Source organism: Delphinus delphis, chromosome 7, assembly GCF_949987515.2.
Source record: "Delphinus delphis chromosome 7, mDelDel1.2, whole genome shotgun sequence".
Taxonomy (NCBI): Eukaryota; Metazoa; Chordata; class Mammalia; order Artiodactyla; family Delphinidae; genus Delphinus; species Delphinus delphis.
Window position 1 is genome coordinate 58,801,228 of NC_082689.1, and position 144,179 is coordinate 58,945,406.

Sequence of the window (144,179 nt, forward strand, 5' to 3'; positions counted from 1 at the left end):
CTGTGAGGTGAATTGAGATTTCTTTTCTGCTTAAAATGCCTGCTTCCAGGGTACGTAAAAGTGGGAGACTGGTTGGGAAACCAAGGGCTAAGGGGGATGGGAACGAGATGGCTCAGACTGAATCTAAGAGCTGAACGTGTACGAGAGAAAATCCTCCTCCAGCCTCGGAGGGGGTGTCTCCCCCAATACCAGCTCCCTCCTCCCGGGCTCGCGGGGCGGGCCCGGTTTGCTCAGTAGCAGCAGCGGTCGCAGCAGCAGCCCCGGGGCTGAGCGGCGGCGGCCTCCTGGCAGCGCAGGGAAGCAGAGGCTCCGAGAGCGCCCTGGGGAGATCCGGCTGCCGCCGGGATGGAGGAAGCGTCGAGTGGAGCCGGATCCTCCGGGGACGGATTTCCTCCCCAGCTCAGCCCCCCTACAGCTTGCTGGGGCCTGCTCCGAGCGCCTGCAAGGTGGAAGAGGCCTTCGCCTCGGCCTGGCAGCGGCAGCCGGCGAACTAGGCGGCCACAGCGGGGTAACAGGCGAGCCGTGGCCGCTCTCGGGAACCTTCGCCGCCACGACCGCTCATTGTCTCTCCCCTTCCACCCGGGGGGCAAACAGGAAGCGCGCCGCCTGGCCGAGTGACGGACGGGCATCCGGGCCAATGAGCACTGCCTACGAAGAGCGTGGTGGCGAATGAGCGCGGAGAAGAGGGGCGGAACTTCCGGGCGGGCTGTCACCCTCTTCCCCCCTTTTGGGCTGGAGGCTCCACCTTTTGTGTTTCCCGCACAGTCAATCAAAATAGGAAAAAAAAATCCCCGGACCGCTCCGGCCGTGTCCGCCGCCGCTTCCCGCATCCTCTCCCGCCGCCGCCGCCTTCGCTCCTCACCATGTGTAAGGCGGCGGGGAGCCCCGCCTGAGGTGCCCTAAACACACTATGACCGGTACGTAAAGCCGAGAGAGAGCAACCCTTGCTGCTGCCGCCGCCGCCGCTACCGCCGACCACAGCCAGCCGGGGGCCACCGCCGCCGGCTCCCGGCCCCCTGTGTGCGACCGAGTGTCTGTGAGAGGCAGAAAGCCGCAATCCCCTCCGCCTCCCTCCCCTCCCCGCCAGCTACCGTCCACCCCTCAAGCCCCAGCAACGCAGTGTGCCCGCCGGGCCCGGGGCTGGCGGCCCGGGCCGCCGGGAGCGTATCCCCCCGTGTGCGGGCGCGGGCGGCGGGCGAGCGTGTGAGTGACTGACGGTGCGAGAGGAGCGAGCGCGAGTGAGAGCGAGCGGCGCGAAGGGAAAGGGGAGGAGAGGAGAGGGGGCAGGGGCAGCGCGGGGAGGAGGAGGAGGAGGGAAAGAGGAGGAGGAGGGTTACAGGCAGCGGCGGGCGGGGGCAGCAGCAGGAGGGGAGGAGGGAGCAGCCGCCGCCGCCGCCGGGGGGCGGGTGGGGGAGGGGAAGGGGACTCGGTCCGGGCTTTCGGAGTAATTTCGCCTCGGCCCGCGGGCCCCCTCCCTCTCCTCCACCCGCCTTCCTCCCCACCCCCACCCCCCCCCGCGCTGTGCCTGCAGCTCCCGAAAAGCCCGTGAAACAAGAGGAAATGGCTGCCTTGGACGTGGACAGCGGCGGCGGCGGCCACGGCGAGTATCTGCAGCAGCAGCAGCACGGAAACGGCGCGGTGGCGGCGGCGGCGGCCCAGGTGAGGAGCGGCTTAGCCCCGGCCCGGCTCCCCCCTCGCGCCGCTTTCTCCTCCCCTCGCCTCTCCCCTCCCTCCGCGCTTCTCTCCTCCCCTCCCCCCGCCCCGGGAGCTGCCCGCCCGAGGCGCCAACGCTCCGACCCCGCCCGCGCTCCCCCGCCCGCCGTCTTTTTGTGTGTGTGTGAGTGTGTGTGTGTGTGTGTGTGTGTGTGTGTGTGTGTGTGTGTGTGTGTGTGTGTGTGTGAGTGAGAGAGAGAGAGTGTGAGTGTGTGTGAGCTTGCGCCCTCCCGGGGCTGGGTTCCGGGCGGAAGGTGGAGGCCCGGCGCGCGGCCCGCCGCCCGCCTTCCCGCGGACGGTGGAGCCCGTGTGCGTGCGAGCCGGAGGCGAGGAGGAGGAGGAGGAGGAGAGCGCGGGCTGGCGCTCGCCCGGGTGCAGCCTGCGAGGCCCGAGTCGCACTTCCTGTGCGAGCGCGGCCCGGCCCTAACCGCCACCCCCTCCCCCTGTCTCCCTCTCTGAACCCGCCCATCGGGGGTAGGACACTCAGCCGTCACCGCTCGCTCTGCTGGCCGCTACCTGCAGCAAGATAGGGCCACCATCGCCGGGCGACGACGAGGAGGAGGCGGCCGCCGCAGCCGGGGCCCCCGCCGCCGCCGCCGGAGCGGTAAGTCTCGCGCGCGGCCCGCCCCCGCCGAGGCCCTGCGCCCGCCATCCCGGGCCCGCGGCGCGCCCGCCATCCCGCCCGAAAGGCCTCCCCGGCGCCCGCGCCTTCCCGGAGAGGGACGGTCGCGCGGCCGGGGCGCCCTTTCCTGCTCTTTCGCATGCTTGTTCGGATTAGAAGCCAGACCAGGCTTTCTCTACATTGTCACTGCGGCACCTCCATCCAAATTCACTACAAAATGAAGTCTGAGAGGGTGGGGGTAGAGGACTCCAAAATGGATGTTAGAGCAATTCGTATCAGTGCTGAAAACTCCTTCGCCGAGCGCTACGGAAATTTCAGGCACAGCCTATCGGCCATAGATAGTATCAGCTACGGAGGCAGTGTCTTCAGTTTCTAGTATTTTTTGAACTCGGGGCTTTTCCTGCTGGAAGTTACTAGATCTTACCGATTTAAGTGTTAAATCGTTTTTTTACAAAGAGGAACAAAGGTTTACTCTTTGAATTACTCTTGTATACAAGAATGAACACTTGAATACTTTTTGAGTGCTTTTTTGATGGCCATTCTAAATTGTCGAATTTTAGTTTTTGCAGACTACTTAAATTTACAGTAATTTTTCATAAATGGAGTTTAAGTGACCGTTGAAATCGGCGAAGTTACGTAGTACTTTGGCTCTTGAAATTGAATAGGTATGCCAGTGTTAGAAACAAAAGTACGTGTATGGAATTATATCAATATTTACATTAATGCTAATGCATACCATACTTAGTTGAATTTGGTTGGCAAAGCTATATTTTCATTTTATTGTGATTGCCAGTCTGATAAGATGTGGTGGGATTCTCTTTATAGGATTTTTAGTTTGTCGGGGGCAGGGGGAGGAGCTGGCCAGTGTTACAGGAGGGCTTCATACCAATTAGCTATAAACTGTTTCTAAGATTTTTGTGAATTTTATATTCGTTTGTATCTTTGTTGTTGCGTTAGTTTAACATGTAGATGTGTTCACTTATTAAAATAATTGGAACTTCTCCCATCATTTTTGCGTGTTTTTTTTTTTTAATGTGGATTATGGGAATCGGTTTGTTTCGTGATATTTTGAATTGTCACTGTGGACAAAAAAGTTTGATATTTGGTATAGTCTGCAGGAAATTCTTAGTATTCCAAGGCATTAAAAGTGAAGCTAATGTTAAGCTATATTAAATATTGTATTTTTAATTTTAGTGTTTGAAATTATACTGTAGAGGGATGTGAGTAGATTTAATGACTTAAAAGTATGACTTTAGGTTTTGTCCTCTTGTAAGCAGATTAAAATGTAAAGGCTTAAAATCATGTATGTGAGAGGCATTGTTACTTTTTAAACAAATTTATGGACTGGTAAACCTCTTTTATGAGCTATATCCCGTTAGGCCCACAATGCCACACACACACAAAAAAAGTTTATCTTAAAAACCATTGCATGAGTAAAATTGCAAAGCAGATTGCTTCTACTTATCTTTTTTAATCTTTCAAATAGAACAAAAAACTTTTTGTAACTGCAACTTACCAAGTTTTTAGATATCAGTTCAGTGATTGGGGGAGGAGAGAAGTGAAGGAGGAAGTTACAGGTAAAAAATATGTGTATGTACATGAGTCTCACCCAAAGAATAGAATACTGTCTCCAACCTTACCCTGCTGTGGCCATATATTTGTAGGGAAGTTGTTTCCATGCCTCTTCAGCTCCTCTGAACTGCCAAATCTCTACTGACATCACATTTCCCGCCAGATGAACATGAACCAGAATCAGTCTGAGCATTTTTTCTTTGTATGTTTGGTACCTGTGCATAACATTTTTCACTGAGTAAAAATTAGTAAGACTGCTTGAGTGTGTTTGCCTTGGCGAATGGGAAAATTATTTTTCTAGTTCAAAGATGAATTTTAGACATGGACCTCTCAGAAAATGAAAGAATTTAAGTGATTTCATAGTAGTTTTCCCCACTTAAAAATGTGCTTGGATAATGTTACTTTATTCAAATTGCTGGGAATTATGAGAGGTTTAGGGAGAGATTTTTTGGAGCTGTGCTTTTTAAAAATTTTATTTTGGGTTTATTTCATATTTACACAAAAGTTTCAAAGATAGAACTGAGAGGTACCTTTTACCTTTCACCCAGCTTCCTCTAATGTTAATATAACCATGGTACATTTGTCAAAACTAGGAGATTAACAATGATACAGTGTTATTAGCTAAACTATAGATTTTGTTCTGATATCACCATTTTTTCACTAATGCCCATTTTCTGTTTCAGAATCCAGTTCAGGATACCACATTGCATATAGTATTGTTGTGTTTAAAACCAAGGGGAAATATACACATAAAATGCAACTTTATAGTAGTTTAGTTTGGCATTTAAAAAAATTTTTTATTTATTTATTATTTTTGGCTGCGTTGGGTCTTTGTTGCTGCGCGCAGGCTTTCTCTAGTTGCGGCGAGCAGGGGCCACTCTTCGTTGTGGTGCGAGGCCTTCTCATTGCGGTGGCTTCTCTTGTTGTGGAGCATGGGCTCTAGGCGCGTGGGCTTCAGTAGTTGTGGCGCGTGGGCTCAGTAGTTGTGGCTCGCGGGCTCCAGAGTGCAGGCTCAGTAGTTGTGGCGCACAGGCTTAGGAGCTCCGCGGTATGTGGGATCTTCCCAGACCAGGGCTCGAACCTGTGTTCCCTGCATTGGCAGGCGGATTCCCAACCACTGCACCACCAGGGAAGCCCTAGTTTGGTATTTTAAGATTAAAAGGGCATTGAAAAGCCAATAGCTGTACTGCAGATTTGCTTTACATATTTTCAATTTAGAATTTGTTAGAGTATGTTATGTGTTCATCCTGGATCCTGGCCAAGAGTGTTTGGTTACCCTCAGTACAGAGCTGAATAGGTCTAATCACAAAGCAGTCTCACCTGTAATGTCCCACAGTGTGGACTCTCAAAATTGGTTTGATGGCAAGGCTTTTATACTTATTATTAAGAGTTGTGTAGTTTTAGTAATAGATCAAGGTATAGAAAAAGTAGACCTTGGGCCTCCCTGGTGGCGCAGTGGTTAAGAATCCACCTGCCAATGCAGGGGACACGGGTTCGAGCCCTGGTCCGGGAAGATCCCACATGCTGCGGAGCAACTAAGCCCGTGAGCCACAAGTACTGAGCCTGCGCTCTGGAGCCCGCAAGCCACAGCTGCTGAGCCCGCGTGCCACAACTACTGAAGCCCGCATGCCTAGAGCCCGTGAGCCACAACCAGAGAGGCCACTGCCATGAGAGGCCTGCGCACCGCAACAAAGAGTGGCCCCTGCTCGCCGCAACTAGAGAAAGCCTGCGCGCAGCAACGAAGACCCAACGCAGCCAAAAATAAAATAAATTTATAGAAAAAAGAAAAGAAAAAGTAGACCTTTATGAGATATTAACTTGTCCAATCTACATTTGTGTGAACCTGTGAATTACTAATTTGTTTATTTTGTTTGTAATTCAGTGTAATAAATTGAACAAGTAAATATTATGAAAGGCATTGCCTGAATTTCAGTTTAACTTGTAAATTTAGTGTTCATTTACTACATAAATGTTGGTGAACTACAAAGTGAATAATAGCTTATTTCAAAAAAAGGTTATTTTGGCTGTTATTTCAAATAAGACTTACACTGTCATTGTAAGGAATTCATTAGGTAATTGTTTTTGTATCTGCAGTCTGTGTTCTTTACCGTTCCTTTGAAGATTTTAAGAAACTTTAGTACTTGCCTAAGAGTGGTTCTTAAGTTTGTTTTCACCTTAGCTTCACACTTGTTTCCAGTTATATTCTTTCCTTGCCCATTTCTGGCTTTCATAAAGCCATTAACTGAGAGGTTAATAATCCTTTCTAAATGTGATGTAACACTGTTATGGAGAAGATATCCTTGGGTGGGTGGGTGGGTGGGTGGGTGGGTGTGTGTGTGTGTGTGTGTGTGTGTGTGTGTGTGTCCATTTTATGCCTGGTTGTAGTGGAGAATGCCCTTGTAATGAATTTGCTATAGCAGTGTCCCAGGGCTACTCTTGGATGTGGTCTTATTTACCATGTGATTATGTGTTTGTATACAGAGGGAAACTCGGATTACCTTCAGTTACAACCTTTTACAGTAATGCCAGTGTCCATGTTAATAGGTGTTTTGTTTGTCAATAAGAATATTAGAATTACTGAGAGAAACACTGGTGGATTTTTCTTTTAATGTCTAGGCTTAATGAAGAGGGTTATCTTGAATCCAAACCAAATACTAATTCTTGCTTGGGATATGTATTTTTATGTCTCCCTCCCTTTGTAGTGTTTCCAGTAGCCTAACATCACACATTTAAAAATAATTAATTAATTTATGGCTGTGTTGGGTGTTCGTTGCTGTGTGTGGGTTTTCTCCAGTTGCGGTGAGCAGGGGCTACTGTTCGTTGTGGTGCATGGGCTTCTCATTGCGGTGGCTTCTCTTGTTTTGGAGCAAGGGCTCTAGGCACGCGGGCTTCAGTAGTTGTGGCTCATGGGCTCTAGAGCACAGGCTCAGTAGTTGTGGCGCACGAGCTTAGTTGCTCCATGTCATGTGGGATCTTCCTGGACCAGGGCTTGAACCTGTGCCTCCTGCATTGGCAGGCAGATTCTTAACCATTGTGCCACCGGGGAAGCCCCATCACACATTCTTACAACTGTTTTTTGGTCTCAGATTCTAATTTACCTATTTTTTTGGTATGCTGCTGACGAAATTTCTCTTACAAATGAATGGTTTTAGTAGGCTTTGTAGTTTTGAAATATTGGGGGGTTATTGTGGAATTGGTTTAAAATTGGTGTAGAGTTTTTCGTTGAAGACTGTAATATCTCCAGGTCGGTTTTATTCATTTTTCCTATCATTTCCTTTGCAATAATTTTAAAATACTTTTATTCATTCAGTAAGTATTTATTGCTCATTATGCTAAGCGCGATTGGATGTTTTTCAAATCTGTCTTCATAATCTTAGTTATCATAAGGATAATATAGGATTATATAGTGCTTTACAGTTTATGACGCTTAACACTTTCTTTAGGATCTTACGACCCTGCAAGGTAATATTTTTCCCATAAGGTCCTGCTCTAAATCACACATGATTCCACAGTTCTAGCTAGGCTAGAACCCAGTTATGAATTTTTTCCTTTCTAGTGCAATGTACTCCCTTCTTCTAAGCATTTATAGTCTTAGCTTATATTATGAAAGTCTAGTATTCTTGTTTCAGTGTTCATAAATAGTTTTTATATATGCTCTTAACCTTAGGTTTACTCAAAAAAGTTCAAGTATATCATTTTGTCCTAGGTTTGGAGATTTCCCTTCAATTAATGGCCTGCATTGTTGGGAAAAGTGGTACTGTAGTTTATTTTTATTTAGCTTCTGGAGAAGGGGGTTCTAGTAATTATTCAGACTTGTCATTTGAGTAGTTGTATTTTCAAGGAATTTCTTGAACTAGAAAGCTGTTCACTTATGGTTGAATATCTGCTCTTATTAAGATTTTGTTAAAAAAATACTCAGATGCCATAAATTTGACTTTTTATTTTAAGGATGAAAAAGAGACAAAATGCCAGTACGGTTGTCTCTCTATATCTGTGGGTTCTGCATCCTTGGAGGTCTGCCTGTAGTATACATTTTATGTAAGGGAATTGAGCATGGGGGATTTTGGTATCTGCAGGGTCCTGGAACCAATATCCTGGGGATACCTACGAATGACTGCATTGTAAAATTAATTTGTATGTAAGATACTATATTTGGTATAAGTTGAAAAATTGTATATTTAATGCCGGTCAGAAAAAATTCAAGGTTGGTTCTCCATAGGTGAACAATAACCTTAAGAAGATAAGAATTGGATTTGAAGCACTATACTTTAGTGTAGATTTCAGTATAAAGGATAGATTTAAATATCTTTAGTTTATTTAAAATGCCAAGCGACTGGGCTTCCCTGGTGGCGCAGTGGTTAAGAGTCCGCCTGCCGATGCAGGGGACACAAGTTCGTGCCCTGGTCCGGGAAGATCCCACATGCTGTGGAGCGGCTGGGCCCGTGAGCCATGGCCGCTGGGCCTGCGCATCTGGAGCCTGTGCTCTGCAACAGGAGAGGCCCACATACCGCAAAAAAAAAAAAAAAAAGGCAAGAGACTGAAGTGAAACATGAATTGTTACTCTAATATAGGGAAAGATTACTTAAGCTTGTAATTTTTATACCAGGTAGAATTTGAAGAATGTAGGCTACTTTTAAAGTCTGGTGCTTCATTTTAACAATTTAAGTTTGATAAGTTTAAATGTTTGTGTTTAAAAGATAGATCACTATTTTAGTTCAGGCCTGGACATTTGTACTGGGTCCTACGGTTTCTCTGCCTTTATTGTCTTCAGCCTTTCAGTCTCCTTCACTAGGTCTTAGTTTATCTTTATAAAGCACAGATCTGATTGCGCCACTCACTTGCCTCAAAACCTTTTATAGCTTTCATTCACTATCTGTAGGATAAAGTCCAAACTTGTTAGTAGGACCTGTGAAACCATTTACTACAGGCCCTGATAAAAATGTCTAGTCCTGTTCCCCATTACTCTTTTCTATGAATATGAATGTTTTCTGGATCCTCTCGAACTCCAAACTATACATTATTTTTTTAGAGTCTCTTAAAAGTCTGTGACTTTATTTCTATACCTTGTTAATGCCTGTATTTCTGCTTCCTAACCACACACAGTGAAATCTTAAATTTTATCCACAATTACTTAAAAATCTCTTATGTGAAATCTTTTTTTTTTCATTTTTCTGTGTTCCCCCAAAGTGTTCTGATTATATGCCTAGTGTACACCACTATTCACATAGTAGTAGCTTGTATGTGTACGTCTGCTTGGATAGATTGTGAACCACTTGAAGATGACCTTATATATCTCATGGGCTTACTCATCCTTATTTCATCTTGGCAGATAGGCTCAAATGTCTTGAATGGAGTCATTACACTGTGGTTCATCTATTGAAATATATACTCTTCAACTGTGTGTGTACATGAAAATTAGGTAGTGAGTCTTCTTAAATTTTTAGGTTCATCTGGTTGTACAATATTTGTATTAAATTTTGTGGAATGGTTTATGTTGAGAGAACAGTATTTGTCTTAACCTTTTTTTTTTTTATGGTCACAAGACCCCCCTGTGAGAATATGAAGAAACTCTAGATACCATTGCCCCCACCCCCACCCCAGGCCCTCTATCAAAAAGTTGGTATGCTATTTTAGAGGATTTAAAGATCCCTTGAATCCCAGGCATGGATCCTAGGTTGAGAATTCTGGGCTAGATATGCTCATGTTCTCATTGTCTAGTGGTGTGTGGAGTTATGGGAAATCATATACAGATCTAGAAGGAAATGGGTTAGGGATGGCATTATTTTGATGGTGATTAATTCATATAGGGTCTCATTCCCCACATATTTACCCCTGGTCTTAGTGGGAGACAAGTATGGTATAGTATTTAAGAGCCTGGCTTCTGGAGTTAGACTGGCTTAGTTTTAAATCCTGTTTTGGCCATTTGATAGCTGTGTGATTTTGTCTGTCAATTTTGTCATCTGTGATATGGGGATAGTCATAATACCTCATAGGATAGTTGTAAGCAACAGGTGATATAATCTTATAAATCCCTATCATGGTTCTTGGCATATAAAAGTGGTTTTTGGCATATAAAAGAACGGTTCAAATGTTAGATGTTACTGTTATTATTCCTTAAAAAATTTACCCTTTGAATGTCAATGTCAAAAAAAAATTTGACATTGATTTGTTGGGTTTTATTGCTTTCTACTTTCCTCCATTAGTATTTTTCTAGTCTTGTCTAATCCATAAAATATGGAGATGATATCTGAGATTCTAGCAGGTCACAGAATACAAAATGTATATGTCTAGCATTCTTCTCCAGACTTAGGTAGAAATAGTAGGTAAAGCAAGTCTATATCCTCCAGCTTTTAGATTCTAGAAAAACCTTTCAGATGGGCTGACTTTGCAGTGGTGGTCACAGGGCAATAACCTTTCCTCATTAAAATTTTTTAAGGTCTCATATTTTTTTAGTAGTTCATGGGAAAAAGAATTTGATGGCTCACTAAAGGAATCGCCCTCACCCTGAGTTTACTCTGGAGTACCTTAATACATGCCATGAAAGAGTAGCTTTAATTGTTTGATTTAAGGTTGCTATCAATTACATTGATAGCAGTAATATACAAATCTTAACTTTTTCTAACTCAGGGAACTGATGACACTGCTCTGATATTTCTTTTTCGTATGCGTATGTAATGTACCTGATTTAGTGGTATGTTTTTAGTAAGTTTTATACCTTTTGAACTCTTTTCAGTGAGGTATGTTTGGTTTGAGCTGTCCGTAATCTTTTCTCTAGCTACTTCTACTTTTACTTATTTATTTTTAACTGTAGATCATAGGTGAGGGATTAGAAAATCAGTTGGTAGTCATAAAACAAATAATATTCTAATTGAACTTTTTTCCTGCTCAGATAGCATGGCTTATCTTTGCAATAACTAACAAAATTGGAAATGATGATTATTGTAGTTTATATAGTACTTCTGTATTTGAGCTGTGTTGTGTTACTAAGAGAACTTTTATTTTCAGGTGGTAGGATTTATATCAGTTTTTTGAGGATTGGATTAAATGTACCACAAATACATATCACATAACATTTTTTGTTTTCTTTATCCAGACAGGTGATTTGGCTTCTGCACAGTTAGGAGGAGCACCAAACCGATGGGAGGTTTTGTCAGCCACACCTACAACTATAAAAGATGAAGCTGGTAATCTAGTACAGATTCCAAGTGCTGCTACTTCCAGTGGGCAGTATGTCCTTCCCCTTCAGAATTTGCAGAATCAGCAAATATTTTCAGTTGCACCAGGATCAGATTCATCAAATGGTACAGTGTCCAATGTTCAGTATCAAGTAATACCACAGATTCAGTCATCAGATGGTCAGCAGGTTCAGATTGGTTTCACAGGCTCTTCAGATAATGGGGGTATAAATCAAGAAAGTGGTCAAATTCAGATCATTCCTGGCTCTAATCAAACCTTGCTTGCCTCTGGAACACCTCCTGCTAATATCCAGAATCTCATACCACAGACTGGTCAAGTCCAGGTTCAGGGAGTTGCAATTGGTGGTTCATCCTTTCCTGGCCAAACCCAAGTAGTTGCTAATGTGCCTCTTGGTCTTCCAGGAAATATTACCTTTGTACCAATCAATAGTGTCGATCTAGATTCTTTGGGACTCTCGGGCAGTTCTCAGACAATGACCGCAGGCATTAATGCTGATGGACATTTGATAAACACAGGACAAGCTATGGATAGTTCAGACAATTCAGAAAGGACTGGTGAGCGGGTTTCTCCTGATATTAATGAAACTAATACTGAGACAGATTTATTTGTGCCAACATCCTCTTCATCACAGTTGCCTGTTACTATAGATAGTACAGGTATATTACAACAAAATACAAATAGCTTGACTACTACTAGTGGGCAAGTCCATTCTTCAGATCTTCAGGGAAATTATATCCAGTCGCCTGTTTCTGAAGAGACACAGGCTCAGAATATTCAGGTTTCTACAGCACAGCCTGTTGTACAACATCTGCAACTTCAAGAGTCTCAGCAGCCAACCAGTCAAGCCCAAATTGTGCAAGGTATTACACCACAGACAATCCATGGTGTGCAAGCCAGTGGTCAGAATATATCACAACAGGCTTTGCAAAATCTTCAGTTGCAGCTGAATCCTGGAACCTTTTTAATTCAGGCACAGACAGTGACCCCTTCTGGACAGATAACTTGGCAAACATTTCAAGTACAAGGGGTTCAGAACTTGCAGAATTTGCAAATACAGAATACTGCTGCCCAACAAATAACTTTGACGCCTGTTCAGACACTCACGCTTGGTCAAGTTGCAGCAGGTGGAGCCTTGACTTCAACTCCAGTTAGTCTAAGCACTGGTCAGTTGCCAAATCTACAGACAGTTACAGTAAACTCTATAGATTCTACTGGTATACAACTACACCCCGGAGAGAATGCTGACAGTCCTGCAGGTGAGTTTTCCAAGTCATGTCATGCTATAGATAAGTTCAGTGAGGTGTTCATCAGTATCTGGCTGTCTTTAAAGGTGATGATACATTTCCCTGTGTCTTTGTGAAAAGTCAACACCAAAACGTGTTTCAAATTGTTCTTCATTGAAAGATTGTAGTTTTTGAAGTCAAAGATTCATTTCTCTGTTATGCCAATTACATTTGTTTTTCGTCACTTAGTTTTGTACATTTTTTCACATCTGATTGGTACTCTCAAGCATCACAGAATTTTTATTTGGCATGTAAGGTGTCTTGGCTGTTCTTGGTGTGATGTAAATTAAATGTTCTATGCATTTTATTTGGTTGGGCAATCAGGTTGGTATAGTGAAAACATGGTACTGGGAGTAGGTACTGTTTATGCTGTCTCACCCATTAGCTAGCCTGTGTGGTTTTGGCTAAGTTACTTTTTCTCTTGCAAACTCAGTTTTCTCAGCATGTAAAATGCAGCTGTTGGCCTAGGTAACTATATCTAGGGTACCTTCTAGACCTAAAATTCTTCAGTTCTGTGATAGTTTATTCTTACAAGTGTGAAGTACTTAAACCTAGCTGTGTTAGATATGTTATTATTGATAGCATGGGTAGAAATTTTGGAAGTCTACTCTTTGTTGTGTTAAGAATTAAGTAGTACATAATTATTTAATAATAAAAATATAAATCTCTTTTAAAAGATAGTATCCTCATTACCTTAGTGCTGTTATTTATTTAGATAGTGTTTTATTGAATCCTTTGTTGTACACTAAATTCTTACTTTTACTTTTACGTCATTATTTGGGTTTTTGTGGAGATTGTGCTGTTATAACCTTCCACTGAGTCAGTGATTCTAAACTCTTAAATTGGGACACTTGGATTTAATTTTTTGAAGTAATAGTATTTTTTCTTTTGAGGAATTTGTGATATATACTTAGAAAATAGGAATTGTCTGTGCTTAGAAAGCCTTTAATTGCATTTGAGCCTTCTGAAGCTATGGTTTAGAGCAGCATTCTCAAAGTGTGGTCTGTGGATCTCTGAGGATCCCTGAGACCCTGTCAGAGGTCCTTGATATCAAACTACTTTTCATAAAAATAGTACAGTTTATTTGCCTTTTTTCTTGTATAGACATTTTCACTGATGGTGGCTAAAACTGCTGTGTTTTAGCGCAAATCAAAGCTGTGATGCTAAACTGTACTAGTAGTTGTATTCTTTATGACCATCCACTTGCAGTTAAAGAAAAATGCTAGCTAGCTTCACTGAGCAATGACCTTGATGAACAAGTCAAAAGAGTTATTTTTACTAAACCTTGACCCTTGAATGCTGCATGTCCTTTTTAAAATAATAGCTTTATTGAAATATAATTCACATACTATAAAACTCGCCCTTTAAAGTATATAGTTTAGTGGTTTTTAATATAGGCACAGACTGATGCACCCATCACCACTCTCTATTTTTAGAACATTTTCAGCACCTCCCCCAAACCGCATACCCATTAGCAGTCACTCCACATTCCCTGCCCCGTCCCCTGAGCCCCCCAGCAACCACTAATCTACTTTCTGTCTCTTTAGATTTGCCTATTATATCTTATCAGTGGAATCATACAGTATGTGGCTCACTGTGTCTGACTTTTAATTTACCATAATATTTTTAGGGTTCATCTGTCTTGTAGCCTTTAAACGTACTTTGTTCTTTTTTGTGGTTGTATAATATTCCATTGTATGGATATACCACATTTTATTCCTTTATCCATTGATGAACAACATTTCCATTTTTTAGCTATTAAGAATAATGCTGCTATGAACGTTCGTGTACAGTTTTTTGGTGTGGACATGTTTTTGTTTCTTTTGGGTATATACTTAGCAGTGGAATTGCTGGGTTGTATGTTAACATTTTGAGGAACTGCCAAACTGTTTTTCCAAAGTGACTGTACCATTTTACATTCTCACCAGCAAAAGGGTTCCGGTTTTTCTATATCCCCACCAACATTTATCATTGTCCTCCTTTTTGATTTTAGATATACTAAGAATGGGTGTGAAGTGGTATCTCATTGTGTTTCTGATTTGTAGTTCCTGCTGCATGTCTTTGTAATATTCTTTATGACAAAATGGGAAGTATACTTTAATAAAGCACTTCTGCATACCAAAATAAGATGATTATCTTTGAAAAAATATATATTGTTTTCAATTGAGCAATTGTATGAGTTGCAAGCTGAACTAGGTGCTATTTTTTGGAAACACATTTTACTTGAAAGACTGACAAACTATGGTTATTGAGAGACTCATGTACTTAAGTGACAGATATTTTCTAAAAAGTATAATGAATTAAGTGAGCCTGTCCTTAAAAGGAAAAAAACTTGACTGTTTGCTACCAATGATAAAATTTGGGCTTTCCAGTGAAAATTAGAATTTTGGAAAACTTGAATCTACTACTATGAACTTGGTAACTTGTTAATAATTACATACTTTTATGATGAAATGGACAGTGATATTAATATTAATAAATAGCATTTTGGGGGATACTGTATTATAATGAAATATGCCATCATTTGGAAGATCTTTATGATAACTGAGTGAACCAGTAGTTTTCAGATGATCAGCTCATGTTACAAAATCCTGCATGGGTAAAAGATCCATCTGTTCAGAGTTCAAGATAGGCCAACAACAAGCATGTGGAAAGTTTACCAATATAGTTTCAGATTCTACATTACAACTGACCTTTAAGAAATTTAGCACTTGTCAGATTTGGTATAGTATCCAAGAAGAATAACCACAATTGGCTGAAAGACTATCAGATTACTTCTTTTTCCAGCCACATATCTTTGTGAAACTAGATATTCTTCATATGCTTCAACCCAAACCACGTATTGCAACACACTGCAAAAGCAAATGTGAAACTCCAGTTGTCTTCTTTTAACCTAGATATTAAAGAGATTTGCAAAAATGTGAAACATGACCTCTCTCCTCATTAAACTTTTATGTATGTTTTTGGAAAATAGTTGTTTTTCATAAAATCTTAATTTGTGTTAACATTTAATGGATTTATTGTTTTCAAATGAATCAAAACATTAAAAATTTCTCTTCTAATTCCTAATACAGTAAATATCAAAATAAATACCCTACATTAACAAAAGCTTTTTGGGGACCTCAGTAATATTTAAGAGTTTAGAAGGAGTCCTGAGACCAAAAAGTTTGAGAATACTGGTAGATGACAGACTTCTGAGGACATAGGAGATAGTTTTTAGAAACCAGTTTTTAAAGCTTCCACAAAGTTAAAGTTATGGAGATCTATACATGTTAGAAAAACACCTCTAGAGAATTTATTTGTAATTTTGTGGATGTATGTTGGTCATGAAATTAGATTGATATAAAGCACTAAGTGCTCAGTACAATAATTTATTTCCAAAATACTATCAAAATAGCAACAGTGTTTGAATTAAATACAAAATCGAATTTTTAGGATGATAATTTATTGTATGTTGGCAAGGGAGGGTAAAATAAGCACTCCAGAAGGCCATTAAATTTGAATTTTTTTCCAGATTTTAAAGGAATGGGGAAAGAACTTGAGAAAATAAAAGTTAAAGAGAATCAGAAAAAAAATGCTGCATAGTACATAACAGCATATTTAGAAATAAAAACCAGGAAGTTGTAATTTGGGGATAATTTGGTAATAGGAAAACTACCCCTTGGTGTACTGTCTTTTTAATTGTCAAGAAGGAAGAAATTATTTTAGGATGTGTTTTCTTACATGAAAAATCAGTAAAAAAAACCTTTATCGGTGTTAGAGCATAGTATGCACAGATGAACTGCTTAAAATTTTGACACCATTGGTTTGCATTTTGGTGAGTATGGAAACAATGTAACACATTTCCCAAATAAATGAGACCACACCGTTTTTTTTTACTAGGACTCTGCAATTTCTTTGACCTTTTTTCTAAGCTCCTCTTTCACAAAAATGACCTCTATTCCAGCCTGTTTTAAGAAGTGAATCTGATTCAGGGTCTCTCCTCATGAGGGGTATGTTTAGTGCCTCTTATCCCTTAGAAACCAAACCCCCATCTTCCTTGGAACATAGAGCTCATTGGGCCCCAAGCTGCAACCCCACTCACTCCCTTTATTTCTTTTCCTTGCCCACTGAGAAATGCATGCTGTTTTTGAAATTTAATTTTTACTCTACCATTTGCTGTGTATTTGAAGCTAGGCGATCTTTCTGACATCTTTTCGAGTGAGAAAATTTCTCCCAAATTCAAGCCAAGACTTAGCCAGTTTCTCAAATTTTAGTTCTCTACCCGATTTTGGCTTATCCTCTAAGATTGGGTATATGTAAAGCTTGGTGTCATGCACATTTTAAAATATTGTCATAACTATACTGCTTGTACAGTTTTTTTTTATCCTGCTTAATTTTTAGTTACTTTTTTTGGTAGGGTGACCATACCTGTTAAGTATTTAGGTCAGGAATTATATTCTATTTAATTATCTATTAATATAGTTAAAAAGACCCCACATGAGAAAGAGCTAAGAGTCAAATTCACTGCCTAAAACCAGGGCCTGGCGTAGGATTCCTTTTTGTAGAGGTGAGCTTAAAAAAAAAAAAAAAGTTTGTTGCTGTCTGTTACTCTAAGGTACAGCTTAAATGAGGCTGTACACTTACAGAAATGAGAAGAGGACATGGGGAAATAGGAGGACATCAACAATCTTGTGATCAGATTCTGAACCAGTCTGAACCATTGAGCGATTAACTTGGTGTCTAGATTTATGACATCTCCAGTATTAGCTCTGAAGCCAATAAAAGACCTAGGTCTACATTAGGGCCAGACAGACTTGGTGGAAACACTTGGAAAAATGCCAGGCATGGAGGTATAATGCAGAGAGAAAAATTATACTCAGTATAAGCCTGAAAACCAAAATTGCAAAATACATGATGAAGGGAAAATCTATGAAAGATAGCCAGTAAAATCAACAATCAAGAGATGAATTCATGTCCAATTAAAGAAAGATAATTTAAAAATCTGTGAAAGACTTTAAAATCAGTATGTTTATACCTGTCAATGAGATAAAGGAAGCTGTAGCATCTTTAGAAAAGAAGTTGTGAAACAAAAAAGGTAGATGTGTAAAAGAAACAACCAGAAATCCTAGAAAGGAGAAGCATATTTCATTGATTCAAAGACACGAATTGTTTAACGTTTTAACATTTCTTCTGAGATATGAGTATATCTTACCGACCATGGCATGTCAGTGTTTAATTTACAGTGCTTTTTCTTTTTTACTAGTAGTGGTATGTCTTGATAGCATTGTTTAGATGAAATAGAAAAATTTGGCGGGACAAACAGGAGAATCTTTAGGCTGGACATAGAAAAAAATGAGTGAATAGTAATATACTTAGAAATTTACCCAGAATATAGTTTAGAGATAATGAACAGGTAGAGACTTGAAAGATTGAGAGTCACCAACATAAGATTTTCAGAAAAAGAGAATAGAGTGAATGGCAAGAGAAGCAGTGTTGGATGAGATAATGGCTGAGAATTTTCTGGTGTTGGAGATACATAGTTTACAGATGAAAATTTTGCTTCAAGTATTAAGAAAGATAAAAATAAGTCCACCCCTGTCTTAAACTAAAATTTTGGAGAAAGATAATCTTAAATTTTAACAGAAAAGTCATATTGCTAACAAATTACAGACCTACAAACTTCTCATCAGCCACACACATACCAGAAGATCATGTAGTAGTATCTTTATAGCACTGAGAGAAAGTAACCAGCAGGCAAGAATTCTGTATGCAATTAAAAATCCTACTTAAGAGTTAGAATATAATGAAGATATTTAAAATAATCAAGGACTGAAAGTTTATTATTCAAAGACCCTTATGAAACTAACTACTGAAGTGTTAAGTAGAAAAATGGATCCAGAGGAAATGAGGACATAGTAGTGATTACAGTGGGTAAAAAATTAATAATTTAACTGACCGTAAAACACTAGTAACTTTAAGTTACAGAAACAACATAATTTACATACAGTAAAATTCCTTCTAAAATTTTAGTGCACCATTCTGTACTTTCAGTAACTGAACACAGTTGTATAATCACCACCATAATTAAGATATAGTATCATTTTACCACCTCTCTCCATTCCCATATGCAACTTCATAGTCAGCCATTCTCCTTTACCCTTGTTCTCTGGCAAATAGGTGTTACTCACATAAACAAAAACTCTTTGAAGTCCTCAGTAATTTTTAAAAACTTAAAGTGATTCTGATATCGAGAAGTTTGAAAACTGCTGCGCTAATGTTAAGGATTTTAAGAAACATAACCAAAGTACCATTATTTACAATACCCTAAATTTATAGTTATCCTTTAGTATTATTTAATAGCCTTGTAATGTTTAGTTTTCCCCAAATGATTAAAAATACCTTTTTAGAATTGATCAAGTTAGGATTCAAACAAGCACTGTGTCTTTTATTGGTTCATGTGCCTCCAAGTCTCAGCTTTTCAAATAATAGTTTTAGCAGCTTTTCATTGTTGTAACTTGGATTCATTATTTCATTAAGATTTGCAAAATGGTGATTTTTCTAATTTTCTCAGTCCTTTTGTGTTAAGCTGTGATTTTTTTCTGAAAAGATCCTTCCCTTGTTAGCTATTTGGTTACCCCCGAAGCACAGTTTGTACAAGAAAGGCAGGATAAGCTATTAAATCCATTCCTTTTATTTATCTGTTTTCAGAATGAGTTGGTGTCTTAGCTGCCATCAGAGGTTCTCTCTCTCTCTTTTTTTTTTCCTTTGGTGTATCATGGTGAACTCATTTTTTATCAGTTGTATTTTAATACATGGTATTCATTATTCTTGGAAATTAATATTTATATTGTTAAGAAATGGAATACTAAGCCTAAAAAAGAAATAGCGGTGTGGGACTTGTGGGGATTGGTTCCTGGGTAGAGGTTCTTGTCATTTTTAGGAGGATCAGCTTTATAGAAAATAGTTTTAGCCATTTTACATCAATTTATAATTTGGATATAAGTAATTAAGAGAACAAAAGTGTGATTTTATATATATATATTTTTTTAAATTAAGACTTTTTTTAGAGCAGTTTTAGGTTCACAGCAACATTGAAGAGGAGGTACAGAGATTTTCCATCTACCTTCTGCCCCTACACATGCATAGCATCCCCCATCATGACGTCTCTCACCATAGTGATACATTTGTTAAAACTGATGAACCTATGTTAATACATCATAATTACACAAAGTCCATAGTTTACATAATGGTTCACTCTTGGTGTTGTACATTATTTGAGTTTGGACAAGTGTATAATAACATATCCATCATTATGGTATAGTAAGAGTATTTTTACTACCCTGGAGACCCTCTGTGTTCTGTCTATTGCAAAAGTGCAATTTTTAACTTCTAAACTGGGGCAGGAGGTAGAAAATTATCAATCCAACAGAAAATAGGAAAGGAAAAGAAGTATAGCAAAGAAAAAGACTAATATCAGATGTAGAAATTAAGGACAGTCCTGAGAAGAAAAAAAATTAGTAATCCTACAACCAATAAAGTTGGTAAATTGCCTGTATAATCTTCTGGTCTTTTTTTGGTGCATATTGCATACTGTGTCTTTACACTTTGGGGTCACTTTAAAATTGAGGTCATATACACACTTTATCTTTTTTTTCCAAATAATATATTGTGTGCATTTCCCAGATCATTAGTTTTCCACAACATGATTATTTAGTTTCATTACTAAGTATTTTGGTGAGGATATTTCATGATTTAACTAATCCTCTCTTGTTAGGTGTTTAGGTTATTTTTCATTTTTTTCCCATTACATAGAAATCTTTGCTCACACTTCTGATCATTTCCTTATGCAGAAGAATTTAAGGCTTTTATATATACTGCAGAAACGCTCTTTCACCCCCATTGTTTGCGAGGATGGGGTTTTTTGTACTGGGATGTCATTTTATCAAATGGCAGTTTTGGGGTGGTAAAAATAGACTCTAATACATTCATTTATTATTGGGGAACTTGAACATTTTTGCATGTTTATTGTCTATTTGTGTTTGGTCATTATCCTTTCATGTTTTTTGCTTGTTTTTCCCTCACTACTGATTTGTAAGACATTTTTAAAAGACATCTTTATGTTAAGGACATCAGTCTTTTGTCACACACCACAGATATTTTCTCCATTTGTTTGCCATTAAGTTTGTTTAGTGGTGAGTTTTAGTACATGTAAGTTCTTACTAGACTTTTTTTTTTTTTTTTTTTTTTTTTTGCGGTACGCGGGCCTCTCACTGTCGTGGCCTCTCCCGTTGCGGAGCACAGGCTCCGGACGCGCAGGCTCAGCGGCCATGGCTCACGGGCCCAGCCACTCCGCGGCATGTGGGATCTTCTTGGACCGGGGCACGAACCCGTGTCCCCTGCATCGGCAGGCGGACTCTCAACCACTGCACCACCAGGGAAGCCCTAGACTTTTTTTTTTGAGTAAAATAATTTAGAAACTTTGAACCATAGTTTTTGAACTCAGTTTGTATTGATTTACAAGTCATCTGATGCAATTCAAGAATTTGTGCAAGAAGTTGGGAATTTCAAATTATAATACCTATGCCTAGAAAAATATCTAGAGTACACTGTCTTTTAAAATAAATCATTTTAATGTATGTTTTTGGTCACACTTGTTATTTTCTTAGTATCCTGTGGAAAATTAGTGTTGACAGATCCATGAGTAATCCATTGACAATGATACTTCTAGAGGTCTCAAATATCTTAGGTATAATATTGAATAGTAGTATTATTATATGGTATATATAGTAACATTGGAATATATATTAACAGTATTATGTATCTCTGTTATTTAAACCATGGAATCTTAGAGAGGTCAACTAGTTTAACTCATCGATGCATCTTCAACAAATGGCTGCTTGGTGTCTGTTTTTAAATACATTTCTCTTTGTTTTCTGAAATAGTATAATTTATGATTAAACGAATTTACCTCATAATGTAATAGTAATAATGCAGATTAGAATTCTTGATGGACACAACAGAATGGAAAGCACATAATTAATGTGTGGTTTTCATTATATGCCTTCTTCGATACATTGTTCTGTAGTTCCATATTATTTTTAATTAGGAGAATAACTTTATTAAAGCTAGTCTTTAAACTACTTTGTCCATTTTAGTGGTTCTTGGGGACAGATTTTGTATCCAGCTTTATTTTATGTGAGGGTACTTGACATGTGACACTTCATAAATCTCATAAATTCTCTGATGAATGGTACCATCTTACTGGCAACTAAGATTAGGGAAGTCAGTCATCATTCATTCAGTCCACAAATATTTGAGTCTATACTACAGTTCTCCAGGTAATGTTTTTTAGGTTCTTTGCAACAGTAAAAGAGAAAAAGTCCCCACTCTCATAAATTTTGTGTTTTAGTGGATGAAGACAAATAAGCAAACACGGTAATTTTACATGACTAGTGTTTGAAGAAAATAAAGTTAGGGTTATGGAATAGTAGGGAATAGGGAAAACCATGGAGCTTGGTTGTTATTTTAGGTAGGGTGGTTAGGAAATAACCTTATAACGAGGTGAAAAAGAATTTCAGATCTGAACATTGAGGAGCCTGTCTTATTGACATCTGGAGGAAAAGTAATGAGCAAAGGTGGCTGGGATTTAGTGAATGTGTGGAGTCAGAATATGAGATTGGAAGTAGGCAGGGATAATAAAAGCCATGATAAGGAACTTGGGTTTTTTTTTTTTTTTAATATGAAAACATTGGAGGTTTTTATGTTTTAAGAAGATCAGTCTGGCAGATCCCTGTGGCAGGTGGTGATGGGGGTTGGGGGTTCGAATAACAAGAGTAAGGATAAGGCTAGTGCAGTAATACAGGCAAAAGGAGATAGTGAGTCTGGCTAAGCCTAGTAGTAAGGAAAGCCTGGAGAAGGGAGGGGTAAAGGGAGAAGTAAGACTGTGGCTTTGTTAAATTTGAAATGTCTATTAGATAGCCAAGTGGATGGTTCAAGTAAAGAGTTGTATATCAGAATCTGGAGCTCAGGTCGAGCAAGAGATAAAATTTTGGGAGGCTTTAATGTAGATAGAAGTGACCAGATGAAAAAATTGGGGTCATAGCTTTTTTGGCTGTATAGTAGAATCTCACAGGGAACTTGTTTGTTTGTTTGTTTCAATTTAATTTTTGAATTTTATTCATTTTTTTATATAGCAGGTTCTTATTAGTTATCTGTTTTATACATACTAGTATATATATGTCAATCCCAGTCTCCCAATTCATACCACCCCCCGCCACTTTCCCCCCTTGGTGTCCATACGTTTGTTCTCTACATCAGTATCTCTATTTTGCCTTGCAAACCGGTTCATCTGTACCATTTTTCTAGGTTCCACATATATGTATTAATATGATATTCATTTTTCTGATTTATTTCACTCTGTATGACAGTCTTTAGATCCATCCACGTCTCTACAAATGACCCAATTTCGTTCCTTTTTATGGCTGAGTAATATTCCATTGTATATATGTACAGATCTTCTTTTTTTTTTCTTTTCTTTTTCTGCGGTACGCGGGCCTCTCACTGTTGTGGCCTCTCCCGTTGCGGAGCACAGGCTTAGGACGCGCAGGCTCAGCGGCCATGGCTCATGGGCCCAGCCGCTCTGCAGCATGTGGGATCTTCCCGGACCAGGGCACGAACCCGTGTCCCCTGCATCGGCAGGTGGACTCTCAACCACTGTGCCACCAGGGAAGCCCCCACATCTTCTTTATCCATTCGTCTGTCGATGGGCATTTAGGTTGCTTCCATGACCTGGCTGTTGTAAATAGTGCTGCAATGAACATTGGGGGTGCATGTCTCTTTTTGAATTATGGTTTTCTCTGGGTATATGCCCAGTAGTGGGATTGCTGGATCATATGGTAATTCTATTTTTAATTTTTTAAGGAACCTCCGTACTGTTCTCCATAGTGGCTGTATCAATTTACATTCCCACCAACAGTGCAAGAGGGTTCCCTTTTTTCCACACTGTCTCCAGCATTTGTTGTTTGTAGATTTTCTGATGATGCCCATTCTAACTGGTGTGAGGTGATACCTCATTGTAGTTTTGATTTGCATTTCTCTAATAATTAGTGATGTTGAGTAGCTTTTCATGTGCTTCTTGGCTATCCGTATGTCTTCTTTGGAGAAATGTCTATTTAGGTGTTCTGCCCATTTTTGGATTGGGTTGTTTTTTTTTTAATATTGAGCTGCATGAGCTGTTTATATATTTTGGAGATTAATCCTTTGTCCATTGATGCGTATTTTCTCCCATTTTGAGGGCTGTCTTTTCGTCTTGTTTATGGTTTCCTTTGCTGTGCAAAGGCTTTGAAGTTTCTTTAGGTCCCCGTTGTTTATTTTTATTTCCATTACTCTAGGAGGTGGATCAAAAAAGATCTTGCTGTGATTTATGTCAAAGAGTGTTCTTCCTATGTTTTCCTCTAAGAGTTTTATAGTGTCCAGTCTTACATTTAGGTCTCGAATCCATTTTGAGTTTATTTTTGTGTATGGTGTTAGGGAGTGTTCTAATTTCATTCTTTTACATGTAGCTGTCCAGTTTTCCCAGCACCGCTTATTGAAGAGATTGTCTTTTCTCCATTGTATATCCTTGCCTCCTTTGTCATAGATGAGTTGACCATAGGTGCGTGGGTTTATCTCTGGGCTTTCTATCTTGTTCCATTGATCTGTGTTTCTGTTTTTGTGCAAGTACCGTATTGTCTTGATTACTATAGCTTTGTAGTACAGTCTGAAGTCAGGGAGTCTGATTCCTCCAGCTCCGTTTTTTTCCCTCAGGACTGCTTTGGCTATTCGGGGTCTTTTGTGTCTCCATACAGATTTTAAGATTTTCTGTTCTAGTTCCGTAAAAAATGCCATTGGTAATTTGATAGGGATTGCATTGAATCTGTAGATTGCTTTGGGTAGTATAGTCATTTTCACAATATTGATTCTTCCAATCCAAGAACATGGTATATATCTCCTTCTGTTGGTATAATCTTTAATTTCTTTCATCAGTGTCTTATAGTTTTCTGCATACAGGTCTTTTGTCTCCCTAGGTAGGTTTATTCCTAGGTATTTTATTCTTTTTGTTGCAATGGTAGATGGGAGTGTTTCCTTAATTTCTCTTTCAGATTTTTCATCATTCGTGTATAAATGCAAGAGATTTCTGTGAATTAATTTTGTATCCTGCAACTCTACCAAATTCATTGACTAGCTGTAGTAGTTTTCTGGTGGTATCTTTAGGATTCTCTATGTATGGTATCATGTCGTCTGCAAACGGTGACAGTTTTCCTTCTTCTTTTCCAATTTGTATTCCTTTTCTTTTTCTTCTTCGATTGCCGTGGCTAGGACTTCCAAAACTGTGTTGAATAATAGTGGTGAGAGTGGACATCCTTGTCTTGTTCCTGATCTTAGAGGAAATGCTTTCAGTTTTTCACCATTGAGAATGATGTTTGCTGTGGGTTTGTCATATATGGCCTTTATTATGTTGAGGTAGGTTCCCTCTTTCTTTTTCTTTTTTTTTTTTTTTTTGCGGTATGTGGGCCTCTCACTGTTGTGGCCTCTCCCGTTGCGGAGCACAGGCTCCGGACGTGCAGGCTCAGCGGCCATGGCTCACGGGCCCAGCCACTCCGCGGCATGTGGGATCTTCCCGGACCGGGGCACAAACCCCTGTCCCCTGCATTGGCAGGTGGACTCTCAACCACTGCGCCACCAGGGAAGCCCGAGGTAGGTTCCCTCTGTGCCCACTTTCTGTAGAGTTTTTATCATAAATGGGTGTTGAATTTTGTCAAAAGCTTTTTCTGCATCTATTGAGATGATCATATGGTTTTTATTCTTCAATTTGTTAATATGGTGTATCACATTGATTTGCGTATATTGAAGAATCCTTGCATCCCTGAGATAAATCCCACTTGATCATGGTGTATGATCCTTTTACTGTGTTGTTGGATTCTGTTTGCTAGTATTTTGTTGAGGATTTTTGCATCTATATTCATCAGTGATATTGGTCTGTAAATTTTCTTTCTTTGTAGTATCTTCCTCTGGTTTTGGTATCAGGGTGATTTGATGGTGGCCTCATAGAATGAGTTTGGGAGTGTTCCTTCCTCTGCAATTTTTTGGAAGAGTTTGAGAAGGATGGGTGTTAGCTCTTCTCTAAATGTTTGATAGAATTCACCTGTGAAGCCATCTGGTCCTGCCTGGACTTTTGTTTGTTGGAAGATTTTTAATCACTGTTTCAATTTCATTACTTGTGATTGGTCTGTTTATATTTTCTATTTCTTCCTGGTTCATTGTTGGAAAGTTATACCTTTCTACAAATCTGCCCATTTCTGCCAGGTTGTCCATTTTATTGGCATAGAGTTGCTTGTAGTAGTCTCTTAGGATGCTTTGTCTTTCTGCTGTGTCTGTTGTAACTCCTCCTTTTTCACTTCTAATTTTATTGATTTGAGTCCTCTCCCTCATTTTCTTGATGAATCTGGCTAATGGTTTATCAATTTTGTTTACCTTCTCAAAGAACCAGATTTCAGTTTTAGTGATCTTTGTTATTTTCTTTGTTTTGAATTCATTTATTTGTGCTCTGATCTTTATGATTTCTTTCCTTTTGCTAACTTTGGCGTTTTTTTGTTCTTCTTTCTCTAGTTCCTTTAGGTGTAAGGTTAGATTGTATATTTGAGATTTTTCTTGTTCTTGAGGTAGGCTTGTATAGCTATAAACTTCCCTCTTAGAACTGCTTTTGCTGCATCCTATAGGTTTTGGATGGTCGTGTTTTCATTGTCATTTGTCTCTGGGTATTTTTTGATCTCCTCTTTGATTTCTTCAGTGATCTCTTGGTTATTTAGTAACATATTGTTTAGCCTCCATGTGTTTGTGGTTTTTACGGTTTTTTTTTCCCCCTGTAATTCATTTCTAATCTCACAGAGTTGTGGTCAGAAAAGGTGCTTGATATGACTTCAGTTTTCTTAAATTTACTGAGGCTTGATTTGTGACCCAAGATGTGATCTATCCTGGAGAACGTTCTGTGCGCACTTGAGAAGTGTAATCTGCTGTTTTTGGATGGAATGTCCTATAAATATCAATTAGATCTATCTGGTCTATTGTGTCATTTAAAGCTTGTGTTTCCTTATTTATTTTCATTTTGGATGATCTGTCTATTGGTGTAAGTGAGGTGTTAAAGTCCCCCACTATTATTGTGTTACTGTCGATTTCCTCTTTTATAGCTGTTAGCAGTTGCCTTATGTATTGAGGTGCTCCTATGTTGGGTGCATATATAATTGTTATATCTTTTTCTTGGATTGATCCCTTGATCATTATGTAGTGTCCATCCTTGTCTCTTGTAACATTCTTTATTTTAAAGTCTGTTTTATCTAATATATGAGTATTGCTACTCCAGCTTTCTTTTGATTTCCATTTGCATGGAATATCTTTTTCCATCCCCTCACTTTCAGTCTGTATGTGTCCCTAGGTCTGAAGTGGGTGTCTTGTAGACAGCATATATATGGGTCTTGTTTTTGTATTCATTCAGTGAGCCTGTGTCTTTTGGTTGGAGCATTTAATCCATTCACGTTTAAGGTAATTATCGATATGTATGTTCCTGTGATCATTTTCTTAATTGTTTTGGGTTTGTTTTTGTAGGTCCTTTTCTTCTCTTGTGTTTCCCACTTAGAGAAGTTCCTTTAGCATTTGTTGTAGAGCTGGTTTGGTGGTGCTGAATTCTCTTAGCTTTTGCTTATCTGTAAAAGTTTTGATTTCTCCATTGAATCTGAATGAGATTCTTGCTGGGTAGAGTAATTTTGGTTGTAGGTTCTTCCCTTTCATCACTTCAAATATGTCATGCCATTCCCTTCTGGCTTGTAGAGTTTTTGTTGAGAAATCAGCTGTTAACCTTATGGGAGTTCCCTTGTATGTTATTTGTCATTTTTCCCTTGCTGCTTTCGATATTATTCTTTGTCTTTAATTTTTATTGATTTGATTACTATGTGTCTTGGCTTGTTTCTTCTTGGGTTTATCCTGCATGGGACTCTCTGTGCTTCCTGGACTTGGGTGGGTTTTTCCTTTCCCATGTTAGGGAAGTTTTCGACTATAATCTCTTCATATATTTTCTCTGGTCCTTTATCTCTCTCTTCTCCTTCTGGGACCCCTGTAATGCAAATGTTGTTGGATTTAATGTTGTCCCAGAGGTCTCTTATGCTGTCTTTATTTCTTTTCATCCTTTTTCCTTTATTCTGTTCTGCAGCGGTGAATTCCACCATTCTGTCTTCCAGGTCACTTATCTGGTCTTCTGCCTCAGTTATTCTGCTATTGATTCCTTCTAGTGTATTTTTCATTTCAGTTGTCGTATTGTTCATTGCTGTTTGTTTGTTCTTTAATTCTTCTAGATGTTTTTTCTTTAATTCTTCTAGGTCTTTGTTAAACATTTCTTATGTCTTCTTAGTCTTTGCCTCCATTCTTTTTCTGAGGTCCTGGATCATCTTCACTATCATTCTAAATTCTTTTTCTGGAAGGTTGCTTATCTCCATTTAGCTTTTCTGGGGTTTTATGTGTTGTTCCTTCATCTGGTACATAGTCCTCTGGCTTTTCATTTTGTCTGTGTTTCTGTGAATGTGGTTTTCCTTCCACAGGCTGCAGAATTGTAGTTCTTGCTTCTGCTGTCTGCTCTCTCTCACAGGGAACTTTTTAAAAATGCCAACAATTTGTGTTGAGCATCCTCCCAATTCTAATTTAATTGCTGCATTAGGCCTAGGAAAGATGTATTTTAAAAGCCCCCAAGAGATTTTGAAGTACAACTGGTTTGAAAATTAGTAGCTTAATACAGAAAGAATATAGATAAAGAAAAGATTGGAAAATAGTATCTTGAGCCTCAGATTATTTTCCTTGATTTTTCAAATGCAGTGTCTAGCACAGAATCAGAGGTAGTTGGGCGTATGAGGAGATGACATGCCATGAGTGAGAACCAGCAGAAACATCAGACAATAGAAGTAAGACTTACTGGGACTTTATATACCACATATGGATTTAAACAATTGTTTTACTATGGTCTGGAAGGAAAAAGCCAAGGTTGAAAATTTTTAACAAGAGAGTTGGGGATTGTTATGAAAATGACATGGCAGATTGTAAAAGGACCAAATACAAATTCAGGAACTGAAACTTAAAATGACCAAAATTGAGGGAAATCCTTGGCTGAATCTGAGGACATTTTCAACATTTAGAGGGCAAGAAGTAGAGGAGCAACCAGTAAAGGAAATGGAAGGCGCTTCCAGCAGAGAGGAATATCCTGGAAGCCAAGTGAATGAACCACTTAAAGGAAGAGTTCTCAACTTTTCAGATATTGTGGAGGGTACATAAGATGGTAAAGAATGGGAATCCAGTTGTTGTGGTTTCAGTGGAGTGTTGGGGAGAAAAGTCTGAATAGAGTGATTTAAAAGGAGATGAAGGGAAGAGGGAGTAGCAACCGTAATTACAGACAAATAATTTAAGGGTTTTTTTCTGTTAAGAAGAAGAATGTTGAAATAAGACATGGTAGTTGGAGGTAAGCTTGAGGTCAGGGTGGGCTTTCCTGGGAATGTCTCAAAAAAAAAGGAAGAAATTGATGATGCAGGAAGAAGGTATAATGGAGGAAAGTTATTACGAAGGCAAGCAAGATGAAATACAGGACACAGGTATAGAGGTTGGCCACAGAGAAGAGTGGGAATAATCATGTTTTAATGGGAAGGGCATGGGATAGGGCTTTGCGGGTACAGATGTGTTGGTAGGAAGATAAGGTCATTCTTGTCAGGTTGCTTCTGATTTCCTTTTGTTATAAGAAGCTGAGATGGGTGAGGAGGACAGGTTTTAGAAATTTAAGAAGGAAAAAGGCATGAAATGGTCATCTGAGACAATTGCAAAGTGAAATTATTGGTGAGACAGTTGCAGGTGTTACTGGGTGCTCAGTTGAATAATTAGTACAATTGTGTTTTTTCTCCAGTTACCTTTAGTTGCTTGCATGCAGGTGCAGGGTTAACTCTTTTCTGTTTCCTGGTAGAAAGTTCCAAGTCCTTTTGGTTTTATCTCTGCCATGTTTTTGTGATCTGTTCTTCCTTTCCATTCTCATTTTATTAGTCTGGCTTTTACTGTTCTCCTAGGCTGTTGTTACAATAATTTGTTTTCCATGCCTCTAATCTTTCCTCTTTATAGTGCATTTAAAATTCTTTTTCGAAAAATTTTTTCTTGAATAATAAGTAATACCTGCACAAGGCATGCATTCAGAAAATATATTAAAGGGTAATCATTAAAGAGTTAGTCTCTTTCCCTCCTTATCTTAACCCCCCAGTTTCTCTCCCTAGAGATAGCCATTGTTACCAGTTTTTTGGTTTTTTTTTTTTAACTGTATGGAATATCTCTGGTGGAAGGATACATTTACAAACACTACCATACCTATGTATTCTCTACCATTCCCTGAAATTGTACCATTCTTCTGCATAAAAAATTTTTATGTTGGATCTCTTAATATTACAAGTAGAGAGCTATCTCATTCTTAGCAGTGACAGTAACAGTGTTCTATTGAACAAGTATCTTGTCATTTAGTAAGATCCTTATTGGTGGGTATTTATTTTCTATCTTCAGATTATACTGCAGTGAATATCCTTATACACATATTTTTTTTCACTTATGGAAAATATGTGTATCTGAAGAATAGATATATATCTAGAGATTATATACATCTTTAATTTTGGAAGATACTGGAAGTTGTTCCAGTATATCCTTTACATCAGTGAACACAGGTCATGTTGTTGCCTTCTTTAAAATCTTCACTGGCTCTTCCATTGCTTTATTTTTTATTTCATTTGTATTGAGGTATAATTGACATGTAAAATTGTATTCCATTGCCTTTAAATTGAGGTTTACTTACCACTGTGTATAGAGTTCCTGCTGTGTCCAGTGCTGGGCATACAAAGGTGAATAAGATACTTCTTGCACCAGAATTGTTGATAATCTAAAGATTAGACTGGGTATTCTCAGTCTCCACGTTACTGATATTTTCGACCTGATAATTCTTTGTTATGGGGACTGTCCTTTCCATTGTAGGATGTTTAGCAGCATCCCTCACTAGATGCCAGTCGCACCCCTTAATCCTTCATTCATGACAATAAAAAAAGGGCTTTAGACATTGCCAAATGTCCACTGGAGGGCCAAATTTCCCCCCTTTTCTTTGAGAACCATTGGGTTAGGCAGTCAGGTAGAAGATTCTGATGTAATGTGGTAAATGGTACACTAACATTGAACCACAGTTGGGAACAGGGAGGAGTAGAGGAGTAACCTTTGAGTGGACATCTTCCAAGGCTTAGCTCAGATACTACCTCATCCCATAGCCTTTCCTGACTCCTGCCTCCTTTATTTTTAATAGCATGTTTCTGTATTACAGTTAACATGTTTGTCTTCTTTTGGAAATCAGCAATTATTACTTATTCATCTTTTGATCTCTGCATTTTTTGAGAGTGAATGAATGAAATGTCAGTAATAGGTACAGGATAAACATAGGTTTGTGTGGTAACATATAATGTAAATTTTACCTGCTTGCTTCTGAAATGATTAACTTGGTTCAGTTGTGTGAGATTCCTGGTACTTGTTTATTTTATACTGCTTCCAGTTGTGTAATTGTGTTAAATGTGTAGCTTTTTAAAGACTCTTGGCATTGAGAATTATGTTTCAGAAAGCAATCTATAAATCTGTGGGGGGAAAAAAACAAGAGAAGCAAAAGGAATTTAGATTTAGTCTTGTCTGCATATGAGGAAATTTAGAAGAATTAAAGTTCAGAGAAGTCTTAGATCAAAGAGGGTTCCAGCTGTCAGGGAAGATTTTATGGAAAAGAGAGAACTTCAGTAGAGGAATATAGATTTGTATAGGTAGAAAGATGAGGGGAAGGTATGTTCTAACAAGGCAAAAAGCCGTATAAGTGAGAATAGAGACAGTCTATCCAGAAGACAGTTTAATAGCCCAGCATTTCCCAAAAAATGGCTTGTAAGATATTAATGGGTATTATTAAATAGGTTATGAAAAATTCTCATTAGCTTATTAAAGTCTGAGAAATCCTGTGGAAAATAAACCTGACTGTTTAAGGAAAGGAAGCAGCATCCTTTTTCTTTCTTAGACTATACATCTCTGGAGATAAGTATTTCATTGGGTTAATTGTGAGAAACGCTTTGGGAAATGCAGTAACAGCATAAATAGAAGGCTTTGATGTTGTCTGGGGACCAGAGACTGTTAGGACATGTTTGGGTAAGAGTAGACAGCGCTAAGTACTATTGGTGAGGATTTTAATATTTTTAACGTAGGTCCTTGAAGGTTTTTGAACAAATGAATAACATGAATAAGTCAACTCTTTGTACTTTAAGAATATATTGGAATGGGAAGAAATTGGCACTGTAGATGATAGGAAGCTATTTCAATTATACAGGGATAAAGTAAGGAAGTAAAAATGCTCGACATTTCAAAAGATAAATCTACAGGATTTAGTGATAAGCTATCTGGAATAAAAGATGAGTCCTTTAGGGCTTCCCTGGTGGCGCAGTGGTTGAGAGTCCACCTGCTGATGCAGGGGACACGGGTTCGTGCCCCGGTCCGGGAGGATCCCACATGCCGCGGAGCGGCTGGGCCCGTGAGCCATGGCCACTGAGCCTGCGCGTCCGGAGCCTGTGCTCCGCAACAGGAGAGGCCACAACAGTGAGAGGCCCGCATACCACAAACAAACAAAAAAGATGAGTCCATTATTTTAAAAAGATCATACCATGGGCAGAGTTCGGAAGGGAAACTGATCTGGGGGAAGTAAAGGGATACCAGTTTTAATGGATTGAATTTGTGGTGCTAGGTTGCAATGACTATTGGTGGTAGAGATAGAGGACTGAGCTCAAGACAGAGGACTGGAATTCTGTAGAAGAGAGGTGATAACATGAAGTCATAAGTAGGTAAACTGAATGAGAAAGTTATAAGTAGGTAAACTGAATGAGAAAGTTATAAAAAAGATTTGGGGGAGATTTTTGGGGATGGGAACTATAAATTAATTAGGTACTCTGTTAGCATTAATAAAAATGCATGAAAATGTGTATATTTGGTACCATTTCTAAGATATTCTTTTAGGATTATAAAGTTTTAGTGGGTAGTAGATTTCTTTGTGTAGCAGAAAAACAGGTATTTCTCTTCGATGTCTGGCATCAGAAAGTTTAGTTTGGATTCAGTATAGTTTTGGTTTTGTTTGTTTGTTTGGGGTTTGTCTTTGTCTTATTATTTTCTCTCAGAAAGTCGTCTACATTGATTGCTTATTAGTTCGAGATATTATCACTTATTCTTTATTTAAGAGTTTATTTTACCCTGATTCATAATTAAGGTAGAATACCCGGCTTCAAAACAAGGATTTTATAGGGCGGTATTAATGGTTATATGAAACCAATCCCCATATATACCAGCACACATGTATTCCCTAAGCAAAATTTGCTGTTTTATTTACATTAGTCCCTCCTTGTGATGCTTTTTTTTAATTAATTTTGGCTGCGTTGGGTCTTCGTTGCTGTGAGCAGGCTTTCTCTGGTTGTGGCGAGCAGGGGCTACTCTTGTTGCGGAGCATGGGCTCTAGGCACGGGCTTCAGTAGTTGTGGCCCGTGGGCTCTAGAGTGCAGGCTCAGTAGTTGTGGCACATGGGCTTAGTTGCTCCATGGCATGTGGGATCTTCCCGGCCCAGGGCTCGAACCCGTGTCCGCTGCATTGGCAGGTGGATTCTTAACCACTGTGCCGTCAGGAAAGTCATGATGCTCTTTTATTGCCTACCACTTATACCTCACTGAGATACCGTTTAATACCTAAAACTTCATGTAATCCAGCCAGTATCTTGGGTCCTCTAATAGGGTAAAATTCTTTCTTTGGATGCTTAAGTGAAGGTGGAATAGAGTGTAAGAGTTTATTTTTTAGAAGAAAGGGGTTTCAGCCTTAGACCTGTGAAAGTAGAACTTTAGGCTTTGAAGTAATACCTTTATTTGGGATGAATAAATAGGCAATTGGTTTTTTTTTTTTGGCGGTACGCGGGCCTCTCACTGTTGTGGCCTCTCCCGTTGCGGAGCACACGCTCTGTACGCGCAGGCTCAGCGGCCGTGGCTCACGGGCCCAGCCGCTCCGCAGCATGTGGGATCTTCCCGGACCGGGGCATGAACCCGTGTCCCCCTGCATCGGCAGGTGGACTCTCAACCACTGCGCCACCAGCGAAGCCCAGGCAATTGGTTTTTATGTTACAGTGTTAAATGGCGGAATGTTAACTTCTAAAGGAGATAAGGAAATCTTTTAGAAAAAAGTAGTAGAAGTATCTTTAGTTTTGATTAATGTTATTTTCCTCTCTTTTGTCCACTTTTGAGGAATAAATGTGGCTTTTCCTTTGCCATTTAATTTTTCTTCAGCCTTGTTTCAGTGGCAGTAGTCCCTTGGAAAGGCTTGATAAGAAAAGTTAAAGAGGATTTGAAGTACTTGTTTGCCAAAATGAAGTAAAAGGAATAGTATTTGAGATCTAGTCACACTTTTTCAATTGCTTTTACTGACTCTTCAGAAACTTTATTGAAAAAGTTACGTTTCATAGCAAAGAAAATGCATTTGTCCTAGAGTTCTAACTATCTAGTAGTAGCTTACTACGTCATTGCTTTATTTGCTTTTTGAAGTAGGTGTCTATTGGGAAAAAAGGAAAATTTAAAAGATATAGTTCTTTGAAGACATAATTTGGAAGTTTTTAATTGCAGTTTAAAAATTGGGTGTGATGATCATTAGAGCTATCTACCTGTATTTCCGGATTTCTTTCCGGGCACAACCAAGTTGGATGCAGCTGTGTAGCTTGCTTTGGCCAGTGAACTATGTATGCTCTACTGACTGTTCTACCAGGCTGGATCTGTAAGTGAGGAAAGCATACAGAACATTCTTGGCTACGGTGGACATGAATAAAAAATAAGCCTTCGTTTTAAGCCACTGAGATTTCAGGGGCTGTTAGCTACTGCAATTTTATTTTGCCCTGCATGGTCTAATATGGTGGCCACTCGCTCCATGATGCTGTTAATAAGCACTTGAAATGTGGCTAGACTGAATTGAGATGTGATTAAGTATAAAAATATAAACTGGATTTTAAAGATTTGGTATGAACAAAATGTAAAATAACTCAATAATTTCTACATTGCTTGCAGGTTGAAATGTAATTATTTTGGGTATATTGGGTTAAATGAAATATATTAATTTCACTGTTTCTTTTTACCCTTTAAATGTGGCTACTAGAAACTTTACAATTGCATATGTGACTTGAATTATATTTCTATTGGGCAGCATTTATGTAACCTATCCTGACTAAAATCAAAGTTGGTACAAGCAGTAGGGTACTCTAACAGAACCCCTCAAATGTTGCATTGGTCAGGGGTCAGGTAGCAAGGAAACTGATATTAGAGGCTGGGAAGATGCGATGCAGAGAAGCATTTGGTAAAACTTGCCTGCAATAACTTGGAAGGCCAGTAATGTACCTAATGCATTTATAGCTTTAGGGACGAGGCTGGAAAACAAATTGTATTTTAGCTGTTGTTGGCTCCATTTGACAAGATGGAAGAAAAAAAAATGAGCTAGAACATGATTGGCTAGTTTGCAAGTGGGAATGAAGAGCAATAAAGAGAGGCCAGAAATTTGGGGAATTGTAGGATTGGAAGAAGCAATTGTTTCTCACTGTCAGTCAGTAAGAGATGAAACTAAGAAGCCTTTTGAGCAGATAATTAAAACTTTTCTGGCAATCAGCGTTATGACCATCACTCATTGTTAAAAAGTCTGAATGGATTAAGGTGATTCAGAGTAAAGGTCTACTTAAGGGGGTGGTGCCTTTCTGTTGGGTTAGGGAAAAGAGACTTTTTTTTAAAGGTATGGATTCCCTACTAAAGCCAGGTAGTTCCAGGGCACCCACAATTAAATAGAGAGAAATAGATAGCACACAGTCTCTTGGGGCAAGAAAGCAAAGAAATGTAGAAAGTCTAAAAGACATATCTAGAAAAAAAGCTATGGTTCTAGACATTGGCACTTGGCAATGGCTAGAACAGATAAGAAGTGTCTAAGTTTTTCAGGGAGTTGTACAGCCCAAGAAACCAGCATGGAAAGTGTGAAGAAAGTGTGATTGCATGAGTTGGTCACCACCCCCTAACCTTCTACCAGCAGGCTGAAAATTCCTCTTAGCTAAGGATGTACACTCCCTGTGTTCACTTCACTTGTGGTGGAGGAGGATAGCAGGCAAGAAAAAAAATCTCCTGGAAGGTAGAGCCAAAAGGCTCAGAGAATACTAGACTGAGAAATTCCTCCCAGTGATCAGTCAGAGAATTCTCTCCCCCAGAACTGAGAGCACTTACACTATCTGTTCAGCGGGGTATGTGAATTGCTATGAACTATTTTATCTCCTGTTCCTCCTCTTTTGAACAGGAGTGTTTTTTATGGTTATACTTAGCTTTTTCTATCATTGTATATTGTGTCTGTGAAGGGAGGTAGGTAACTTGATTTAGTAAACAGGTCTTTGTGAACAAGGGCCACGTCTGGACCTGAGAGCTTTGAGCTTGGTGCTATAACTAGGTGGGATTTTTGGGTTATCTTCTGCATGAAAGGGGACAGGTGTATCCAAATGTGGGAGGAAAAGTAAATTGAATATTTGATCAGCACAGGGACTTGGGAATCATGCTTCTTCATAAATAGACCACTTCTCTTCTAAGCACATGATAGGATTGCCCTTTCATGCCATTATTGAAATCAGGCATGGCTCTCTGACTTACTGTGGCCAATAAAATGTGAATGAAAGTTTAAGAGCAGGATGTGATTTACCACATTACCTTTTACCTTCCTTGGCAAGACAATCTTGGAAGCATGTGTCAAGTGGAGGGACTGTGATAAGCAGATCTCTCCTGCCAACCAGAGTTGGACATGTAAAATTAATGAGAAATAAACTTTTGTTATGTCAAGCCACTGAGATTTGGGGATTGTTTGTTACTGTACCACCACCTCACTAGTTCCGATTGATGTGTTAGGTTATAATTTTAGTCACAGTAGGTGCTCAATAAATGTTTGAATTGAATACATTGAAATTTGAGGGCAGAAGAAAATGTACAAATTCTGAAACTGCCAAAATACAGCTTTTTGGCTTATATTCCTTATAATAGCCAAGCCCACACATGGACTAAGTGCTCTCTCTTATGTAGAGGTAATATGGCAGAGAGATTGTAGAAGACACAGGAAAAATTAGAGAACAATGAAACCTGTAACATTTTAACTAGAAATAATTGTTCAAAGCTATACGTAGCATCATTATGGTTTACTGGATGATTTAAAGCATTGTTTCCTCTTTCTGGTGGTAAAAGCTCAAATTAAGATTGTTGAATCTATAGAAAGTGTAGTGAATAATCCTTAGAAAAAGTAATATGCATTTTAAACACAGGATTGAGGAAATCAAGGGACTGTTTTGTTTAAAGGGAATATTTTTTTAAATGAGGTGAGTAGGGGAAAAACCCTAAACCATTATCTTTTTTTAACCCTAGTGTCAGTGGCAGCAACATCAGTTTTAGTTCAGTGCTAGAGCAGAACCTAACCTCAAATGAAGCCTTAGGTAGAACTCCAGTGTATAACACTGATCTTATGGGGTTGCTCTGATTTATATGAGGATCTGAGACTTTATACATAGTCATCTTTTCTGCTGACACCTGTAGTGTCTTTTAAGAAACTATAGTTTGAAAATCCCTTTGCTGGAGCAGGTATAGCCACTGTGGCCATCTTCATTTTTTTTTTTTAACATAAAAAAAAATATATTTGTTTGTTTGGGTTGTGTTGGGTCTTTGTTGCTGCACAGGCTTTCTCTAGTTGCAGTGAGTGGGGGCTACTCTTCATTGCGGTGTGCGGGTTTCTCATTGTGGTGGCTTCTCTTGTTGCAGAGCACAGGCTCTAGGTGCATGGGCTTCAGTAGGTGTGGCTCGCGGGCTCTAGAGCGCCGGCTCAGTAGTTATGGCGCACAGGCTTAGTTGCTCTGTGGCATGTGGGATCTTTCCGGACCAGGGGTCAAACCCATGTCCCCTGCATTGGCAGGCAGATTCTTAACCACTGTGCCACCAGGTAAGTCCCCATCTTCATTGTTTTCAGTTTGGGTTTCTTAGGAAAAGCTTTAGATTCTTTCTGTAGACCTAATTTATCCAATATTTATACACAGTTTTAACAATCCTGGCTGATTTCCAAGTTTAAAACTGGCTTGGAAGATAAACATTAGAATGGACAATGGATGTGTAGCCTGAGAGATGGAGGATGGAAGAGTTGGGAAGAAGGCAAAAAAAAAACCCCCAAAAAACCCACAAGTAGATACAAGAAATAAAAAGCCAGAATTCTGTATATGTTTTTAGTACAATGTTCTAGGGCTTGTTTACTACCATAAATTATTTTTACTAATGAATTTGAGTCATTAGACTGAGCTTCCCACTAAAGAAGGTAGGTAAATATATAATGAATTCTGGAGAGATGTCCATTCAAAATATGGTAACCTGTAGTTATCTGGTAAACTACCATCCTAAACAACTCATGCCCTGAAGGTTTAAAATTTTAGACGTTTTCTATGTATTTTTAAAGTGATATACAAATAATTAAACATTGAAGTAGTAGATCATACTCTTTTCTTTTTTTTTTTTTTTTGAGACTTCCCACGACTGGCTTTAATTTCAAAAAAACTGGTTGGGGTCTTTTCCCACATCAGGGAGAGTATACCAAGCTGTGCCTCCAGGGATTCAGCACTGGGCCTGGTCCAGTCACATTCCAGCCACCAGGCCCTGTCATTTCATCACACGGGCCAATTCCAGTCTACCCCCATCAGCCAGAGACCAGAGGACGGAGGTGAAGTTGCCCAGGACTGGATTCTTTCTCTCCAAAGCCCCTCTCTAGGGAAGCCAGCTGTGTCTTTCAAAGGAGAGTTGGTCCAGCCACCAGGCTCAGTTTGGACACCAGATCAACATCCCAGCTCTGGGGGAGTCAGCACCCTGGCCCTGGTGGCCGCTCCAGTGCCTGTGTGCCCACCAGCACGTCCATGAGGTAGTCCAGTTTGGCCTCATCCAGCTCTGGAGCTTCTTCCTTGCCTGGCCAATTCTCAGGGCTGGATTTGTGGCCCTCAGAGGCTGGTGCCCAAAGTTCACTGTCATACATTGTGTCAGTGTCCTCAAACAGGCCCTCAAGCCCATCGACCAGCAGACATCCAGTGGCTGGGCCGAGCAGGTCCAAGGCACCCAAGATGGGTGCGGCTCCCCCAGTGGGGTGGCCTGGTGGCCCCTCATCTACCAGGGGCTGGGGAGCCTGGCTCAGGCCCTCAATATGGCTGAGGTCCTCCAGAAGGCTGGCCATGGAGGCTGAGAGGGAGGCATCAGAGCTGGCCAGCAGGTTGTCAGCTATGCCTGGGGCTGTAGGCAGGCTGGGCATAGGTGGCAGGGCAGCTGTGGGTGCCATGCACGCCTGAATTCGCTGCAGTGTGTTCACTACCAGCACCAGGTGCTGCAGGTCCGGTTCACTCTGCCTCAGGCTGTGGTGGAGCTTGAGCACCGAAAGGTCAAAGAGGGAACGGGAGGCCACGGCTGGGGGTGCGTATGCCACTGCTGGGTGGCCAGGATCCAGCCACCAGGTGTCGACTGCCAGGGCTTCTTTCCCCTCCTCCTCCTCCTCTCGCTTTTGCTTCAGGCCCTTGCTCAGCATCATCCAGCTCACCAGCTGCCAATTAGAATGAAGAGGGAGCCACCCGCAGCCAATCAGGAAGCGGTGGCGGCAGCACTGCTCGCCCGGTCCCCTTCAGCAACTGGCGCCTGAGTTGAGAGACAAGACGCAGTTCTCCATACTCTTTTCCAACGTTTAATTTTTTAAAGAGTTTTGTTTGTTTGTTTTTGGCTGCGTTGGGTCTTCCTTGCTGTGCATGGGCTTTCTCTAGTTGCGGTGAGTGGGGTCTTCTCTTGTTGTGGAGCATGGGCTCTAGGCACACGGGCTTCAGTAGTTGTGGCTCGCAGGCTCTAGAGCGCAGGCTCAGTAGTTGTGGCGCACGGGCTTAGTTGCTCCGGGGCATGTGGGATCTTCCCGGACCAGGGCTCGAACCCGTGTCCCTGCATTAGCAGGTTGATTCTCAACCACTGTGCCACCAGGAAAGTCCTTTTAAAGAGTTTTTAATAATTAAAACTTACAAAAGAAACCCAGGTTATATAAATTTGAGATGAGCATATAGTATACTATATGCTATTGCCATTGTATTTCAACCAATTATGATAATACATAGTATTCAAACAACTATCTGTTCTTCCATAGCTATTTTTTAAAATAGTGTTTTAACAGATGACTGCAAACCAATTTTTTTTTTGACTGTGCTGCGAGGCTTGCAGGATCTTAGTTCCCCAACCAGGGATTGAACTTGGGCCCCTGACAGTGAAAGCGCCGAGTCCTAACTACTGACCCTCCAGGGAATTCCTGACTGCAAACCAGTTTGGAAGAGAATTTTCTTGCAACATGAAATTAGAATGGATTAGTAGTAGAATTAATGTAGAGCTATATTTTGCACCCTTGGTGAGTAACATAAACATAGCTTTGTGAACATGGGAGAAGATATGTTTATCTACCGGATGGATGATATAAAAACTGAGAATAGGATTGTGAGAGGTGAGGTTAAAAAACAAAATCATGTATAACTTACTACGTTTTTGTATATTTCCCCTCTTGGCCTTCCTAAGAAGACTTAAAAAAAAATTGGTCCTGAATTGCTTAGGCTGAGGAGGTGTTCTGCTTATTCCAATGATGATTAGGTGCTAGGGAGGTAAACTACTGTAGAGATCCAATTTATATTGTGGTCACGGTTTGTTTTGAATGAAGAGCAAAATTATATCTTCCAGTTTAAATACTAGTATTCATAACATGTGACTTCTGGTTATCATCTTGTCTCTAAAAATTGAATCTACTCTTAGTATGAATGTTTGGTACTGTTAGGATTTGAATAGTGAGAGTTGTGAGAGCTGCTGGTAACAAATCACTTTCTTATTGTTTCTTAGAGGGCAATCAGGACTTTTTGAGAACTATCTTTTTGGTATTATTTTAACCTGGGGGAGTGTTGGAGGAAAACAGCTTTTACTTTTTAAAAAACTTCGGAATAGTTTTAAAGTAGTCTTTATAAATCTGAAATTAGAGAGGAAAACTAGTCTCTGCAGCTAATGGAGGAAGGGATGAATCTTAGCAAAGAGTACCGTTTGCAGTAATATCTTATATTGATGTGTATCCTTCATAGTTAATTTGAACTTCTTATCTGTGACACTGAAGATTTCATCTGTAAGATTCCTAACATAAGTCATCTCTGAGAGTGGGAAGTAACGGGAGATTTTCCCAGATTTTTAAAAATTATAGTAAAAAACATAACATTAAATTTACCATTTTAAGTGTATAGTTCAGTAGTGTTAAATATATTCACACTGCTGTGCAACAGGCTGTAGAACTTTACATAATGAAAAACTGAAAATCTGTATCCATTCCCCTTCTTTCCTCTTCCTAGCCCTTGGCAACCACCATTCTACATTCTGTTTCTATGATTTTGTCTACTTTTGATACTTCATATTAGTAGACTCATAGAGCATTTGTCCTTTTGTGATTGGCTTATTTCACTTAGTGTAATGTTCTCAAGGTTCATCCATGTTGTAGCACATGACAAGATTTCCTTTTTAAGGCTGCACAATATTTCATTGTATGTCTATACATTTTCTTTATCGTCCCCAGATTTTTTAAGTCGCACTGGTTTGAACAAACTACAATTAAAACTACATATTCATATGTAAGGAGGCTAGACTGCTATTCCTGGGAACTAGCCCTGGGAGGGAACTGATTTTTATTTTTTTGGCGGTACGCGGGCCTCTTACTGCTGCGGCCTCTCCCACTGCGGAGCACAGGCTCTGGACGCGCAGGCCCAGTGGCCATGGCTCACGGGCCCAGCCGCTCCGCGGCACGTGGGATCTTCCTGGACAGGTGCACAAACCCGTGTCTCCTGCATCGGCAGGTGGACTCTCAACCACTGCGCCACCAGGGAAGCCCCCTGGTTTTTTTATTGAAGTATAGTTGATTCACAGTGTTGTGTTAATTTCTGCTGTACAGCAAAGTGATTCAGTTATATATATATATACACATTCTTTTAAAAATTATTTTCCATTATGGTGTATTACAGGATATTGAATACCATTCCTGTGCTATACAGTAGGACCTTGTTGTTTATCCATTCTGTATATAATGCATCTGCTAACCCCAGACTCCCAATCCATCCCTCCCCTGTACCCCCTCCCTCTCGGCAATCACAAATCTGTTGTCTAAGGACATGGATTCTTTGAATAAGATGTTGTCGGGCCCTTGACATCTGCCCTCCATTGTGCTCTACTCTACATTGTGCTCTACCTCAGAGGTCTCAGACTTTGCAAAGTTACACACAGGTAATGTTTCCCATCCCAGTTTTCCCCAAATTATTATAGTGACCACCGTAGGGTTGCCAGTATTTGGATGGAGGGGCGGTGCTAGGTACGGACATTTTTAAAAGCGCGGGAACTGATTTTTAGCAGTGTTTATAATACGGTTTTGCATAATTCTTTGTCTTATGTCCTGGCTCCACCACTTTTTAGCTGTGTGACTTCAGGCAAATAACTTAACCTCTTTGTTTTCTCATCTAGAAAGTTGGGAGAAAAGTATGACTAAAACCTTAGGGTAGTTGGGAGTACGAAGTAAGTCAGTGTATGTTAAGTGCTTGTAATAGTGTCCAACAAGTAGTAAATCTTATATGTTATCGTCATCATAGAGTAGAACACTGTTCCTTTTTTTTTTCCACACCTTTATTGGAGTATAAATGCTTTACAATGCTGTGTTAGTTGCTGCTGTACAACAAAGTGAATCAGCTATATGTATACATATATCCCCATATCCCCTCCCTCTTAAGCCTCCCTATCCCATCCCTCTAGGTTGTCACAAAGCATCAAGTTGATCTCCTTGTGCTGTGAAGCATCTTCCCACTAGCCATCCATTTTACATTTGGTAGTGTATATATGTCAGTGCTACTCTCTCACTTCATCCCAGCTTCCTCCCCTCGCCACCGTGCCCTCAAGTCCGTTCTCTACCTCTACGTCTTTATTCCTGCCTTGCCACTAGGTTCACGAGTACAGCTTTTAAAAAGTCCATATATATGCGTTAGCATATGGTATTGAACACTTCCTTTAACAGTAACTTATTTAGTACTTCAGATTAAAGTGAAGTTAGTATTTCACTGTTCACAGTGTATTAATTGCAGGTCATAGTCTCTCTCATATATTTGTGGTATGTCTGTAAAATGAGGTCTTCTGTAAGGCATATTAGAAAATCAGTCATTTCCAGTTATGTTTATATCTATGTGTGTGTATCTTACAAAAGCTTGTATTGTTTAGATTTACTAGGAAGAATACTCCTATTAATGTATAATCTCCAGTTGGGTAGAAAAGATTTGAAAATAATTTGGGAAACTGCTGTAAAAAAAAAATAGAAGGGGGTTGGATTTGAAAAAGATTAGTAGAGATGAAATAAAAGATTAAATTTAAGTGGGGGAGGGGGAAGGGAGCAGTCATAGAAGAGTAATGATCCAAATCTAAGGAGATAGGGTTTATGGGAAAGAGATTGCTTCATGTTAAAGCAGAGATTTTATATATATAAAGTTTATATTTGTTAAAGAAAATTTGGTTTTAAAACCTTCCCCTAAAGTGTTAACCTCTTTTGATCAGATTAGTGAACTTATATTTTTAGGAATCCATGTCTATAGTTTAGAACTATCCCATTGAAAGAAAAACTAGAAAAAAAGACTTGGTAGCTCTGAAATGTCCATAGGAATCTAAATAGTTATGAACGTGAAAATGTAATTAAACAATATACGAGATCTTGTAGGATTATCCTGTAATTCTCTTTAGGTGATTTTTATAGCAGGTGAAACTGATTAAAGAAAAATGTAAGGAAAATAAACTTTCAGAATCAAATGAAGTAATTTCATCAGTACTTTAAAAATTGAAGGCAGAGAACATGAAAGCCTTTGATAAGAACAAAATCCTAATGATACGCTATTGATAAAGGAGAATGTCTCATTTTATCAATAGTACTGTAATTCATATTTATCTGGTATTATTTAAATATGCATGTTTCAGACTTGATAAACCAGTAAATAATTTATCTTAAATATTCAATTAGCTCTATTGACAAATAAGTAGCAAATAGTCTCAGGAGGAGGCATTTAACATTTTCTTGTAATATTTTTAATAGAAATCTAAACATACTCTTGTTATTAATGCTTAACTAATATTGATTATACAGATTGCCATTGGTGCCTTCACTAATTCCATGTCATTTGTGTTTGTGTTACATATGATAAGCCTGCTCACTTACCCACTTTTTGTTGCTTTTAGCATGCTGCTGCATATTGCTGTTTATATGTACTTGGATATGCTTGGATTAAATGGAATTGTATTTTTTGGTTTTAACTGAATGTCCTTCAGAGTGGACAAGTGGCTTTAATATTCATGTAAAGAAACCATGGATTAAATAGAAAAGAAATGCAAGTATCATTGAAAATGGTAGAGTTTCCATCTGCTATTGATAACACTGAATCTTACCTAAATATTGTTGTGACATTATCTAATATTGAGCTATCGCAGTTAACAATACATTTGTTTATCTTATATAACTATTTGTGTTTTATACTGTTTAATAATCAGTTAGAATAGTATTACTTGTATATACTTAATAAACACATTTACGGGGTGCATGTTCACAACTTTACTAATAGTGTCGAGCAATCAAGAAGATTTGGAGACCACTGGCTTCATCCTCTTCCTAATCCACAAAAACAGCCAAACTCTTTGAAGTCATCAGTGCTATATAGTGGTGTCTGTGGGAAGTTGGATCCATCTACACCCTCACCACCACACTTCCGTACGCCAGTCTCTACTTTTTTGGTATTCCTCTACTTAAAGTGTATTAATGACATGTTAAAATAATACCTTTCTGTTATTTTGTGTTTGTCCATTGGCTATACAAGAAAATTAGTCTTATCTTTGTAACCATACTGTGTTGTGTGTGTGTGTGTATTTTTTCATCATTTAAAGTCTCTGTTTCTCTCTCTTTTCCTTTAGCTCTTACCGAGGTGTGCAGGAAATTGGAAAAAAATTTTTTTTCATTTATATATCCCTTTCACAAACTTGTTTTATTGGGGTAGGCCTTGAAAACAACTATAACTATGGCACAAAGATACTGTCAGTCATATACCAGGCCAGGTGAAGTGGACATTTAAGCATTTTGAGGTAGAGAATAGATATAATCAAAAACCAGTGCTGTTAGTTTATAAAGTTCTTAAATGTATACTCAAATGTCCTTGAGAATTTGTTTCCATTGCTTACATTTTTTTCTTGCGTTTAAAACTTGTTATTCCTTAAGTACCAAAAGTCAAGTTTAAATAAGCATGTTCATTTTTATATTACTAGTGTATATTATATAGGTAGTGCTACTGAAAATAAAGGTGAGTTTACACTATTTCAGGTAGTGTTATGTGTTAAATCTACCCTTGTGGGCTAGTTTAGGACCTTCAGTGCCCTTTTTATAATGCTTACTTTCCCTGCAGAACTCTTGGAAAGACTTGTATATACTTGTTTCTAGTTCATTTCCTTCCATTTTCTTGAATGTACTCTGGGCAGGGTTGTATTCCCACTTCTCTATTGGAACAGCTCTTGTCAAGATATTACCACATTGTTACATCCAAAAGTCATTTCTCAATCCTCATTTTACTTGACTGACAAGCATTTGACATCTTTGATTATTTTCTTCTTTTCTTTTTTTTTTTGTGGTACATGGGCCGCTCACTGTTGTGGCCTCTCCCGTTGCGGAGCACAGGCTCCGGACGCGCAGGCTCAGCGGCCATGGCTCACGGGCCTAGCCGCTCCGCGGCATGTGGGATCCTCCTGGACCGGGGCACGAACCTGTGTCCCCTGCATCGGCAGGCGGACTCTCCACCACTGCGCTACCAGGGAAGCCCCTGATTATTTTCTTCTTGAAATGATTTCTTCACTTGGCTTTTGGATACCAGCTTCCTCCTGTCTCACTGGCTTTTTTTCTTTCTTTCTTTTTTTTTTTGTTAATCACTGCTTGTCAGCTTTGAAGTGCCTAGGGTTTCTTCCTATAAATATATATATATACTACATTCCAGGTGACTCTCAGTAACCAACTGTAAATGTTGATGATGCCCAAATTTATATCTGTGGGCCATACTTCTGTTTGAACTCCAGATCCGTCAGCCGCCTAATCAACATGATCATTTGGGTATTTCATAGGTACTTCAAAACTTTCATATCCAAAAATGGACCCCTGAATGGCACCCCTCTCCCGTAATTTTTTCTACCCCAACTCTACTCTGTTTCAGTTAATGGCAACTCCATCTTTTTAGTTGCTCAGGACTAAAACCTTGGAGTTATATGTAACTCCTTGTTCTCACACCTCACATAAAACCCTGTTAGCAAATGTCTTTGACTCTACCTACAAAGTATTTCCTGATTCTGACCATTCCTTACCACTTACTCATTAACAACTAGTTTTACGCCACTGTATCACCCCTCTACTCTCAGTGGCTTCACTCACTGAATAAAATGTAAACTTTTATTTTTTTTTTGCGGTACGCGGGCCTCTCACTGCTGTGGCCTCTCCCGCTGCAGAGCACAGGCTCCGGACGCGCAGGCCCAGTGGCCATGGCTCACGGGCCCAGCTGCTCCGCAGCATGTGGGATCCTCCCAGACTGGGGCACAAACCCACGTCCCCTGCATCGGCAGGTGGACTCTCAACCACTGTGCCACCAGGGAAGCCCTAAAATGGAAACTTTTAGTGGCCTACAAGGTAGTACACAATGTATAACATCATATATAATCTTATCCCACCTTTACATTTTTATCTCTGCTATCTTGTTACTACTCTTCTTTCACATTCATTTCTTTCTAGCCACACAGGCCTCCTTGCATTTCTCTGAACACACCAAGCATACATCCACCTTGCTCTTCCTTCTACCTGGAATACTTTCCCCCACCTTCTTGCTCCTTTGCCTCCTTCAGGGTCAAATGTCACCGTATTAGCAAAACCTTTTCTGGCCACTTATTTAAAACAGCAAGTACTTCTCTCCTTTCACTTTGTCTATCCTTACCTCACTTTATTCCCATAACAGTTCACCACCACACAAAATGCTGTGTACAGTTGACCCTTGAACATGGGTTTGAACTGCTCAAATCCATTTACACGCAGAGTTTTTTCAATAGAAAATACAACAGTATTACACGATCTGCAGTTGGTTGAATAGGCAGATGTATACGGAAGGAGAACTATAAGTTACACAATGGCACTCCTAACTCTGCATTGTTCAAGGGTCAGCCATATTTACTCGATTATTTGTTCTGTCTTTTCCCACTAAAAAGGAAACTTGATAAAGACATGAGCTTAACTGTTGTTCACTTTTATCCTTAGAACCTAGAACAGTGACTGGCATATTGTAATCACTCACATATTTGTAGAGAATAACATTATGTCCTAAACTTCAAATTGACTGAATTTTTGGAGCACAGTCATCTTTTTTTTTCTTTTGATTATGACTTTATTCTTTTACAATAAAATCCCTTAGACATTTTTTTTCTTTTTCTCTTTTTTCCCTTTAATTCTTTGTCCCATAGCACAGTGTCTGATATCCAGTAGATTCTTAATAATTACTTACTGAATATGGAAGTGTATTATCATGCGTTTAAGACACTGGAAATTCAAATGAGAAATAAAATGTGATTAATTTCTTGGTCTTGCTACTGCGTTATCTTAACGAGGGGTTTATTAATTTCATATGGACTAGTGCTTAATAGTGCAGGCTCCGAAATTCAAATGCCTGGGTTCAGATCCAGTGCAATACTTTGCTGGGAGCCCAGTCATCTTAAGGTTTTGTTTGTTTATTTATGTTTTTGTTTTTAATTCCAGTGGTGGGAGAAGGGGCTAGTTGGTTATACAGGAACTAGAGATGAAACCACAACAAACATTGATTGACTGTCTTTAACAAATTCCCTAAGTCATCTCCTATAGATTACTTTAAATTTTTTTATTTAGAATGATCTTTCAAAGTATAGTATACACTCAGAAAAATGTACAAATCATAGGTGTGTAACGATGATTTTTTATAAAACAAACACATAGGAAAAATTACCACCTGGATCAAGAAATAAGATATTGCCAGCAGTTCCTCAATCTCCCTGTACCCAGTCATTACGCCTCGTAAAGGTAGGCAGTCACTGTATAGTAGTGTTTCCTGTTGCTTTGAGCTTTATTTAAATGGTATATCTGTCTCTCTATAGATAGAGGTATTATATGTAAGAGAGAGTGTGTATGTGCCTTCTTTTGTTTAAAATTATGTCTGTGGTGTTCCTGTTGCATGTAAGTTGTTAATTTTCATTGTTTTAACATATTACACTGTATGAATGAATATATTATGATTTTTCTATTCCAACACTAGTGGATATATGAGTTACTTCCAGTTTAGGATGAATTTCTGTACTTTTGGTGTCATGTGTATATGCCTTTCCGTTGGAGTGAAATTGCTTCCGTTATAGGGTATACATAGGTTCATCTTTAAAATATACGGTCAAAAGATTTCCAAAGTTGTTATACTGATTTACACACCCACCAGCAGTGTGGGAGAGTTTCAGTTGCTCTATTACTTTGCTAACAGGTGACCTGTTAAAAAGTTTTAGCCATCTTGGTGGATGTGTAGGATATTTCACTATGATTTTAATTTTAATTTTCCTGATAGCTAATAATATTGAGTACCTTTTCATACTTCTGTGGGCCATTTTGATGGGTATCACTTCCCCTTCTCCTGAGCTTTATAAACAGTAGATTTCTGAGGATAACTAGGTACCATGCAGGACACTAATGCAGCATGGTAAAAAATATTTTGCTATTATCTACACTAAGATATAGAGGAAGATACAAACTTGACTGCCTAGTACTGAAGACCTATTTTTTTGTTTTTTTGGTTTTTTTTGCGGTACGCGGGCCTCTCCCTGCTGTGGCCTCTCCCGTTGCGGAGCACAGGCTCTGGACGTGCAGGCTCAGCAGCCATGGCTCATGGGCCCAGCCGCTCCGCGGCATGTGGGATCTTCCCGGAACGGGCACGAACCTGTGTCCCCTGCATCGGCAGCGGACTCTCAACCACTGCGCCACCAGGGAAGCCCTGAAGACCTGTTTTTAAAGGTGTCTGTATTAAGTTGATAATGCAGGTTGGCAAAGAGGAATTATTTAAGATTTACTAGATGGGTGAAATTTATGATTAAGATTCTAAAATACCCCAGATGTGTATGAGCAAGAAAAATGATTAAAAATTGGGTATAACACTTCTTGGGCAAATAATTTATTGTCTTTAATGAGCACTTTGTGGTCCTGTCCATATGAACTGACTCTTTTTTGTTTTCAGTAAGTAATGCTAGAAAATTAAGTATCCATTTGAGATAAAATTAAATTTTTAAATCTTCTCTATATGTATTATTTGCAGATAGAAGGAGCATAGAGAAGTAGAGGGCAGAGTTTTCCAGGTAGATTATTACCTAGACTGGAAGTTCCTCCTTAAGGAAGGGTTTGTTCATTTAGTCAGATTGTATTTTCTGAGCACTTTTGAGTGAAGCATTTATTATCTAAAGGGATGTATGAGCCAGTAAGTAGAACTAATTCTACCATAAGCATGTATAAGGGAGATGACATTTGAACTAATATTGAAGGATAAGTAGATGTTGGTTACATGAAAAAGGAAAAGAGCTAGAGAACAGTCCAGGCAAGAGAGGCATATACTTACGGGTGTGACATTGAGAAAGGACATGGGTTCTGACAGTGATGAGAATTTCAGTATTTTAATACTGAAGTTGGAAGAGCAGTTGCGGCCAGATTGAGAAGGTTCTTGAGTACCAAATTAACAAGTTAGTACTTAATACTGTAGAAAATAGAGAATTAGTGCAGGTAATGAATCAGGAAAGTGATGCCATTAGATTTTGTATTTAGGAAGAAGATTCTGGAAGCTCTGTAGAAGTTGGATTGGCAGAAGCGAGACATGAGAGGCTGGGAATGGACTGACAGGACTCACCTGAAATTGATGGTTTGAGCCATTAGGTGGCTTGCAATTATCAATAAAGGGGGAAGCAGGAGAAGGTTTGGTGAGTGGACAAGATGTGTTCAGTTTGGACATGTTATGTTCTATGTGCCTTTGTTTTATTGGAATTCAATAGGAAAGAGAACTAAGTTATAAGTATCCATGGCCATGACACACTCTTTAAAGATATTTTGTAGGTTCCAGTTAAGAGAATTAACAATAGGAGTAGGAATGACCTGTAATATCGTTATCCCCTCAGTCAGGTTGTATTTCATTCTTGCCCTCTCTCATCAGTTGCTTTATTTGTTCTCTACGATTTCTTTAAATCTTCTCTCTCTCTAGGCTCCTTTATCTGCTCTTAATATTATTCTGTCGTCCTTTTTCCTTGTTGTCTTGTCACAAATAATGTAAGATGAGTAGCTTTAAAAACATCTGACAAAATTCCTCGTTTTATGGACTTAAAATTTATCCAACTCTGGATATGTGCTATCCATATGCTGTCTTTTATTTAACTTGTAAAAAAGCTAATACTATGCGGTATTTGTGCATATATTTAAATGTCTTGTCATAATGATGCAGGTGGACACCTGATTATAAAGGAACAGAGGTCAGTACTCATTTATGTTGTGTGTTTGGATGAATTTTATACATATCTAATTCTTCATACTTTCACTGAGGAAATAGAAACCATTTCCCCTTAATTTCTAGGCATCAAATTCTCTCTGCCTCTGGGGTCTAGCACAGTTCATGGCACATAGTAGCTAATCACTTATTGAATGAATGTGCCTATATCTTTTCTTCCCTCATGTAATAGAGGAGGTGGCTGTGCTCCAGCAGTTAAGCCTGTAAGTGCTATGGCTCATCATCTCCTCCTGACTTCTTAGGGACTTTATTCTTGTGTTTTCAGTCTCTCCCTCTATAGTGGATCTTTCTCATGAACATTTACACATGTTCAAGTCTTCCCTGTCTTCAAACATAGAACAAAACACTTCTTCCCCCAGACTCTCTTTTTTGGTCCCCTTTAGCCTGTAGTGTCATGTTTCTGTCTCCCTCTCAAGCCAGACATATCTGTACTTGTTATTAAACACTTTTTCACTTCTTGCCCATTTTCTTAGTTTCCTTCTTGAATTTTCTGCAGTATTTGATGTTGACCACTTTTCCTTTCTTTAATGTAGCACATTTTTCTGGGTACGCCTTTCCTGCACAGGTTCATCCTCTTCTGCCTGTTCCTTAAATGTCTGCATTCCTCATAGGCTGCTTTCTCTTCTCATTCTACTTATAGTCCTTGAATGATCTAACCTACTACTTTGGATGCACTCCATCTGTGTAGATCCAGCTTTTTTACTGTTTTGTCTCACAAGCTGTTCAGACTCTGTGACCAGCAACCTTGAATTAACTGTCCTTCTTTACCTCCACCTGAACCTTCTCCAGTGTTTCCTATTGCAGTGAATGGCACCACCATCTACCCTGTTGCCCAGGCCAGAGTGCCCTCTCTTCCCATTTCCCCCCTTGATTCTTAGTTGTAGTTTTTCTGATAAAATAAATTAATTTTAAACTGTTAGAGGCATTTTTCTTGGTTGCACATTCTAGTTTTCATTAGTATAAATTCAGGAGCTATTAGGGCACATTTGATTTCTTTAGGCTATTTTGGCTCCAATTATTAGTGACTGGTGTAAATCTAAAATAAATGTCCATTAAGATTTTTAGTTTACATAAATCAAAATTAAAATGTGTAGGAATTTATGTTTTATCAAAGATGATTATATTCAGTGTTTGTTCTAAATCATGTATTGTGGGGGTTTTTGTTTTCATTTTAATTTTTTTTTTATTGGGGAATAGTTGCTTTACAATGTTGTGTTAGTTTCTGCTGTACAATGAAGTGAATCAGCTATATGTATATATATATATCCCCTCCCTCTTGGACCTCCCTCCCCCGCCCCCAATCACGCCCATCTAGGTCACCACAGAGCACCGAGCTGAGCTCCCTGCGCTATACAGCGTTTCCCATTAGCTGTCTGTTTTACACATGATAATGTGTATGTATATGTCAGTCCCGATCTCCCAGTTCATCCCACCCTCCCTTACCACTCACCCACCATGTCCACACGTTTGTTCTCTATGTCTGCATCTCTATTCCTGACCTGCAAATAGGTTCATCTGTACCATTTTTCTAGATTCCACATATATGTGTTAATATACAGTATTTGTTTTTCTCTTTCTGACTTACTTCATTCTGTATGACAGACTCTAGGTCCATCCACACCTCTACAAATGATCCAATTTTGTTCCTTTTTATGGCTGAGTAATATTCCATTGTATATATGTGCTGCATCTTCTTTATCCATTTGTCTGTCGATGGGCATTTAGGTTGCTTCCATGTCCTGACTATTGTAAATAGTGCTGCAGTGAACATTGGGGTGCATGTGTCTTTTTGAATTATGGTTTTCTCTGGGTATATGCCCAGTAGTGGGATTGCTAGGTCATATGGTAGTTCTATTTTTAGTTTTTAAGGAACCTCCATACTGTTCTCCATAGTGCTGTATCAGTTTACATTCCCACCAAACAGTGCAAGAGAGTTCCCTTTTCTCCACACCCTGTCCAGTATTTATTGTTTGTAGAGTTTTTGATGATGGCCATTCTGACCAGTTTTGATCTGCATTTCTCTAATAATTAGTAATGTTGAGCATCTTTTCTTGTGCCTCTTGGCCACCTGTATGTCTTCTTTGGAGAAGTGTCTATTTAGGTTTTCTGCCCTTTTTTTTTGCGTTACGTGGGCCTCTCACTGCTGTGGCCTCTCCCGCTGCGGAGCGCAGGCTCTGGACGCGCAGGCCCAGCGGCCATGGCTCACGGGCCCAGCCGCCCCGCGGCATGCGGGATCCCCCCAGACCGGGGCACGAACCCGCGTCCCCTGCATCGGCAGGCAGACTCTTAACCACTGCGCCACCAGGGAAGCCCTCTGCCCATTTTTTGATTGGGTTGTTTGTTTTTTTGATGCTGAGTGCATGAGCTGTTTGTATATTATGGAGACTAATCCCTTGTCGGTTGCTTCATTTGCAAAACATTTTCTCCCATTCTGAGGGGTGTCTTTTCATCTCGTTTATGGTTTTCTTTGCTGTGCAAAAGCTTTTAAGTTTCATTAGGTCCCATTTGTTTATTTCTGTTTTTATTTTCAGTACTCTAGGAGGTGAGCCAAAGAAGATCTTGCTGTGATTTATGTTAAAGATTGTTTTTCCTATGTTTTCCTCTAAGAGTTTTATAGTGTCTGGTCTTATATTTAGGTCTTTAATCCATTTTGAGTTTATTTTTGTGTATGGTGTTAGGGAGTGTTCTAATTTCATTCTTTTACAAGTAGCTGTCCAGTTTTCCCAGTGCCACTTATTGAAGAGACTGTCTTTTCTCCATTGTATATTCTTGCCTTCTTTGTCATAGATGAATTGACCATAGGTGTGTGGGTTTATCTCTGGGCTTTCTATCTTGTTCCGTTGATCTATATTTCTGTTTTTGTGCCAGTACCATACTGTCTTGATTACTGTACCTTTGTAGTATAGTCTGAAGTCAGGGAGCCTGATTCCTCCAGCTCCATTTTTCTTTCTCAAGATTGTTTTGGCTCCTCGGGGTCTTTTGTGTTGCCATACAAATTGTAAAAGTATGGAATGCTTCATGAATTTGTGTGTCATCCTTGCACAGGGGCCATGCTAATTTTTTCTCTATCCTTCCAATTTTAGTATATGTGCTGCCAAAGCTAGCACTCATGTATTGTTTTCTTTTTTTTTCTTTTAATTAGTTTTCTGAGTTGAAAAAACCTCTTAGTTTCACATAAGGAAATGATGTTATATCATTATCGATACAAAGAAAGATGTTTGGCTATGCTGACAGAACAATGTAACTTCCTGCCATATCCACTCTTCCTCACCATTGCATGCTCATTTTGTTTCCCAGTCTGCTTTATAATAAAACTCATTGAAAATAGAAACTCTCTCATACTTATGCACCTCCTTCCACAATGATATTGTGGTTGTGGCCATTATAGATTTTTAGTAAGGATTGACTTTAAAACTTAAGTTTATGAGTAATAATTTCATTGTACCTACTGATAGGCATAATTTCATTCCCATAGGACCTACATTTTGCATTCCCATAGTATCTACAAATATGCGTAATTGATACACGCTGTAAAAAAGAGGTTTAACAGGCATTAGAATTTGTTCTATTCTGAGTTGACCATTGATATATTGACTATTTGAACAATTACAACTGAAGTTTCAGATTGTTTTATGACTCAGCTTGCTCAAAAGAAATTGGCTTTCTTAATGAATTTTTAAAAGCAAGCTCTCATGGTGGCTTTATTCTCTTTTTGGCTTAATCTCTGATATTTAGAATAAAATAGATTGTTTTAAAAGAATAATCCACAACAAGGAGCAATGATTATGCTCCACAAACAGATGATTTTTTACTTTTACATAGTATTTATTCATTTTACCTTAGAGAGGCTCAGATCTCATGCTATCATTTTGGGCCAGTGGGCTGCTTCTCATCTGTATTTGTTTTCTTCTTTAGATATTAGGATCAAGGAAGAAGAACCTGATCCTGAAGAGTGGCAGCTCAGTGGTGATTCTACATTGAATACCAATGATCTAACACATTTAAGAGTACAGGTGGTAGATGAAGAAGGGGACCAACAACATCAAGAAGGAAAAAGACTTCGAAGGGTAGCTTGCACCTGTCCCAACTGTAAAGAAGGTGGTGGGAGGTATGCACACACGAAACATACTTTTCTTTTTAGACTGTTAATATCATCACCCTAATTTTTGAAATGCTGCATGCCATGTCACTTAACTAAGGGAAATTATTCATTACATGATCATCTTGTGTGTTTGTCTGTATGAGTGTGGCAGAAAAAGTTAGAGAACAAAATATATGAAATCAAATTTTCAGTTCTAAATGCCTGTTTTAAAAAAACTAAAATTACTTAGTTTACTTAAAAAAAAAAAGTATAGTAAGATGCCATTTAACAGGCCCATATTGGATATTAGTCTGTTTGCAAACCAGCAATGGATTTGCCTAAATACTGATTAAAAAGCTGCTGCTTCTCTACAGTAGAAACTAACACAACATTGTAAAGCAACTATACTCCAATAAAAATAAATTTTTATAAAAAGTTGATTCTTAGCTTGAGAATAGCAGTTATATAATATAAGTTCAGAAATTGTTAATAAAGCATAAGTATTTTCCATTTTCAATAGAAATGAATAATAAGCCTTAATGATGGAATTTTTTAAAAAGTGGAACTGTAATATCTCCATTCAGTGTTTTCAGAAATATTAAGAAATAATAACATGACAGGAATAAACTCAAAACAGATCAGTAATTACATTAAATGTGGATGGATTAAGCTTAATAATTGAGAGATTGACTCTCAGATCATATTTAAAAGACATAAAGCCCAGCCTTATATTGATTATAAGGAACATCTCAAATTGGTGCAGGAATGTTGAAAGTAAAGGAATGGAAAAGACTTATTAGGCAAATGTTAACAAAAAGGAATCTTGGACATGGTAAGATTAAGGTGAAAATATCAAATGGATAGATAGGGATATATTTCTTTTTTTTTTTTTTTGCATTATGCAGGCCTCTCACTGTTGTGGCCTCTCCCGTTGCGGAGCACAGGCTCCGGACGCGTAGGCTCAGCAGCCATGGCTCACGTGCCCAGCCGCTCCACGGCATGTGGGATCTTCCCGGACTGGGGCATGAACCCGTGTCCCCTGCATCGGCAGGTGGACTCTCAACCACTGTGCCACCAGGGAAGCCCAGTGATATATTTCTTAATAATATGAAGTTTTCACCAAGAAGATTTAATAGCCATGGTACCTTTTCCCCACAACTTTGAAATACATAGAGCAAAAACTGATAGAACTCTAAAGACATTATAACCATGTCCTCTAGTCATAGTGAAAGACCTTAATATAACTCTCTAAGAAATGAACTATTTAAATAGACCAGAAAAAAAAAAAAAAACCCTGTTAATGAACTTGACCTAGTAGAGCCTCTCTGCCTTTTGAGTTGTTTTGTACATTGGCCAGCCCATTCACAATGATAGTAATGACTAGTAACTGTTAATACTGAGAGCTTACTGTGTTCTAGATGGTCTTATAAGTGAGGCATGGAGAAGTTGAATGATTCTTTACAGCATACACAGCTGGGATTTGGACCCAGTTTCTTATCAAGGCCTTAACCACTGCACTGTACTGCCTCCCAGGTGAATTTGCTTCTTCTCCATCTGATCCTTAGGCATTTGTATTTCCTACTGGTAATTATTCACTTGTTTGAAGTTTTACTTATTCTTTGAAATGTTTTGGTCAATTTAAATAAGTTAGTGTGGAATTCTGGTTAGACAACTTTTCTGAAATTTACTCTCATTTTTACGGGAACTTTCAAGATAAATTTTCATGAAAGTCAAATGTAACTGAGGGTCAAGGCCTTGCCTGTATTTTGCTTATTCTTTTCTTTAAATTGAAAATCTTTTAAAATTATTTTTATTAAATTAATACATGTTCATAAAAATTCAGAAAATATAGAGAAGTTTTAAAAGAATACCAAACTTCTACCCTACTTCAAGATGACTATTGTAACATTTTTGTATATATCCTTCCAGACTTTACTCTCACTGTTTTATGTGTCTGTTTTTCTTTTGAAAATTTTTGTGATCATATTTCCAAGTGTACATAGAGTTTGTATCCGTTTTTTATGACTGTATGGTATTCTATGGTATGGATGTGTAAGAATTTAACAACTTTTGGGAGTTTATTGTTGAAATTCTAATTCTTACACATATATCTTTGCACATCTGATTATTTCATCATTATAAGTTGGCAGTGGTGGAATTATTTTATCAAAGGGAATTGTCTGCTAGAAAGGTTGTATCAATTTATACTCCCATCAGTGGTGTATGAGAGTATGTTTTCCCACACCCTTGCCAACAATGGATTTTATAATTTTTAAAAACCTTTTAAAGTCTGAGAGATGAGAAGTAATTCCTCACTATTGTTTTATTCAGTATATTTTTGTTACTTTATTTGAACATTTTTTGTTGTGTTATTTTACCATTTCAAAATTTCTTTTGTGAATTATTTGTCTTTTGTGAATCTGTTAATTTGTCTGTCATATGTGCACATATTTTTTTCCAGTTTTACATTGTCTTTCAACTTTGTCAGTGGTTTGCAAAATGCATTTATTTACACAAGTAAAGAAAGTTCTCACTTAAAGCTTGCAAACCTTTTTTTAAGCACAAAATTTTTAGTTGAGATGTATTATTATCATGCTATTAAAAGTCTTCCTTAAACTGAGGATTATAAAAATACTCATATTTTTCCAGAACTTTTGTGAGCTCACTTTTTAATAACTTATTCTAACAATTAAAATTGAAGTTCTTAAGAAAAACAACTGTTGTTTCTTAGAGCTCATTTGAACAAAATTCAACTAATATACTCATGATAGGCACAATTGTATCATTGACAGTTGCTGCATCTAATTAATAGAAGCACAACATATAGTAAATCCTGTTCTGCAAAGGTGAGGTAGGTGGCACTTTATACATTTTAGAATATTAGCCTTTCCGCAACAGTATTCTTTTAAAAAAATAATAGTACGTATAAAGTGGCATCTTTAGAGAACTAAATTTTATTTTTTTACCTTTTTGAGCAAGGTGTAAAATATAATTAAATATTTAAAAACTGTATTCATTTGGGCATTTAGCCAATATTTATTAAGCAGAACCAGACTTCAGAAACTTTATACTCTAGTGGAAGAGACAATTTTATAAAGTAAAATAAATTCTAAAGGCGTTATTGTTATATAGGTTTTGTGTGGTTTAGACAACCTCAATCCAGTTTTAAAAAATTTAAGTTAATTTGTAAAATCTGTTTTCTTCCCTGTTAGCCTTTCAGTTTGTGTTCCGTTTCTCCTGTCCCAAGCAAAAGACTCGATTTACTTTTCTTAATCCCTCTACTCAGAATTTAGCTTTATTTATTGTGTCACTCTGTCTTTGCATTATTAAAATTTTGGGAGCAAGTTTAAGCAGTCAAGAAAATGAACTTAAAATTGTTAGTTTTGTAAGCTCATGTAATAGGTATTAGTGGTGTAACTATATAAATCAAGAGGAAAACTTAACGGTAATCTTTTACTACTTGAAGTTTGTTGATAAATTCACTTCAGTTCTCTTCCTTCACATCACATGCCATAAATCCATATCTGGCATATCTAGATCTTATCTTGAGTAAAAAAATTTTTTTAAAATAAAAACTTGGACCTCGGTATTGGACTTTTTCCCTTATATTGTATATTTTTGTGTGCCCCGTCTCCATTTTTTTTTCTTAGTTGCCTGTCCCATTTTCAGACAACGAGTATGTCTTGTTACCTTATAATTCAGTTGATGAAAACATCTTTCCCTGGATTTTTGGTTCTTTGGGAACTCATATTTGTTGCTGTAATTTGTTATAGTCTTGTGCTTTGTTCGTGCTCTCAAAGCTAAATTTTGCTAAGTTAGTAAAATAGCACTTTTGAATTTATAAAAGCACATTGATTCACCTGAGTGGTAGGATTAGAAGAGAGGCAAGAAGATAAGAGTGTAGAGTGAACTGAATTGGGTTCTCTGTGAAATTGCTATGGTGAACACAATATGTAAAATCGGTTTGTACACCAATAGCCACAGACATTGCTCTTTTTCTTAGGGCCATTTAAGAATAAAACAAATTTAAAAAGCTAAATTAAATGGAAATATTATTGGCTTTGGTTAAGACTTTGGCATTGCAGGTGAGCCAGCAAAACCTGTTTCACTCAACTCAGCTCTTTGAAGAGAGTAGAAATTGGGGGTGGACTGGAGCAGAAACTAGAATTGTGTTAGATTATGACATCCTTGCCCTTGAGACAACAGCATGACTCCTCCTTGTCTTTACTTATGCTATTCCTCTGCCTGGAATGCCTTCCCTCCTTTCTATCTAAATCCTACCCACCTCCTCCACGAAGCCTTCTCTAACTACTGGAGCCCACATTGATGTCTCCCTGTTCAGAACACCTATGGCATCTAACAGCCAGCACTGCACCGTTTAGCACTGTTTGTCCTATGGCAATTTCACATGCTACTGAGTGTGAGTACATTAAAATATAAATGTGGGGAAATATGCATTTTTCCAGTAAAATTTGAAAAACGATAGGTATATTATATACAGGAGGATTTGCAGGCTTATGGAAGGTTTACAGGCTATACCTAGACTGTGAGATTGTGGGAGGAGGGGAAGTTGGGGGGGGTCTTAAATGTACCTTTTTGTAATCTCAAAGAAACTGCAAAGTTTATATAATATGATTTTGACAGTTGATGAGTCTAAAATGTCATTTTTTTATAAACTCATTTGTTTTTATTCAGTAACTAGCCTTTTTTTTTTTGAGGTTGAGTAATAACATTTTCTATAGTGTTTAATATGATTTGAATATCAGTTCTGGAATCAAAATCGTTTTCTTCTTGCTTAGGCTAAGATACCTGTGTTCACCCATCTAATAAGCACATATCTTCTAAACCCTGTTCTTGGTATCAAATACTGAAATGTAACAGATGTCAAATTTTGCAATGTGGAGAAACTGCATTTTATTATTTCTCTGATTTATAATTTTGGGTATCTTTGCATGGTTAATAGGGAATTTTAACTGTAAAGATAATTTTAATTTATTTCATGTAGTTCTAGGGATCTAAGACAATAGCTTTGTCTAGATTTTTTTCTCTGGTTTTCTCCAAGTCGGTGTATATTCAGGGTGTGGCCATACAAATATGTGAATAAATAATGCTTATATCATCTTAATTTAAAGTCTTCTTAAGGTGCCTTAATTGTACCTATGATTAGTTATGCATTTATTGTTGGTTTATTTACTTTTTAAATTAGCTGACATCATGACTTTGAATAGGCCATTTAGTTTCTGGTACAACTAATTTAATTGGATTGGGCCTATGCATAGAATTTGGGAATGGTTCTGACCGAATAATAAATAACTTTACTATACTCTTTATGTATGAAGTGTTCTTTTAAATTATATATTTCTTGAGCATATTTACATTTGGACAACACTCACATTAGTTGTGGAGTAAAATGAATATGTAAAACTTATTAATTTTTCTTTAAATTGATTTTAAATGGTCTTGGTTTCTGATTGACCTCACAGTGATAATGTCTTCTATTTGAAATTCAACATGGGGAGTATGATATGAGTGATAATGTCCATTTGAATATTTTCATATAAGTATATATTATTCTGTGTGTGTTTTTTAGAGGTACCAATCTTGGGAAAAAGAAGCAACACATTTGTCATATACCAGGATGTGGTAAAGTCTATGGGAAGACCTCACATCTGAGAGCTCATCTGCGTTGGCATTCTGGGGAGCGCCCTTTTATTTGTAACTGGATGTTCTGTGGTAAAAGATTTACTCGAAGTGATGAATTACAGAGGCACAGAAGAACACATACAGGTTACTAATATTTACTTTTAACAGATAAAAATTAACTGTAAGGCTACATACTACCTTGAAATTTTTTTTAAGCATACCTTACTGAACTGAATCTTTAAAAATATGACCAATTACATCATATTTCTATCTTCAGTAACACCAATTTAAAAACACTAATTCCAAACAAGTCAGTATGGCTTATTTTATAAAATAATGTTTCATTTTATGCAGACTTTGGTTAGCTTTTGTTTTCATATTATTCAGTGTCTTAAGCCACATTTATCTCATCATTGTTAATTATGTTAATGTTTTAAATTAGTTGTGTGTTTTTACTCTTGATCATTATCTTCTTCTTCCTCCTTAACACTGTAATAAATAATAATTCCTTTTCCTCTGATAAATTCAGGCATTTCACCCTTTCTTGTTTTAATGTGTGTGAGGTAAGCAAAAGATATTTCACTGAGGAATAACCAAGGCATTGTTGATGTGAAGACTCTTTCATTTAGTTGTTTTAACACATAGTGTTGTGTGGTTGTTACATGAAATGGACCTAGGAATGACCCAAATTGAATTCTAACTTAATATAACATATACAGATATTTTTCTTCTACTGCCATTAATGATCAAGGTGTTCATCAGTCTATGCTCAATACTGAAGAATTGAAAAATATATAATGCATTTACAAAGTTTAGAGAGCTTAGAAGAAAGAACTATGGTGAAACGGTGGACGATATGGATTTTGAAGTCTCTTAGATCTAAATATATAAAATAACCCATGAAGTATGTAGTATTATGTTACATGCTCTCCTCGTTTTAATTTCTGTCTCATCAGGTAGGTAGACAGATGAGCTTAACCTGTTTGAAACTGCAACGGACAATATGAGAAAGTAGATAAAGTGTGCTTGGAGGCAGAGATCATTATTGTTGGGATAGTAAGGCATTTTTGAGCATGGCCCTATAATAGAATTTTCTTCAGTGGAATTTGATCAGCAGGATATAAAAAGAAATAATGTAAAAGGGAAAAAAGGTCTATGATCAAATAAGTGTAGGAAACACTGTGTTAAAGAGGGTTACTATACAAGTACCTTCAAGGAATGCCTCTTAGGACCTTTAATAGAATGTTAATGAGCACTGTACATCTCCCAAGTCGCGGGAGGTAGTGGCAACCTCTCATTGTGCCATTTTGCCATTTTGCCATGGAGTATGTCTCAGGACTAATGTTCCAAGAGAAGCTTTGGGAAATAACTTCCCAGAAGAATAGAATAGTGTATGAATAGAAGAAGTGAGATCATTTGTCACGAGTGAAGATGAGATTTTATTTAACACATTTCTGTTACGTAGGATTGAACCACGTTATAGAAGTCATTGGAAGTTAGGTAATGGAGAGTCTGAACTGTTTAGTTATCTGCAGGTTACTCTTGCATTCCCATACCACTTAGTACAGTGGTGAAGTTTTGTACTGTAATAAAATTTGGTATTTAAGGAAGATTTGTCTGGCATTGATTTGTTGGATTGGAAAGGGAGAGACTAGTGTGCCATTGTAATATAGTTCAGGCATGAGGTCTGATGAGGACCTGCTGAGAGGAGAGGTGCTGGAACAAGAGATACGTAAGAAAGACATTTTGAAGAAAATAAATTAAGAAAATACTGGATTTGTTTATTGGTTGAGTTCTCCTTAGATTCCTTGTAGGTTGGCCTTTTGCCTTATCTTCTACTAATTGTCTTACATAGTAAGTCTTCAACATAATAGAAGTTCTGTCTGTCTTTTGTATTTAAAATAAGTATTTAAGCTGGGAAACAAATTTAGGCATCATAGAGTCTTATTAACTTTTAACATCATGATTTATTAGGCTTGCTCTTGATTATTCCAGCTGAAATCAGGTCATCTGGCCATCTCCATTATTCTTGGGACTACTCAGTCTTTATTAGACTTCAAGCTTGTGTCTTGGCTTTAATCTAGAAGTACTCTGTAGTTACTTAAATTCGCATTTAAGAGTTGAAGGTTGAGTATCAGGGATCTGACATGTTAATAATACCTTAAATATAGCTTAAAACAGTGTATTTTTCTTTAGAGAAGTATGCTACAGATAGTCGTTTTTAAGCTGGTATTTTGTAACAGATGTTTCAAAACTATTAGCATAGTTGAGGTATTAAATTCTTACCTGAATATCAGTGTATAATAAGTTTGAAGATTGCTTTTCATCCAGAAATAAAGGTGACATGTTTATTTAGGGGAAAAGTATTCTATGAGAGAAATCTTGCAGGGACAGCTCATGAAGCTAATATAGTTCTAATTGAACTCTGCTCCCTGTCCCTAACTGTCAGTGTTGGCTTATTTTCTTTCTCAGGGAATGATGAGTCTATTAATGTTAAATTTAAAAGACTAAGTAACGTAATTTCTTCAACAGGTGAGAAGAAATTTGTTTGTCCAGAATGTTCAAAACGCTTTATGAGAAGTGATCACCTTGCCAAACATATTAAAACACATCAGAATAAAAAAGGTATTCACTCTAGCAGTACAGTGCTGGCATCTGTGGAAGCTGCACGAGATGATACTTTGATTACTGCAGGAGGAACAACACTTATCCTTGCAAATATTCAACAAGGTTCTGTTTCAGGGATAGGAACTGTTAATACTTCCACCACCAGCAATCAAGATATCCTTACCAACACTGAAATACCTTTACAGCTTGTCACAGTTTCTGGAAATGAGACAATGGAGTAAATATTACACAAATACTTATTCATCGTGGTTATTTTTATACAGTAGTGAGAAGAACATTGTTCCTAAGTTCTTAGATATCTTTTTATTGATGTGCAAAAATTTTTGGATTGACAGTAACTTGGTTATACATGACACTGAAATGCCTTACTTTGTATGATATTCCATAGTATATTAAAAATGGTAAAATTGCATGGGTTTTGTAGGTACTTTTGGAATCTAGAAGAAATGAAATTTTACCAAGTTATATAAAGAGAAAATTGAATTTAACAATGCGAATGGTAGTCTAACCAAATGCATCAATCCTGTGTGGTTTAGTGTAAAAATGAGAACATGTTGGTATTTATCTATTGTAAGATAAAAAAAAAAGTTGGTGGGTGAAAGAAATCATGTTATGATAAAAAAAATTTTTTGTAATTTTCTTGATGACTGGAATTTTTATTATGCATAACTGACAAATCAAGTTTCCAAGCAAATGTTACATAGTGTAGGCTTTACTTAGCTTATCAATTTGTCATTTTGAAGCTAATTATTTTAATTAGGTTAACTATGTACAATATTTTAAGCATTACTCTTGTAAGATTTTGAAAACTACATTTTAACATGGAACTCTAGGGATAGTCACCTTTTAAATCCTGTTGAAAAGCCATGTTTAAGATTTAATTTGCCAAAATAATGTCTTGTTAATATTCTTTCAATAACGAAGTTGGGCAATATAACCAATGTTTAAAAAAGTTTAAAATGTATAGGTTGAGGCATTTGGGTGGTAAGAAAATGTTATAGTGAATTATCCCTTTTCTTGAGTATTGGAGGACCAAAAAAATAAGGTGTTATTGCGTCTTAGCAGTGATTTTTTTTTTTTTTTTTTTTTGAATCCAATCTTGTTTCCAAAAACCACATGTCTGCCAGGGCCTTAAAAGCCATCATGTAAATTACCAGTAAAGTATAACATATGCAAACATAACAAAATCACTTCCATAGTGACGATACTCCAACCATATGGATATTAGTCATAGAGAACTAGAGGTTTTATGATATTTTTTTAAGTCTTTTTTTTTTGTTTGTTTTGTTTTTGGTCTAGGTAGTCAGTCTGCACTTAAATATCAACCATTTTCCTTTTTTGCTTTTTCCCTTAAAATTTATATGTATCCAGTACATTTAATTGAGAAATGTATGTTTTTTATTATGCTGTATTTTCTTTTTATTTTTTAATTATTGTTTATATTTTCAATTATTAAAAAATGTACAAAATAAAGTTTCATTGCTGGTCTTGTAAGAGCTATACAATTTTCCAAAATGTATACCTATAACTGCAGCAGTTCACTTATTTCAAAAATTTGGGATTCTGTTCATTTGTTATTCTTAAGACCACCTCAAATTTAAAGGCTACCTTATTGTACGTTTAAAGTGTATTATAACAGTGTGGTAGTTAATAAAACACTATTTTTTTTTTCTTTTGAGTTTGTTGTATTCCTATGCATTTAAAATAATTGCAGTGGTATGGGATAAGAAAATCAGTGTGATTTATTTTTCTTAGCATTTTATTTGCAGATTCTTGATTTCAGATGCTGAGATTATTGTAAACAGGTATATTAAAAAGGGAAGAGTAGAGGCTCTAGCAGATTACTATTTTTTTTGCCTAAAAATGAACTTATTAAATAGAACTTTTGAAAAAAATCTTTTAGCCCACATTGATTCATTAGAATTTTATCAATCCATTTTGCAAACCTTATTTTTCCATTGTTTGTTTCCCCTGTTAAAGCAATGCAGGATATTGATTTATCAAAAACTTGAGTTTACATGAAGATTCTTGAAAATGATAGCATAAGACAAGCTTTGGTAACCATGGCAAGAGTTATTTGAAAGAGTTATGTTTTTGAATTTATATATGTCTAATCATAAAGGCAGGGTAAGAGGGAAGGAAAAATTAACAGGATATTAATATGACTATTTTAGATATTTTAAAATAAAAAATCCAATTACTTTCTACGTGTATACAGTGGGGTTAAAGATTTCCATTGTCTGTTTTCCAGGCCCAATCTGATACTGTCAGTAATATCTTTGAACGCATAGGACAATGCTAGATACACATAAAAACACAAAGTTTTTTCTCATGTGAGACTTAAGCTTGTGATGTGAAATAGGAAGTATTACTTGGAATCATAGAAATTAATGAATGTACATTTATTTTGAAGTTACATGGTTATAATTTGAGTCTTCAAACTCCTGTAAATAATTTCTAGAATTTAAAAAATTAGGTTGTGTGAAGAGGATTATGTGAGGAGGTTGCTCACTTGAGCAAAAACACCTATTAAGTCAGGAAATTAATTTAGAGTGCGATAGTAGAGCTGTTTTTAATATTGAAAATTTATAGTAAGCTTATAGAGAGTTTTTGATCCATGAGTTTCCAAGCAAATTTTATCAGTTCTTAGAACATGAATGCAATGAAGATAGTAAGTAGTCTTAAATATTATTTAAATAAGTTTTTAGATTTTTTTGAGTGCCCACCTGGAATATACCTGTGAATTTTGGATCTTTACCTAACAAAGAAATGGAAGTTATTGTTCAACCTCAACCAAGGTGATTTTAAATACTTCTTGATTTTTATTGAAAAAATGTTGAATATACTCTGGAAACTTAATATTTGAAGAATTACCCTGAAGTAATTTTTTTCTAGTTATAAAATCTATTAGTATTGTGTATGGGTATAATATTTCTTAGTGTAAGTATATTCTTCAATAAGGTGTTTTTGGCAATTGCTTTATTTTTGTAAAGGCTAGAGTTAGTGCATATTCAGTATATTTACATACAAATAATTTCTGTTTATCAGAACATACTCATCTAGTGGACTAGGTGTCTATACTCTATACCTCAATTTAAAGAAAATAAACACTTAAGAAAATTTTATTTTCTGTTGAGACTTAATGCCTTTGAAAAGTAATTCAATTACTTTATTAAATTAAAAGTAATTATTAAATTACTTTAATAAAGTTTTAAAGACATACACCTATTGCAAAAGGCCGGGTGCCCTGTAAGTAACTTTGGGCAAAATAATGAAGATGCTTAAGTTATTTCCGAATAGTGAAAATGCTTAAATAGTAAAAATACATGTACATGTAATTTGAAAGCATGTCAAACATATTTCATAGAAAATAGTTCTTAGCCAGTATTGTTCATCAGAAAACGCTGGGACCATTTAAAAATGTCCACAGGCCTAGCTTCGTTCTTGACCTAAATCTACATTTCTGGAGATGGAGAATATACACACGTGACCCGTGAGTGCCGGTGGGTTTGAACTGTGGGGTGTCTGCTTAAACGCGGCTGTTTTTCAGGAGTAAATACTGCAGTGCTGTACAGTCTGGTTGGTTGAGTTAACAGATGTGGAGGAATCAGGCATAGTGAGGGCCATAAGTTATATGTGGATTAACCCCCTTGTTTTTCAGGGGTCAACTGTATGTATTTTTAACAGCTCCTCAAGTGGCTCTGATAAACACTCCTGGGTTAGAATCACTCTAAATAGAGCAAGCATCCCTTTAGTATCTTAATTGTAGTAAGGATCCTATTACTGACTTACTCATGATTCCAGAGTTTTTCTATTAAAATTTTTATTGTATTCAATATTGTTTGAAATGTGGGGTTATTAATAATAACATTTGGTTTTAAAATATTGTTGGTCATGCTCCCCTAGTAGACGATTTGGTTTTCAGTTTTAATTATGTTAAGTAGAAAAGAATTGTTTTCAGTGTAAGAGAACAATTTGTTTTACTAAACAGTATTTTTAAAACTTTTTGCCATGAGTGAGCAGTAAGTCTTTTGTAGTCTGATAATCAGCACAGAACAAAATTGGTCAATATCTTGGGAACAAGATTTGATACTTTAGTGAAATCATGTTTGTTATTTAGTGTTGGAGACACAAAGATAATACTGACTTGGCCCCTTGTCTTGTTCAGGCAGATTTGTGTATAATCAAATATATTGTGGTAAATACATGCTAGTGGCAGATAAAAAGCGCTCTAGAAACTTAAAAGAGGGAGAATTCTGCATGGAGAAGTTGGGAAATTCAGGCAGAGGAGATGGCTCTAGCAAAGGAACAGTGCAATTTTGCTATGGATGATAGGGGAAATTGTGAGAGATGGAGTGGGGACGTTTTGGAGGAGGGGCTGTCAAATTGAGAAGGGGATCAGATTTTAATCTTTACCAGTGGTTCCTAATCTTTTTGGGATCATAGGTCTTCATTGTAGTCTAATGATAAAACTGTTCAAACACTACATGGGGATTCATTTGAGCAAAGGCCTGAACCTTGGAAAACAGCCACGTTAAAGGAACTGGTGGAGAAAGAGGAGTCCTCAAGGAGACTGACATAGAAACTGAGTGTCAAGATGGTGATGAACATCAAATGCAGTAGAGAGGTCAAGTTAGATGAAAATAGAAAAGATTTTGGCAATAAGGAGTTGCCAACTGATCTTTGTTAGCAGTCGATGGGTCAAAAACTGAGGACACAGGAAAAGAGGCTATGGAGACAGGAAGCATAGGATATTCTAAATTAAGTGGTGAAGAGAAGAAAGATGGGCAGATGTGTGGCTCAGTCAGGATTAAGAAAATTGTTGGAAAAATTACTGATTATATAAGTGATACTTACATTGATAAATATTAAGAAAATAAGAGTATGAAGGAATTTAAATAACCTCTGAGCTACTCAGAGATAACTATTATTTCCTTTGAAAATGCATATCGAAGTTGGAGTTGAAATTTAGAAAAAGCTGCATGATTTGCTGTCATGTAACATGATTTATATCGGTTTTTTAAATTACATATTTTAAGATATATGATGTGCTGAAAAAGGAGTCTATTGCCTTTAGCCTTCCTCTCCGCACCCCCCAGCTTTTTAACAGCCTTGCTTCTCTCCTAAATCCATATTAAGCTACATACTATATGGTGTGATATTGGGTAGGTTTCTTATCTTCTTGAAACCTCATTTTCATCATCCATAAAAAGGGGATAACTAACAATAGTATCCCTCATAGGACTGTTGCGAGGATTAAAATGTAAGCATTTAGTATAGTTCCTGGCTTACAGTAGGGACTCAATAAATGATATCTTCCCCTGTCCCCTACACGTTTATTAACTGGAGATTTCACTTTTCCGTAGTGAAGGGACCAGTGTTTTGGGGCGTCCATTGTTTAAATATGGTTCATGCATTGATTTTCACCTTCAGAATGAGGGGGAGTTTTCAAAGCAGAAATCTGAAAAGAGAGCTATAGAATCTAAATTGATAGTGGACAATGTGTCTGAAGTGACTGCCTCATCAGAAAGGATGGAATAAGAAGAAAAGAAGGAAACAGAAATTACACCCTGATAGAGAATTCTAGTTTAACATTTCTAGGAACCAGCCAAAGAATCTTGAGGTTCATTTTGATTGAAAGGTAACATTTATAATTTAGTGGTCCCAACCTTAAAATTGGAAGAGGTCATCAAAGAAATGCAGCTTATTTCTCCAAAATATGTCTAAGCCTCCAATTAATAGGCAACAGTGAAATAACAGGAAGTGTTAGGGTAGATACTTTTTAGGATATCTGCCCAACTTATGTCCCATTTTCTGAATATTACTTCCTGCCACCTTCAGGGGCGAGCTGTTTAGATGATTGGACAAGGAGTGGACATCTGGTCAAATTTGAGCCAATTAGATGATTTCTCCCAGGAGTCGGAAAACTGATGTCTTGGGAAGTTGCATTTGGAACCTGCGTGTGAAGCAGAAAGAGAATAAATCAAAGATGAGAGACCATACAATCCCAGAAGAAAAAGATGAAGAGAGAATGGCTGCCTTGATTCCTGATAACTTTGGTTTTTGTTCCAATGTTTTGTGCCTGTGCATTTCCTGTTCCTGGGTTCCATGAGATACCCTCAAAACCTTCCAGAGACTCCCCCACTTCTATCTTCAGGTTTTTCTTAAGTTTGAGAGGCTGTTACTTGCTACCAAATAGTGCCAACTAAAACATCTTTGAGATACAATTCCTTCTTGAATAAAATACACTGGTTCAAATGGTTGATGACTTGGTGCTGTAGAAAATACCAATGAAAAGTCATGGTTAGTGCCAGATCAGTTAGGTTTAGGTGAGGGAAAACTCAGCATAGAGCCTGAATGAGTCAGAAAGGGTGAGCTTTGGAGGGCCAATAAGGTGTGCCCAGGAGAACTGATTAAAAGCCCTAGAGGTCCATCTACAGTCTGAGGATACTTATCAGAGGGCTGTGTCTATGTTTGTGTCTGTGTTTGGTCTTAACGGAGCACTGACTTTTTGCCAGCATTAGCTTTATGGTTAGTATCTTCCACCACATGGTCTTATATTTTCATGATGTCTTCTGACTCAGGTGCAGTTTGGTTCACTTTTAATTGTGTGTACCCAATTACTTAGCTTCCTCTCATCCAGATCCTTTAAGAATTCTTAGTTAATTGCATCTTTCCCATTTTTACTGTTGGTAAATTTGCGTGGCTTTTTCATCTTGAATCATTTAGTAAAGGTGAAAACTTTTCACAGTGTAACATAGTGCATAGATTTTGGACTTGGGCACACGTGGGTTTATGTCCTGGCTCTGCTGCTTACTAGCTGTGTGACCATGGACTCTACCTTTCCACCCTGGGCCTCAGTTTTTAAAAATGTAAAATGGGGGTAATAGTAGCATCATCTTCATAAGGGTGATGGAGGAGATTAAATAGGTTAGTGCATGTAAACCACTTCCCACAGTGCCTGGCACATAGTTAAGTATTAGTAAATGTTAGCCTTAGAGAAATCAATAATCTTCCTACACTTGGAAATAATTATCCCCATCTTGTATTAATGTGTTCATTCACTTAGATCCCCCTGGTTTTCTGTCAGCAGAAATTAACAAAATTGCTAGTATTCGTATTGTGCCTTTTTGATGAAGCATTTCAAATATATAGAAAAAATATAGAAAACAATATAACAAATACCTGTGTATCCACCATCCAGCTTTTACAGTCTTAATCATTTTACACATATTTGCTTGTTTCTTTTAAAGAGAAACGATTATAGCTATAGTTGAAATCTACATAGTCCTGTCTCATTGCATTTCTTTCCTTTCACACGCAGGGGTAACTGCTGGTCTGAATTTGATGTTTATCAGAATGATACCATGAATGGTTTTAAATGCTTACTATATGTGTGCATATATAGGGTTGTTTTCATGTTTTTGAAACTTTATATAAATGGTATCATACTGTACATAATCTTTGGGCACTTGTTTTTGCACTCATGTTTTTGAGATGTATCCATGTTAACACATGTTCCTCTAAACTATTCATTTTAAATGCTGTAGTTCGTTGAGTATATCACAGTTTATCCATTTTCTTGTTGATGCACATTTCAGTTATTTCCAATTTTTGTCTATTATAAACAATGCTGCAATGAAATACTTGACATGTTTCCTTGTGCATGTGTGTGAGTGTTTCTCTGAGGTATGTATCTAGAACTTCAGTCACTGGTCAATAAGATATTCTTATCTTCAGATTTACCAGATATTGCCAAATTGATCTCCACGGTGTATGTGCCAAATTCCACTGCTAGTGACAGTACATAGGAGTTCACATTTTCCCACACTCTCCCCAAATCCTTGGACTTGGCAGGTATTTCTTTCCAGTGAAAAAACCAATGCAATTTTATTTTGGAGTCTGACAAAGTGCTTTAAAATCCATCTGGGAGAAAGACAAGCAGGTGTAAAAAGTTAAAAAGGAATCAGAAAAACAAAGCCATGTATATATAAAGATATTGATACCAGTAGGCATAACCAAACAATGTTAACGATAGCAGAAACAATGCATGTTTTTCTTACTGGTTCTACCATTTAACTCTCACTCAACCCATGCCTTGGTGTGGTACTCCCCACAGCCTCTCACTGTAGGGGTTTCTTCACACAGTATACAGCCCTCTTGGATTGAATATTGGAAAGAAGGCTCAGGCCTAGCTAGCTGTTTTCCATGATGTTCACTTTTCCCAGGGGCTGGGAGTATAGTCTGTGCTGTGGCCTCTTGCCCTGTTTTCTCCCAATTCTTCCCCCTCCATCTCCATCCATATTCCAGCTCAAGTAGTCATAGATCAGCCCATCAGCTGCAGAAACCCACTTCAAACTGGGGAAATCCTTTCTTGCAGAGACCCCAGTGTTGCCACTTAAATATATATTTATATATATATCTAAAATATTTTTTATATATATCTCCATTCCTACATGAATGATATGAAATAATTCATGATTTTGATTCTGATTTCTCTGTATTCTGGTGAGGTCGAGCATATTTTTGTTATGTTTATAACCCATGTTTCCTCTGAAAGGAATTATCTATTTGAATTCTTTGCCCATTTGCTTTTATGGTTATTTTTATTTTACATTGATTTTTAAGCATTCTTAATAATAATATTCCAGATACATATTATTTTAGATATATATGGGCAGATAATATCTTTTCCCAGTCTGGCTTATCTTTTAACTTTGTTTATGGTGTTTTGTATGTGTGGTAGTGTTCTACAAAAGTTTTATTGAATCTATGTCTTGTAGCTTTTCTGTCTTAAATTCTCTGGTGTCATAAAAGTATTTTTCTCTAAAAATTTTCTTATTTTGTCTTTCAGTTTGGCTTATTAATCCACTTTGAAATGATTTTTGTTCATGGTGTGAAGTTCCTAACACTTTTCATGTGGATTACCAGTTGTCTCAGCACAGCTTATTGAATGGCCCAACTTTTCCCCACTCATTGTAATGCTACCTCTCATTTATCAAGTTTCCATTTGCGTGTGGGTCTATTCCTTGATTTCTTTCTGCCTTTCCTGTGCTGAGACCATACAATCAATACCATGGGTTTCACTTTTTTTTTTCAGTTGGAGTATAATCGCTTTACAATGTTGTGTTTCTGCTGTAGAACAAAGTGAATCAGCTATACGTATACATATATCCCCCCACCTTGAGCTTCCCTCCCACCCCACACCCCACCCAATGCCAGCCCTCTAGGTCATCACAGAGCAGAGGGCTGAGCTCCCTGTGCTATACAGCAGCTTCCCACTAGCTATCTATTTTACACATAGTAGTGTATATATGTCAGCACTACTCTCAACTCGTCCCACCCTCCCCTTCCCCCTGTGTCCACAGCATGGCTTTCACATCTTGATGTCTGGTAGGGCAGGTCTCCTCTGCCCACCCCTTACCTGTCCTTCAAAATAGTTCTGACTGTTCCTACCCACGGACCTTCTTTATCTCCACTTATTCAAGTCCACTTTAATGTCCTTTATTGTTTTCTCTTTGAAAGGTCTTAACACATCTTATTTTTACATTTATTCCTATGTAATTTTTTTTTCTGGGGAATAGGCTTTTTTTAAGTTAATTTGTAAATTGATCAGTGTTGGTCTTTATAAATGCTACTGATTTTTATAAATCGATTTTGTCTATTCTATATCTTTTGCTAGTTCTAATATTTTGCCTATAGATTCTATAAGATTTTCTATGTAGACAGTCAAATGGGCCTCAAATAAGAAAAGGTTTGTCTCCATTTCCAATTCTGATACCTTTATTTAAACAAAAAGTATCTTACTGCATTGGCAGCTTAATATTAACTAGAAGTGGTGGTAACAGACATCTCTGTCCTGTTTCTGACTACCATTTACCTTTCTTTCCCACACGTAACCCTGTTTGAGTCTTCTGATACATACTCGGCACTTGGGATAAAAGAATTATCAATCCATAGTTCCTGTCCTGAAGGATATAGTTAGAGAGGCTGATGACATTCTGACTATAATTACCTTTCTGACTTAAATTAAAAAATTCTACCTGGTTTCTCTAGTTTCATGTACTCTTTCCATTATAGCAACATATTCCTTCTATTTCAAAGTTAGGGGAAGATTAACTTTTTTTTTAATACACATGATCCTCTAAGAGCTACAGCATAAACCTGCTAACTGTCCACAGCTGTGACATCTGGAACATCATACACCAAGCATGCAAGAGCCTGATGTGGGCCCTGTGTCTGCTTGGCACGGGTTATATACATGAGGGTGCCTAATAAAGCTTCTGTGACATTCAAAGAAAGAACATAGCGGCTGACTTGCTCAGGCTCTACTGTTGAGCTCAAGGCTTACTTGATAGGCCGAGTTTCAGGGTAGGAAAAAAACAAAGTGAGAAAAGTTGCTAATGGGGTCTGTCTTTCTGGCCAAAGTCTTTTCAAAATCTATTCTACTACTGGAGACAGTCAGCCCTGAAGTGGAAACTGGAGACTGCAAGGCAGCAACATATGCGCACAACCAACTTTCTCATCACAGTGGGTGAAGAAGGAAAAAAATAATAATCCCGCCCTGTAAAATCATTGCTCTGATGACAAGGTGGAAGGGGCAGTAGGTGTAAACACCACCCAGAAAGCCCAGGGGCTTGTATCTGGCTCCTCTCTGCTGGCCTGCTTCCTTCTTCAACTGGTAAAAAGATTAAAGGGACAGCTTTTGAGATATTTTTTGTGTCCCAAAATTTAAGATTGGGACACAGGGAGGAGAGGCTTGGAGAAAGGAAGTGAGCAGCTAAGAGCCGCTGATGTGGAGGAATGTGCAGGAGAATCATGGGGCAGGGCTCAGCCTTCAGCCCTGGTGCTGGGCATGCTCTTAACCATCTATACGGAAAGAACGTCTGAATTTATTCACAGGAGCCAACTTCTTGCCGCTGGTACAGAGTTTTAACATTATTTGAAGATGGCTCTTGGGATTCTGCCCCAGAGTCTTTGTTCCTGACGCTCCCCTCTCAACTTGAAAGCTGCTGGGGGGCAAGCTGCAAACTTTTATTCCTCTGGCTTTGCTTTGCAAGGGCAGAGAAGACTGTCCCTTTCCAAACAGACATAAAACTAGCAGGATCCCAGGGTGGCTACTATCAAGTTGCCAGACAGGCCTCCGGCTGCAGAAGGGCCTTGTTCGTGCTTATCACGGATCTCTAAGAATCAGCAGCGCCAGGTTGCTAGCTCCTTTATTTCTGGCCAAGTTTCTTCTGCCTTCATTTCTCTCTTGCCAGATGGACAGGCAGCGAAGGTGAGTGAAGTCAGCTTCTTGAAAGAGTGGTCCACACTCTCTACCTACCTTCCTTTCACTCTTTTCAGTTTCCTCTCAGTTTCTTCTGCCCCATCACTCCACTGACAACGCTCTTGACAAGTCTTGAATGACCTCCATGTCACTAAATCCTGTGACACAAACATTCACATCCTGCTTGACAAGAGTGTTCGGGTCAGTTGGCTATTCTCCCCTTCTTGATACAGTCGCTTTCCTTGACATCCACGGTCCTCCTGGGTTTCCTTCTGCTTCTTTCCACGTCTCCTCTTCTTTGCTAGCTTTTCTTCTTTTTCTACCTGACACTTAAATGGTAGGTGTTCTCCAGGCTTGCTCCTGAGCTGATTTCTCTTCTCACATTACACTCTTACTGGATGACCTCATTCATTCTGGGGATTTCCTTTTACTTCAGACATGGGCAACTCCCAGAGTTCTGTCTCTACTCCTCACTTGAGTTGCAGCTAAGATATTGAACTATCTGTTTAGGCTCCTCTGTTGGCAGTTTTGAAGGTACCTCAAACTTTATGTATTCAAAACTCAGTTTCTGCGTGTCTTCCCCTAAACTTGGACTTTCAGGATTTATCTGAATGACTAGCATCATCATATACATCTAGATGCTCATGCCAGAAAAGTAAAAGTTAACCTGGACAGCCCCCTTCTCATCCCCCATATGGGTCCCGTTGATATTCCAGGTGTCTCAAAGGCGTGGATCGCTCTACATCTCCTCCGCCAGTATCCTGGCCAACAGCCATCATTTTTGCCTGGATTATGACAATGTCCCCTAATTTGGGCTCCCCATAACCACTCTTCTTGAACCCTTACTAATCTACTCTCCAAGTAGCAGCCCAGAATGATTTTTTTAAAAAATATATCAGTCTCATTAAAACTCTTGATTGGCGCTTCAAATAGCATCCTGAGTCTTTGCCGTGGCCTGGTTGGTCCTCCTCAGATGAGTCTGTACCTCACTTGCTGTGCTCCGGCCACAATCCATCTCTCACTTCCTCATGTTCCTTCCGGCTTGCCTCTGGGATCGTGTATTCTGTCAGGGATGCATTATGACTTCTGTGGGCTCTAGGCACTCTTGCCTTTAAGGGCTCCTTCATAAGTAATAATAAAAAAACATATATTTTATGACTACATTGGTACCAAGATGAATATAATCCAGGTTGGATTTTTTTTCTTTTTCTTTTTTCTATCGAGATTAAAATCACATAACATAACCATTTAAAAATGTCCAATTCAGTGGCATTTAATATAGTCACAATGTTGTGCAACCACCCCCTCTGCCTAGTTCCAAAACATTACTGCAAAGAGAAACTCTGTACCCATTAAGCAGTTACTCTCCTCCCAGTCTCTGAGAACCACTATTCTGCTTTCTGTCTCCATGGATTTACTTATCCTGGATATTTCATATAAGTGGAATCATACAATACACGGCCACTTGTATCTGGCTTCTTTCACTTGGCATAATGTCTTGGAGGTTCATCTGTGTTGTAGCATGTATCAGTACTTGATTCTTTTTCACAGCTGAATAATATTCCATTGTATGGATTTACCACATTCTGTTTATCCTTTCATCCACTGATGGGCGTTTGGGTTGTTAACCTTTTTGCTATTGTGAATAGTGCTGCTGTGAACATTTGTGTGCAAGTATTTATTTGAATGCCTGTTTCAACTTTTGGGGGGTGGTATATACCTAGGAGCATAATTGCTGGGTTCATTATTCTCCTGATTTTAAAAGAAATTGAAAACATTTTCGTGGACCCCTAAACATATTGTGAGCCTAGGCACTACTGTGCCTACCGTGCCTGACATTAATTGCAGCCTGAATTCTTTTCCTTCTGTCTGAGATGCTTCTATTGCATCTTTGCTGCACCAGGAGAGGGGCAGCTCCAGTTTGTGAAATGCCCACTGGGAAGACCTCCTGCCTTGTAGAGCAGATGGGGCTCACTGAGTAGGGTAGAGAGTGGATTTATTTTCAGCTTCCATTCCAGTGAGAAATGTGAATTGATGACAATGGTCAGTCTGAGCTCAAAGCAGAGAACTGCTCTGCATATCTGTATCATCAGCTCACTTTCTGGCTCCCTCAGCTGGAGCCTATCCAGGTCCCCAGCTCCTGGCACCAGGGTCCTCTTGGTTCTCATGCTTTCACCCTATTTCACTACTTCCCCTTGGGGAACCTGACCTTAACAAAAGAAAAAATGACCAATCTCTCTAGTCCTGAGGATGGCACTGATGGTGTTAGATAGTAAAATATAACCATGTGATGCTGCCCTAAATATTTTTTTCAAGACCTTGTGCTTTTTGGAAAGTCTCAGGTAAAATTGGAACTTTATGAAGAAAGAAATTCCAAGTATCAATAGAATAATGTATAACAGAGAGTGTGGTGATTTCCCTCGCATTATATCATATATCTCCTCTGGCATTTTTGCAGCAATCTGAGGGCAGCAGAAGGGGGTGGGCAGGGATAGCCATGTTTTGTCGAAATACGTCTTTCTCTTTTTATGTTAACCTCCAGGTTCTTTGTTTTCCTTCTCTGGACTTCTTTTCCTTACATGTTAGTTCAGCAAAAGACTGAAAGGGGGCTGGTACAGGGCTTTTATCGGAGGGGATGAAGTATCTGAATTTACCAGCTTTACCATTTAGAATTATCTCTGTCTTTCTCACTATTTGTCTGCGTACCAGGTGGTTAAGAGGAAGAGCCTGGACAGATCTACCATCGTTTCATGTTCTTTGCATCCATACTTCCTTATGCTGACATTTGTAACAAGAGACAATTTTAGTCAGGAAAAGTCCCTATCCAGTTTTTTTTAAGTCAAACCCACAATATTTTCCATTCCCCCTTTTAATTACATTTGCTCTGTGGTTTGGGAAAGCAGACCACATTGCTTGCTGCCTAAATTATTTTCTAACTACCAAATTGCTCCGTCCCTGAACACATGCCCAAATCATCTCCTACATGTTTTCAGGCAAGCTGGCTTTTAGGACATTGAATTATATATATCCTTTATTATGATATATAATTACAGCATCAGTGTCTGTACACCTTTGGAACAAATATATGTTAATGACTTTTTTCCTGTTTCAAAAATCTTAAAGCAGTTCTTAGGCATTAAGAGGTATTGTCAACAGAGTAAATATTGAACAGAAGATTGTGGGCAGGGAGACTCCAGAGAAATCAAAGTTTCTGTAGATTAACCTAATAACTTTACTCTTGCCATGATACCTCTTAATATATTTTGACAGTAACTGGTGCATTTCCCTTCCTCCCTTTGAATTATTTTTGTGAAATCAAATGGGTCATCACGAATAATGAGATTATTATGACTAAAGATTACTCTGTAATCTTTTATTTTATCACATCAAAAGTAACTCCTCTTGGAGATGTTTAAATAGTATTTGTCAGTACTTAGCAAATGTTTCACCATGACGGAGAATTGCCTCTGCTTTTGTCAAGAGCTCAAGATGATGATAAACACCATGGTAATACAGAATGGCTAGTGGGTCTGGGAAACCTAAGAACATAGACCAAGATTATTATGGATTAAAAAGAAAAATGCAAAGAGGAGAAAGAGTAAAAAAGGGCTGGGGACCCCAGATGACCACAGGTGCGAAGTGAGCCTCAGCTTCTGCTATTGGCCAGAGAAAAAGCTGTAGAAAAAAGTTTGGGCAAAACTAGAATGAACATTTGCTGTTTATCTTCATCAGGTAAGATACTCTAAGGCCAGACAAGATTTTCTCTGAGCCTCTTGGCGCTGCTCAAAAGAAATAATGAGCTAATTGGCCACTTCTTCCTTGTCAAAATATGATAGAAGCAACCCTGCAAACTAACGTCCTGAAAGTGTCGGGAGAGATAACTTACAGGGCACAGGGATCTCCCTAACGTTGATTCCAGTTGTTGTTGTTTTTTCCAGTAAATAACGTAGCAGAAATGAGAGAAGATAAAAATGTTTCATTTTTGATTTCCATTGAATAGGATTCTTATAAAATGGAAGCTTCCTCCGCTGTCCTTCTCTGACCACCCTGATGATAGATCAGTGCCCACAATGTTTCCAGTACAGACTTGGCTCCAGTAGCTCTGTCATTGAAAGTAATTTGATAACTGCCACGATATTCTTTCCTGGGCTACAGTCCTCTGCCTTCTGTCACCTCCCAGACAAGCCTGAATGTCAGGAGAGTGACTGGGGGACATTGCCCTGGGTGTACCATTGACGTGGAAGGCGATGAGGTCCCTCGTCACTTTCCCCAAAGTGGGAGAAGATTGTGCCACCAGGAAGTGTCAACATGCTCTTGTCCCTCCATGGGTGAAAAAAGGCTTGAAAATGATTTTGATGCAGGGCTCCCACTGCCAAGTATTTGCACCAACCAGAGAAAGGCACTTGGGGCAGATGCAGCCCCTCTAGGACTCAGGGCTTGGCAAGGGGACTTGGCTAGATTTCAGTCCCTACTTGCACTCTTGTCCAGGTTCTGTCCTGCATAACGGCGCGTGGTGGCTCTGATCCAATATGCCCCTTAACCAAGGCTGATATGATTCCTGCAAACGGCAGCTGCAGACAGGAAACTTAGGCGGATTGTTCTTGGCACTGTGCCACTCTTCTTTCTCTATTCCTCTTCTCTCTGCATCTCTCTCTTCTCTCCACCTGGGTCCTGCTACCTGGCCCCCCAAAGTCAGCACACAATCCAGGTCTCTCCTCTTAGACTTCTAATCTGGTTAATAAATCGATGCGAAGTTGCTAATGGTTAATAATATATTACTCTTCCAGATACAAACTTGGATGAATATTTATAGATTGGGCCACAGCATTTGCATTTTAGTAGAGACCTGCCAGACCTCAACCCAAAAGGAGAAACTATATGAAATGGCTTCTAGACTCTGTTTACTTCCAAAAGGTCACTTACCCAAGATTTGGGCAGCTGCCACCTTGTGGCCAGGACTGCCCCCATGAGATTGGAGGGACCAGTAGGCCTTCTGGAGTTGCTGCCCTCAGATTTCAAGATCACTGTTTTATGTTACTAATCAAATGGCTATAGCTTTAAGCTTCTACACAGTAGGAAAACTTTGAGATTCAGTCTGTTTTTGTAAGATTGGAAAGCCACAGAAAACTTAAGTAAGATGTAGAGTTTTGGGAGTTTCTTTTAAAAGACGTAGAGTTATCCATTGCTATTTAGTCTTGGGCTGTGAATTTATTCTAAATCTTTCCTTCAGGCCAGACTTCTTTGGGGTTTTTCTTGCTCTGGTCTTCAGCCCTAAAAAGAAACCAGCCCCTGTCATGAGCTTGAGAGAGAGTTGCAGGGACAGGCTCCGTTAGCCTCATGCAGGCAGGAGTAATATTTTCCTCGGCCTGTTCGGTAACCATGCTGCTATCACTCCCTCTTTCACTGCCTTCTGTCTAATTAATACTTCATTTACATAGGAAAAAACTTCTTTAATTAGACATTGCATTTCACTAATCCAGCCTTCTGCTAAAAATCACATTTTAGCAAAACTTTGTATTTCTTAGACTCTTTTAAAAGTCATCTGTATCTTTTTTTTTTTTTTTGTAATTAGTAAAAATTTATTGTGCACACACTGAGAAGAGAGTTTGAAAACCAGGACTCCAACCAAGGCACAAAAGGGGGGGAGGGATAAATTGGGAGATTGGGATTGACACATACACACTACCATACACAAAACAGATTAATAAGACCTACTGCCTAGCACAGGGAACTCTACTCAATACTCTGTAATGACACATGTGGGAAAAGAACCCAAAAAAGAGTGGACCAATGTATATGTATAACTGATCCGCTCTGCTGCACACCCAAAACCAACACAACACTGCAAATCAACCACACTCCAATAAAAATGCAAAAACAAACAAACAAAGCTTGGCCCCTTTTCTCTTCTGAGTTGTTAGAGTGTATCTACCATAGAATACAACAGTTTTTGTGCAGCTACTCGGTGTTTTAATCACAATGCAAAAGCAACATGGCTAATCTGCACAATCTACATGGATGACAACTCGCTGAAATAACTATCAATTAACAACATAATTGTCACTTATACGTTGCCAGCATTAAAGTAGGCAATTGTTACTTCTGTGAGGCTTTTGTGCTTTCTTTTTCTTCTCTTCTCAGGGTGTGGATATAGGGCAGGGGCCTGGGTTGAAAAGTTTAAACTGATGACCAAGTTAATTGTTGTTTTAATCACTGTGTGTGTTTTTTAAATTAATTAATTAATTTTATTTATTTACTTTTGGCTGCGTTGGGTCTTTGTTGCTGCGCGCGGGCTTTCTCCACTTGCAGCGAGCGGGGGCTACTCTTGGCTGCGGTGCGCAGGCTTCTCATTGTGGTGGCTTCTTTTGTTGCGGAGCACGGGCTCTAGGCAAGCGGGTTTCAGTAATTGTGGCACGCGGCTCAGTAGTTGTGGCTCGCGGGCTCTAGAGCGCAGGCTCAGTAGTTCTGGCGCATGGGCTTAGTTGCTCCGCGGCATGTGGGATCTTCCTGGACCAGGGCTCGGACCCGTGTCCCCTGCATTGGCAAGAGGATTCTTAACCACTGCACCACCTGGGAAGTCCTAATCACTGTGTTTTAATCACGACCTTTCTTATAGGTCGTTGTAAAGTGAAAACAGTGGTGCTAGTCATAAAATTTCACTCCAGCTTTGGTGGGTGAACCTTGCTTTGGTTCTGAAATCTCTACAGCATCAAATGCTTTGCCAGGTCTATAGTCTCTTTCATCGGGAGCTATTGCAGACAGAGCATGACATGTGCTATTTTGTTCGATCAAGACGATGGCAAAGAAAACGCATCCTCTGTGTGAAGGCAGAGTCCACTTTTGCTAAAGCAGCTGGAAAGAATTGAGCCAGTGTGGTCAGGATGATGACCCTGGTGTCTTCCTCTCTATGCCGTGTCAACAAGAGCACCTGGCCACCACAGCCTCTGTGAGTGAGTGGGCACCAGTAGAAGGAGGAAGGGCACCAAGAAGATCTAAAGTGCCAGGCCCTCCTTATGTGTTGTGTATATCTCTCACTTGGCAGAAGGCAGTCATCCAGGTGGAACCAGGTTCCTGGTCCTGCAGGAACACCTTCAGGAAGAGCTGCTTCAACGTAAGACTCCAGCCTGTGTTTGGGTGCAAATAACTTCATGGTGCAAAATCATGTTCTACTAGCCAAGACCTGGAGCTGGCTAAAATAGGAATTAGGACATAAAGAAACTGGTTGTTTTGCATTGGGTCAATTCATCTGCACATCAACAGGTAGCACTTCTTCATCTGAAGGCAAAAGTCTGACTTAGAACTTGCAGGAAGCAGCCACTCCCTCCTTGAGGGCGTTGCAGTGGCATGGAGAGAAAACAGCCTTCCAGCTAGACCCCGGGGTTTGGAATATCAGTGCTTTGAGTTATTGCTGCTGTGGCCAGGCTCCTTTCTAGGATCTTTAATTTATTACCTTTAAAATGGTGAGAATTTTTCCATTTTGTAGGGCTGTTTAGAGGATTAAGTAGGTTGACACGTGTAAAGCGTCAAAGGTTGTGTACTGTTGGTGCTTACTAGTGGCTTGGTCACTATTAATTTAAAGAAATAGCGACGAAGTCACTTTTACTGACCTAAAAATATTTCAGTTAATGAAGTAGGTTTGCTTCTTTGATTTTAATGAAAGCGAATTTAAATTCTTAAAAAGAAATTTAAAAGTCGTCAATTAGTGTTTACATTTTTTAACTCACTTTTAAAATCCAATGAGCTATTACTGTTATTACTATTCATAATAACTTCACTGATCACCAACCCCGAATCAAGCTTTTCTGTGCAGCTGGGTAGGTGCTGTTTCTAAGTGAGCCAGTTTTGCAAACAGACTGTGACATGTACAGGCGGCATTTAATAATAGTATAACACATGTTCTTTGTCTTCCCCTTGTGGTTACATCATTCAAGTGTTTATAGTATAGTCAGTATTCCAAAGAGAGCAAGAACTATTATCCTAACTTAGCAATCATGTCTTACTTGGAGAAGATGTGATTCTGCTTTTTTATGCCCATCGGCTTAGGGTTGGGGGCGCACATTTTAGGTGCCCAAAACCAAGGTTTCCGGTGATTTAATATTTTGCATATTTTCCTTCTGTAAATGCTTCCCCTTAAGCAAGCCCATTGTCGTGCTTGTCACTGACTACTATGGTGATTCTGGATGTGTGTAGGCTTCTCCAGCTGTGTGGAGATGCACTTCAACTTGGGGCTCCTCCCTTCGAAGGGTACGTTTGCTGCACGGAAGAACAGTTGCCTCTGCTGATAGGGAACGTCTCATTGCACCTCTTTTCCACACCATCTGTCAGACCTGGACCCATTCCAAATGCTACGGCTTTGTTGGCAGAATGGCCTTCCTGCTACAGAAGTTTTGTAATCTGCTAATTGATGGGGTAAGGAAAATTTATATTTGGGTTACAGCTGAAAAGTTGGATGTTTCTTTGATGGGCCTTTAAATACTGACATATGCTGCACTGGTTTTTGATTTTAGGCATCCTCGTTTGTGCACGAGCACACACTCTCCCCTGTGTTCTCTGCCTCATTGAGAATATGGCATCCTTTGGAGAAGAACACCAGTATGATCTACCGGGGAATTATCCTCTACTTAGTTTACTCATTAAGCAATGATTTTAGTATTATTATCCCTTTGTAGTATGAGACAGATGGCAAAGAAGGAGTTTGCTTTACTGCACAAGATGCATTGTTGGACATGGCAGATCTCCCTGAATGGTTAATATCTGCAGTATTCATTCTTTCTAATAAGCATCTTGGCTTTTGCACAGGGCCTGGTTCTACACTCATCTTTTTTTTTTTTTATTTAAGTTTTCTTTAAAATTATAGTTTAAGTGTCTCTTTTTTAAAACATTTTTATTGTAGTATAATTGCTTTACAATGGTGTGTTAGTTTCTGCTGTATAGCAAAGTGAATCAGCTATATGTATACATATATCCCCATATCCCCTCCCTCTTGTGTCTCCCTCCCACCCTCTCTATACCACCCCTCTAGGCGGTCACAAAGCACCGAGCTGATCTCCCTGTGCTATGTAGCTGCTTCCCAATAACTGTCTATTTCACGTTTGGTAGTGTATATATACATATATGCTACTCTCTCACTTTGTCCCAGCTTCCCCTTCCCCCTCCCCGTGTCCTCAAGTCCATTCTCTACATCTGCGTCTTTATTCCTGTCCTGCCCCTAGGTTCTCCAAAACCTTTTTTTTTTTTTTTTTTAGGTTCCATATATATGTTAGCATACAGTATTTGTTTTCTTCTTTCTGGCTTACTTCACTCTGTATGACAGACTCTAGGTCCATCCACCTCACGACAAATAACTCAATTTCGTTTCTTTTTATGGCTGAGTAATATTCCATTGTATATATGTGCCACATCTTCTATATCCATTCATCTGTCGATGGACACTTAGGTTGCTTCCATGTCCTGGCTATTGTAAATAGTGCTGCAATGAACATGGTGGTACATGACTCTTTTTGGATTATGGTTTTCTCAGGGTATATGCCCAGTAGTGGGATTTCTGGGTCATTTGGTAGTTCTATTTTTAGCTTTTTAAGGAACCTCCATACTGTTCTCCATAGTGGCTGTATTAATCCACATTCCTACCAACAGTGCAGGAGGGTTGCCTTTTCTCCACACCCTCTCCAGCATTTATTGTTTGTAGATTTTTTGATGATGGCCATTCTGACTGGTGTGAGGTGATACCTTGCTGCAGCTTTGACCTGCATTTCTCTAATAATTAGTGATGTTCAGCATCCTTTCAGGTCTTTGTTGGCAGTCTGTATATCGTCTTTGGAGAAATGTCTATTTAGGTTTTCTGCCCATTTTTGGATTGGGTTGTTTGTTTTTTTTGACCTTGAGCTGCATGAGCTGCTTGCATATTTTGGAGATTAATCCTTTGTCAGTTGCTTCATTTGCAAATATTTTCCCCATTCTGAGGGTTGTCTTTTCATCTTGTTTATGGTGTCCTTTGCTGTGCAAAAGCTTTTAAGTTTCATTAGATCCCATTTGTTTATTTTTGTTTTTATTTCCATTTCTCTGGGAGGTGGGTCAAAAAGGATCTTGCTGTGATTTATGTCATAGAGTGTTCTGCCTATGTTTTCCTCTAAGAGTTTTATAGTGTCTGGCCTTACATTTAGGTCTTTAATCCATTTTGAGCTTATTTTTGTGTATGATGTTAGGAAGTGTTCTAATTTCATTCTTTTACATGTGGCTGTCCAGTTTTCCCAGCACCACTTATTGAAGAGGCTGTTCTTCTTTGTCTCTTGTAATAGTCTTTATTTTAAAATCTATTTTGTCTGATATGAAAATTGCTACTCCAGCTTTCCTTTGCTTTCCATTTGCATGGAATATCTTTTTCCGTCCCTTCACTTTCAGTCTGTATGTGTCCCTAGCTCTGAAGTGGGTCTCTTATAGACAGCATATATACAGGTCTTGTTTTTGTATCCATTCAGCCAGTCTATGTCTTTTGGTTGGAGCATTTAATTCATTTACGTTTAAGGTAATTATTGATATGTATGTGCCTATTACCATTTTCTTAATTGTTTTGGGTTTGTTTTTGTAGGTCTTTTCCTTCTCTTATGTTTCCTGCCTAGAGAAGTTCCTTTAGCATTTGTTGTAAAGCTGGTTTGGTGGTGCTGAATTCTGTTAACTTTTGCTTGTCTGTAAACGTTTTAATTTCTCCGTCGAATCTGAACGAGATCCTTGCTGGGTAGAGTAATCTTGGTTGTAGGTTTTTCCCTTTCATCACTTTAAATATGTCCGGCCACTCCCTTCTGGCTTGCAGAGCTTCTGCTGAAAGATCAGCTGTTAACCTTATGGGGATTCCCTTGTGTGTTATTTGTTGCTTTTCCCTTGCTGCTTTTAATATTTTTTCTTTGTATTTGATTTTTGATAGTTTGATTAATATGTGTCTTGGCACAATTCTCCTTGGATTTATCCTGTATGGGACTCTCTGTACTTCCTGGACTTGACTATTTCCTTTCCCATGTTAGGGAAGTTTTCAACTATAATCTCTTCAAATATTTTCTCAGAACCCTTCTTTTTCTCTTCTTCTTCTGGGACCCTGATAATTCAAATGTTGGTGTGTTTAATGTTGTCCAGAGGTTTCTTAGACTGTTCTTAATTCTTTTCATTCTTTTTTCTTTATTCTGCTCTGTGGTAGTTATTTCCACTATTTTATCTTCCAGGTCACTTATCCGTTCTTCTGCCTCAATTATTCTGCTATTGATTCCTTCTAGAGAATTTTTAATTTCATTTATTGTGTTGTTCATCATTGTTTGTTTACTCTTTAGTTCTTCTAGGTCCTTGTTAAACATTTCTTGTATTTTCTCCATTCTATTTCCACGATTTTGGATCATCTTTACTATCATTACTCTGAATTCTTTTTCAGGTAGACTTCCTTTTTCCTCTTCATTTGTTTGGTCTGGTGGGTTTTTACCTTGCTCTTTCATCTGCTGTGTGTTTCTCTGTCTTCTCATTTTGCTTAGCTTACTGTGTTTGGGGTCTCCTTTTCGCAGGCTGCAGGTTCATAGTTCCCATTGTTTTTGGTGTCTGCCCCCAGTGGGTAAGGTTGGTTCAGTGGGTTGTGTAGGCTTCCTAGTGGAGGGGACTGGTGCCTGTGTTCTGGTGGATGAGGCTGGATCTTGTCTTGCTGGTGGGCAGTACCGTGTCTGGTGGTGTGTTTTGGCGTGTCTGTGAACTTGGTCTGATTTTAGGCAGTCTCTCTGCTAATGGGTGGGGTTGTGTTCCTGTCTTGCTAGTTGTTTTTCATGGGGCATCCAGCACTGGAGCTTCCTGACCGTTGGGTGGAGCTGGGTCTTAGCGTTGAGATGGAGATCTCTGGGAGAGCTCTTGCCGATTGATATTACGTGGGGCTGGGAGGTCTCTGGTGGTCCAATGTCCTGAACTCGGCTCTCCTACCTCAGAGGCTCAGGCCTGACACCAGGCCAGAGCACCAAGACCCTGTCAGCCACAGGGCTGCTGGTCTTGAAGAGTCCCCTGGAGAGGCGGGGCTGCTGTCCCTCACCCTGGGGCCATTCATCCATGTGAACCTACACTCAGCTCCTCATTTAAATGCAAAGTTGTTCTCAATCCTTTTCCCCTACAAAAGGCTGAGGACAGGAGAATCCTAGGGAAGGAAGTAGCATAAAAATCATGCTGTTCAAGTTGACCTTTGTGGTTGTCCTCATCCTGAAATTGTGCATTAAAACTCAGCATGAACAAGCCCCACATCTTTGAGCATGGTCGTGCTTACTGAGCCAGACCCACGTCCCTAAAGCGCAGGAGCACATGCACGTGTTGGGGGCAGTGCACGAGTGTGGTGTGACATTGTGCCTCTGGACCCCTGGGCTCCTCTCTCAGTGGCAGCCCTCTCAACCTGCACTGAACAGTGCCTGGCACAAAGAAAGATGAGGATGAAAGAGGATTTCTTCCCTACCTTTGAAAACTTCAAAAAAATTGTTCCCAGTCTGGTTCTGATGATCCATGTCTTGAGCAAAGCGCGCACAAAGATTGGAAATCTGCCCGCTGATCGGAAATAGTTTTTGGAAAGTCAGATTTAATCCCACGAGCCAAATGATCACTACCAACAGCGTTCAGGGAAAACCAAAGTCCACAGCAAATTTTAATTTGGCAAGTGCATAAAATGTTCAAAAGAGCAGAGGTCTCATTTACATTCCTCCCTCTTATATGGGATTTTCTTCTATATTAGTAATTGAAGGGTGAAGCCTATAGAGCGCAACTATATCCCATAATAGCCATCGGGGACACACTAACAACTTCCTTGAAGTAACGCACACTAGGGTGTTTATGGTTCAGTGTCACATAGGCTCTCTTTGATCTAAATTAGGATTCATTGGCAAACTCACAATAGGCTCCACATGTACCCCTCTCAACCTCTTTCTTTTAATCATGGAAATTAGAGATGGAAAATACCCATTAAGTCACTTAGTCCACTTCCCTGCCAGGGTGAAATTGTTGCCTGTGTTACAGGGGTAGTGCTTGCTCCAGCTTAAATTTAAATGTCTCAGGGGATAGGCAGTCTCCTGATTTTATAATTTTCCTCTTTCCCTTAAAATTCAGAGGAGGAAAAATACAAAACGGAGGAAGAGATTTCCTCCCCTCCTGTGGGTTGGAAGTAATGTTGATGGGTCGATGAATGCGCTCACATGGTGGCAGCTTTCTGGAAACCACACCTCTTGAGATGGCCGTTTCATTACTGGTAAGGGACACAGTTAAATTCAACCCCTGTCTCCCAGCGTGTTTTACTCTCCAGCTTAATGGAGCTCTCCAGATTCCTGGACTTCTGTAAACTCGAGTGAGCAAGCACTCCAGCTTTGGTGAGGGGGCATGAGGCCCAGCAAGGGAGAACTTTTGTCTATTTTAGGCTTGAGGGTTGATTAGTTATAAACTGCACAGGCCCTCCTGGTTAGAGTGTGATGTCACCCATGAGGTGTGAGCTCATGAATGCAACACCACCTGTCTTATTCCACTCAGTGACCAGTTGAGGTATTTTTCTACTTGGAACATTTGGCATCTGAAAGATGAGAGGTGCGCATGGTCGCACAATGAATCCTCTCAGCAAGATCGCCACTCAGCATCTGCCTGCATCTCCCACTGTGGAAGTCAAGTCGATGGGAAAGTAGCAACATCCGCTGACTGTCTTCCCAGTGGGGCCTTTACTGGAGAACACACGGCAATGGCTGAGATGAGACTTAAAAAGGGAAATGATGACCCATGATGAGATTCACATTTGGGGTTTATTTCAGAGGCTTTCTTTTAGTTTGCTAAAATCATCTGTGAGATTGTATTAATTTAGGAAAATCTGAGAAGTGAACATTTCAGATTCTGATACAGACGTTTTAGAGTGTGATTATTCACATTATAAGATGGGAGTCTCCCCCACCCCCAAATCCCTGCCTCACATTCACTGTGGGTTCCATGAAGTAGCTGACTTTCCTAATGCATTTGAAGGAGGATCAGGTTTGCAAAACCTGATGCAAAACAATGTCTTAGGAAGATACTTACTGTGGTTTCTATTAGGCAGAAAAAGTTTGTCTTTCGATATGTCTGTATTAGTTGTGCATTCACAGAGACATGTTTCAGGGCTTCTACAATGTACAATGTATTCCTGGGATGATTCTTGTTTTAAATACCCTTGGGTAGCAATGGATAATAGTTCTTCGAATAGAAAAAAAAAAGAAAAGGTTGGAATCAGTTATAAGTTGATGGCCTAGAATTAGAATTCTGTTGAATGCAATTCTAGTATTGGATCCTGTACTTGGCTAATGAAAATCTCAAATTTTAAAGCGCTTGTGGCCAAGACTGCTTGCTGTTCTCCCAGTATCCATTCTCCCTGATTTTAGTGCCTCCGTTTCCCGCCCACCTTCTGTCTCACTGTGTCCTGGCTGAGAAGATGTGAGGGAAGTGGTGTGGAACCCCCTGCGGTGTGTCCTTAGGGACACACGCCCTTCCCCTCTTCCTCTTGCCGTTAGCCTGGAAAGCGGACGAGGTGGCTGGAGCCCCAGCTGCCGTCTTAGAGCACAGGGATGAAGACCACATCCTGGGAGTGACTGAAGGTGGCTGCGTCCCAGATAATTTCATGGAGCTGCCAGACTAACCCTAGAGAAACCTTCTCTGAACTTCTTTTACATGAAAGGCTAAAACCTAGTGGGTTAAAGTCACTGTTTTCTCAGGGTTTCTCACTGTTTTCTCAGGGTTTCCTAATCAAACCTAATCCTGATTAGGCAGATACTTAACATCTCGTTAAAGCCGAAATATTTGCATTTCTGCTGATAATCAATGCCAGCTCACATTTATTCCTTTGAACATGGCCTTGAAATGTTCGGAGACATAGGTGTATGGAATAATCCCAAACTTACAGATTCTCAGATATATGATCAGCTAAAATAACAATAAGGACTTTGAGGAAAAGTGTTTTCATTCACTTTCTCGTATCTGTTCTGTTCACAACATGTAGGAATGTACACACACTCTCATTCCATAGAGGATTTAACGAGAACACAGGCCAAAATAATGGGTAGTGTAAATAAGAATAGAGTGAGGGTGAGGAAAAGCATAAGTAGGGAGTCAGGACCAGGAAAAGATAAAAACGGACAGAGGTACAGGTAGGTTCCAGAGAGGTGTACGTATATGAGAACATTTGTGGTATGGGAAGAAAATACATTAGAATGTTGAGAGACATTTTTCATCTAGAATGACAGGTGTTAAGATTTAGTGCCATCTAACATGTGTTTGTCATGTGCTTCTCTCAGCTGGCCCCTGACACTTCTGGAAGGCGTTTGAGGAACCCTGGGCAGACGCCCTACAACCAGAGAACCCCAGAGCCTCCTTGTGCAGGCTGCGGCATCTTGCAGCACACGTGCGTCCAGTTAAGTGGATTTCTAGTTTGTATTGCCCATGTTTAAGTATATCCTCGTAAAAGGAGGATAGTAGCTTAAAAATATTTCTGCAAAGAAACTGCCGGTTTTGCTTCATACTGGTATTATCTTCAAGCAAAGAAGGTACTGGTGTTGCCTGAGCAAGCTCTTTGTTAGACTCATTAAAAGTAATTATAGGGCTTCCCTGGTGGCGCAGTGGTTGAGAATCTGCCTGCCAATGTAGGGGACACAGGTTCGAGCCCTGGTCTGGGAAGATCCCACATGCCGTGGAGCAACTGGGCCCGTGAGCCACAATTACTGAGCCTGCGTGTCTGGAGCCTGTGCTCCACAACAAGAGAGACCGCGATAGTGAGAGGCCTGCGCACTGCGATGAAGAGTGGCCCCCGCTCACCACAGCTAGAGAAAGCCCTCGCACAGAAACGAAGACCCAACACAGCCATAAATAAATAAATAAATAAAATTAAAAGTAAATATAATCTAGTTGGGGCTGAAAGAAGAGGCTAAAATAATTTTGAAATCATTAGAAGACCCTTTGAAATATGCATTTATATCCCCATTCATTAACAATGAACTTCAAGCTCTGTGTATATTATGATTTATATTATCTTTTTTTTTTGCGGTACGCGGGCCTCTCACTGTTGTGGCCTCTCCCGTTGTGGATCACAGGCTCCGGACGCGCAGGCTCAGCGGCCATGGCTCACGGGCCCAGCCGCTCTGTGGCATGTGGGAGCTTCCTGGACCGGGGCACGAACCCGTGTCGCCTGCATCGGCAGGCGGACTCTCAACCACTGTGCCACCAGGGAAGCCCTATATTATCTTTTATTTAAAGATAAATCCCTATACCTAATAGGGATTTATCTTAAAATTTTTCCCTTATGGAGATGGTGAGATTTAAAAAAAAAAGGTTCTGGGGCCCCTGGTGTAGGCTATAAAGGCCCACAGCTTCAAGTTGGATTCTGAGCTTCCTAGAAGTTTAAAAAAATGAGAGAGACAGAAAGAGTGATGGACAGTTAGGACATAATTTTCATGCTCAGAAATGACAAAACATATTATTTTCTCAAGATAAGTAAAGCTTTTCTCAGCTTAAAAAAAAAAAGGAAGTTTTTTATTTGGGCTTTTCCTTTGGGGCCTGGGTGACACAGTGGACAATATCCTCAAAAACTTTCCCACGGCAGATGCCGTAAAGCGTTTCATTTGACCGCTTCACAAAGGACTTTTGGTAAATGTTGACAGCAAAATATCCAAATGCAGATCTAGGAAAGACATTCTATGAGGGACGAGGGTGACATAGTGCAGGGATTCAGCTCTCTGCTGGTGCATCTAAATGCAAGGCTGGGACCTAGAGTAAGTATACCTTTCCATAAACGTCACTTCCTCCCGCGGGTTTGGGTTGGAGCAGGCGTCTGAGCTTAGGTTCCCTGACACGGTTGGAGTGTTGGTTACTCAACGTGCTAGTTGGGGCAGATTCACATGCTTGGGAAACTGAAGAGAGGGACCATCTTTATGAGAAAAACAAAGGAGTTCAGGGATGCCCTGACCTGGGTGGAGACCCATCCCACCTGTGCCGAGAGGGTGGTACCCAGGCTAAGCTATGCATGTTAAACTGGGACCCAGGCTCGCACGGCAGCAACACCAAGGGGTGAGCTCATCACCTGCTCCCATGATTCCCTCGGCCTTAATGTGGGCAGTCAGGTGGAGGTTTTCCCCATCCATGACCATGATTAGATTTCAGGCAGCAGAAGTTTTTCCTGCTTTCACGCTTTCAATGAAAGCTTTTCCTCAATACTGATGTGTGTGTTTCTTAGGCAGTTACTGGCTGGTGAGGAACATGAGACCCAGAATCAGGCTACCTAATTCTGAACCCTGGCTCCACTGCGTACTAACTATGAAACCTGGGAAAATTTACATCTCTTTTCCGTGCCTCAGTTTCTCATTTGTCAAAAAAAAAAAAAAAGAATGAAAGAAAAGAAAAGTGTGTGAATAGTATCTCATAACAATGAGAATTAAATGAATTAATACCTGTAAACTGCTTAGGACAGTGCTTAGGGCTGCTTAGGAAACGTCACTGATTTATAGCATAAGCAAAGAGCACATAACTATAAAGAAATGATGGGCTCTGGAATCAGGCTGCCTGAGGTCACCCCTTGGCTCTTCCTTGTGCCACTCGTGTGGCCTCCCTTGTTCCTCCCTTGTAACTTGGGGACAGGTTGCCACGTTGGTTACTCGAGCCAGCATCTAGAACATAGTCAGAACGTGCTTGCACGAGGTAAACTTTCCACACGTGCTGTTTGCTACTATTCTTTTATTTATTTATTTATTTTTTTCGGTACGCGGGCCTCTCACTGTTGTGGCCTCTCCCCTTGTGGATCACAGGCTCCGGACGCGCAGCCTCAGCGGCCATGGCTCACGGACCCAGCCGCTCCGCGGCATGTGGGATCTTCCCGGACCGGGGCACGAACCGGCGTCCCCTGCATCGGCAGGCGGTCTCTCAACCACTGCGCCACCAGGGAAGCCCATATGCTCTGATTTTCTTAAATCTGTGCAAAACGATTGCCAGAGCATTGCAGAAACAATACATTTCAGTCCACATTTTTCTTGAGGAATTTCTGTGCCATAATTTGGTTAACATCTCTGAAGTGGCAAACTTGTGATTTGTTTTCACTGAAATCTCCCGAGACTCCCAGCTCTGTCATAATCCTCTGACCTTCCTGTGGGCCTCGCCCCTCCCTCCTCCCACTCACCCTCCCTCCCAGCTGGATGACATTTCCTCTGAAGATGACAAAACTGTGATGCCCGTGCCTAGCAGACTGGAAACTTGCAACACTGAAGCAATGAGCTCCTCCTATTTGTTATGTTTTGGGTGTGTTTTCCGAGCTCAAATGTGAAAGTTGAGATAAATCTGGGTAATGTTTCATGAATCTCTCCCCCCCTCTCCCTACCACTCTACCTACTAGTTCTTCACGTGCAATGACTGTTCACCTCAGGTTCCAATCAGAGCCCCCAGGACGGCCTTACGGTGGGGGGAGGGGAGCTGTGTTCTCTTGGATGCAGTTGGATGTGCTTGTGCTCGAGGCCCAATTGAGACATCTGGGACCTCATTACAGATGGGTTAAGGAGGACGCCAAAGGGCTTTTGAAAAAGTTAAATCTCCTAAACCACAAAAAACCTTATGCTCTGTGTCCGCACCGGGTTAAACCGGGAATCACCTTCTGCTGGCACACACTCGTGTGTGTATTGGCTGCTTGAAGGTGGAGATCTATCTGTGCCCATTGGTAGATGCCCCTGCCGCAAGCCCCTGTGCCAAGCCCTCTCCCTCGCCCCAGCTGCTCTGGACCCCACGGGAAGCCTCCCTTCGCTCCGCCATGATGCAGAATGTCATGCCTAGACTAGACCGGCTGGTAAGGTTAATTTGTAAAGTGTCACTGTGTCACAGCTCTGGCCCCCAGTGAGCCTCGAGCATCCTCCGTCTGCCGTCTCCGAGTCTCTTTCCTGTCCCTTGGCATCCTTGATCCCTCAGCAGCCTTCGCATCTTGACTGGTGAGAGCTTCTGCTACTCACAGGTGTGACCGGGGGCAAGTTCGTACCCTGCCCTGGCTTCCCATCGCCCTCTACAAAAGGGAGATAAGAAAATGACTGGGGCCTGGAGCTTGGCACATGGGAATCTCTCAAGAACATTAGTTCTCTTCCTCCTGCCGCCCTCTTCCTCCCCTCCCCCTCCTCTTCTTCCTCCCCTCCCCCTCCTCTTCTTCCTCCCCTCCCCCTCCTCTTCTTCCTCCCTCCCCCTCCTCTTCTTCCTCCCCTCCCCCTCCTCTTCTTCCTCCCTCCCCCTCCTCTTCTTCCTCCCCTCCCCCTCCTCTTCTTCCTCCCCTCCCCCTCCTCTTCTTCCTCCCCTCCCCTCCCCCTCCCCCCCTTCCCCCATCAGAATCATCTGGGGAGCTTGGTAAAATCCAGATCACTGGGCCCTACGCCCAGACCTTCTGACTCAGTAGATGTGTGTGTGTTGGGGGTGGAGGAGAATTTGCACTTGTAACAAGTTCCAAAGTGACACTGTTGCTGCTGGTCCAGTGACCACACTTTGAGAACCACTGCCTTAAAGCAGTGTTTCCCCTCCTTTCCTGGGCACCTGTTAAGGAACAAAGGATCTTGGGTCCTGCCCCAACTTGCTGTACCTGACTGTCCAGGGAGGGGTTTGGGCTTAGTTTTGTTAATAGGCATCTAATGGCTCTTATCTTCGGGAAGGTTTGGAAACGCAGCCTTAAAGCAACATGAAGTGCAGAAGGAGACCCACAAGCCTATGTGAGAAAAAGAAATATTTGAGTTTGGAGTTTTGGAGTTGCTGGTGGTTTTGCTGACAATTTTTTTTTTAAATGTTGAAATAAATATATTTATAAAAAAACGCTAAAAGTGTTTTAGGACTTCCCCCTCTTGTCATCCCAAACTCAGCCTCGGGCATTAGTACTGGATCTCCTAATGGATGGTAGAGAATGACTCGGCTAAAGCAGCGAGCGGGTCTACTGTGGAACATTGGTCAGCATGGTAGGGCTTTTCTGTATAGAATATAACTTACCTCAACTTATTTTTGAACCCCATCTCACAGATGATTTAGGGGATGGGGGAAATTTTTTTTTTTTTTTTTTTTTGGTACGCGGGCCTCTCACTGCTGTGGCCTCTCCCGTTGCGGAGCACAGGCTCCGGACGCGCAGGCTCAGCGGCCATGGCTCACAGGCCCAGCCGCTCCGCGGCATGTGGGATCCTCCCAGACCGGGGCATGAACCCGCGTCCCCTGCAACGGCAGGCGGACTCTCAACCACTGCGCCACCAGGGAAGCCCGGGGGAAAATTTTTGATTGAAAACTGAAGACTGATATCTCTATTTTCTGCTTTAAAACAGTTAATTCAGGGTCTTACTGGTAAATGCTCAAACGCTGGGAGTTCCTCCCCCTTCCTCCTCTTCCAGCCAGTCTGGTTTCTGGTGTAGGGGGATGCTCAGGGGTCCAGTGTGTCAAGGGAGAGGGGATAGATGGTCCTTAAAGATGAGGGTCACCTGTCAGTGATCTTGATGGCCTGTGCACAATGTCATGATTATCCCAGCAGCCCTCAGGTCTGCATATGATTTTCTCCTGGGGTCGCAAGTCTCCTGCCAGGTTGACAGTGGGTCCAGGACTTAGATTTTCAAATGGATGCTGGAATTTGTTCTGCCAATGAAGAGGAGGAATTTATATACACATTGGTAGATGTCTATGAATTTTCTTGGGCTCAGGAAGATTCAGTGACTTGCCCTAGATCACAGAACCTGCTTTTTAGTGATTGACCAGGGACAGCATGCAGGTCATGTGGTTCTTGGACAAGGATTTGAGATGTTTGCCCCATCCTGTGTCACCATCCCCACACCTGTGCCTGCCCACAGCTCATCCTTCCAGCCCCCTGTTTCATTCTATCTCCATATGCTGATCTTAGCTTCTCCAGATCCATGAGACAATTTGTTATAAGAGAAATTGACAGGGTTGAGCCAAAATCTGCTGTCTTTAGACCTAAATATGACATAGACCTCAATTCCCGAAGACTTAAATGCCAAGCTGTGTAGAAAAGCGTCCCATTCACTCACTCATTCACGCATGCACGTATTTATGGAGCCTCGACCGTGTATCGGCATTGTGCTGGGTACCAGGGAACAAGTACAGAGCAAGGTCCCAGACACAGGCACGTAAACATGAAATTGCAATACCAGGCAGCCTTTGATTAAGGTCAAAGTACTGATGCTGTTAAGTAAGAGCTTGGAGGAGAATGTGCCTTGTGCTGGGACAGTAAAGGATGCTTTCATTGAGGGGCTGGCTCTGGGCTGAGTTAAAGCTCAAGGGGGGTGGGATGAACCTGACAGGTGTGGAGATTGAACTGTGCAGGACGCCACACACCACAAGTGTGTCCTTGGGTGGGTGACTTCTAGTGAGTTGTCAGACGTCATGGTCATTTACAAACTGGCAGAGCAGATGACATGGAGACTATGGAAGAAAGGGATGAAGAGTAGGGAGAGGGGATAGAGTTTGATCTTGTGCCACCAGGAAGATGTTAAATTTCATAGTATTTTATCAAGAGCAGACGTTGGTGTGAGTTAAATTGATTCAAATGCATAAACCACCAAATCTTAGGTGCACTAAACTCTCTAAGCTTTGGGAAAACTGGAAATTTTACCATCTATTGATTTCAGTGCTCCATTGGTGCACTGGTGTAGCAATCGTACCTAAGAAATGTTTAATATGAAGTCTATTTTTCCTCTCATAAAACTTAAGGATGAAGTGTATGAGGGAAGACAACACAGGGTATATTTTTGTAGAACTAGTAGTAAATTCAAATTATCCTACTGCACAGCTGGGTCCGTTCATTGGCCTGACTCCAAAAAGTTATAAAGGGAATGTGCGCAAAGGCAGCTTCCACTCCTTGGAGTTCATCAAAATCCGAACCTTTCACAATTCTTTTTATGTTGGCCCTAAAATGTTACTTGACTGAAATAATCTCCCCCTGGATAGCAGACAATGTCTCACAAACTACAGATTGATTGATGTCCTTGACATTCCAGGTTCCCGATAGCTAATGCTGGCCCCCCTTTTTCTAGAATACAGATCTTGTGTGTGATTTAAGGGTAGGAATGATTTAAGACTCAATTACCCTCCTTTTAACAACGCCTATAGTGCCTCGTACTCTGAATTGTATAGCATTTCCCATTTGGTTCCCTGTGCTCCAAATAATTCTCCTCTCCATTTTTTTTTTTTTTTTTTTTTTTTTTTTGTGGTACACGGGCCTCTCACTGCTGTGGCCTCTCCCGTTGCGGAGCACAGGCTCCGGACGCGCAGGCGCAGCGGCCATGGCTCACGGGCCCAGCCGCCGCTCCGCGGCATGTGGGATCTTCCCGGACCGGGACACGAACCCGTGTCCCCTGCATCGGCAGGCGGACTCTCAACCACTGCGCCACCAGGGAAACCATCTCCTCTCCATTTTAACGCACTGACTTCTTCCTTGACTTTAAGACTCACCTTGAAAGAAAATGAATATTTATTGATGCTTCATATCCACCAGTCTCCGCACCAGCCACTGACATTGGTTGTCTATGTAAAATGATCAACAGCTCTTTGAAGAAGCGATTATCTTTGCCTCCCCCCCTAAAAAACCCTAATTTTTCATTTTACAGTGAAGAAAGCAAGGCTCAGGGAAGCTAGGGAATTTGCCCATCGCCACATGTGGCGGTGGAAGTGAATCAAGGTAGCTGCGGGGCCGGCTATGATTTCTCCTCATCTGAGAAAGACCCGCAGTACCCAGGTGTCGGGGGGAGGGCCCTGACCCTCGGCAGACCAACCGAATCATTCCCTGGGGGTTTTGCAGCTGGAACTGGGGAGAGGGAGCTAACCTCTCCCCAGTGCTTAAACTGGGAATGAGGAAGAGGTCGTGGTTGCACTCCATGGACAAAGCCCTCCCGGGAGAAATAATGCTGACTCAGAGAGAGAGGGAGAGAAAGAGAGCACATGGGGGCTGTGAGGCCCTGGGCCCCGCCCCCTCTGATGTCCAGTGGCCTCCCTGCCCTTCCCAGACCCCAGATGGGGATGTGAGCCTTCCAATAAGTTTGTGCTTTCGCTCAAGCTAGTTAGGGTTTCTGTCTTTTGCAGTCGAGTGTCCTAATTTTCCTGGTGTGCAGCACCGAGATTCCAGAACGTATGCCTTTTCCATCAGCTGTAGGACAGGAAACGGAGGTTGTCCTCACCAGGCCTTCCCTGGCTCAATCCCGCGGATAACCTGTAAGTGATGTCATCTGGTCACACCCGCCCCATGGCCTTCTTCTTACGTTTGGGGCAACAAGGAAGGAAGGCAAGAGTCTGACAGTAGCAAACTGCATTCCATGCTATGACCACAAGTACTGTGCTTGTTCCGCGTGACTTACCTGAGCACACAGACTAGGACTTTTGAATTATTACATCCAATATTGGGACATCTCAACTGTAAACGCATTTAATAATGGGACTTTGAGTCTAAATGAAGTCTTGTAAGCAAATCTGGAATTAAACTATCTTTGAGTCAAGAAACAGGGACGCAAACAATTATCCAGGTTTACAGAGTATGCGCAAGGCTACATTTGGTTGAGAGACAGAAAAAAGTCATTGGAAAGGAGGTAAACAGCAAGAAGTGTGCGTGGGAGAATGAGCGAAGGCCGAGTGCTTCGCCCTGAACCGTTACCTGCCTGGGCTAGTTCCTGAGGCCTGAGCAACAGAAAATACAAGGCAGGGGTTCCTCCCTGGAAGGAGCTCTTGCTTTATTTTGATAGCGGAGAAATGTGGATTCAGCAGACAGGCTCAGTGTTTGCAAGGTGGAACTGGAGAGACCTCAAGCGGTTAGACCTTCTCGGTCACCTCCCTTGGCCTCCCTTTGCCCCGGGCTCCTCCCTGGTAACGTGAAGACAATCACAGACGCTCCCTACCAGCTCTAAGATGCAATCATTCTGCGAGCAGGAATGGAAAGGGAACACCATATGCCGTTTTCCGATGGAATCTCAGTAGGCACCCGCTTAGGTAATGTGTATCTTCTAGAAAAGTCAGAGGAGACTGGATTAGCGTGGCTGCTTTTCTGCTCAGTGGCAGCTGGTGGAGGGAATGGACAGAGACGGTGCGACTCCTGTTATCCCCATGAGTGACTTGTCTTTTGTCATCTACTTCCAATGAAAAAGGAAAAATGTTCTCCCCATCTCCACCCCTGGCCCTTTATAAGGAGTAAAACCAAATCTAAAAATAACAGGAGGGAGCAGGCTGAAACCGGCAGGCAAGGAAACCCTGGCAACTCAGAAGTGGAGCACAGAAGGGCTTTAGCTGGAAGCATGTACCCAGGAATTGCCTGCGTTGGAATGGATGATAAGATGTGTGAGATCATCCCTGTGACCTCGGGACTGCGTTTCAGATTTCCGCTTCTTGCTCCCAGTGGAAAGCAGCTGATTCCTTCCTTGATAGAGGAGAGAGAAATACAGAAATACAGGTGTTTGCTTATGAACTGAGGGAGAACGTAGCGTCTCTCCTAGGTACCGAGGCGAGTCTCAGTCTGCTTTGCAGAGAAGTGGGCTGTGAATTGAATTCAGTGCGTGGGCTGGAGGAGAGCCAGGAGGCCAGCTAAGGGCAGGTTAGTTTCCCGAGGGAGCTGGTTTCTGGGTATGAGCTGCCCAGGAGGAACGTCCTGGAAGAGAGCTGCACAGGGATTCCCAGCAATTGTCTTTCCAGGATGCTCACGAACGTGTTTGGGAAGAGCAGCACAGGGGTGCGTGAGGCGGGCCAGAAGAAGGTGGTGTTTCTTGAGGTAGAAGGCACCTCCTGGAGAAGTTCTCTATCTGTGCAACTAAATTTATGTGTCCTTCCACAGGGTCGGAAAATAGAGCTTCTTGGAGAAGGTGCGGAACATTTATAGGGACAATACCTGGTCCAGGTGGCTTAGAAGCAATGCCAGCTGAAGTCTCTGGATTCACCAGGATGCTGTAGAAACAAGCACGCCCCAAGCTCCGGGGTTTAACAGAGCAACCTTCATTTCCTGCTCCTGTTATGTGTTCCCCTCAGTCGGCAGGAGGCTCTGCCCACACAGCCCCTTAGAAGCCCATTGGAGTAAGCTGCCGCTCATCGCCCTGGAGGGTCCCATGGGGTTTTTCTGTGCTTTCTCGCAGAAAGGGCACTCCCTCCTCCTCCCAGCCCAATGGTCAGGACTAGTCACACGGCCACGCCCAACTGCAAGGGGGCTAAGCCTTGAGGAGTCGTCTGTATGCTCCAGTCAAGGAACAGTGAGGATAGCATAGCACAGGGAGATCAGCTCGGTGCTTTGTGACCACCTAGAGGGGTGGGATAGGGAGGGAGGGAGGGACACGCAAGAAGGAGGAGATATGGGGATATATGTATACGTATAGCTGATTCACTTTGTTACACAGCAGAAACTAACACACCATTGTAAAGCAATTATACTCCAATAAAGATGTTAAAAAAAAGGATTATGATAAAAAAAAAAGGAACAGTGAGGCTTCACGTGGAGGCACCATTGATCATTGGGCATGCTGGGGGGGGGGTAGTTTAGCATGATCCCTGGTAATACAGAGAGATGGGGTGGTGGGTAAGGATTAGAATATGTTTTCACAAATACAGTACAGTATTCCCAGAAGTTCACTGGCAGGCATCAAACTGGTCATTTGGCAGGTGGGATGAATTGGCTGTGTGTTTGTGTGGTAAAGGGGCAGGAATTCAGGCTAGAATAATGCTATGGTATTGCTTTTGTGAATGCTCCTGGAAACTCACATAGTTAATTTGTAGGTGGTTAGAGTGTCGCTTTTTCTTATTTTGACATATATATATATATTTTTTATTGAGGTACATTGATTTACAATATAGAGTGTGTGTGTGTGTGTGTGTGTGTGAATGCTTACTCAGAGTATAAAGAGTAACAAAGGTCTAATTTTATGAAGGACATATTCTTTAATGATTGGGGTTAATATTGATTGCATATCCATATGACATGACATGCTGTGGACCTCTAGTTCTCCCCTCCTCCCAAAAAAGAAGCAAAGGAGGACCTTAAATATAAGAACAGAGATGAAACCTTCAACTCAATAACTCTCCAAAAAAGCAAGTACTCTGTACAATTGAGATCCCATGGGTGAGCACAGTGGGACAAAGGGTACAAGCTCGCCTCATTTACAGTTGCATACTTCTAGCTAGAAGGCTTTGCCAGTATTCCACATAGTACAGTAATTTCAATGTAGTTTACATTCTCCTTGGATAAAAAATAAAGTGGTGATTGAGACAGTCTACCATTTGGGTATTTTGGGTTGTTTTTGTGGATTATTAAGCAAATAATCTACGTATCACATCACACCATTCTGGTGATGATGCATTGATGATACCTGCTGGAGTTAGTCTCACTCAATCTTTTTGTTTTTAAAGTTAACCTTTTAGCAAATATTTGCTGTTTTGTTTTACTGAATGAACCCATTTACTATTTTTTTTTTACAACTTAGAAAAGTCCTATGAAACATTCAGTTAAAACCAATAATGAGCACGATCACTTATTTTATCATATGACTTTGTATACTTTAACTGCAATATGCTTTCAACACACATTTATTTATTTATTTATTTTAATTTTTTTTAGTTAAAGACATATTTTAATCTAGTTTTCCCGTTTTATACTAAAATCATTAATACAGGTCACAAATTGCATTTATTCGCAGATATCTAGAAAACAGTCAAAAGTGTATCTATCTCTCTGTATAGATTTTGGTAATAAATTTTATTTGAACGAGAGAACTTGTGCACAAGAGTTGAACAGCATAATTACAGATTGCGGCCCTCCCCAGGGGAGGCACAGGTATGTACAGTATGTGAGACAAAGTTGCACCTCAGAGCTGATCATGATCGAGTCAAAAACACCTGACATACAGAATACGTGCTAATAAATTTCCTTCAGGTCACGACCAGCATGAAAAAAAATCAGGACACAGATACTCAGCAAAGGCTCTGTAAATGTGCACAGCAATATGCTGCATTTAAGAGTTAAAATCAGACTCTACTTAGTGTTAGCATCAAGCCCTTAGGAGAAATCCAAAAAATACCTCCTTTCCCGTTCACACACGTCAAAAACTATTCATTTTATTGAACAGATTCTTTATGCCAGCCTTACACACACCTTATTCCTAAGACTTAAAAAAAATGGGATCTAGAAGACTTTAAAAAATGGACTTAGAATGAAGAAAGACTTCGAGAAACAATGCAAGCATTTCAGAGCTTCAGAACATATATCACAAGGAAATCGATCACAGTCTAAAGGAGGTTCAGGTGCCGCCTTCCTTATGGAGACTGAGTGTTCCTGACGGGGTCCTGTCACTGTGGCTGAAGCCTGAGAGGTACAGCCTCCTTCCTCCCATTGTGGGCCATGCTGAGCATCTTTCCGTTGCCCTTGGAAAGGCTGGTCTAAGATGACTCTCAGCCAAGCTTTTTTTTTTTTTTTTTTTTTGGCTGTGTTGGGTCTTTGTTGCTGTGTGCAGGCTTTCTCTAGTTGTGGTGAGCAGGGGCTACTCTTCGTTGCGGTGTGCAGGCTTCTCATTGCGATGGTTTCCCTTGTTGCGGAGCATAAGCTCTAGGTGCGTGGGCTTCAGCAGTTGTGGCTCGTGGGCTCTAGAGCGCAGCCTCAGTAGTTGTGGCACACGGGCTTCGTTGCTCCGCGGCACGTGGGATCTTCCCGGACCAGTGCTCGAACCCGTGTCCCCTGCATTGGCAGGCGGATTCTTAACCACTGTGCCACCAGGGAAGTACTCAGCCAAGCTTCTTAAGAAATATGATTGTCAAGGGGTTGATGACCTGGAAAGTAGATTCCACCAACAGTGATATATTTTAAAATTATCAAAAGATCAAAAATATATATAAAAAGGAAAAGTTCTCGACCCTTCTCACATCATGGCACTGACAAAACCCGCAGTGTCAGAGCAACACAACAGGGGGTGGTGCTGTGAAATGTGGCCACATTAGATGTAGCAGTGTGGAGGCAGATGCTACCCTGAAGTCTCACAGGTCAAAATGATAATTGGGAATTTAGGATGCTTCCAGGGAGGGCTCTACAAATCCTGGTCGAATGTAATTTCAACTGTATTCATAAGACACAGGTTCAAAGTTTTCTCTCTACAAGAACTGGTGGGCCATTGCCATCTCTTGGCTTCCCCAAGCACACTCACGGCCCCGGGAGTGTCAGGATGGTGGGATCTCTGTTTCAGCTCTGCCCCTGACTAGCTGTGTAACTCTCGCTAACCTATATACTCTTTTTCATCACCTGTAAAATCATCAAATTGATGATTTTTAAGGCTTCTAGTGCTGAAACTGCACAATATAAGCCAAAGGTTCTTCATAGGGCTGTGTACAAGTTCAGTGAATTTTTTAAAAGGACAACATATGTCAGGTGACCTTGGCATGTTCCTTGTTGATTTTCATAAAGGTTCCATCAGGAGGTCCCCAACTGCCGAGAATACTCAACAGCAAAGGGATAGTCTCTTCCATTTTCCTAATGGTGTTGGGAAAACTGGATAGTCACGTGCAAAAGAATCAAACTGGACCCAAAATTACACCACTCACAGAAGTTAACTCGAAATGGATTAACGACTTAAGTGTAAGAACGAAAACTGTAAAACTCCTAAAAGAAAACATAGGGGAGAAGCTCCTTGACATCAATCTTGGCAATGACTTTTTGGATATGACAGCAAAAACATAAGCAACAAAAGCAAAAATCAACAAATGGGACTATATCAAACTAAAAGGCTTCTCCACAGTGAAAGAAACAATCAAAAAGCTGAAAAGGCAGCCTATGGAATGGGAGAAAATGTTTGTAAACCATATGTCTGATAATGGGTTAATATCCAAAATCTATAAGAAACTCACACAACTCAATAGCAAAAACTCCAAACAATCGCATGGGCAGAGGACTTGAATAGACATTTTCCCAAATGACTAACAAGTACATGAAAATGTGCTCAGTATCAGTACTCATCAGGGAAATGCAAATCAAAAACACAGTAAGAGATCATCTCAGAGCTGTCAGAATGGCTATCATCAAAAAGTCTACAAATAACAAATATTGGCAAGGATGTGGAGAAAAGGGAACCCTTGTACACTGCTGGCGGGAATGTAAATTGGTGCAGCCAGTATGGAGGTTCCTCAAAAAATTAAAAATAGAACTACCCCATGATCCAGCAATTTCACTTCTGGGTATATATCCGAAGGAGATGAAATCACTATTTTGAAGAGATATCTGCACTTCCGTGTTCATTGCAGCATTTTTTACAATAGCCGAGACATGGAGACAACCTAAGTTTCCGTGACAGGTGAATGGATGAGCAAAATGTGGTGTGTATGTACACCGTGGGACACTACTCGGCCAAAGAAAAGAAGGAAATCCTGAAACAACATGGATGGACCTTGAGGGTCCCTTTCGGGAGCCTCACTTAGCCTATGCTAAGTGAAATAAGTCAGACAGAAAAAGACAAATACCATATGACTGCACTTACATGTGGAATCTAAAAACAGCAAACATAGAAGCAGAGAGTAAAATGGGGGCTCCCAGGGGCTGAGGGGTGGGGAAATGGGGAGATGTTGGTCAAAAGGTACAAACTTTCAGTCATAAGATGAATAAGTTCTGGGGATCTAACATGCAGCCTGGTGACTCTAGTTAACAGTACGGTACTGTATACTTGAAAGTTGCTGTGAGAGTAGAGGTTTAAGGTTCTCTCCATAGCAACAGCAACAAAATGGTAATTATGTGAGGCGAAGGATGTGTTAATTATCCTTATTATGACAATAATTTCACAATATATACGTGTATCAAATCATCACAATGTACACCTTAAACTTACACAACGTGACACGTCAATTATATCTCAGTAAAGCTGGGGGGAAGAAAAGAAGTCTCCAGCTGCTGTCAAGCCTGGCCACGTTGTGCCCTGGACAGGTCTTCTCCTGGCCTCCCTGGTGGCCCTGTAGGCAGAGGAAGGCTCTTCTCATCTGTGCCTGAAGAAGCCAAGCACCAAGTGGCTTTCACTACAGGTTCGTTCTGAGAGAACGAGGATGGGGCCAGGGCGGTCCCAGGCAGTGCGACTTCTGGCGCTAACCCGATTTCCCGGTCCCGTCCAGCCCTCCATTTCCATCGCAATGAGCTGGACCTTCACTGTTTGTGCTCAGGGTGATGTACGAGCTCGGATGCATTTGGTGCCTGCCAACTGTTGACATTTGCGAGGACTTGGTAATCCCATAGTTTAGTTTATCCTTTTAGGTGGGGGAGCGGGACACACCTAACTAATTTTCCAACAAAAACTACAAACCACTTGCTCCCAGACATGTGAAATGACGTGTTTCTCCTCGAGCGCTCGCACCAGGCTCTGTGGCTCCACATTCTTTTGCTTGGCTTGCTCTGCCTGCAGTCTTCCCCATTTCAGATTACGGCAACTTCATCTTCCAGTTACTCAGGCCAAGAGTTCTGGAGTCGTCCCACATTAAACCGGCCAGGAAATCCTCTTGGCTCTGCCTTCGCTCCATATCTAGAATCCAGGCTCTTCTCACCGCTGCCACTGCTGCCACCCAGCTCCAAGTCCCTAGCACGTCTTGGCTGGCCACTTTCAGGAGCCTCGCAACTGTTTCCCCTGCTTCTGCTTATCCTTGACACAGTGATCCTGTTACAACCCAGGTCAGCCTACATCACACCTCTGCTCAAGACCCTTTTTGCCTGCCATCTCACTCCTGGTAAAAGTGAAAATTCCAGCTGCACTCTACAGGGCCTAACAGGATCTGGCCCTGTGCTGGCTCTCTGACCAACCCTCCTGCTCCTCTTTTTTTTTGCGGTACGCAGGCCTCTCACTGTTGTGGCCTCTCCCGTTGCGGAGCACAGGCTCCGGACGCGCAGGCTCAGCGGCCATGGCTCACGGGTCCAGCCGCTCCGCGGCACGTGGGATCCTCCCAGACCGGGGCACTAACCCGTGTCCCCTGCATCGGCAGGCGGACCCTCAACCACTGTGCCACCAGGGGAGCCCCTCCTACTCCTCTTATTCATCCTCTCCAGCCATACCAGTCTCCTTGTTCCTTAAGCAAGCGAGCCATACTCCTGCCCCAGGGCCCTTGCATGGACTGTTTATTCTGTCCGCAATGCTGTTTCCCCAGACCACTGTCAAGCTTGCTCCCTCATCTCCTCTGGGCCTTGACTTAATGTCACCTTCTCAGGGAGGCCTACCTGGTCTCCACTATCTAAAACTGCAAAGACCACTGATGTTGTCTGCACTCCTTCCCGCTTTACATTCCTCCATCGTACTGACACTATCTAGCAAACTAGGTATTTTTACTTATCTGATTTATTTTCTTTCCCCAGGAGAATGTAAGCTTCTTGGAGGCAGGGATTTTTGCCTGATTTGTTCGCTGTGGTTTCCCCAGCTGCTAGGAGAGTGCCTGGCACTCAGTAGGTGCTCAGTTAGGACTGGATGGTGCTGGGAACACTGCCCAAGGCCACCGGATACGAGACAGGAATGCTCTCCTGCCCGAGGCCACACATTCAGACCAGCTTCCTTCTCCTTGCAGAGAACATACGGAGTCATCCCATGTCATCTTTCATCTGAACGTTGAAATCGAGACTTTTTCTAGCATCATTGGCACAGGCTCGAGCACTGCTGATTCTCCAGAGGTTTTCATCTTGATGAGAAATATGGTAATCAGACTCTCAACCCCCAGTGACTCTGAGGATTGAACAGCCGCTTTGGAGTTGGGCATTTTGCCTTCTAGAGCAGTGTTTCTCACCCTCGAATGCACACACGAATCACCTGGGCAACTTGTTAAAATGCAGATTCTGTTTCAGTAAATGTGACTGCGGGCCAGAGTCTGCAACGAATTCCCTGTGCTGCTGCTGAATTGGGGCTGCGTCAGAAACAGCCAGGTTCTAGTCCCTTTCTGCACGGGCACACGTTAGAGGGGCCCCCACGTGTATTGTCTGTATTGCACTCCCCAAATCAGCATTTAAAAAGGCCAGCGCTCCGGGGCTGGGTCTTGTTAAAGGCCCCCCCGGGGCTTCCTGACTTTAGAAGCAGCACCTGGTCCAGGAAAGCCCGGTCTTGCTTAGGGCAGTGCCCATCGCTAGCCCTCTCCCTGTATTTCAGGGTCCTGGGCCCCTTCCAGGAAATCCTAAGCCTCATGTTTCCCCACCATCACCCTGCCAACTCTTTCACACAGACCAAGCTTGGCTTTTCAGTGAAAATATAAGCTATCAAGTCTCAACAACCTCAACTTCCTTCCTCTCCCGGAAACTCCAAATTATTTGACCTTCCCCGCTTTGCCTTCTGTTTCAGGAAGAGGCATCAGTCGTCCAGGCTGAGATTTCATCTCCTGCCTCACGCCCCTCCATGGTCTCGCCCCAGCACGAGGCAGTAGAGCCGAGTGGTTGGGGGTCTCTGGCGTCAGGCAGCAGGGATCTTATCGGCTGGATGACCTCACCCAGGTTACTCACTATCTCTAAGCCTCACCTGACTCATCTGTAAAATGGGGATGAGAATGTTGTCTACTTCATGGGGTTGCGGGGATGAAAGGATTAATACAGGAAAACGTTTAGAACAAGGTTTGGCGAGTCAGATAAAAGTTCTTATTTTGTGCAATGATCTCTTCCCGCGTGTCTTCAGTCTTGGAGGGGAAGAACAATGACAGGGACTGAATGTTGCCACTGTTACCTTGAAACTGGAGAGATTCTTTTTTTTTCTTTTATAATCATTTTTGGCCGCACTTCACGGCGCCCTCGGCAGTGAAAGCACGGAGTCCTAACCACTGGACCACCAGGGAGTTCCCTGAAGAGATTCTCTACAAGGTTCTCGGGTCTTTTGTTGGGAGGTGTCCTCAAGGTCACTAGTGGGTGATGGTCAATGGTGTCTGCTCCAGTCCATCCTGTCTTTTACACCGAGTTGACTCCTCGGGGCCATCCACACCCTGGGCTCTTCAGCCCTGTCCACGAGACAATTGTTCTGAACCTTCTTTCCTCTCCCCAAACCTTGCTCTGGGCTTCTTACTCAGCCCCTGCATCTTCCTGACCTTCTTGCCTTTGGTTCCTACTTTGGCCTCCATGCTAGTCCCTTAACCTTAATGACAGAATTTGGCTTTTCTAGCCTTGACCCTTGACACCCAAAGGACACTTATTCCCTGGTTTTCTGGCTCTTTGACTCCTGGTCACTCTGGGTTCCCTCGCCCACTGAGGGAACCTCCCTAGTCTGCACTGACCTCATGCCAAGATCGAGTGGACTGGCCAGCTCCTTTCGGCCCTGCTTCCTCAGGGAGGACTGGACCGTAGTGCATGATAATTAAGAAGATGTTGACTTAGATTTGCTGAAACTTACTATTGTCTTGAGTGGTTTAAATGGATTGTGTCATTTTATTTGAACTGTAAATCTGCAAAGTTTTATCTTCATTGGGGAGGTGAGGGAAGTGAGGCTCAGTGAAGTTAAATTCAAAACCACTCACGTAGAGCATCAGAATACGCCACCCCGAAATATGCCAATTTGCCATAAGGATCCTCTTGAGCTGAAGGCAATTGAGAATCAACAGATGCAGGAAGAGTTCCTACCCTTCTTTTTTTGTTTGTTTTTTTGTGGTATGCGGGCCTCTCACTGTTGTGGCCTCTCCCGTTGCGGGGCACAGGCTCCGGACGCGCAGGCTCAGCGGCCATGGCTCACGGGCCCAGCCGCTCCGCGGCATGTGGGATCCTCCCGGACCGGGGCACGAACCCGTGTCCCCTGCATCAGCAGGCGGTCTCTCAACCACTGCGCCACCAGGGAAGCCCCCTATCCTTCTTTTATCTGCCTAACAGGAGGGCATAAATTTTCCTTTAAGAACCCTAACCTGCCCCCACCACCAGGAGGGGAAGACCAAGATGGGGAGTCGATAGCCAGATAAACTTGCAGACATAAAACTTACTAAGATAACTTATCTTCCACTGGTTCCCCTATATATTTCCTAGTCACTTTTCCATGATTTATCCTCCCTTGAAGCCCAAACCCTCTTTCCTTTGTTAAAATGGTATATACACCTCTGAGTCTGATTGCTTTTTGAGTTTCACTTCTTTTCTGTGAACTCCTATACGTTTCAATATTAACAAAAGTTCTGTGCTTTTTCTCCTGTTAATCTGTTTTGTGTTAGTTTAATTCACAGGCCCCTACGTACTGAACCTAAGAGGGTATAAGAAAAGTTTTTCCTCCTCAACATGATAAATGTAATTCAGTTCATGGGCCCTGGGAAAAACTTCTTTTCCTTCAGCAGCATCTGTCTTCTCTCTCACTTGCCCCTGCCTTAACCCAGACCCTCACCAGCTCATTCAACTCTTAATGTAGGAGCTTCCCAAAGGCTCAGTGTCCCCGCCGTCAGGCCCTTCTCCCTTGGTCCACCCTCCACACCAGTACCAGGAAGCTTGCAGTAAGGCAGGTCTGAGCCTGCCTCACTCCTATGTGAAGCCCTTCAGTGGTTCTTCCTGTCAACAGGAGAAAGTCCCCATGCCTCTCCCATTCTTACCAGACTTCCTTTCTTGGAACATCCTGGGCTCCTTTGGCACATGATTTCTCCTCTGCCCAGATTTTCTTCCCTCTAACTTGGCCTTCTGCACAGATGATCTATTGAACTCACCTTTCCAGGCTCATCGTAAACAGCGCCTCCTCTGTTGGGCATCTCCCAGGGTGAGTTAGTCACTTCCTCCCGTCTGTTCCTTGTCTGCTCCTCTGTCAGGTCCCTTGTGCCATTACATGTTAATGATCTGTTTACACACCTGTCTCCCCTCTGTACCCCCAGCCTGTGTGCTCCTTGAGGACAAGGACTGCAATGTACTCATTCTGTGCCCCTGACGCCCAGCCCAGAGGGCGGCAAGGGGCTGTGTAAACATTTAATAAGTGAGAGGCTGAAAACTGGCTTTCCTCTAAATGATAAAACAAATGGCTCTTTGATGTCCCAATTATACTATTTTCTGTTAGAATTATAATATTTTAGAACTGGAAAGCACCTTAAAGTTTATCTACCCCAAACCTGTCATTCTAAAAGCCAAGGAAAGGGGCTTCCCTGGTGGCGCAATGGTTGAGAGTCCGCCTGCCGATGCAGGGGACACGAGGGTTCGTGCATCGGTCTGGGAGGATCCTACGTGCCGCGGAGCAGCTGGGCCTGTGAGCCAAGGCCGCTGAGCCTGCGCGTCTGGAGCCTGTGCTCCGCAACGGGAGAGGCCACAACAGTGAGAGGCCCGCGTACCGCAAAAAAAAAAAAAAAAAAAAAAAAGTCAAGGAAAGGATGGTTGGGAGTAGTGAGGTCACTTGCCTGCCATAATAACCTCCAACCCTCTGGTTCAGAGTCCTATGTGTCAGTTGGTTATGGTGTCCAGCACTGAGCAGAAAAGACGCCTTTATACTGGCTCCTAGTATTGCTTAGCTATGTATGATGAAGGACAGCCATTTCCACTAATAACAGGTGTTTGTGGTGTTTTCATTTAGTGTCCTGGGCGCTGCTGACATTGCTGAATTAGAACAATTCTAGAGAATTTATTTTTATGTGGAAAGATTATTAATGGCACTCTAAAATTATTAATGTAGCCTATTGTAAATGATGAGAAAACTCTTTAGTGTTTTATTTTATTTCCACAAAGACCTACTTGAGTAAAGAGAATGCTAGAAATGAAAAAAAGAAAGTTCAACTAATGTCACTACAGAATTATTCCTTTAATCAGAGAAATGCTAAAAATGAACTATATCAATTTATTTTTTTCAGATTTATTGAGGTATAACTTACAAACAAAAACTGTATATACTTAAGATGTACAATGTGATGTTTTGATATACGTATACATCATGAAATTATTACCACAATCAAGCTAATGAATATATCCATCACCTCATATAGTTACCATTTGTGTGTATGTGTAATGAGAACACTTAAGATCTAATCTCTCAGCACATTTCAAGTACTGTATACAGTATTATTAGCTAGTCATCATGCTGTACATTAGATCTCCAGAACTTATTCATATTTGAAACTGCATAATTGAAACTTTGTGCCCTTTGACCAGACATCTCCCCATTGCTCTGCCCCCTAGAATTATTCCTTTTCATGTTACATCGTAATTAATGATTCATACAATTATAATTGTATTTTGGGGAAACAAGGCCTCTGATATAAAATAATTTATAATAATTTAATCTCTGGCATCTTGAATGTCAAATGAGGGCAAAATCTTACCTGGCAAAGACTGTAGGGTCGTGACTGCCACATAAATGGGGTGAGCATTTGTTATTTTGTTTGTTTAGCACTCCCCCTTCTGAGACTGTATTTCGGGAAGCTGCTGGTTTAATATATGATTTAAAAGAGAGTTGCATTTTTTAATTTGACCTCAACTGTCTGGCACTGTGCTTGTCGCCAAGCGAGAAGTTGGCGCGAGCTGGGCCAGTCACAGCACCTGATTCCCGGGCAACAAGGATTGCTCCGAGAATGCGCATGCGTCGTAAGCTAGACCAATCAGCGTCTTCCCTTGGCTTTTAGAAAAACAGAAGCCCGTAGGAAGGAGGAAGTGGTACTTTACCCTCCTGCCTGGATGCTGGGAAGATGGAACTGTGTGAACTGTAAGTGGCTCTGGTTGTAGCCTGGAGGTAAAGGTGATTTGAGGGAATGAAGGCCGCCAACAGAGAGGAGCAGAGAGGAGGAGGAGTGGGTAGAGAGAGCTCTTTGACGGTGTGAGAGGATCTGGTTCTCTTGCTCAGGAGGCACCCCTCTTCCTGTGGTCTGGTATCAGCCAATGGGACCTATTTTATTTCTTTTTTGGCTAGTTTGTGTTTTGAAGTTTTGCAACCAACTAACGCTTTGTTAGAACCAAACAGTTCTAACATGCAGATTTTGTTTTGCTTTGTTAGATAAACAAGTTAAGCAAATATGCCTTCTCTACCCTAGAATGTAGATTGCAGTGTCTGCATGAGGCAGATGTGTACAGGCACGCTATATTTTTTTCCTCTAAGTTCTCTGCTACTTCAATAATTCTTCTTTATCATTTATGTAATAGGAAATTAGAAAAATAAAGTTTGAGAAATGTGTCGAGCCACCTGGCTAAGCTCATGCAACTGCCACGCAGTCCAGTCTGCCAGACAGACTTTAATCTGGAAATTTTCTTTTAAAACTAACCAGTTTGATGCAGACGTTTTTGTTGAAATGCTTTATAGATCAGAGAAGAACTGGCTCTCTCAAAAAGCAACCTATTCATAGTAATTAACACCTTTGGGGAAAAAAATGTTTTTGTCTTGAGCACGTGACCAAAAGTAGTAATAGAACACTGAATAGGTACATTAATCAAATCAAATATAACCTTTTGTATTAAATTCTGGAAATTTGAAGGCAGGACAACTGAAATGGATTTTACACAGCGTAGTGTAAATCATAGAGTTCTTGATGGGAGAGGGGACTTAAAAAAAGAAAATCTCCATGGCTTTGGTTCCTTGGAGATTTTTCCACAGGAGAGAGTTGGGACCTGGTGAGCGGGCAAAAGAAAATGAGAAGAAAAAAATGATCGCGGAGTTATAATGCTGGCGCAATGTGAATGAACACCTGGGCAGGATAGGGGCAAGGGAAACCACTGTTTCTCAAATACCGTCTACCATCTTTTGAATTTATTCTTGCCAGAAGTGTTCTTTCCACAAGCAAAAGGAAAAAGAGCAGAAAATGTGAAAATTTCTATCAAGTTATGCAGAGCTAAGGGCAAACCAGTATTTGCATCCCCTGACTCTCATATTTAAAACTTTATTCTGAATGCATAAGTATTTAGAAGGTTTATACAACTTTGAAGGTAAACAGGAATAGAGACATACACTGAATTTAAACTCCCTGTTTGCAACCCTTCCTTTGCCTGGAATTCAACAGATGCCTGATGGGATAGCTGGCAAGAGGCTTGGATGAAGTCACCGAGGGAACTGTTTGGCTAGTGACTCATGGTTTAAGTTTGTTTAATTGTTTTGGCAAAGTCAGTATGTTGTTCATGGGTGGAAGTAGAAATAATGAGGATATTTGGGTTGATGCTGTTTCCGATTTTTTTGAAGGAGCTGCAGTAGAATGTTTTGGTCTTAAATAAACAGAAAGGAGATTAAGAGTCCAGGAAAGAAGATGTTGGGGGATGACATCTATTCCTTAACTAAAGGTTTTAATGAAAACTGGGTTTCTCCAGGAAAAGGAATTCAATCCCCTGGAAAACAATCTTGTAGAGGAATTGGCAGACTTTTTGATAACTGTTTCATTTGTGAATATTAAAAATACTTTGTAACCTGACATTGTTAATAGAAGCTTGTACTTTTCTTGATAACAATTTCTCTTATATACGTGTGTCTGTTTGTGGTGACACCTAACGTACCAATGTTCCTCAGTTATCTGCAACTTTGCCATGATTCAAAAAGTGAGAAAAAATGGGCTGAACGAGACGTCCCCACGTCCATTAACTAAAGCCCTTGCACTTTATCCATAGATGTTCTTGTGATTTTCTTCTGGTGTTTTCTCGCTTGAGTAAACTAGTGTGCCACTGTCCATCTGCTTGCATGAACCAGACCTCTAATCATTATCCCAGGCTCCTTCCGTCATCCTGGCACACCCATCCAGGCCATGCCGCATTGACCTTCTAAATAGTTCTCAAACTGTCTGCTCCCTTTCACCCATAGGAGTTCTTCATTTATTTTGTGCAATGGAGACTTTTGGCAGCCTGGTGAAGGCCATGGGCCCCTTTTCAGAATAAGACTGAAATTCATTAAATAAAGTAGATAGGATTACAAAGGAAATTAATTATGTTAAAATGCAGTTATGAAAACATTAAAAAAATTGAATTATAATAAAATATGTGCTTCTTTATTAATGCATCGTATAATATGATATAGTGGCAGGCCTGACAACTACAGGAATTTTCAAGTAGTGACGAGTGTAAATGGTATCTTGACGTATCTGCAGCAGCTGTAATGTGATCTGAACACACCTGTGACTCCTCTTGGTTGCAGGGTCACAGGTGCTGCTGATAATACTGTGGATTATTATCTACAATCATCATGGAAGGAAATATTAAATTTCAAACAGAAGTTGGTGAAAGTAAAGAAGTGCTTCTTTTCCCACCCAAGTTCACAGATTTCTGTGGAGCCCAGGCCTTAGTCCAAGCCACTGGATGTACTGCCACAGTCTCCTATTGGATGTACACACTTGCCCACGTCCAAACCGTCCTCCATTCTGTGGCCAAGGTGGTGTTTCCAAAATGCAAAATTTATTGTCACCTGTCCCCCACTCACTTGTACCTCAGCTGCCACCATTGCTCTTAGACTGGAGACTGAAAGGCCTGGGTCTCGGCCATGGGGGTCCTGTGTCGTGGATTCTTTTTGTTCTTTTAGACCATAGGGGTTTTGCACACATGTTTCCCACTGCTAGGAAAGCTCTCTAGGCTCTTCCTCACCGAGTCAACACTTCCGGATTTCAGCTCAAACACCACTTGCTCAAAGAAGCCTCCTCTGGCCTCCCTGACCAGTTCCGGGTTCTCCACTGCATGGGAGTCTCTCATTCCTCAGAGGGGATGTTGCATTCATTTGTGCGATTCTCTGACTAATGTCTGTCTGCACCCACTGGCTGTGGGTTCCACGAGAACAGGTTCTACGCTATCCCCAGGATGGTGCCTGGCACATAGGAGACGCTCATTAAGTACTAGTAGGATGAAGAAATGAGTGAATGAACATTCCAACAAGCATTTAGCATCAGAAGATGCAGTGGTGTCGTGGGGTATGTGTTGAGGAGGAAAGAAGAGAGTCAGAGGCAGATGACGCATGACAGCAGGGAGAGGTGATGACGGTCTCTCGTTCTCTCGCTTGAGGAGACATAACTCCCCAAACAAGCAAAGACGTAACCAAAAACAGACACCTTCTCCCCGCCCCCGAGATTGAAGCCTTTCAGTGTAACCCCCCCAAAAGAGAGTTTTATGTACATTGACAGGCACCAAGAGTACCGCTGTATTACAGGACAGAACATTAACTTTTTTTTTTGAATTTTATTTTATTTATTTTTATATAGCAGGTTCTTATTAGTTATCCATTTTACACATATTAGTTTATATATGTCAATCCCAATCTCCCAATTCATCACACCACAGAACATTAACTTCTGTTCTAAGGTCAACCCTAAATATTGAGAAAAGTTTAAATTACATGATTGCATTCACATATTAAAAAAGAAATGTCATAAAAATGATAAAAATCAAGACTTATTTTCGAAAAGAAACGATTATTTGTAAAATAAACTAATACATGAGGTCAGATGACTATAGCGTGTGTGTATGTGTGTGTATGTCTATACATATATATTTATTTATTTCCTGGAAATATATTCTTTGATCCCAATATTTAGATATTAATTTCCTTATTAGATATAAAATATATTCCTTCAACAAAATAACTGAGAAGTAGAACATTCAGTGGGTTGATGATATCAGTGGGGAATGATATTAATGAGGCCAATTTATGGGTAATTTTCTTACAAACTGAGTGGTGACATTGTATTCTGTACATAGATTTCACTCCCACCTCCCGCTAGACATGGTGCAAATGCAGGCCTAGGGGATTGGATACAAGTACGTGGATGGATGGCATATATCCACCCTCGATATTTATGAAATGCCTAAGGTTGACTTGTATGACATAATTTTGGGTATCTACCATGCTCAAGGCTTGATAGGTACTGGGATATGTGGAGATCCCATAACAGCATTGGATCTGTTCTCCTATATGATCAGATGCATTCTTACTGAGATTGGACTGTTGTATGGGGTCTCCTTTATGGGAGAAAAATCTACAAATAGTAGTCTTTGGCTGGCAAAAGGCAGAGCATTTTTATTCTGAACGCCCACAACAGAAGATGAATCATTAGGTATTCAGCCTGCACACCTTCAGCATGTGAGGCAAAGCTTGGAGTAGAAACTCTGGAGAGGCTGCTCTCTCTGAGATGTTCCAGGAGGGATAGGAACCACTTCCTGTCCTTTGGGAAGCATCTCGCGAACATTGCTCAAGATTTGGATTCAAACAAAAAGTTAACCGATTGGCTTATCTGTTGCTCATCACTTACTTAAAGTAAAATTACATAGAGCCCTCCTTCCTCAAGGAGGAGGCCAGTCCAGTCTGGGAAAGTGATCAGCATTGTGAGCTGGAGCCAAGGGCATGGGCTACAACCTTCAGTGACTCCCTGGACTTATTTCCATTCCCTCTTTTCCACTGAGTTTGGACCCAGCAGCCTGAAACAATGTCTGTGAAGCTGTCACACTCGAACGTGTCAAAGCGACTCAAGCACCTTTGGGCTGGGACCACTGAAATGATGGAATTTTATGGTCTTCCCTCTTAATGCTCATTAATGCCTCTTCAGGGAGCACTTCATTTACACGTCAGTTACATGCAGTTTTGGGTGAAAATTCAGTATTGCTTTTGCATGGGAGCCATGTTTTTATTTAAATAAGATGAGCCCCTTGTACCCCACGTGCAGTAAGACTTATCATGGAATTGCATTACAATTTTTAACAAAAATAATTTCCAGGTTTCAAAGGAAGAAAAACAGGTTGAAACAAGAAAACATTCGTATTTTGCATATGGTAATTCTTAAGAAGAATTCAGAAGAATTCCAGTCTTGTGTAATAAGATTTAGCCTAGAGGTTTATTACCTTATCTATGTCTTAGGTCGATAGTAGTAATACAAGTACCAATATAATGCAAACCTTGGAACAGTAAAATTATTATGTATTGTATTTACTGGGCAATTTCAGAGATTATTTATAAATATTGTTTCTGATTTCTGGGTATAGAGTTAAAAAACATGGAATATGACTTCATGCGTATACAAGAATAATCCAAATTTAAAATGAAAAAACAAAAGAATAATAATCGTCCATGGAGATCTCATCACACCCAGATATTGAAACGGAAGAAAATTCTTTTTCAAGTCAGAGTTCTATCTTGTTGAAGAAATGACTGGAGAACAGATGAGGTCTCTTTCCTTAGGCGTTAAACAAATAGAGATAAGTATTTCACTTATTTATGGTGACTATAAATGACCAGGGTGAGAAAATTTTAAAGTAATTACTGCAAGGATAATATCAATCACTTTCAGTCCATTTCTGTTTTTTAATGGGTGTGTAAAGCAACAGAACATGCAATTCGTAGACAGTTCTTTTAATTAAAGTTGGAGATGAAAGAGTTATTTGGGAGCTGTTTCTCTGAATGAAGAATATTGATATTTTCAATTGAATTCTGAATTGAGTTTCCAATAAATTGGAATGCAGGGATTTCTCTCCAACTACATGGAATATTTTAGTTATTAACGACCAATCATTTCAAGAGTGAAAAGGACTTGAACCAACTTTTGATGTGAGAGAAAGGAACCATTGTATTTCCGTTTTAAGCGTTTATTCAGCTGTAGTTTGAGACGCATTAACAATAAATAGATTTCAAAGTTAGAGTGTTGATATTATTAATTTATAGTGTAGTTGGCATTATTTAACCTGTGTAATAGCACCTCTGTCCTATGCCAACTTCATTTCCACACCTAAGGTTTAGAAATGCCATTTCCCTTCAGTAATTATGAAGCTGGAAATGACTCTTTGCACCTGGTTCACGGTTCTTTCTGCTGTTCACAGTCTTCCATGAATATAAAACCCTGGGGTATGGTTGATCTGGGGGAATGTTTATTTCTGGTCCACACATCTTGAGATAGGATGTGTCAACGGGCCTGCATTGTATAAAGGTGCCTGAACACTGTGAGGGGGTTTGTGGTCCCTGCAGAAAAGGTATTATTATAAAGCGGCAGAAGAAAAATGGAAAATACAAAAACCCAAAGAAAATTCCCCCAACAGCACAACAAAAAGATTTTCTGTAGCCACGGAGAGCCCTTCAGTACCCAAATCCCACCTGAACAGCGGCGTTCATTCACATGCCTCACGAACAGCTGAGTGCAGAGCCGGCTCTAGATAAAATAGTGATGCAGGTCTCTGGTTTGTCTTCGGCTTGTTTAGCCTCCCAGGTCAGCACTGTCCTCCCCCCACCCCGCCCCCCCAGGAGCTTCACTTCTACTCTTTTTCCATTTCAGGCACTGAGCATCCCTTTTGCTCTTTTAATCCTCATGTAGGTAGCAAAGCCTGCCCTCCAGGACCCAGAAGCACAGAACCCAGAGCCGTTGTTGCTAAGCCCAGAGACGCAGCAGAATCTGTAAGAATGTCAACAGATGCTGTAAGGTCACCTAATCAGCTGTGTACTTTGCTCATTTAGGCTATACTTTCACATATGCCCTTTCAGCTCACATAAAGCAAGAGAAATGATGGCTGGAGGTTGGACATGTAGGGACTGAGGCCATGAAGAGGGACGCAGAGATGAAACTTTGTGTGTTCTTGTTTGCTCATCTTTCTTAAAAATTGATTTCACAAAGAGTTTCTTCATTTTAGTCTTATAGAACCAACACTTGGCTTTGTTGATCATCTCTATTTTTTTGTGTTTTGCATTTCATTCATTTCTGCGCTTATATTTTTATCAACTTTTTTTCCGAATGTACTAACTTGGATGCTTAGCTCATTAACTTTTGGTTTTTAAATGATCTAACATAAGCATTTAAGGATATACATCTCTGTGTACTATTGTTGCTACATCCACAAGGTTTGATAGGTAGTGTTTTTATTATCATTAATTTCTGAGTATGTCTAAATTTCCATGACTTTTTTCTTGAGTTATTAGAAATTTGTTCTTAAAAGTTTCAAATATGTAGGTCCCCCCCGGCCCCCACTATCGCTTTGTGATTGGCTTCTGATCCCTCAGTATTGAATTGTTTTGTGGTCGGAGGGCAGGTTCTGTTTGACATGGATTTTCTGAAATTTGCGGAGACTTGCTTGTTGGCCTAGAATTGTGGTCAGTTTTTATCAATGTCCCATGCAGATCCTTGGGAAGAATGTATATTCTTTACTTGTTGGATCCAGGCTTCTCTCTGCATCCAGTGAACTAAACCTAAAAATGATGTTGTTCAGATCAGCTGTGTCTGTGCTGGCTCTTCTTCCTTTGCCCCTCCAGACGTTCTGTCTAAGTTTCCTCACCCTGCTTTGTGCTGCAGGAGGCTGACTGTATGCACTCAATCAAGGACTCCCTACCCCTGGCTTCCTTGGCTCAGCCATTGGGGATGTGGGTAGGAGATCGGAAAGAGGTAGAGAGAAAGGTCTGAATATTAACTCATCCAGCTCCCTCCTTCTTGGGCATTTCAGCAAAGACTGCAGTGCTCTGAAGAAGGCCACCGAGCTCGTCAGGCACTATCTCCTTCAGCTACAGCTCTCACTGGTGTTGGTGACCGAGTCTTTTAGGCCTAGGTGGGGTAAGCTGCCCCTGTTGCTAGCCCTGCATGTGCTTCTGCATCCATCCCTGGTTGGGCTCCCTTAACCTCACCCATACCTTGTGAATATTTAATGAAACTCTCTCTCTTCACCTCATCTGAGTGTGGCATCACTGCTCAGATCTGCTAAGATCTGACTGATACAATCTCTGGACTCATTTTTGCTGTGTGACTTAAGAACTGAGAGAGGTGGGATGAGGCCTTCCATTATGACAGTGGACTTGCTGAGTTCTATGCTTTATATGTTTGGGGGGGGCTGTTTTTTCAAGTGTATACACGTTTAGGTTTGTTCTGTCTTCCTGGTGAAGTGAATCTTTTATCATGATTTAGTGGCCTTCTCTATACTTTTTGGTCAGGATTCTTTATATTTTTAAGAATTATTGAGAACCCCAGAGGTTTATGTTTATATGGGTTATATCTATCCATATTTACCATGTTAGAAACTAAAAAAAGATTATTTATCAATTCATTAAAAATAATAGTAATAAACTCATTACATGTGAACATAACACTTTAACAATTAAAAAGTTCTGTTTTCTGAAACAAAAAAATTAGCGAGAAGAGTGGCATTGCTTTACATCTTTGTAAATCTTTTTAAATTCTGGTTTATCCAAAGATAACTGAATTCTCATTTCTGTTTCTGCATCTAATCTGTTGGGATATGTTGTTTTGGTTGAAGTTGAAGTATATGAAAAAAAGCCCGCTTTACATGGATATGTCGTTGGAAAAGGAAGCAGCATTGTCACAGCCTTTTCAGACAATCATGTACATTCATCTCCGATACTACTCTAAAACTCAGCAAGGGGTGGTTCCGTACAGGTTAGTTATAATATGAAATCTGAAAATAGATCAATGAACTTTTCATATTCTGTTAAAACTCATTGATCTGTCTTGTACTTTGAATGGATCTCTTGCCCATGCATGATGTTGTGTTGTTTTTCATTGGTTGTTTGGGAAATATTGGTCCACTGAGCTACGCACGTCTTCTAAATGTTGACACATTCTGTTATACAGTATAAAAAACTCCCCACATTTGTGCCGTGCATTGAACATAATGAACTAATTCTAGCTTCCACTCTGCTTTCAATTCTCTGTCCTTAGTTTTCTCATGCGTAAAATGAGGGTGATGATATGCTTTTCTCCCAGGGTGTCTTGGAGGAAGAAATGAAGTCATGGCAGTGAGGGCTCAGAGGCAATGGAAACAGCTGGAAGGATGGAAAGATTAGAAAATTGTGTCCTTATTGCCTTTTCTCAAAAACGTCTTGTTGTTAACATTTTAATAGAGTAAATGCAATGATTATATTATCATTAATATTCTTCTATTCATAAAGTAATTGATATAATATTCACTTTTTGCCATGGGGAATCAAAGTAATTCACTTTCTTATTTATTTATTTATATTTATTTAATAAATTTATTTATTTTATTTATTTTATTTTTGGCTATGTTGTGTCTTGTTTGCTGCAAGTGGGCTTTCTCTAGTTGCAGAGAGCGGGCTTCTCCCTGCGGTGGCTTCTCTTGTTGCAGAGCATGGGCCCTAGGCGTGCGGGCTTCAGTAGTTGTGGCTCGCAGGCTCTAGAGCGCAGGCTCAGTAGTTGTGGCACATGGGCTTAGTTGCTCCGCGGCATGTGGGATCTTCCCGGACCAGGGCATGAACCTGTGTCCCCTGCATTGGCAGGCAGATTCTTAACCACTGTGCCACCAGGGAAACCCAGTAATTCACTTTCTGAGTGAACAAAGGAACACATTTGGCTCATTGATGTCTTTAGTTTTCTTTAATTAGCGTTTTCTGAGAAAGTCTACTTTCACTAATCAGGTTGACCTTTTCATTGTATGGATAAGGTAGCTGAGAATCTAAGAAGTTTGGTAACTTGCCCAGGGACCTATATCATGTGAAAGGCAGACTTAAGTCAATGCCTTCATTTTCTGACACCACTGTTTGCTTCACTATATTGCCTCTCAAAGTTCCATTGGTGGCATTTTGAGTATCTTCAGAGGGAGGAAGAGAATGTATGTGTCTTATTTTTATTTTTTGATTTCCGGGTTTCTAAAATCCTATCATCTGTTCCACTGGTTCTTTCTGAATTCATGGCAACCTTTTGAACACTTGAATTTTTTGCCAGCACCCTTGAAGGTCAAAGAAAAAAAAAAGAAAATTGAAAAATGTTTTAAACAGTTATCACATTATTTATTTGCCGACTCTTTTAGCACCAAATGCTGTTTGCATAGAGTTGTTAACTGGCTGGGCTACACTGTCTTGTAAATTCATAGGGGTAAAGGCCTAGTGAGTTGCGTGGAACATGGGATCTCTCTTCCAGGCTGGCTTGACATTATCCTATACCTGTTTCCTTCTACTGGCAGGAACTTGTACCAGACCCCAGGCTGCATACTGTGACCCATTCAGCTCAAGATTTTATCTGGCAGGCATTGCCTGTATGTGTTCTCATTTACAGCAAAAATACAGTTTACACTTTGATCGAACTTTGATGGTACCCCTGGCAGGGTTCAAGGTTCACCGGGGTACCACACACACAGAGAACAAGTGGGATGCAAGCGGTTGCCATAGTGAAAGCCCTAAGGATGTCAGGCCCTGCCTCACTGCCTCTGCCTCCCCCAACTCCTTTCCTAGGGATCATCATGAACTCCTTATACAATTGGTCCTACCCTGCCAGGAAGTATAGCGAAGGTTCAGTATTACCCTTCCTTCACTCCTTTGCTTATTCAGTGGGGCTTAGGATGGATTTTCTCTCTCCTTGTCCCAACAGATACAATCAGTTAGTCTCATTTGTTCCTAAGGTACATTTACTATCAGTCAACCCCTTGGCCCAAAGAAAGAATAGTCTGGTGTCCAAGTTGCTCTTGGAGTATCTTCTCCTGCAACCCCCCAGCCTGCCTCCTTATCCCCCACCCCTTTCTATGACTCTGTTGGCCTCTTCTGAACCCTCATGTGGTATTTAAGGGCCTGATTTCGGACTTAATTTTGCTGCTGCTTCTCTTTAGGGTTGGAATCTTACCTTGAGAGTAGGATGGGACAAGAGCATGGGGCTGGGTGGGGTAGGGGGAGTGGAATTGAGAATTTATCCTCACGCGTTGATTTATTTATAGTGAAGATGTTGAAACCCATATTCCAGCCCCAATGAAATATTTTCTAGAATCATTCCCAGAAAACACACACACGTTGAATTTTGCCCAAGGGGCAAACTCTTTAAAGGTATAAAGGATACAACTTGGGGCAAAAAAACACATTCTAAACTTTAGCCCTAAGACTGGACCCAAAATGAACATCCCTTCCCCCTAAAAGAGTAAACAAAAAAAAGTCCCCCCAAAACATCAAATCAACAAAACAGGCTCGCAAACAACTGGCAGGTTCAGACTCATTTTTGCAGCTAATGATACAAATACCAACCAAATCTGACTGAATCTTGAGCCGTTCATTTGGATGCAGAAAATCCTCTACAGCGTGAGAGAAACCGAAGATACAACAGCCACCAAATTATTTGAAGAGAAGATGAGCCAGATACCCAACCAACCAAACAAAACAATATGGAAAAGAAACGTCTGAATACACTGAGTTATGTAAGAGTCGGAGAAAGAATTCATAGGGTTTCTGGAAACACAATTTCATCAAGAGCTGAAGGAAAATGAAAAGGAAAACAGCAGGCGTAATTGCCGTGAGCAATCGTTTCCCGCTGAGACAGAAGAGTTTTACCATCAGCTCTGTGAGAATACATCCAGGCAAATACAGAAAACATGGAAATAAATACTTCTCATAAAATCAGGATGGGCGGACAAAAGGGTACCCAGAGACATTCCATGTGTAGCAGAAAAGAGAGTGGGCAAAGGCCAGATAAGGTGATAATAGAAAAAGAGAAGTGAGAAAATTACATCTCTGTGAGCATCATTAGGGTGAATGAAGGAAAGCAGGCCAATGGAAGACACTTAAAATGTAACAGAGCAAAGCATCCAGACGCCACAGGTCAAATCCTGTTAGAGCAAATGGTGTCACAGAGAAAATCCCTTTACAACAAAAGAGGGAGGAGTGTGAGCGCGGGAGGGAAAGTGGCAGCTAGAAGTCAGGAGAATTGGCCCAGGATTCTGGTGCTTTCCCTGCCCGCCCCCCGTTTCTGTGGGTCCACTTGCTAACCTTTCTGGTCTGTAACATCAAGGACTTAGCCCCGAGGAGTGATCTGTAACCTTTTGGCAACCTGACCCCTTTAAGAATCTGATGAAATTTATGTCTTCTTCCGAGGCAGGTTCACATGGGCTTATACTAGATATTGCATACCATTTCCAGAGGGTCGTGTATATTTTGAAAGGAGACACTGGACTTTAAGTTTAGTATTGTAACCTTGACTGGTCTCTTATAGCTCTTCCAGCTTGGAAAACCTATGTTCTAGGATTTCCAGGTGGCTAAGGGTCTGTTATTTGGAATAGTATTTAACTTAGCACGGCAGCGGCACAAGGCAGGTAGTTGGAGCTTGTGTAAAGAGTCCTACTATTCGGCGTGAGATGCAGATGAGGGAGGCACTGCCGGGGGTTATTAAGTTGGTTTACGATGCTTCGGTCCTTTCTTCCCTAGCAGCACCGGATTTTCTAATCCACTCTCTATTTCAGCGAAATTTAACCTCAGGGCGTGTCTTGGCTCAATCCTTTGTATTTTGATTTTCTCCTGTTCTTTGCCTTGTCCCCGTCCTCTGGCTTTCCTTTCTCAGAACTTCTCTCCTCATCCTCCTTTCTCTGACTTTTTTTAATAAAGGGATGTAGTGATTAAAGCTAGTGCCTGGAAGGTGGACTTTAGAAAGAACTTTCCATGTGCCAGAGGTGGTGCGCGTCAGAGAGAACTGTAAAGAAATGAGACAATCTCTGCTCTCAAGGAATTTTTTTAAAATAAAGTTATTTATTTTATTTATTTATTTTTGGCTGCGTTGGGTCTTCGTTGCTGTGCGCGGGCTTTCTCTAGTTGCAGCGAGTGGGGGCTACTCTTCGCTGCGGTGCATGGGCTTCTCACTGCGGTGGCTTCTCTTGTTGCGGAGAATGGACTCTAGGCATGCGGGCTGCAGTAGTTGTGGTGCGTGGGCTCAGTAGTTGTGGCTCACGGGTTCTAGAGTGCAGGCTCAGTAGTTGTGGTGCACGGGCTTAGTTGCTCTGCAGCATGTGGGATCTTCCTGGCTTAAACCCATGTCCCCTGCATTGGCAGGTGGATTCTTAACCACTGCGCCACCAGGGAAGTCCCAAGGAATTTTTTAATGTAGTTGGAAGATATGAAGACATGAAAAGTGGAATAGTCATAAAGTGTGAGATTATAAGAGAGAAAATGACAGTCCAAGAAGTGTCTTCAGAAAGTATGCCTGTCGTGTGGAGGAACCTCTTGGGTCATTCATGCTACAGGTTTAAAGGAAGGTGAGTCAATGGGGCTGGGAAGGCTTCATGGAAGAGGTCCCTCTTGGTGTTGGGCAGGGGCCAGGCCTGGAAGGTTATATATGGTTAGGATGGTTGGGAAAGTTCAGTGGAGAAGGAGGTGAGCGCTATAACAAAATACCACAGGCTACGTGGTTTATAAACACACATTTCTTTCTCACAGTTCTAGAGTCTGGAAAGTCCAAGATAAAGGTGCTGGCAGATTCAGTGTCTGGTGAGAGCCAGCTTCCAGGATCATAGACCACTGTCTCTTCACTGTGTCCTCATGTGGTGGAAGGGGTGAGGGAGCTCTCTGGGGTCTTTTTCACAAGACCCCGTAGTGATAGGTATCCCTCGGTAACCACGGGGGATTTGTTCCAGGAGTCCCCTCTGATATGAAAATCTGCAGATGCTCAAGTCCCGTACATAAAAATAGCACAGTACAGTTGGCCCTCTGTATCCCTATTCATGAGAGCTCCACCCTTCTGACCTAATCACCGCCCAAAGGCCCCTTCTCCAAATATCATCCCGTTGGGGATTAGGTTTCAGCATATGAATTTTAAAGGGACACAGACATTTAGACTAGAGCATTCTTATTCAAATTCATCTTGGTTCTGTCTCTTCCAGGGCCCTGGCTGGAAGCACTGCCTCCCAGTCTGTAACTCAAATTACAGTTTAGAAGACAGTGCACATGGTAGGCCACATAAAATGGAGCCAACCTTTGGAGTAAGGAAAAAAGCACTTTTTCTGCATCTACTAGGAAATGAAAGAAAAACTGGAGTGCCTACTTTTTAAAAAATCCCATTCATTCATTCAGTATTCATTTAGCACCTAATATGTGTCAGGCGCTGTGCTACACTGTGGGGATACAGCAGTAAACGAGACCGAGGTGGCTGGACCTCGTGGAGCTTAGTGAAGGAAAGCCAGACACCAGCTTATGCTCTATATGCAGAGGATGGCTGACTGCAGCACTGTTGCTCTTCCTGATTTCAGGTCAGTTTAGACGTCTGATACAGCCCACCTTTATTCTATCAAGAGCTGTTCCATTATTCAGTTGGTTGTTGGTGGGTGGGGGCCATGGTGAGCAGCCACTTATCCCGGAGCAGAAGCTCTGATGCTGGAAAATGACAAACATACTGAGAGAACATATAGATCAAAACAGGAAGTGGAATTTCAGCATTCAGTTCCAGATTAATGAAGCCAGCAGTTTGGCAAGAATACAACGTAGAAATCCTCCCGAGGGTTGGGAGAGGGACGTTGTAGCGATTGGTGATTTTATCGAGAATACAGATAGCAGGTAGGAACAAGTAGGGCTTTTGAAAAAATGCCTGAAACTAGGCAGCCCAACAAGAGATAAAGAAAATGCACAGTAAAGAAGCAAAATAATAAAATGCTGTAATTTGGCCTCCCAGCATGAAGGAGGGAAGCTGAGAGTAGAAGAATGGATTAGAATTCATGAGTCATTTGTTTGGTTTTGAACTGATGGAGCTGTGGCTGATGGGAGAGCTGGTTGTTCTTCCTTCCAGCGCCGGGATCTCTGCTGAGTGGACCTGCTATCTCGTACTTTCTCCTACGAGGCTGACCATTTTTTAAGCAACAACTTTGGGCCCGGCACTGTGCTGGGTGTTCATGTGTATTCTCATCTTCACAAAGTCCTGCAACAAATAGATGAGGACTCCAGGGTTCAGAGATGTCTCTAAGGTAACTCAGCGAGCGTGGAGGCCACAGCCAATCCCAGCCTTTCAGGCTCCTTTATTGGCACCTCTCATATCCCGTGGCTTCCTGTGCCCTTTGGCACTTGACAAATGACCTCTGGTGGAGATGCAAAGCAAAAGCCTCATAAAAGTGAGCTCCCCGAGGCTTCCCTGGTGGCGCAGTGGTTGAGAGTCCGCCTGCCGATGCAGGGGACACTGGTTCGTGCCCCGGTGCGCGAAGATCCCACATGCCGCGGAGCGGCTGGGCCCGTGAGCCGTGGCCGCTGAGCCTGCGCGTCCGGAGCCTGTGCTCCGCAGCGGGAGAGGCCGCAACAGTGAGAGGCCCGCGTACTGCAAAAAAATAAATAAAAAAAAAAGTGAGCTTCCCGGAGCCTTACAGTCTAGAAACATCCCTTCCCTTGGATAAAAGGCAGGGACATCCTTTTAATTACCTACTTCTGGGGCTGCCTTAAATGAGGGTATACTGAGGACGTGATTTAAGAAACAGGTTGATTCTTGAAGTGCCAGAGAGTAGGAAAGTCCTTAAAGCCAAACCAAACCTACATTGACTGTGGGCATGTCACCCACTGAAAGAGCTTCAACGGCCAAAGCTGGAAGATTTTGAGTGATAAAATATTGTTGGATTATAACCCAAAGTATAAATAAACGTCCAAGAGTCCATACTGATATAAATAAAGGATTGGGTAAATAAACAAACAGAGGGAAAGACACAAATGTCCTGTGCAGAAGAATTCCAAATAATTTATGTAGATTCTTCACCCTGAAGGAGGCAGTTTAACTCTCCGCTCGTAACTGTGGGCTGTGCACAGTGACTGCTTTCCAAAGAGCACAGTGTGGAAAGGGGAGCAGAAACAGTAACTTTATAGTGGAGAAATCTGACAGATATCATAGATATTCAAGGTCAACATCAACAGTGATAAGTCATGTTGCTAGTACGCACTCTTTTTTTTTTTTGCGGTACGCGGGCCTCTCACTGTTGTGGCCTCTCCCGTTGCGGAGCACAGGCTCCGGACGCGCAGGCTCAGCAACCATGGCTCACGGGCCCAGCCGCTCCGCGGCATGTGGGATCTTCCCGGACCGGGGCACGAACCCGTGTCCCCTGCATCGGCAGGCGGACTCTCAACCACTGCACCACCAGGGAAGCCCTAGTATGCACTCTTGATACCATTGTGATGAAAACAGCACTTTACCTCTGGTCTTTCTCCCAAACCCCCATAATCCCAATAGAAGGGCATTCTGCAAAATAACTGCCCAGAACTCCTCAAAACTGTGCAAGTTGTCAAAGACAAAGAAAGTCTGAAAAACCGTCAAAGCCAAGAGGAACCTAAGGAGAGCTGATGGATGACTAAATGTAATGTGGGCTCCCAGATGGAATCCTGGAAAAGGAGAAAGACATTTGGTTAAAACTAAGGAAATCCGAATAAAATATGGACTTTAGTTTAAAATAATGTATCAACACTGGTTCATTAATTGTAATGAATGTATCATGTTAATGTAAGATGTTAATAATAGGGAAAACTAGGTATAGGGTATATGGGAACTATCTATAACTTTCATATTTAATGTAAATCTGAAACTGTGTTCAAAAGTAAAGTCTATTTTATTTATTTTTGTTTTGTTTTTATTTTTTAATTTTTTTTTTAATTTTTTTTTTTGTGGTACGCGGGCCTCTCACTGTTGTGGCCTCTCCCGTTGCGGAGCACAGGCTCCGGACGCGCAGGCTCAGCGGCCATGGCTCACAGGCCCAGCCGTTCCGTGGCATGTGAGGCCTTCCCGGACCGGGGCACGAACCCATGTCCCCTGCATTGGTAGGCGGACTCTCAACCACTGTGCCACCAGGGAAGCCCTCACTGACTCACTTTTTTGCCTACACAGCCCCTTCCCAGAATGCCCTTGTACAATTTTGTCAACCCCAATCCTGTCTTTTGTTCTTCCTTCTATTCACTTAAACACCTCTTCCTTGAGCACTAATTATGTGTCTTGCAGTGTGCTAGCTGCTGGGTCTCTATAACACTTATATTCCAGTCGGAAAGACAGATGATTAAGGTAAACTGATGCATGATTACAAATCATAAGCACCTTGAAGGAAACAGAGCACTAAAATAGACCATAAGGAGAGGGGTCCTAATTTAGATGGGGTGGTCAGCAGAGGCCTTGCTGAAGGGAGGACATTTCAGCTGAGGCCTGAAGGATGACAAAGAGAGGTCATGCGCAGTTCTTGTAGAGGGAACAGCATGTGTGAGGGCTCAGAGGCAAGAAGGAGTTTTGCATGTTTGAGGCACTGAACGATTTCCAGAGCGGCTGAATGTGATGACGGAGGGAGAGGGGCACGGAATGAGACTGTGGAAATAAATTCAGCCGGTACTTGATGGCTAGCAAACACCTCACGCTTAACCCGCCTACACAGACCTGTTAGTTCTTTCCCCCAGGAGTGGCCCATCTCGGTAAGTGGTACCACCATCCACAAATCAAGGGGCTACCTTGCTTCTTCTCTTTCTCTTGTCTCCACATCTCCTTCGGTCATTCCTGTGGGCTCCACTCCAGCATACGTCCTTCTCACCACCTCCATTGCCACAGCCATCCATGGCCCAAGCCGCCATCTAATCTCAGACCTTCTCTCCTACCTTTTCCCATTAGGCTCCGGCTTTCTTCTGGCTTTGAATGTGCTGAACTGGTTTCCACATCAGGCGTTTGCAGTTCTTCCCCTGATCGTTCCACGGCTGGCTCTGCCTCATGACTCAGGTCTTACCTCAGTTCTCACCTCCTCTGAGAAGCCTTCTCCCTCACGTCTCCCTCACCTCCTCTGAGAAGCCTTCTCCCTCACGTCTCCAACCCCAGTTATTTTCTGCTCCATTAGCCTATTTTACCCCTTACAGTGTTTGTCAGAAATGGACGTTATCTGACCTCTTTACCAGTCTATGGTGTCTGTCTTTCACATGAGAATGTTAGTTGCTTGAGGGCAGACGTCGTCTGGTTTGGCACCCAGAGGGTGCTGTCACCCCTCTCAGGTCTCAACCAACAGCCAGCCCAGGTGGGCTGGGGCTTCGAGGAGGGCCAGCTCCTCCCACTAGCGACAGGCCAGAGGCTGAAGACCCCGATGGCCACGACGGTTGCTGTAAACTTGGACAACTTAATCCTTACGCCTCAGTTTTCTCCTCTGGAAAGCGACGAGTTTGAACTTGATGACTTCCAAGTGCAAAGATTCTATGACTGATTACTGCTCGTGAACATCAGCTGGGAAAGAGATTTGGCAGAGGGACTTCTTAAACTACTAACCCTACCTAAATAGAGTTGCTTTTTGTTTGTTTATGCCTGTGATTGGTGTAAAAGGAAAAGCACAGAAGAGCATTCACTCCTCTTGGCTAAATAAAGGCTTTCCCAGTGAGCGCATCCCTCTGGAAAACTCCAAAATTGGAAGGTTCTGATTTGAGTTCTTGCCCAAAGACCTGCCTATAGACTATATGCGTCTCTTCTAAAATCAGGTTTTTCTTCAATTTAGAAAACAAATGTTCACATTTTATAATATTTGCCTCCAGTGTTTCCAGTTGTCTTAATAGTAAATAATGTTAACACTTATATTTTATTCTACCAGAACTCAGATGAAAGGAAATATAAACTATAGTTTATATTTTAAGCAGCAACTCAAGTTGAAACCTCACTGTCTCTGGCCCTTTGACCCCTCCCGGAGAGAAAACGATGGTTTATATGTTCTGTTGAATATTGCAGCCATACCTTTTCCCTGAATACAAATAAGATTTATTGATTTCCCCATTCAACAAATATTTGGAGAACCTGCTAGGTTAGAACAATTGTGTTACGCGCTGATAGGAACCTCTGAGCGAACACACGAGGCTTGACAACAGTTTGTTTGTTTGTTTTTTCCTTTTTTCCTCACTGTAGCGTGATTGGGTGGCTAGCTGGCTTTTTTTGTTGGGGGACCCATGTTGGATTATTCTTTGAAGCTGTTCAATTTCTCTGTAAAGGAGTCCCTGAATCTTTCGTTGGGGTGTGATTGGGGTTGGAGGGAGGATGGCGAAGTATGTGCATGGCTGCCAGCATCCAGGAGCAGGACAGGGCAGTGAGCCAGGGGTCTCGCCTTTCAGCAGGCAGACGTTCATGGAACCCCCATTTTTTGTCCTATAGCTTGCTCCCTCCATCCTTCATGCCTCTCTGCCTTAATTTCTCCAGGGTGTATAGCTTTGATCTGTAGAATGGTAGGTCAGAAGAGAATCTGGGGATCTACCCTGCTGTCCCTCAGCCTTCCACTCGGTTCCGTGTCCCCCTCATGCCTTAGCCACGCCGTCCTAGGCCCCTGGGGCTTCAGCCCCTTTGTCTTCCTGAGGTTTTGCGGGAGTAACTCAGTTTGCCCCTCATTGCCATCCCTCTCTGCAGGGACTCTGCTGAGTCAGATACCATCCCCCCATCCACTTTCCATCTCCTGAATTTTGTTGACCTTTTTTTGTACATAACTGTGTCCTTATCCTCATGAGTTTCTATCTATTTCATTTCTTTGAGAAGGGAAATGAGGTAAATACATGTGTCCAAGCTGAATATCTCACTGAGGATCCCTAAGTGTTAGCTCCAGGAATCTCTCTCATTTCTCCTAGCGATTCTACGAGGTAGACCACTTTACAGGAGGGGCATCTAAGGCAGAAAGGGGAACAAGGTCTGACATCTAGGAGGGAACTAGGCTCCACAGGCAGGGTTTTCTGACTCCAAAGCCCAGACCCTTGAATTTTATGCTAAATTGCCTTCTGTTAAGATGGAGTCCAGTTTGCTTTTAGCTTAGCCTGATACCTTATCTTCTTACACAAAAACAGTATGCTTCTTTTCCCAGGCAGGGTAATGGTGAGAAGCTTAGTTGGTGTCTGGGGAAAGAAATATAGTCACAACCTCAAAAATTACTTCCTGTAGGACAGAGAAAAATTTTTTATTTTTCTATTTGAACCACAGTATTGCTATGGAAACTTATGTAAAAATAGATTTGTCATTAAAGGAATTTTCTAGTGATAGCACAGAACTGTTTTCCTTTTTCTCCAAGAGGGCAAAATCACTGCCCAGGTGATGCTTTTCCTTGGTCCAGAGTCAACACTTGATGTTGGTTGAGTCGTCGTTTTGCTTTGCTTGCACAAGAGTCTCAATGCTCTCACGCCAGGTTTTTTTTTGCGCTACACGGGCCTCTCACTGCTGCGGCCTCCCCCGTTGCGGAGCACAGGCTCCGGACGCGCAGGCTCAGTGGCCATGGCTCACGGGCCCAGCCGCTCCGCGGCATGCGGGATCCTCCCAGGCCGGGGCACGAACCCGTGTCCCCTGCATCGGCAGGCGGACTCTCAACCACTGCGCCACCAGGGAAGCCCATCCCCTCACTTTTTACAGGCCCCAGTTCTGACTGCCTCTTAGTCTTGAAGAGACCCAGAGCTCCTTTTTCCCTTCACGTCTCCTCACAAGGATAGAGGTGCAGAGAGGATGGAGGCTCATCAGAGGCTGACAGTGTTGATGACAAGGTGATCTGATGGGAAAGCAAAGCAGGGTGTAGACCCTGCCCTGGGTTCCCACGCACTTGTGCTCAACTGGCAGCGCCCCGTGACTGTCTCCTCTCTGGGTCTAAGTTTTATCTGCAGACCCTTCCAGGCCTTGTGGGTGTCACCAAAGGGTTAGGTAATGAGTTGGAGAACACAAGCCCTCCTCCTAGCTACCCTGCACCCATCTCAGCAGCCTCAACGGGCTGCCACATAGTTCGTTCTTTTATCCGATAAGCCCTTGGGACTTGGCCCACTTGTCTCTCGTTTCCAAATTCTCCCTCTCCTGGAGCTGTCTCCAAAGCAAGCTGTGTCTTTTCCATCAACCCTACTTCCTTGCTGTCACTGAAATATATGCACAATATTTTTCATTTGTAAGGGCTTCTTACTGTTAGTCTCTCAGGGGAGCTGACACAAGTAACACATATTTGGATAGGAACGTAGACTAAGAAATAGCAGTTGTGCCTTGTTCCAGGTTTTACCCTGAGTTACAAATGGCCTGGGCTTCTTCTCATCCCCTTTTCTACACCCGCCTTCTAGGTGGCATTGTGCGAATCCTCCAGGGTTTGCCTGTGGTGATTGTTCTGTCCAGCCTTCTCCAGGTTGGATGCTGAGCTGAACTTCTTAGATTTGGGGTTGGTGTCATTTCCAGGATGGACAGTCACATTTCCCGACAGTATCTGGGCTCCCTGTGGAAGGCTCTTCTTTACCTGGACCTTGACTCCCTTCTGGCCTTTTTACCTGGGTCTGGCAGCCCCCTTTGGTGTCTCTCGGTGGTCCTCGTGGCATCAGCCTCTGGACGTCCTCCCCTGGGCCCTGGCCCTCTCCTCTCTTCCCAGTTTGGTTTGAGTCTAACTGAGCCATGGGGAACTCGTTCCTGCTTGTTCCAGTCTTAGGTGAATAGGACCTGCTCCTTCAGCTATTGCTTTATAACATTTTTTCGGGGGGCCCCCCAGAGGATCTTATGAATAACCATTGTTGCAAAATGACCCCAAAATGGGGGTAAGAGAGTCTAATGGTTAAAGGAGCAGGCTCTGGAGTCGGATGACCTGGCTTGTGGCTGGGCTCCACCACGGAGCAGCTGTGTGACCTTTAGACATTGACTTAGACAGTTAAAGTGGGGACATGCATATCGAATATATCGACATAGGTGGTTGTCCAGAAGGTTGCACATCAAGCTCTCGGAATAGGACCTGGCTTGTGGAAGGTGCTTGGTCAACGTGGCTGTGATGATCCCTGCTTTAGAGGTGGGGAAACTGAGACCTGGAGAAACCGGGTTACTTCCTCAAGGTCACCCAGCCAGAAGTGGGAGCCGAGGTCCAAGCCCAAGGTGGACTGGCGCCGGAGTCCTCTCCCTTAGCCAGTGTGTGGTACCAGCTCACCTCCAAGGGCTGACCTACATCCGCTCCCCGTGACAGCTCCCACACGGCCTTCTAGCTTTTGGGCATGTTCCCTGCTCTGTTACCAGTGCGCTGACCGGGCCTCAGGGAGACCGAGGGGCAGAGCCTACTGGCCGGCCAGTGCACACTGAACCTGCCAGTCCCTGCTGGCCCATCACTCCCTCCACACGCTCGCTTTGTTCTCTGTGCTCCATCATCCAGGTACATCTGTTGCCCTTAGGGGAGTGCTCTCTAATAATACCCAAAGCTTAAAACCCACAGCACAATAACCGGCACTATTTCCACCCAGGGAGGTGGGGGGCTCCCTTGCACAGGTACAGGTGAACCAGTTCAGGGGCAAAAGAGTGACATTTGGGGCTTTTGTCCAGAACTCAGAACACACGGTCACTCATTTATTTTTAAGTTTGAAATTGTTCAGGAAACAACGTTCCAAGGCCTCGATCGTTCAGGTTTTGTCCAGGTTCATAAGGAAAGTTTTGAAATACCACAGGAAAGTTCAAGTCGGGGGAGAGAGTGCCCAGAGGAGGGAGTGGGGGAGAGAGAGCTTTTCTTAAGAGCGGGAAGGATGGAAGATCTGGGAACCTAGCTGGGCTTGGTCATGTTTCTGACCCCACGGTGAAGCCTGAGCTGGTGTGGCCGAACGTCAGCATGTGAGGGCATTGCTTTGAAACAAGCTTTGTTGTGTAGGGAACATACAGGAGAAATTTAATTTTGATAAATTGCAAGACTGTGATCCCTTTTTCTTTTTGGTTTGAGGGTTCTAGCATTTTGCTAGAAAGGCAGTGTGGAAACAAGTAGGAGCAGTGACTCTGGCCGCAGGAAACCTGGGTTCCTGTGCGGGCAAGTCCTGGAACTCCCCGGGCCTGGGGTTCTTTCCTGGCCGGGGCTTGTGCTCCAGAAGCTGGCACGGCAGCCACACCCGAAAGAGCAGCTTCTTATTATCTTGTTTCGGGGACACCTATGTCAGGAACCAGAGTCAGGTATAATTTCATAACTTGGAATTCCCTACTGATGCTTCATGAGACACCCTTTCAGAACAGATATTGGCTCTTCACTTCAGGCATGAATATAGTTAAACGAATTTGATGAGAGAGCACAATCTCTACCTTGATCTTTTTTTTTTAATTAATTAATTAATTATATTTATTTTTGGCTGCTTTGGGTCTTCATTGCTGCGCGCGGGCTTTCTCTAGTTGTGGTGAGCGGGGGCTACTCTTCGTTGCGGTGTGCGGGCTTCTCACTGCGGTGGCTTCTCTTGTTGCAGAGCACGGGCTCTAGGTGCATGGGCTTCAGTAGTTGTGGCAAGTGGGCTCAGTAGTTGTGGCTCATGGGCTCTAAAGCGCAGGCTCAGTAGTTGTGGCGCACAGGCTTAGTTGCTCTGCGGCATGTGGGATCTTCGCAGACCAGGGCTCGAACCCATATCCCCTGCATTGGCAGGTGGGTTCTTAACCACTGTGCCACCAGGGAAGTCTGCTACCTTGATCTTTTAAATGGGGACCCATTACTCTAGTGGACATAAGGGGTAAAACATTTGCTGCTTTTTAAAAAGCTTTTTAACATAATAGTTTATCATATTTACAAAATAGAAATTAGGAGAAACATTTAAAAAAGGATATGTAATGCAATATTATTTTTTTCATTTCTAAAAAGTTTTTATTATGGAAATTGTACACGTATACACAAAAGTAGACAGAATGGTAAAATGAACTCCTGTTGTGGACTGAATGTTTGTGTCCCTTCTAAATTCATAAGTTGAAAGTCTAATCCCCAGTCATGGCATTTGGAGTTGGGGTCTTTGGGAGGTGATTAGGTCACAAGGGTGGAGCCTCATGAGGAGATTAGAAAGAGACAGAAGAGAGCTTGCTTCCTCTTTGAGAAGATGGTATATCATATTTGAAACATATTTGAAAGCAGAGGGAGGACTCTTCCCAAACACTGAATCTGCCAGCCCCTTGATCTTGGACCCCCCCAGCCTCCAGAACTGTGGGGAATGAAGGCTTGTTGTTTAAGCCACCTTGTCTGTGGTATTTTGTCACAGCAGCTTGAATTGACTAAGACCACCCAATGTACCCACTACCAGTTTCAACAATTAGGATCTGTTGGCCAATCTTATTTCCTCTATGCTCCCTCACACTTGTTCCTCCACATTATTTTGAGCAAATCAGATATTGTATAACTTTATCCATAAGTATTTAATATGTATCTCTAAAAGATAAGGACTCTTTTTCTCCAACACTTTGTTAGGAAAAATTTTAAGCATACAGCACAATTGAAATTGTATGCTCAACCACCTAGATTCTACTGTTCACATTACACCATCCTCACTTCGTCACATACCTATCCCTCTATCCATCCATCAAGCCATCTTGTTTTGTTTTGGATGTATTGCAAAGTAATTTGCAGACATCTGTACACTTCCCCTTGAATACTTCAACATGCATATCATTAGAGGTCAATATTTGTTTATAGTTTTTTACCCATTGGATATAACATTTACATCAATGAAACATACAAATCTGAAATATACATTTGTTGCATTTTGACAAATGTAACTCAACCCCCCAACAAGATATAAAAAAATTACTAATGCCCCAGAGTGTTCCCTCATGCCCCTTTCCTAGTCAATCCCCACCAACACTCCCCAACCCAATCTGATGTTTTTCCACCTTAGATTGGTCAAAACAATATTTTTGAGGATTTTTCTTTTCTGTTGTAACAGAAAATTAACATAACATAAACTTTTCCAGGAAAGATTGATTTTCCCCCTAAATGTCTGGGGTTTTAAAAAAGTACTTTCCCGGTTTTGGCTGCGGGGATGGGCTTCATGTTCCCCGCCTCATTCTCCTGTGCTGTCTGTGTAAGAGTTGGTATGAGGAAAAGGATTTATTGCTAAAGAAAATTTGAAAACCAATGCTCTAATCCTTTCAGCTCCAAGCTTATGTACATTTGTAAGCACATTTGGCCACAGGAGTCCTTGGGAAGTTGTACACTTAATAGTGTCCAGAATTACTTGGTCATGAGAGCCATCTGCCTAACCTTTCCCTTGCAAAGAAGTCCAAGGGCTTTCAAGGTTCCTTGGAACTGTAGCCAGGAGGTATTCTGTTCAAATTATCTTCTCATCCCCATCTCCAGCCAATAAAACTCCAAACTGAAAACCTTCCCCAAATTGGCAATCAGTCACGGGTTTTAGACCCTATCTTTCCTCAAAGTGCCAAATTGTTTTGTAATTCCTTGTCCCCTGAAATTCAAATGAAATTGGATTGAATACCCTCTTGAGAGCGGGAGTCACCTCTGCCTCCGATGAGCTCTCTGGGCACCCTGGGGCGTGGCTTGTTTTCCTTGTCACCTCTGGCCTGGCTCTGACATCTGCTGAACTCTTCAGTGTCTGGGTCACCTCACTCTCCTTTGCGAGTTTTCTTTTGGGTCTGAAGTGACGTTTCAGCCTGTTTACTAAAACCCACTCTCACAAGAATTTTGGGGTACATAGCAGATGTTTGTAAAGGTTTAGGAATTTGGAGATTTACATCAAAGAAATGCAAACATCTTAAACAATTTTAATTCCAGAGATTCCCATTTCTAAAGAACCGTTTATCTATTTACTTGTTCATATTGCTCAGCTGTGCACTCTCCTCCCTCCCTTTTTCCTGAAACTCCCATTTGTTTTTCATGCAGAACAGTTTTTTTTTTCCTTTCTTTTTCCTTGCCTTCTTTTTGCCTCTCCCAGCAGGCTTCTCAAGACTATTTTCCTGGTTACCACTATAAGAGAAAGTGGAGTGTCAGCATGAAGATTCTATATATATATATATATATATATATATATATATATATATATATATATATATATAAAATCTCTAATCTTGGCTTTAGCTTTCCACAAGACACTTAACCTTCTGACTCTATATTCTCTTTTGTAAAATGGAAACGGAGCTGTTGCCAGCCTTAGTGAGGATCAAACGTGATAACATATTTGAAAGCATTTTGTAAACTAAAAAGTGTCTGTGCAAACCACCTAAATGTACATCAGTGGATGAATGGAAAAAGAAAATGTGATGTGTACATATAATGGAATATTATTGAGCCATAAGAAAGAAAAGGGTTTTACCAAGAACGTAAAATATGCCTGGTAGATGGCAGATGCCCAGGGGTTGTTTGCTGAATCTGAATTATCTTCGCTTAATAGATTGATTGACAAGCAGGTATTGACTTACAAACCCATCCATTAGATTTCTTGTTCAAGTTCAATTGATATTCTCTACACAGTTGTGCAAGTTAAATTAGGAAGTGGTAGGAAATAACCTTGTTATTAAGATGAGTTCTAACCAAAATTTGAGATGATGATAATAATAATAGCAATGACCACTTTTTGAATGTTTACTAACTGCCTGGTATTATGCTAATATTTATATATATCACCCCATTTAATCCTCAACATAGTTCTGCAAAGTAGATGTCATTATGCCTATTTTATACATAAAGAAACTGAAGTTCAGAGAGGTTAAAAACGTTGCCCAGTGTCATACAATCAGTGGTGGAGCAGGGATTTGAACCAGGCTTCAGGTGACACTAAACCAAAAACTTTAGGTTGACATCAAACCCTGTGTCAACAATTTAGGGTGACACTAGCCAATCTATGTGAAAAGTGTTAAATCTCTTCTTCCCACTCAGGATCCCTGGGCTCTGTACCATTGACTTTGGGGAATGATCCCCCGACTCATGTACTGTAGCCTCATTGCTATACTCTCAACTCATACCTTGTGGGTGGCTGTCTCCTGAACCTGTGTTTGACTTTAAGTCTGCTTATCTTATAGAACAGGGCAGGTGATAGTTGTTAAAAGGGAGGGTCCTGCCTGGCCTGGGGTGCATGGAGGCACATGGGAGCGTCCCCTGCTGTGTCAAGAGGCTGAACCAGTGACCTGACGTGGGCGCCCATCAGGCCCTCTGTGAGGGCTGAGGGCTGGGGCAGTGAGATGGGAAGGAGGCCTCCCCTGAGGTTAGGTGAGGGCGGAGACGGCTGGCAGGAGGAAAAGCAAGAGCGAACCTCGTCCCCTCCTGGCACCAAAGAAAGCCGTCTCCAGTGGCTCCGGCAGCAGTGGAGGTGAGCGGATGGTGAGGAACGGTGCAATGAGCAGGAACTTAGTGAGAGGGTTGCAGTTCACTTCCTGCATCCTGACAAAATTCCTAAGCTGAAGCCCTGGCCCCCAGTAGCTAGCCTGTGACCTTATTTGGAGAGAAATTGTTTAACCTTTACAGATGTTAAAATGAGCTTTTTAGGGTGGGGCTTAATTCATCATGACTGGCATCCTCAGAGAAAGGCGACATTTATACACAGACGAATGTACCTTGACTTTGGACTTCCAGCCTCCAGAACTGTGAGACAGTAGACTTCTGTTGTTTAAGCCATGTGCAGCCTGTGATACTCTTGTGGCAGCCCTAGCAAACGAATACACTCACGGATAGGCCGGCTTTTGGGGATTTGTGTATGAAGAAGCAGCCCTGGTTTCCAGAGGAGGTGAAAAGCATGCTGGGCCACCCTCTGCTTCGTTCCTCTGTTTGGAGACGGCTTCATGTAGGCCTTTTGTGGTCTCAGCTAAGCCTGATCTCTGACCCATGCGTATCCTCTGTGAGGGCTTGAGCCAACTGCTCAGCATCTCTGGTCCTCGGGCTCTGCACCTGTAGGATGGGGCTAATAACACCTACCCCATCAGGGTGATTGCAAGGACCTAGTGCTGTCAGATGAACATAGAAGCTACCTTCCCACCCCAAAAGCCATTTCATGGGAGTTACTCTGCTCACACGCCCTGGGCAGCGGAGTTATGTATCATGTGACGTGATCGCCTCCACCTTCCCCCTCCCGCTGCGAGCTGACTGGAGCAAGACCCAAGGGCAGACAGTCCACAGGCCTGGCTGGCTAGTTGTGGAAAGACAGCTGGGTCACTCAAATGCCTCTCTTGGGAATTGGGACTAACAGATATTGAGATGAGTCGCTAAAGGTGGGCTCTTTAGCTGAAAAGTCATGAAGTGGAGTCAGGGGCCAAGAGGAGTTAGGAGGGGAAGCCCTTGTGGGTGATCTGAGAAGCTGGGTGTCAATAGAGAGGAGCTTCAGCCAAAGCAAAAGTACGGGGGTGGGAGGGCGGGGTAACTGCTGCCCCGGGTGCTGTCCTGGTCCAGCCCAGGTCTCACAGCAGATGTAGTGGGTGCCTGCTTCTCTCAGCCAGAAGATTCCAGCTGAAACAAAGGAGATTCTGTGTATTAAAGGACAGGCGCAGAGCGAGGTCTTGTAGCAAGTGCTCAGTCATGTTAGTTACATTCTGTTACCCCTTCCAGGTTTTCCTTTGATCCCTATCTGTCAGGATAGAGCTGGGGCCCCAAGGACTGCAAGGGGAGATAAGGCACTTAAACATACATGAATTGCTGGGGGAGGACCGAGGATGAACTACAATCAGTGGTCCCTTTCTTCCTCCCTTCTCTTTATCTCCTCCCTCCCTCCTGCTCTCCCTCCCCTCTTCCGTCTGTCCCCTTCTTCTTGCAAACTGAATACCTACTATGTGCCCAGCATAGATGCTGAAGATACAGTGCTGGATAAGACAGACTAGATCTATGGTCTTTACTTTCTAATGGGAAAGACAAATGGTAAATAAGTAAACAAAGGAATACACATAAGGAAATTTAAAAAAGAGAAGGTGGGGGCTTCTTTGGTGGCTCAGTGGTTGAGAGTCCGCCTGCCGATGCAGGGGACACGGGTTCGTGCCCCGGTCCAGGAAGATCCCACATGCCACGGAGCGGCTGGGCCCGTGAGCCATGGCTGCTGAGCCTGCGCATCCGGAGCCTGTGCTCCGCAACGGGAGAGGCCACAACAGTGAGAGGCCAGTGTACCGCAAAAAAAAAAAAAAAAGAGAAGGTAATGTGACAGAGATGGACTGAACCGGGCTTGCGATTGCCACACCTCTGCATAGCCTTCCCTGAGGTTGACCACACAGGGCACTGCTCGTGGTTTATTGCTCTGCTGTTGTCATCTTAAAATTCTTAGTGTTTTTAACAAGGGGCCTTGTATTTTCATTTTGTCCTGTCCCGGGTCCTGCCCGAGGGCAGAGGGGGTGATGGGGCAGAACAATCTGGGCACATGTTGGTGAAGCACGAATTGTCAGTGCGCAGAATCATTTTCTAATACAGCCGTTGATAAACCATGAACTGGAGGAGGTTGTAGATTCCCCTTTCTTTGAAGAGTTTTAAAAATGGCATAAAGCCTCACTCTTCTGCGATGTGTAAACGTATGGCTCTGCTTAATGGTGGGCACATGGGCATTCTTCTGGAGGGACTGCCTGCCTGTCTACAAATCCTTTGTGAGAACAGAGAACTTCAAGGAAGGTCAGGGAATCCATGTGGCATTGGATTTTTTCTTTTCTAGTTGTTACATAAAAGTTTTGTGAAGAAACCATTTTTCCCTTTTTATAGCCTGCATTGAACTTCACAAAAACTTGTCTGTGACAGCCTGAAATGATCCGGGAGATGCAAGGGAGTGTCCCCGCCCAGCACAACTTTCCTGTTCGTTCAGGGCACGTGGAAGTCTTGCCAGGGCTGCTGTAAACCGTTGTCCGGGAAAGGCTGAGAGCATTTCTGATGACAGGCCCCACCGCATATTTAAAAAGGAATTCACAGTGAGGTCGATTCTGCCCTTCGAGACGGGTCCCAGTAAAAGAAAACCATCTGGTTTTCCAAAAATATTTGAAATGGTTGTTCGTTTGCCACGATGAGGGGAGAGATAATATATTCCTTCTAGAAACAAAAGTCCTAGTTGTTTCTGCAGATTGCATTTCAAGCAACCAATTCTGGGAGTAATGGGTGTGGGTTATACGATGCTAACTTTAATCCAGAGGTGGATTCGGGTTATTGCCATTCATATTATTTTAGAAACTTTCCTCTCCCTGTTGAAAAGGATAGGAGGACACAGCAGAGTGAAGAGATTTTGTGGGTTCTCATACTAGGCAAGGTATTTTGGTGGCCAATGAGACAAATGTTGATTGAATTTCTTACCTTTAGTGATATTTTCTTCCACAGATCCCATTGCTTGGTATGTATTATGCGTGCAGGTAATTCGTATTTTTCTATTAGTTGCTTTTTTTTTTGAGGGGAGATGGTCCATGTTTTTATTTCTCCTCATCTAGGTATATTTGAAGTTTATACCATGATGGGAGAAAATCACTAGACAGAGGTTTAAGGGAAGCAGCTACAGACAATTATAGAAATCATGTTAGGAAAAAAATACATCTTAAGAAACTCCACCTCTTATCTGGGTGGAGAAACAATTAGAGAACAATACGAGACAGTATATTATCAAGCACTAAATTGTGTGGTATGGGTAATGAGTGCTATAGGGATTCAGGGAACGGGAGCGGGAGACGATGGAACAACTCACAGCATTTTGTGCCGACAATCTCGCTTCCAGGAAGAGATGTCTGGGCACTTGCTTTGGGAGTTGATTGTGAGGCTCATCTGGCCCACTTTGTGAATCTATCATTAACGGCAACATCAGGTCTTTTGTATGTTCGATTGCATATCGGTTCTGACGGAGCTGGGGTAAATGGGATGTAGAAACCAGTAACATAGCGAGTCCTCCCGTCCGGGCGAGTATGCTGACAAGATGGTCTCTGCATGACAAGCACCCCCTTCAGTCTCCCTGACAACAATTTCTGCAGAGTTGAAAGCCATTAAGGGGTGGATCTCTTCAGTGATAGCCTACATTTTCCAAGGGATAAATCTTTTCTGCTACAGAGGTTGGCAGCTGAATTTTGGTTCCCCTGGCCCCCCTCCTTTACACTTTTCACAGAGCAGCTCAAAGGCTAGCAGCGGCTGATGGGGATGGTAAATATTTCTCACAGAGTGTGAGATGGTGGGTGGAAATCTCTCCCGATTTGTAATGAGACATCACCTTCTCAGTGTGAAGGGTTAAAATCAGTCAGGCTGTGAATGTCTGTAGCTTTCAGCTGTTCCCCAGGAAGTGCAATACCTAGAGATTTTGAAAGATCCTGACATAACCTAAGTTTTGACACACTTACATCCTAAAAGAAATTCTCCACGAGGTAAATATGGACCATTTTCTCTGACAGATGTAGGTGAGAACAAAAAGCTTCAGGAGAGCTGAACCATCCTGAGCAATCAGTTTGGATCTCTATTCAATTCAAGCTCCAATCAAAGAATGTTGATGAATTAAGACCTGTTTAGCCTGTCTGCCAGCAGGATCGTTAAACTGTACCTCATTCCCTGTCACAGACATCAATTTGGTTGAACTAGTTTGTCAGTCATGGTTTGCAATGGACACGACCTCAGAAGAGGCCCCTTCCCACCCCAATTTTTGCTTTGGTTTTGTTCTTTTCCGTACTGTACTAAGTATGGGAACAGGAATGCCCAGCAGGTAATACTACGATTAGATTTTAATGTGCTTTAAAAATATATATATTTTTGTGAGGTATTATTTTCTACCTCAGGGGGTAAAAAAATATGATTGCAAAAAGATTATTTCATGTTTATTGCCCACAAAAAACATTGCTGTTTTTATATGAGGGCCCGAATTCAGTCACTAAGTGGAATTAGGCTGTGCAATCAGGACCCCCCTGCCCTGTCCCTTTGGGCAACCGAAGTACAGAACATTAGCTGGCAACTGATAATAATAATGATAGGTAATATTTCTTCAGCCCTTACCATGTGCAGATGTATGGTTTCTCATAATCCTCACAACCATTATGCTTCTCATTGTGCAGATGAGGAAACATCTGTAAAGCATAGTAACTTGCCCTGAGTTATAGTAGTAGCTAGAGACTAGCAAAGCTGAGCTCCATCCCATGTAATTTCATGTCAAATCCATGCACTTGACCATTATGCCATTGTGTCCGACATGGTCTGGTTTGGCAGGTTTTGATGCACTGTGGAAGAATCTCTTGTAAATCTGGACACAGTTGAGAGCAAAGACACCTAGGTCAAGAAATCCAAGGACAATGGAGAGCTGCTTTGGTGAGAGTGAGGTTGATTGAGCAATGCCCTCTTTTTCTTGAGATGGATGTATTAGGCGGTCTGCTTGCCTTGCTAGTGAGGAAGGCTTGGTCTAAGTTCTCCATCCCACAAGATTTTGAGCAGCTTCTAGCTAGTTTAGGTGACAGTCCTCTAAAGTTTTGCACTTACCATTGGGCAAAACTTGGGTCAAGGAACATCTCTATGAGCAAGAAAGGACGAAGTTTCCAAAGGAGCTGCTATACATAGGTGTAGGCTGGATAACTACTTCTATAACTTATTCAGGGCAATCCTGTTTACACAATCAAAGAAGGTTATTCTCAGGTCAGCCAATCAAGGCTCTCCACATGCTTAAACAGCACTACCATTACGGTAAAATTCATATTTATCCAGTTATTATCTGACTTGCTAAATTTGCATCGGTCCTTCCTACATGTGCTTATAATACCTCATCATCCCTGTAAACAAACGCAGCAACTTTTCATGCCTTTCATTCTCACTAAGCAAAAACCATTAAGTATTGATTTTCTTTTAGTGAATATACTATAGAGATTTCCCTTAAGGATTCAAGTGAAAACAGTAGAAATATTATTCAATATATCATATTTCTGGAAAGGTTACTACTGATTTTTATAAGATACACAGGCTGAATTCCTTTAAGCCCATTTTTATTCTTCTTACAAGATTGGATCTGTTTAGCTTTTGCTTTCATGGCCTTTAAAGGACTTGCATGGCATGGCAGGAATGGATGTGAAACTCATTTCTAAAGAACTTGTCTCAACGGTAGTGTGGTCAAGCCGTACCCTAGAAAGATTTACGGTCTAGGAAGTCTTGTAATAGCTGGAGTGAAAAGCTAGTTAAAAAGAAAGCCCAAGCTCCCTTACAAATGACGTGGCCAATTAACTGGGTGAAAAGGAAAAGTCTTTCTAAGTGCTTATTTCACTAACTTATCATTTTCAAGTCATTATCAGGACAAGCAGAACTTACTCCAGTCTGATTTTGATGAATGGGAGTCGTCATTGCAATTACTTGGTTTTCTGGGGGTTGTCCGGGATGCTTGAGGGTTTGTACCAGTATCATTAGAACCAGCATCTGATGGTTTTAACTTCAAGACCAACTCTAAATCCATTCCTTTATTTGGGGCCCCACTTGTCCTGAATGACAATGAGGTGATTTTCCAAACTTGTTGGTACCACGCTGTCAGTAAAAATGTCACTAGCGGGAAAGAACGCCTCATCAAGACTTGAGCGTTGCCTCATTTACAGAGGGAGTTGCTAAACACCTTGGAAAAGACACCTGTCAGCTAAAGCTTTTCTTTCAACACGTGAGCGCTCTCCCTGGGGCATTTTCCAGCAACTGCCTTTTACCTCCATTATCCAAGACTTGCCAAGGAAGCTTACATTTAGGCAATAATTCACTCTTGTCTGGCTTTGTTTCCTTGTCTCTAGGACTGAAAGGAGTAATCAGGCTTGAATCTTGGAGAAATTCCCAGCTAATACCAAAAAGCAATCAACCAATTCAAACTGTTGGTGAAGTATAGGAAATGAGGAAGAATGGTGGTTAACTTTCTTCCCTCATGTTTTGGAATAAACTGCGTTTTTATTTGCCTAATATAGAATCAGATCCTGTGCCCCAAATCCATGTTCATTTTTTAAATCCTTATCTTCCACTCAGTATCTCTTCCTGTTATATTATTTTTTCAGGGTCTAGAACTGAACCAAACCTGTGAACCACTCAATAAACATTATTGGATGCTGATGAAGTACAAGGCACCGTGGAAGATTAAAGATGGCTACAAATAATTTTATATGCTTTCATTGAAAAGTGGGGTCTTTTCCTTCTCCCCTGACTCTGGTCAGGCTTTGGGACTACTTTGGCCAGTAGAATACTGTCAGGGCCCAGGTCTCAAGAAGGTGGCAACTTCCGCTTTCTGTCTCTTGGAGTACTCTCTCTG

General features: G+C 41.2%; 2 protein-coding genes and 1 non-coding gene across 3 annotated transcripts; 1 reads left to right on the top strand and 2 right to left on the bottom strand.

The window, feature by feature from the left end:
* Positions 1-210: 210 nt before the first annotated feature.
* Positions 211-64,235, top strand: SP3 (Sp3 transcription factor). Its single transcript, XM_060016571.2, has 7 exons — positions 211-917; positions 1,532-1,659; positions 2,192-2,317; positions 11,001-12,360; positions 54,128-54,320; positions 59,884-60,080; positions 62,469-64,235. The coding sequence occupies exons 1-7, from the start codon at positions 911-913 to the stop codon at positions 62,783-62,785; spliced, it is 2,328 nt and encodes a 775-aa protein (XP_059872554.1). The 5' UTR covers positions 211-910; the 3' UTR covers positions 62,786-64,235.
* LOC132428552 (SERTA domain-containing protein 1-like) lies at positions 38,133-40,857 on the bottom strand. Its single transcript, XM_060016572.1, has one exon. The coding sequence runs from the start codon at positions 39,103-39,105 to the stop codon at positions 38,392-38,394; it is 714 nt and encodes a 237-aa protein (XP_059872555.1). The 5' UTR covers positions 39,106-40,857; the 3' UTR covers positions 38,133-38,391.
* LOC132428843 (U6 spliceosomal RNA) lies at positions 53,213-53,319 on the bottom strand. The gene has a single exon (XR_009520233.1). It is a non-coding gene; the product is annotated as a U6 spliceosomal RNA (small nuclear RNA).
* Positions 64,236-144,179: the final 79,944 nt, after the last annotated feature.

Excerpts from the sequence above, each read along its gene's own strand:
- SP3 (XM_060016571.2), top strand. Across the intron at positions 12,361-54,127 it reads GAATGCTGACAGTCCTGCAG|ATATTAGGATCAAGGAAGAA; the intron begins GTGAGTTTTCCA and ends TTTCTTCTTTAG. Across the intron at positions 60,081-62,468 it reads GCACAGAAGAACACATACAG|GTGAGAAGAAATTTGTTTGT; the intron begins GTTACTAATATT and ends TTTCTTCAACAG.
- LOC132428552 (XM_060016572.1), bottom strand. The coding sequence starts at position 39,105 with ATGATGCTGAGCAAGGGCCTGAAGCAAAAGCGAGAGGAGGAGGAGGAG.